Here is a 141,787-nt window from a genome sequence, read left to right on the forward strand (position 1 = left end):
TCGTTAAAGCTTTTCTGAATGGAACTACAAGGTCTTAAGGTCTTACGTGGTGGCGGTGGAGGTTGGGGCTGGCAGTGGGTAACGGATCGCCCGTGTATCCCGGCGGCAGGTGCAGCTGGGCGTATGATTGATCACGTTGCAAGTGGCACCAAGGCCACAGGAGCCGGGACAGGGATTGCGACACTTCTCATTGATGCAGGCCTCTCTACTGAGACACTCCGCATTGATGCGGCACTCGGACGGCAGTTGGGCGGAGCCCCCAAGTACCCAATCGAACAGGAACAGGCAGGAGCGGCGCCATTCGAACGGCACTCGGCATACGGGCCACAAGGGGAGGGCACACAGGATCGACTGGTGTCTTTTGCACTGGAGGAGCCACTGGCACAGCTTTTTGGGTAAATTGGGAGATTAAAACACTTGGACCTCTGACTCTGGTCGTTCCGGGGTCTACTTACGGGGTTTGGGTACACAGCGGTAGAAGGCATCGCCCGTGTAACCGGCGCGACACGTACAAATGGGACTGTGGTTCACAACACGACAGGTGGCCTGCTCTCCGCAGGTATTCGGACAGGGATCGATGCACTTCTGGCCCACGCAGGCCTTATCCGGCGAGCACTCTGAGGATATGGTACACTCGGGACGACAGACAGGAGGCGCACCCACATATTCGGGAAGACAGGAGCAAACGGCCTGCTCGTTGGACTCACGACACTGGGAATTGGGGCCACAGGGCGAAGGCTGGCAGGGATTCAGATACTCCTTGATGGCTACAAAAAATTAGAGCAGGGATTGTAGGCATTGATCTCCAAGCGAATTTTTATGTCTAATGTCTACGTTGGCGTTCAAGCAGGCACTGACGGTAGGGATCGCCCGAATACCCGTGAGGCAGCTACAGCTGGGCACGTGGTTGAGGACATTGCAGATGGCATTCTGGCCGCAGGTTCCCGGGCAAGGATCCTCGCACTTCTGCTGCTGACACGCTCTGTTGGATGGACAATCAGAGTTGAGGACACATTCCGGACGGCAGCCCTCGTAGGGATTCCCAAAGTATTCCGGCAAACACTGACAAGAGCCAGCATCCTGGCGCGAAGTGCACCTGGCATTGACGCCACAGGGACTGGGGTTGCATGGGTCCAATCGATCCAACTGCTGGATTCTCTTCTCCGTACACTGGGTGAAGGGATCACCCTCCATTCCCTCGGGGCAGACGCAACTGGGAGTGTGCGAGAGCACACGACACTCCGCCAAGAGGCCGCACAGACCAGGACAGGGATCGCGACACTTCTGCTGGATGCAAGCCTGATGAGTGGGACACTCGGAGCTGGTAACGCATTCGGGCCGACAGTTCGGCGGAGCGCCAATGTACTCGGGCAGACAGGTGCACGACGGCGTCTCATTGATCTCCCGGCACTGGGCATACGCGCCGCAGGGTGAGGGGAGGCATGGCTGACGCGGCGGCGGCACTGGCGGCTCAATGATCGGCTGGCAACTGACGAAGGGATTGCCCGTGTGGCGGTCCAAGCAGCGACAGAAAGGACTGTGGTTCGTCACATGGCACTGGGCACTGCGGCCGCAGACGCCCGGACAAGGATCGCTGCATTTCTGGTTCAAACATGCCAGGTTCAGGGGACATTCCGCGTTGCTGGTGCACTCCGGACGACAAAGGGTGGACTGCCAATGAAGGGCGCGATGCAGGAGCAAATGGCCTGCTGGTTGGCCACGCGACACTGGGCATTCGGTCCGCAGGGCGAGGGCTGGCAGGGATTCTGCACGTCATCGAGTTCTGTAATATCCAAGACTTTGAAGGGACTCCAAATGCGGGGGACAGTCGATGGATTGGGCTTACGTGGCACAGGGCTACATTGGATGAAGGCATTTCCCTGCATTTCCGCGGGACAGCGACAGTTGGGAATGTGATTCAGGACCTCGCATATCGCATTCGTTCCACATTTCCGGGGCAGGGATCCACACACTTGTGCCGCACACAGGCGCGACTACGATCGCATTCTGTGTGGAGGACGCACTCGGGACGACAACCGGTGTAGGGGTCGCCATGGTACTCCGGCAGACACGAGCATACGCCATTATTGCAGCGGCTATTGGAGCCACAGGGTGAGGGATAACAGGGATCTTGAGGAGGCAGTGGATCTTGAACTGGGATTTTGAAGACACATAAAACATTATTTCCATTGAATGGTGTAGGCTGACCGAAGGGGGCTTACTTTTCTGCGGCGGTTCGGGATACAAACGCTGAATGGATCCCCGATATACCCCAGAAGACAGCTGCAGATTGGGCGTGTGATTGATCACATTGCACTGGGTGTTGAGGCCACAGGAGCCGGGACAGGGATCGCGACACTTCTGATTGATGCACGCCTGATTGCTGGGACACTCCGCATTGATGGAAACATTCGGGTCGACAGTTGGGCGGCGGTCCTAAGAACGGGGCAGGCAAGAGCAGAGGGTGGGCCATAGACATCGCGACACTGGGAATTGGCCCCCACACGGCGAGGGTCACAAGGATCAGGGGTTCTCTTTCACTAGGTCTCCAGGAGGAGCTGAAAAGTGGGTTTGATAGAATTTCTTCCATGGTATTCGAAGTATTCTTTGTGGCTTACGGGGCTGACGGTAGCAGCGGGTGAATGGATCTCCGGTGTATCCGCTCAGACAGCTACAGATGGGATTGTGATTGCGAACGCGACCCTCGGCCTGCTGACCCGCAAACATTCGGACAGGGATCCACGCATTTGCGATTCACACACGCCTTGTCGGCGGCACATTCCGAGCTGCTGGTGCATTCCGGCCGACAAGCCGGGGGACTGCCAATGAACTCGGGGAGGCAGGAGCACACAGCCTGATCGTTGATCTCGCGGCAACGCGAGTTGGGACCGCAGGGTGACGGCTGGCAGGGATTCACATAGATGGCTACGGCGAAAAGGAACACGATGGTCAGAGAAGATCATTGGGGAGACAGAGGACGGATACTCTTACGTGGTTCGTTCTCTACGATGCGACACAGGGTGTAGGGGTCTCCGGTGTAGCCAATCAGACAATTGCATGTGGCCAGGTGATTAACCACCTGGCACTCGGCGATCTGACCGCACACTCCCGGACAGGGATCGCGGCACTTCTGATTCCCGCAGGCTCTGTTCGAAGGACAGTCGGAGTTCAGGACACATTCGGGGCGGCAGCCATCGTAGGGATTGCCAAAGTACTCCCGGCAGACAGGTGCAGGATCCAGCCCCACCGCGCTCCTCGCACTTGGCATTGACGCCACAGGGACGGGATTGCAGGGCTGCAGTACCTCCACGGGGGCATCCCTGACCGGACTACACTGAGTGAATGGATGACCGGTGAAGCCGCTCTCGCACAGACACATGGCCGTGTGACTGAACACCGACAGTTGGCATTCTGTCCGCATAGTCCAGGGCAGGGATCCACGCATTTCTGGTTGATGCAGGCCCTGTTGGTGGGGCATTCTGAGCTGGGAGATGCATTCGGGCTTGCAGTTGGGAGGAGCTCCCAACGAACTCTGGCAGGCAGGAACATGATGGGGAGTCTCCTGAGACGCGACACTCGGAGTTGGGGCCGCAGGGCGAGGGCTGACAGGGGTTTCTGGGGTCGATCATCGCGTTGGGGCAGCTGCTGGCAGCTGACGAATGGATTGCCGGACATGCCCGTGGGGGCAGCTGCAAAAGGACTGTGATTGACCACGTTGCAGAGGGCGTTGAAGCCGCATGTTCCCGGACAGGGATCACGGCACTTCATGTTTTGACACGACTGATCTGCCGGACAGTCCGAGTTGGTGACACACTCCGGTCGGCACTGGGGCGGACTGCCCACGTAGTCCTTCAGGCAGGAGCAGACTGCCGTGTTCTGCACAACGCGGCACTGACTGTTGGTCCGCATGGCGTTGGCTGGCAGGGATTCTGCTGGATGATGGGCTTCGCCGGCACGGGACGACACTCGAAGAATGCGTTGCCGGACGTCCGGTCGGGGACAGCGACAGATGGGTATGTGATTGGTTACTTCGCAAAGGGCATTCACGCCACAGGTGCCTGGACAGGGATCTATGCATTTGTTGCGCACGCAGGCTCGATCTCTGGGACAGTCCGTGTTCAGCACGCTTTCGGGACGACAGGAGACGTAGGGGTCGCCCTGGTATTCGGGTATACACGAGCACTGGCCATTGCGGGCACACGGGCATTCGAGCCGCAGGGCGAGGGATTGCATGGATCGTCGGCGACCGGTGGCGGGGATGTGGGTTCTGGTGGCTTGGGGCTACATTTGGTGAAGGGATTTCCGATATACCCATCGATGCAGGCGCAGAGTGGCGTATGATTGATGACACTGCAGACTGCATCCAGGCCGCAGGCCCCTGGACAGGGATCGCGACACCTTTGATTGATGCACGCCCTATTGGCAGGGACACTCGGCGTTGATGGTGCATTCGGGTCGACAGTTGGGCGCCTGCCCCATGAAGCTGGACAAACAGGAGCACGCGGGCACCCCATTGATGTTGCGGCACTCCGAATTGGGTCCACAGGGTGTAGGCAGACAGGGATCTCTCAGGGGTTCTTGGATCCGTTCGGGCGGGTGGTGCTGTTTAGGACGGATTCTTCGTTCAGTTGGCATTCTTCTACGGGATTGGGTGGGCATACACTTACGTGGAATGGGGAAGCAACGCGTAAAGGCATCGCCAGTGAAGCCACTGAGGCAACTGCAGATGGGACTGTGGTTACGCACTCGACACACGGCATTGCTGGCGCAGCTGTCGCCGGTGCATGGGTCCACGCACTTCTGGTTAACACATGCCTGATGGCTGGGACACTCGGAGGAGATGGTGCATTCGGGTCGACAGGCGGGAGGAGTTCCCACAAAGAGGGGGCAGGCAAGAGCAAACGGCCTGCTCGTTGGCCACACGACACTGGGAATTGGGGCCGCAGGGCGAGGGCTGGCAAGGATTCACGTACTCTTTTTGTGGTGCTAAAAGTGGGCTCTCATTAGTGGATGAGGGAAGGAGAGGGAGGGGACGGTTCTTACGCTCTTGCATTCTGGTGCACTGGCGGTACGGATCCCCCTCATATCCAGTGAGGCAATTGCAGGTTGGGAGATGGTTTACTACCTGGCACTGGGCATTCAGGCCGCATGTTCCGGACAGGGATCCTGGCATTTCAGCTGCTGGCACGCCCTGTTCGAGGGACAGTCCGAGTCCAGCATACATTCCGGCCGACAGCCGGCATAGGGATCTCCGAAATATTCGGGCATGCACTGGCAGGAACCGACGCCATTGCGATCACGGCAAACGGCATTCGGTCCACAGGGACTGGGGCTGCACGGAGTGCGAACCTCGATGTGGCGGATGGTTTCGGGGCTGCACTGCACGAAGGGATCGCCGGTGAAGCCTTGCTGGCAGATGCACTGCACCGCATGGCTCACTACACGACACTCGGCATTGAGACCACAGCGTCCGGGACACGGATCGACGCACTTCTGGTTGACACATGTCATCTGGCTGGTGCAGTCCGAGCTCGTTACACACTCTGGACGGCAGTTCGGAGGCCGTCCAATGTAATGTGTCCAATGTGTCCAATGTATTCCATTGGGAATAGGGGCCACATGGCGATGGACGACAGGGTTCGACTGGGACGAGATCACGCACGGGTTCAACTTGAAGGACAAACATTATTGACAATACTCGCTTAGGGCTTGCCTCTTTCTTACTTTGTGGCTGACAACGGATGAAGGGATTCCCGGTGAAGCGTTCGGGACAGGTGCAGAAGGGACTATGGCTGACCACGGCACAGTTGGCACCTACGCCACAGGTGCAAGGGCAAGGATCTCCGCAACGCTGGTTCAGACACGCCTGCGAGGGCGCGCACTCGGCGTTCGAGGTACACTCGGGGCGACAGGACGGTGGGGCACTGATATAGCTGGACAGGCAGGAGCAAACCGCCTGCTGGTTGACCTCGCGGCACTGGGAATTCGGTCCGCAGGGAGATGGACGGCAGGGATTCGTTTCCACAATAGTTTGCTGGACGGGAGAGCAGCGTATAAAGGCACTGCAGCGGTGCCGTCCGGACAACGGCACATCGGAATGTGATGTATGACATCGCAAATGGCATTCCTCGCCGCACGTTCCTGGACATGGATTCTGGCACTTGCTGCGCAGACAGGCCTTGTCCCTGGGACAGTCGGAGTTGAGGACACATTCCGGACGACAGCCGGCATAGGGATCGCCATGGAACTCGGACAAACAGCTGCAGACACCGTTGGAGCACTGCGCGTTCGGACCACACGGCGATGGGTTGCACGGATCCACATATTCACCTACGTACGATGGGGTTTTGCAGTTAGGGAGGGGACTCAGCATCAAGGATCAAGGATTAGGCTTACTTTGAACGGGTTCGGGGTGGCGACAGACGACAACTGCTGAACGGATCCCCAGTATAGCCTACGGGACAGACGCAAATGGGCGTGTGATTCACCACATTGCATTCTGCATCGTAGCCACAGGACCCTGGACATGGATCGATACATTTTTCACGGATGCAGGCCAGATTCGAGGAACACTCGGCACTGATGGTGCATTCGGGACGACAGTTGGGTGGTGCTCCAAGGAACTCGGGCAGACAGGAGCAGGAGGGCACGCCCTGCACATTGCGACACTGGCTGTTCAAGCCGCAGGGCGATGGCATGCAGGGATCACGATCAACACGCTGAACAACAGGCGGCGGGGCTAAAGAGGTTGCATGTCTGTTAGATCTCTCTGTTTGCCAGATAGAGTGGATGGTGGTCTTACGTGGCAGGGCATAACAACGGGTAAAGGAGTCGCCGGTGAAGCCTTGACGGCACTGACAGAGTAGACCATGATTCCGAACCCGGCACTCGGCATTGATGCCGCATGTACTCGGGCAGGGATCCTGGCATCGCTGACTTATGCACGCCTTGTCCGTGGGACACTCGCTGCTGAGCACGCATTCGGGACGGCAGTTGGGGGGCAGACCGATGTACAGCTCGATGCAGGAGCAGACGGCCTGGCCGTTGAGTTCGCGACACTGAGAGTTGGGGCCACACGGCGAGGGGTGGCAGGGTTGTGCGGGTTCGGCCAGACGGATAGCTAGAAAGGAGGACGGGACAATCTCACGATGGATCTCAGATGGGTGTGTGGGTATCTTACGTTGGGCTGGCTCCACATGGCAGTAGCGGTAGGGATCACCAATGTATCCGATGCGGCATGTACAGGTGGGCAGATGATTCGTAACGCTGCAGTCCGCATTGGTGCCGCAGGTGCCGGGGCAGGGATCGCGACATTTTTGCTGCTGGCAGGCCTTGTTCGTGGGACAGTCCGAGTTTCGGATGCATTCGGGGCGACAGGACTGGTAGGGATCGCCAAAGTAATCGGGCAGGCACTGGCAGGAGCCGATCCCATTGCGTTCGCGACATACAGCATTCGAGCCGCAGGGATTGGGTTCTCAGGGCGTCACCTGTTCATTGACAATGCGCTCTGTTTTTGTTAGGGGGGGTAGAAAGTGATTTGAGTGGGAGAGACGGAGAAACGAAGGTCAAGAGAGTTTTAATTATAATTCTTCAGTGGATCTCGGGTTTAGTACAGTACAACACACACCTGGCGTTGGCCTTTGCGGCTCTGATTAATCCAATTGTGGTTACAGATTACAGTACGTTTACGGTATAGTTAGGTGTTGGCATTATATTTTGCTTCAGTTAACGAAATTTGCAAATAAAATTGCATTTCAAGTGCAGCGCTTTATGTAGTGTGTGCTGCGATATTTACCGCTTTGCTTAGTGTTGTTAAACGCTGTGCGCTGCGTGTGTGCGGTGGTAGTGGCAGTGTTGTGTAAGTGCTGTGGTTGTGCCATTGCAGTGGCGTTACTTTTTTTTCGTGTCGTAAGTAAAACAATTGTCTATTGCAGGGGTTATATCCTTGGATTTATTGATTTCTTTGGTTAAACTACAGTTTTATGTTATACATTTGAATACTCTAATTTGTTCTTGACTAGAATTTAGTTTAGATCTTTGGCGTAACGTAGATTTTGCTTTTGGTAGGGGGAACAACAACGCAGTACTCAATTTCGGGTAATTTTTGGGTTAGGTTTCAATTTGTGTTGTGGGGTAGTAAGCAACTGGAGAGACATGGTCGTGTGGTGGGCCAAATAACGAATTAGGTAAAAGCATGTCAACAGATTTGGTTCCCGCCCAAAAAAAGGCGGAGGCAACAGCAATATCATCAGGGGTTAGGAGCCAAGAGTCAAGGCGGGTATTTTTGTTTTTTGGTGGGTGAGCGGAGGCATTATAATACGGCTTGGATTTGGTTTTTGGTAAGGAAGCAAAAATAAAGGCGTGACAAGTTTGCATATTGTATATTCAGGCGTTAGGGGCAAAAGCAAGTATAAAATATTAAAAGTTAAAAGCTAATCAAAACCTTTGATTACCCCCAGCATACAGACACTTTCAGCGTCACGTTCACTCCGACAGCTCGTACAGACTGCGTGCTCGTTGAAATTTGCATTTTGCGTATCGAAGTGAAATTGTGGAATTCGATTCGGGTGTAGAAAACTTCATTTTGCAATGCATTGTGCCAGTAAGTGCGGTAATCATAGATTTTGATGAATATATTTGTATGTATGTAATTTGTGCTGCCTAAGGAGCGTATTAGAACAAGTAACACGCGTAGTGAGGTGGAACTGACTTGAAGAGGTCTGCATGAATGCATTCTGCTCTCCATCCATTCCAACAGTGAATGAATGAGTGAGTTTGTGTGCCCCAATTAATAATACATTCTTGCAGACCTCTAATGAGAATACAAAAAAGTTAGTGCAAACAAATAGTGCTTTAAAGTAAATGGAATATGCAATTGCAGCGCTTGCACTTGCAGTTTGTGTTTGGAAAAATACTTCATTTATTGTAATACGCAAAGAACGAATGTGAAACTTCAAGTATAGGGGTTTTTTACGAGGGGTACTTTCATTACAATTCAACTTTGGGGATTTCAAAGAGTTTCACATTCAAGAAGGGACCATCCAAGGCGTAAACAATGTATGGTGTGTGCATATATGTAAGCTCCAGATCGAGATCTCATTTTTAGAGCGCATGTTGTACTGGGCGCCCAGTAAGCAGCAAACCAAAACCACATAAAAGTATGTATAAAAAGCTGGTTTACGCCTTGGCCTACTAGATATTCGTAAAAGATAAATGAAAACGGGGTCCTACCTTGTTCCTTTTGACAGCCGGTGAACGGATCTCCTGTGTAGCCCACATCGCATGTGCAGATGGGTTGATGATTCGCCACATTGCAGCGGGCATTGAAGCCGCAGGCATTCACGCAGGGATCGGAGCACTTCTGGCGTATGCAAGCCTTGGTCGGTGGACATTCGGGATTGATGGAGCACTCGGGCCGGCAGCTGGGTGGCGTTCCAATGAAGGTGGCGGCGCACGAGCAGGCGGCATTTCCATTGAGCACCTTACACTCCGAATTTGGTCCGCAGGGTGATGGTTGACATGGTTCCGTGGGTGTTGGCGGCTTGCGCTCTTCCTGGAAGCAGCGCGTGAACGGATCTCCCGTGTATCCTGAATTGCAGGAGCACGATGGATTGTGGTTGATCACTTGGCAGCGTGCGAACTGGCCGCAGGCGCCGGGGCAAGGATCGACACACTTCCTCTGTACGCAGGCAGTTTGCAGGGAGCATTCGGAGCTGACTATGCACTCTGGCTTGCAGGCGGGCGGTGAGCCCAGCATGCCTTGCTGGCAGGCACACACCGGTCCTTGGGCCGACACATGACACAGGCTGTTGGGACCGCAGGGATTCGGCTGGCATGGGTCCTTGGCCACGGGCGTCTCCAGGCGGCAGTGCACGAACGGATCACCCGTGTAGCCCTGCAGGCAGCTGCAGATCGGTATGTGATTGGAGACATCGCACTGCGAGTTCTGGCCACACACTCCGGGACAGGGATCCACGCACTTCTTGTTCAAGCACGCCTTGACGGGGGCGCAGTCGGTGCTCAGCGTACACTCCGGACGACATCCCGTATAGGGATCGCCCTGGTAATCTCTCAAGCAGGTGCAGGTGCCCTCGTGGCATTCCGCATTGGCTCCACACGGTTGCAGGTCGCAGGGATCCTGTGGTTCGTTCAGTGGAGGCTTCGTGATCGTCTCAATGATCTCCACGCATTGAACGAACGGATCGCCGGTAAATCCACCGCGGCAGGTGCATATGGCCAGGTGGTTCTGGATGCGACACTCGGAGTTGATGCCGCAGGAGCCGTCGCAGGGATCGCGACACTTCTCGGCAATGCAGGCGCGGTTCGGCGAGCAGTCCGTATTTACAATGCACTCGGGTCGGCAGTTGGGCGGTGCCCCAATGTAGTTGGGCAGGCAGGAGCAGGAGGCCTGCTCGTCGCGCACGCGACACTCTGAGTAGAGGCCGCATGGCGAGGGCTGGCAGGGCGTCTTGGACTCCGGAGCATCCTTAGGTCCGGCAACGGCAGGCGCTGGATAACAACGGGCGAACGGATCGCCTGTCAAATCCGAGCTGCAGATGGGATTGTGATTGATCACCTCGCACTTGGCATTGATGCCGCACGTCTTTGCACAGGGATTGGCACAGCGGAACTTGTGGCAGGCCTTGTTCGGCTGACACTCGGCGTTCACCGTGCATTCCGGCTTACAGTTCGGCGGAGCTCCAATGAAGCTCTCCAGGCAGGAGCAGACGGCCAGTCCGTTGGCAATGCGACACTTGCTGTTGGCGCCGCAGGACGAGGGGATGCAGGGATCGGCGACTGGCGGTGGCGTTGTGGGCTCCACGCGGCGACAGTTGGTAAACGGATCGCCCGTGTGACCATCGAGGCAGACACAATTGGGCACATGATTCACGGCATAGCACTGGGCATTCAGGCCGCAAATTCCCGGGCAGGGATCCTGACACTTGTTCCGTATGCATGCCTTGTCCGTGGTACAGTCCGAGCTGAGCACGCACTCGGGTCGGCAACCCTCGTAGGGATTGCCTTGGTACTCGTCGATGCACTTGCAGGCAGCAGCTCCGTTCCGTTCAATACACTCGGCATTGGCGCCACAAGGCGAAGGTTGGCACGGCTTGACCGGTTCCTCCTGTTGCGGCACACACTACACAAACGCGTTGCCAGCATATCCCGCTGGGCAGGAGCACGAGACCGTGTGACCGATGACGCGGCATTCGGCGTTTGTGCCACGAGCCGGGGCAGGGATCGCGACACTTGTTGTTGATGCAGGCCTGCGTCGAGGCACAGTCGGGATTGATAATGCACTCGGGCCGGCAGTTGGGTGGCGAACCAAAGAACTCTGGCTGGCACTGGCACACGGGTCCTCGCTCATCGGGCTTGCATATGGAGTTGGGTCCGCACGGCGAGGGCACACATGGATCTCTGGGGGCTTCCTTAACATCTGGAGGCGTGGCCACGGCTATCTCTGTGCACTGCTTGAAGGGATCTCCAGTTCGGCCAGGAGGGCAGCCACAGATGGGGCTGTGATTGATGACCTCGCAGCGTGCCTCCAGGCCACAAGCAGCGGCGCAGGGATCCACGCACTTCTTGTTGACACAAGCCTGTAGCGCAGAGCATTCGCTAGATACCACGCATTCGGGACGGCATTGAGGCGGCGCCCCAATGTATCCTTCCAGGCACGAGCAGACGGCATGTCCGTTGACATCGCGGCACTGGCTGTTCGAGCCGCATGGGGACGGAGCACAGGCCTGGACTTTAGGTGTATCTTCGATGAGCTTCACGCGACAATTGGTAAACGGATCGCCCTCGTAGCCCTGCAGACAGGAGCATACGGGTATGTGGTTCATCACCTCGCAAACGGCATTGTTGCCACAGATTCCGGGGCAGGGATCCACACACTTGTTCCGCATGCAGGCCTTGTCCCGCGGACAGTCCGCCGAGAGGGTACACTCGGGTCGGCAGCCTTCGTAGGCGTTTCCTTGATAGTTATTCTGGCAGCGGCACTCACCGGCAAAGCAGTCGGCATTCGGGCCGCATGGACTCGGATTGCACGGATCGTTGGCGACCGGCGGCGGGGTCTTGCCTTCTGGTTTCTCGGTACAGCGCACAAACGGATCGCCTTCGTAGCCCTCGATGCAGTTGCAAATGGGCAGATGGTTCAGAACATGACACTTGGCCTCGAAGCCACAGGAACCAGAGCACGGATCGCCGCACTTTTGATTGATGCACGCCTCCGTGGGTCCGCATTCGGAGTTCAGGACACATTCCGGCCGACAACGTGGTGGGGCGCCAATAAAGTTCGGCAAGCAGGAGCAGGCCGGACTATTGCCCACAATCTGGCATTGGGACCGCAAGGTGAAGGCACACAAGATGCAGCTGGAGGTTCTGCTGTAGTCACATCGTGTGTTATAGCTGCGGATGGGACGGGACGAACATTAGAATTTCTCTTTCATTGATTCTTTCATATACTTACGTATCCTAGAGCACTGAACGAAGGGATCACCGCTCATGCCGCGGGGGCATGTGCAGATGGGGCTGTGGTTCTTGGTACTGCAGATGGCACGAATGCCGCAGGTGTGCAGACATGGGTCCACACACTTCTTGTTCACACAGACACTCCGCACTGACTATACACTCGGGTCCGCAGTTGGGCGGCTGATTGACGAAGCCCGACTGGCAGGAGCATACGGCCTGGTTGTTGATGCTGCGACAGTTGCTGTTGGGGCCGCAGGGCGAGGGATTGCACGGGTTCAGCGGTGGACGCGGGGTAACCGGCACGGGCTTGCAGCTGAAGAACGGATCTCCGCTGTAGCCGGCCGGACAGGTGCAGGTGGGCACATGGTTATCCACTGTACAGAGAGCGTACTCCCCGCACATATTGTCGCAGGGATCGATACACTTGAAGCGGACACACGCCTGGGCGGCCGTGCACTCATCGTTGATCTCGCACTCGCGTCGGCAGCCGCGCTGTGCATCGTAGGGATTGCCCTCGAAGCCCTCATGGCAGTAGCAGGCGCCGGCTCCGTTGCGTTCGCGACACTCGGCATGGGGGCCGCACGGCGAAGGTTCGCATGGCGATGTGGGCGCCTCGGTGGGCAGCAGCAGGGGAATCAGCTGGCACCCGAAGAGCGGCTCACCCTCGTAGCCATCGGCACAGGAGCAGACGGCATTGTGTTGCACTACCTGACAGACGGCGTTACTGCCGCATGAGCCAGGACAGGGATCGACGCAGCGCTCCTGCTGGCAGGATAGATGATTCTGGCACTCGTCGTTGTTGGTGCACTCTGGCCGGCAGTTGGGCGGACGTCCAATGAAGTTGGCATTGCAGGAGCAAGCCGCTTGGTTTCCAATCTCGCGGCAAATGGCATTGGGGCCACAGGGTGAGGGCACACACGGCTCTTGATATTCCTTGGCATCTTCGCTGGGTGTACAGCCGCTGATGGGATCGCCGGTCATGCCGGGCACGCAGCTGCAGATGGGATTGTGGTTCACCACCTGGCACTTGGCATTGTTGCCGCAGGATCCGCGACAGGGATCGGCGCACTTCTGATTGATGTACGCCCGATTCTGGGGGCACTCGGAGCTGACGACACATTCCGGCTTGCAGCTGGGCGGTGCTCCGATGTAGCCCTCTAGGCAGGAGCAGACCGCATGGCTGTTCGTGTCCAGGCACTGGCTGTAGGGTCCACAGGGCGAGGGCTGGCATGGGTTCTCGGGTCGTCGGGTCACCACTTCAAGCAGAGCGCAGGAGCGATGCGGATCACCCGTGTAGCCCTCGAAGCAGTTGCAGTTGGGACCATGATTTAGGACACGGCACTCGGCATTGATTCCGCAGGCACCGGGACAAGGATCCTGGCACTTGCTGTTGATGCAGGCACGGGAGCGATCGCAGTCATCGTTCTGGACACATTCCGGGCGGCAGCCACTGTACGGATCGCCAAAGTATTCAGGCAGACAGGTGCAGGAGCCGGCGCCGTTGCGCTCGCGACACACGGCATTGGCGCCGCATGGACTGGGATTGCAGGGATTGCGTGGCGCCTCCGTTGGCGTAACTATATAGGGCAGAAAATAAGGGAAAAGTGGTGTGAGTGGAGGAGGATAAGGTATACGTTGGCATGCAATTGATATATACTTTGCTGTACAACAGCACAGCCGGAGAACGGATCGCCGGTGTAACCAGGCACGCATTCGCATGTTGGACGATGCTTGATCACCTGGCACAGAGAGTTCTGGCCACAAGCTCCAACACACGGATCTGCGCAGCGTTGGTTGACACACGCGAGATTCGCCGGACAGTCCGCACTACTCATGCACTCGGGCCGACAGTTGGGCGGCCGGCCGAGGTAGTCCGGCAGACAGGAGCATGCAGGCGAACCGCGCACATCGATGCATTTCGAGTTGGGTCCGCACGGCGAGGGTACACAGGGATTACCGGACTTTTCGGGTATTGTGGCACCGCCCAGCTGCAATGGGACGCATGTATTGAAAACAAGTGAGAATCAACGAGGAGAATGCGAGAGAGTAGGCTCTGGGCACGACAAGCAAGAGAGTACCTTCGGAAGTAAATCTGAAGAATATAAATATGAGAGCTACGGGAGAATCAACAGGAATCATAATGAGAGCGTACGTTTTCGTCGTTGGTTGAACGGATTGTACTGGCGTTTCTTATAGGAAATTCATCCTCCAGGTGTTCTATAATCTTTGGATATTATCTATCTCATCATTTTCATATGGCAACCGTGATTAAAAGAGTGCATCCCAACTGGTGGAATCTGGTATCCACCAATTGGCTTGCCCTCCCTTCGAAGGGGACATCGTATCATGCTTACACAATATTTTAGTGCACCGATTGAAGGGATCTCCGGTATAGCCTGGGGCACAGGAGCATGCAGGATAGTGGTTTATGACCTGACAACGTGCCTCAATGCCGCATGTGCCCGGACACGGGTCCACACACTTCTGATTCTGACAGTTGAGATCTTGGGCACAATCGGAGCTTATGATACACTCGGGCCGACAGTTGGGGGCAGAGCCAACGAGTCCGGGCTGGCAAGAGCACACGGCATGGTTATTGATCTCCCGACACTGGCTGTACGGACCGCACGGCGAGGGTCTACAGGGATTCACATCGGCCAGGGCTGGGGGAATGGGTTTTAGTAGGGTTTTAGTCTTGTTTTGTTTCTTTTAGGATTTGCAGGTACACCTACGTGGGGGTGGGAGTTGGGGTATTTCACGGCATGCACTCGACGGATTTCCAGTGTAGCCGGCCAGGCACGAGCAGCTGGGCAAGTGATTGGACACACGACACTCGGCGTTCAGGCCACAAACGCCAGGACAAGGGTCCACGCATTTCTGGTTGACGCAGGACTTATCGCGTGAGCAATCGCTATTAACCACGCACTCGGGACGACAGCCACTGTACGGATCGCCAAAGTACTCTGGCAGACACGTACAGGAGCCGGCGCCGCTGCGTTCACGGCACTCGGCATTGGGGCCACAGGGCGAGGGTTGGCAGGGTGTCAGGCGCTCATCGGGTTCTGGCAAAGCTGCAGGTCACACGAAACGAGATTAGGTCGGATATCAAAAGGGAAACAGCTGCGAAGTGACGCGCTTACGTTGCGGATTGCAGCCAGCGAATGGATCGCCAGTGAAGCCATTGTCGCACGAACAGATGGGCGAGTGGCCAACGACACTGCAGTAGGCATTGAAGCCGCATGACCCCGGACAAGGGTCTGTGCAGCGCTCATTGATGCACGCCAGATTGGCAGGACACTCGGAATTGAGGGTACACTCTGGGCGACAGTTGGGCGCACGGCCCACGAAGTTGGGCAGACAGGAACAGACGCCAGTCTCGCCCACCACGCGACATTGGGAGTTGCGGCCGCAGGGACTGGGCACGCAGGGATTCTCATTGGACTTTGGCTGCTCCGGTTCTTGTTGCCGTGGAGCGCATCGCACAAACGGATCGCCGCTGTAGCCACTGGGGCACGAGCAGATGGGATTGTGATTCGTGACCTTGCAAATGGCCTCGTGGCCCCAGGTTCCGGGACAGGGGTCTACACAGCGCAAGTTCACGCAAGCCCTGTCTTGAGAGCACTCGGAACTAACAGAGCACTCCGGTCGACAGGCGGGCGGAGTGCCCACATAGTTGGTGGTGCATGAGCAGACCGCATGTCCGTTCACCTCGCGGCACTGGCTGTACGGGCCGCATGGCGACGGGCGACACGGCTGGACAGGCGGGGCCACTAGAATTCATGGGGAAATAAAATTCATTCAGCCGATGTTTCAGGAGAAGTGACACAAAGATAGACCCTACATTTTGGTATTTCCCGGCAGTACTGCGATGGGTTGCCCGTGTATCCGGAGGGGCAGCTGCAGCTGGGCGCGTGATTAATCACATGACACTCGGCGGAGACACCGCAAACACCTGGGCAGGGATCGCGGCACTTGTTGTTGAGGCAGGCGCGGTTCTTCGAACAGTAGCTGTTCAGGACACACTCCGGCCGGCATTCGGTGTACGGATCGCCACTGTATTCGGGCAGGCAGGAACAGGAGCCAACACCATTGCGCTCGTTGCACACCGCATTGGCGCCGCAGGGACTGGGATTGCAGGGCTGTGCAACCTCGGGCGGAACGATAGCTAAATGAATGAAGTGGGGAAAGGGTAGCAGTTTAGCAATGTGGGGCAATGACGTTGGCGTTGCGTCGAGTGTGGCTTGACCCTTACTTTGTGGACTACACTCGGAGAATGGATCGCCCGCATAGCCCTCGAGGCAGCGGCATATCGGTCTATGATTATTTACAAGACACGTGGTCTGACTTCCGCAGGTACCCACGCAGGGATCCCGGCACCGCAGATTGATGCAGGCCATGTTGCCGGCACACTCCGAGTTCGAAGTGCACTCGGGTCGGCAATTTGGCGCCCTACCCACATAATGTTGCAAGCATGAGCAGACGGGCTGATCATTAGCCGACACCCGACACTGAGAGTTTGGCCCGCACGGCGAGGGCACGCATGGCTCGACGCGATCATGGACGATGGGGCGTTCTAAATGTACCATCACACCAGGACACCAGGAAACCACAAATATGATAACATCATGCACAAAGATAAGCCATAAAATAGAGTACATACAAAGGAGATAATAAAGTAAAGATATAGTATACATATATATATAGAGAGGATGATGTCAAGCATGGAATGAAATGGAGAAAGCACTAGAGGGGCACTTCCGTGATGGTGATGATGAGAGAACATTTCGGTTTCTATACCCTTGCAGATGAATAGACTCGAAGAGTGTACCCTATCTCCACCACTAGCTCTTTCCCTAGAGACTAGTACTCCTTCAAAGTATATGGGCTGGAAAAATCTCGGAGCAATCGGAGCAATATCAGAAATGGGAGGGCGTCTGTCCGGTTTTAAAAGATAGATATCTTGATTCACAAATCGTATTTGAACAATCGGTTCTACTTGAATTTTCTTCCAGATTCGACATCGGACAGACATGTAGAATAGTCTTCAAGAAAGAAACTCTCTCAAATCTCTTAATCTGCAAAAGTATTCGAACCTTCGGCTAGCCGAAAGTACGTCCTTCTTCTCGAGTTTTGCCTTCGATTCTTACTTTCTTGTGGGAAGCAGCGCACAAATGGATCACCGCTGAAGCCGGGGCTGCAGGAGCAGATGGGATTATGGTTAACGACACGGCAGAGCGCATTGTTGCCACAGGTGCCCGGGCAGGGATCTTTGCACCGCTCGTTCAGACACGACTTGTCCTGCGCGCACTCCGAGCTGCTCATGCACTCGGGCCTGCAGTTGGGTGGGGATCCAATGTAGTTGTGTACGCAGGAGCATACTGCATGGCCGTTGACCGGGCGGCAGTTGCTGTAGAGGCCGCAGGGCGAGGGTTGGCATGGATTTTCGGGTACTATTGGGTCGGGATCTAGATCGAGCAGGAGGGCGGTAAATGGCGACAATTAGTAGGGTTTCAGCGGGGGCCTAGCTTTGTGGGGGTCTTACAGCGTGGCGTCTCGGGTACCAGGTGACAGCCGACAATGGGGTTTCCCGTGTAGCCGGGCAGGCATTCACAGTTGGGTGCATGATTGAAGACAGCGCACAGGGCGCTGTGGCCGCACATCCCGGGACAGGGATCGACGCATCTCTGATTGACGCACGCCCGCGACTTGGGGCAGTCCGAATTGATGACGCACTCGGGGCGACACTCGGTGTACGGATCCCCAAAGTACTCGGGCAGACATTTACAGGCAGCAGCGCGATTTCGCTCCTCGCACAAGGCATTCAAGCCGCAAGGACTGGGGCGACAGGGTTGTAAGACCTCAATGGGCGCTGTGTGGCACAGAAATGGTGGGGTTTAAGTATTTTGGGCAACGAGTCTGAGTATTTCCCTAGAAGGACCTACTTTCTAAGATCTTGTAGCAGCCGGTGAAGGGATCGCCACTGAAGCCAGGCTCGCACATGCACACCGGAGCATGTTGACTGACATGACAGAGGGCATTGTTGCCGCAGGAACCGATGCACGGGTCGGCACAACGCGCATTCATACAGGCCATCCGGGCGGGGCACTCTGAATTGATGCTACACTCCGGCCGGCAGGCCGGCGGACGTCCAATGTAGTTGGCCACGCAGGAGCACACGGCTCCAGTGCCTGGCACTGGGAGTTGGGACCGCAGGGCGATGGTACGCAGGGATTCAATGGCACGATGGGGTCTGGTATCGGCTCCGGTTCTACAAACATACGACATATCAATTGTGGCGCTATCCAAGAGAGGATTGGAGTTCTCATAGTGAAACCTACTTCTTTCGGGCAGACACTGATGGAACGGATCACCGGTGTAGCCGTCGATGCAGCTACAAATGGGGGAGTGATTCGTACAGCGACAACGCGCATTGTAACCACAAGTGCCGGGACAGGGATCGCGGCAACGTTGATTGATACACGCCCTATCCGAGGGACATTCTGCACTTGTGCGGCACTCGGGCTTGCAGTTGGGGGGAACGCCAAGGTAGTCCGGAAGGCAAGCGCAAACGGGGTGATCTCCAGCCACGTGGCAAGTGCTAAACAGGCCACAAGGCGATGGTCTACAAGGGTCTTTGGGCAAGGGCAGGTACATATCTAAGGAGAGGATGGGCAAAGAGCTTTTAGAGAAGAGTTTTTGGGACCGAGAGATGGTTGCGTAGGCATACTTGAGGGACGCTCGACGCAGGCGCGTTGCGGATTGCCTGTGAATCCGGGTTCACAGCTACAAACCGCCTGGTGATGGGCCACACGGCAGATGGCATTGAAGCCACAGGCATTGGCGCAGGGATCGCCGCACTTCATGTTGATGCAGGACCTGCTCGCGGGACAATCACTGTTCTGCACGCACTCGGGGCGGCAGTTTATGTACGGATCACCGAAATAGTTCTGGATGCAGCTGCATGACCCGGCACCATTGCGTTCACGACAGATGGCATTGGCACCACATGGGGATAGGTGACGTGGATCGGCTGGTTGGTCCGGAACCACGACTAACATAGCAAGCAAAACCCTCAATGATGCTGTGTAGAGCAGTGGGCATTGAAGCCACAGATTCCAATGCAAGGATCCTCGCATCTCTGGCGAATGCAAGCCCGGTTGGATGAACAATCCTGATTGATAACGCACTCGGGTCGGCAGCTCGGTGGGGCTCCGAACATGCCCGGAGCACAGGAGCATTCGGCGCGATTGTTCACATTCCGACAATTGGCATTGGGTCCACATGGACTGGGCAGGCAGGGATCCAAATTCTTTGGCGGTTCAGATGCTGCAGGAAACGCAAAGTAATGCATTAGATTCGCCTAATATTTCTGCTTATATTGGACTTACGTTTAGGTACACATTGTTCAAAGGGATCGCCAATGTAGTCTCTGGGACAAGAGCATATCGGGTTGTGGTTATTAACTTGACACTTGGCATTGAAGCCGCAGGTTTCGGCGCACGGATCAGTACACTTCTGGTTGATGCACGCCAGATGTTGCGAGCATTCCGAGCTGACGACGCACTCAGGCCGGCACTGTGGCGGGGCTCCAAAGTAACCCACTTGGCAGCTGCACGTGGGATGACCCTCGACCGTTCGGCAGATGCTGTTGGGGCCACAAGGATTCGGTTCACAGACGCTCACAGGTCCCACAGGCATACGCTTGCAACCCACGAACGGATCTCCCTCGTGACCGCGGGTGCAACTACAGGATGGCAAGTGGTTGACCACGGCACACTCGGCATTGGCTCCACAGGCAGCTGTGCAAGGATTGCGACAGTGCTGTTTGATGCAGGCCAGCGACGAGGGGCATTCCGAGTTATAGATACATTCGGGCCGGCATCCAGTGCTGTACGGATCTCCAAAGTACGGTTCAATGCAGCTACAGCGAGCGGCATTGTTGTGTGGTGTGCACACGGCATTCTCGGCACAAGGATTGGGATAGCAGGGTCCAAAGTCATCACCCGATTCTGTGAGTGGAAGTTGTTTCGGATTAGATATCCTGATTTTATAGACAAATAATTGTACTTACTCTCTTCTTTTGTCTGAGAGCAGCCGATGAAGGCATCTCCCTCGTAACCCTGGTCGCAGCTGCAGTGAGCGGAGTGGGCGATGACCGTACAACGGGCGTTGTGTCCACAGACATTGGCACAGGGATTCTGGCACTTCTCATGGATGCAGGCCTTGTCCGAAGGACACTCGCTGCTCAGTGTGCACTCTGGCCGGCAATAGGGCGGGCTGCCAATGTAGTTGGCCACACACGAGCAGACCGGGCGGTTCTGTTTGATCTGGCAAATGGAGTTGGGTCCGCAGGGCGAGGGCACGCACGGATTCTTGGGCAGATCCACCTCGCGACCCGGCTCGGGTATGGGAGAGCAGGCAACAAACGGATCTCCCTCGAACTTTTGCTCGCACGAGCAAATGGGATTGTGATTGAGCACCTCGCAGCGGGCTCCGACACCGCAGATACCGGGACATGGATCCGCGCATCTCTGGTTGAGACAGGCCTGGTTGGGAGCCCACTCGGAGCTTACGACGCACTCGGGCTGGCAGACGGGCGGGGCTCCCTTCAAGTTTGGCAGGCAGGAGCAGGCGGCATATCCCTCGGGGGTGGCCAGACAGCGGGAATTGGGACCGCAGGGCGAGGGTTCGACCGGATGTGGCCTCACAATGGGCGGTGAAACGGGTGGCAGATAGTAAGGATTACAGGCAATGGAGGCATCTCCACTGTAACCCTCAGAACAGATGCACACTGGGGCATGGTTCACCACACGGCAGACGGCATTGATACCACACACGCCAGCACAGGCTTCCACGCACTTGGAGTTCATGCAGGCCTTGTCCGCGGGACAGTCGCTATTGAGCACGCACTCTGGACGACAGCCAACATGTGGATCACCAAAGTATCCATTGCGGCAGACGCAGGCGAGGCCACCGGGCGCCCGCTTGCATTCAGCATTGGCGCTGCACTGCAGCTTTGCGCAGCTTGGCGCTGGAGTTGGTACAATTGCCGATTGAATGGTGCACTGCTCGTATGGATTGCCATAGAGTCCTACGGGGCAGGAACACACCGGATTGTGTTCGTACACATTACACTGGGCACTGCGTCCGCAGGAGCCGGGGCAAGGATCGAGGCAGCGCTGACCCAAACAGGCACGATCGAAGGGACAGTCGGAGTTGGCCACACACTCGGGTCGGCAACGTGGATTCTGCTGGGCATTGGGTCCAAAACAGGGATCACACAGTGCCACACCATCGCCATAGACCGAGCAGACGTCGTGCGGTCCGCAGGGGGACGGGGCACACGGGTCGCGCGACACGTTCTTCAAAATTCCAATCGGCACGCATTGAAGGAAGGCATCGCCGGCGAATCCGTCCAAGCAATGGCACACTGGCGTATGCTGGCGGACATTGCAAATGGCATTGATACCGTAAATAGCTCCTACACAGGGATCCACGCACTTGTGGTTAATGCACGACAGGATCTCGCCGCAGTCCGAGTTGATGTCGCACTCCGGCTGGCAGCCCGACTCTGGATCGCCTAGGTAGCCGGGAATGCAGGAGCAGACGGCGCGATTGTTGAGCAGTTTGCACTCGCTATTGACGCCACAGGGACTGGGCACACACGGATTGGTCTTCGGATGGTCCAGGGCATAGCAACGGACTCCTGGGTTGCCAGTCAAGCCAGCATTGCACGAGCAAACGGGGTGATGCTCCTCAACGCGGCAGTTGGCTCCATGGCCGCAAGCTCCGGGGCAGGGATCGTAACAGCGGAAGCCCATGCAGGCTTTGCTGTGGGGACAATCGGCATCAACCTGGCACTCATAGCCGTGGCAACCCACCAGCGATGTGGGATCACCGGAGAGACCTTCGGGACAAACGCAGGCGGTCTGTCCATCGCCGGCGACAACGCAATTGGCATTGGGTCCGCATGGATTCGGGTCACAGACGGTGCGACTTGGCTCGCGGCATCCTTGGTAGGCATCGCCGACATATCCTGAGCGACAGTAGCATTCCTCACGATTACCGGCCACATAGCAGTCGGCATTTCGGCCGCAAGGACCTGGCTGGCAGAGCTCAATTGACACCGCGGGCTTCTCGCACAGCCTGAAGGGATTTCCGATCTTGTTGTCCGGACAGTAGCACACTGGTTGGCGCGACGAGTCGCAGATGGCACCAGTGCCACAGGGGCTGGGATCGCATGGATTGATGGGTTCCACACAGCCACGAATGGTGTTGGGGCTCTCCACGTAACCCGGCAGGCAGGTGCACTTGGAGAAGCCGTTGCTCAGGACGGTGCACTGTGTGTTGGGGCCGCACGGCGACGGTCCGCATGGGTTCGACGGCAGCTCGCAGGCTATCAAAGGGGGCTGACCCTCGTATTCGGGCAGGCAGAAGCAGACGGATTGCCCATCCACGCGACGACATCCGGAGTTGGGTCCACAAGGATTCGGTGTGCATTCATCGCCTTCCGGGACTGCATAATCAAGAGTAATTAGTTTTTTGTTTATTGGTAGTCCTTAAGGAATACTTACTGCAGTTCTTGAATGGATTTCCTGTGAGTCCCTTGGGACAGTAGCAAATGGGATTGCCGTTGTCCAGTTCACACAGGGCACTGAGGCCACAGGGATTGGGATCGCAAGGATTCTGCGGCGGACTGCAGCCCACCTGGGGATTTCCATTGTATCCAGGCGGACACTTGCACACCCCACGATGGTTGATCACATCGCAGAGTGCAAAGGCGCCGCACTGACAGGGCGATGCACACTTTCCATTGATGCAGGCCTGACTAGAATCGCACTCGGTGTCGGCACGACATCCCTGCAGCGGCGAACACTGCACATAGGCATTGCCTAGGAAGCCGGGCAGACAGCGACAATCAGTTCCATGGTTGATTGGTACGCACTCGGCATTCTCGCCACAGGAATCCTCTTGGCAGGGATTGATGCAGCGACGGTTGAGGCGATCGCAGAGTTTCGTCGGTGGACAGTCCTCGTTGTATTGGCAGACATGGGTGCGTGCTATTGGTTTGGGTTACGATTACGGGTGCGATATTCGGGTTGTACGGTTGTGGGTGTATTTATAGTTGAGGTGTCGGGACGGTACAAATTTTATACATGGTGTATACGTGGTGTACGGGTATTTGTACAGTGTTTATGAAAAAGAGAGCGTTTGGGAAACGAAACGATGTGTAAGATTAGCAAAGGATTCCTTGGAGGACAACAGAGATGTGCCATATACTGTGTGCTATAGCGTTTTAGCGATACTAACCTGGCTGACAGCCGACACGTCCATTGCCCTGGAAACCATCGGCACAACTGCAGTCGGCCGCATGGTTGGTGTTGATGCAAATGGCATTCGTGGCACAGGGATCGTGAACATCGCATGGATGCTGGCATCTCTCATTGATGCAAGCCTCCGTTACTCCGCAGTCGGAATTGTCTGTACATTCAACTTAAAAGTGAAGGAATTTTATTAACTTATGTCGGACATAATTCCATGGTAATTATCTTTTGTTTAGTTTATCCCATTGAAATTATTTTTAATTGATTAATTCGATTAGTGTCTTACTTGAGGTTTCGGTGGGCACACACTTGACCATCGGATTGCCCTCATGTCCCTGCGGACAGGTGCATATGGGTCGATGACTCTTAGCCGTACACTTGGCACTCGCGGCACATATCTTGGCAAAATCGCAAGGATCCTGGCACAGACCCATGTAACAGGCCTCGCTCTCAATGCAATCGTTGTTCGATTGGCAGGGTTCTGGTGTTTTCGGTGTACCCGGTGGCTCTACTTGTTAGAAAGGATTTAGTGAGTTAAAGGAGTTAAGTAATTGATGATGGTTTTAAAAATGATATTAAATGATTTCAATAATATGTACAGGGGCTATGGCTAAGGTATGTACAATTTTTACAAAATTATTTGGTAAAATGCCAGATCACAAAAACAAGCCCTATACATAAGTATTTATATATGTACAATAGATGCGCTCTTGCCACTTTAGGATCTTTTTTTAACACAAAATTTATTAGGAACAATGTCGAAGACTGACTGTGGGTAAGAGATCTGCAAGAATCCACTCAAAATTGTACTCTTTTGGAATGGAAAGTATTGAAGCTACATACGCTCGAAATAAGTTCGAATGAATGAGTGTGTATATTCATTCAGATAATGAAAAACGTAAGAGTAAGAGGCACGAATTCATTAAGTGAAAATGAGGGATTGTTCCGAATTCATACAAATGGCAAATGGCTTTGCTTTCATTTCGTTGTTGTCTCACACTGGCACACAAATATTTAACTCATTAATTTTGAGCCGAAAGACTTATGTACATACATGTGGTGGATTTGTGCAGACCTAAATTTTGTGTGCTGGAAAGATCCCAAAGTGGCGTGCACTTATAACTTTGGTAAATAAAAATACCTTTCTTACGGCAATTGCCCAGCTTACAGTGCTCGTTAGGGGCACAGTTAGTATCTACTGTACATGGGTTAATTAATGAGATGTCAGTAGTGGTGGTGGCGTTGTTGCCTCCCAGTGGGACAATTATTGTGCTGTAGATCTCCGTTGTGGTGCCATCAGTGGTTGGCAGCTCGGTCGGCCAGGTTGTTGTCGCATCGGGCACTTCATTGGATGTATCCAAACGCGTGGTCTTCATCTTTGGCGTCGTTGTGGTTCGCCGTTGACTGTCGCCGGCCACGTCTTCGCCACGCAACTTGGTCGTTGCCACCGATGGCCTTGCCGTCGGTGTATCGGTTATATTGTTCTCTCCATCGCGATACCGCCTTGTGGCATCCGTGTGGGATGTTGTGCTTTCGGTGTCTGGTGGCTTATTCTTACTGGTTGTTTGGTTAGTAGCGCTTGTGGATGCTGTGCTCGATTCAGTGCTAGTGGAGGTAGTGGTGGTGGTCGGTGTTTTGACACTTTTGTTTGGGTTAGCAGTTGTTGTGGTTGTGGTTGTAGTTGCAGTTGTTCTTGGTGTTGGTGTTGGTCTCTTGGTTGTTCTTGGTTTCTTGGTAGTACTAGTTGTTATTGTTACATTAGCTAAGGAAAGAGACGGGTATTTACACGGGTAACCGGGAGGTTATTTTATATTAGACATATATGTACACATTGTATTTACACTTTTAGTGTTAAGTATTTAGTATTAATTAGCTAGGACTTTTGAGACAGGACTTACCCTTGATACAAGTACCAGTGGTGGGATCGCAATTGGCACCCGGCGGACAGTGCTCGCACCCAGGAGTGCGACCCATTTCTGAAAAAATTCAATAGCATTACGCATTAAAATTTCCACTTAGTTTGTTTTTAGATGAAGCACATACCTGCAGAGCACAAAGGCTGATGGTTGAGAACTCGACAGTCTTCGGTACGGCTGCAGGGATTACTGTAGGTACAGGGATCCACGCAAAGCGCATTGATGCACGCCTGCTGGGTGGGACACTCATCACTCGATGCGCAACCGATTTCTGTTGGTGCCAGAGATTTATGCGATTAGTTGGGTTCAGCTAGAAAAATCTCATAGTTCCGCACACACGTGCATTAATATATTGGTCGGTAAAATGTAAGTCATTCCCTTGATCAAGAATCCTGTTCGGTAGGTAGTTTCTCTTTCATTAATTCATTTCAATGCAGTTAGTATTAGAATTCTTCTATTTTCAATATTGGTTCTTTAGTCTCTATAATTTTTGCCACATTAAATACTAGCAGGCGTTATACATTAGTTAAATATATGTATTATATTTTAGTTGTAAGCTGTTGCTTCAAACAACATATACACATGCAAAAGCATTGGGGGTTAGTGCATTTTTTATTTAAGTGCTATTTCCTACAGTATCCATTTATCTACTAGGGTTTTTTGGGGTTATAAATTAGTAAACCATCTACCACATGCAGCTAATACAGACAAATACACTTACGGTACATGATAATGTTCAACTAAAACGAGTATATGTACTAAATACAACAAAAGTCAACACAGATTAAAACACACAAAAATTGAAAAGGTGTCGGTCACGCCGAGAGAGAACATGCGAATGGAAATCATAGTTCCAGAACGATAATTGATAACGATAAACATTCAAGATGATGAAAAAGGATTTGGATTTGATTTGATGAGATTTGCAGCAGGCAGGCAGATGACAAGCAGGCAACTAAAACATGAACGAGCAACATTGCAAACATTAAGAGGACATGCAAACGACAGAACGCTAGACGGTGAGGAGAACCCCAATGGGTTCGAACTATCTCAGGTGTAGTATTGCAGCTGGTGGTGAAGAAGATTGATTGGTGGGTGGGTGGATTTATTCGGTGCAAAAACGTTGAACGAAGGACAGCCAGAAGAGAAGCAGTACGAGCAATAACAAGAAAGGGAGCGGAGACAAATGTGAAGGAAGAAGTAGCGCATGATAACCGCAAAGGCACAAAGAACACACGAGGGGATTGCGAGGAATAATAAAACAAATGCTAGCATGCACGTGCCCCCACAAATCGGATGGCTGCTTATACATGAACATACATATAGGAGTATATGCCACAAGTAGAGAAGGGTGATGGCTGGAAATCCAAAAGTAGAGATATACTGAAGTGGGCGCCTACGATCTGCCAGTTATATGTATTGGCGTTGAAAGTAGTCGGCGCCACGATACCGCAACCCTGTGGTTCCTTGCAATTCATTCATTAATGATTCGATATCAAGACTTACACAACTTATATACACAACTTTAGTTACCTGCTTTCATAGAGCAATCGGGTCTATTTACATCAGCGGCGGTATCACAAAAGCACATTGTGGTGTGGTTCAATGTACGACAGACTGTCAAATTTTGCACAGTGCAAACATTTTGATAGTACTCACAAGGTGATATGCATATGCCTGCCACACAAGTCTCATCGTCAGAGCAGTCGATTTCAGTCATGCAATTTATTGTCGGAGTAATAGTCACAGTTCTTTCGGTGGCATTTGGCATACCAACCGCCGAAACAGGCGTCACTACCGATATAGGGGTGGGCTCTGTTTCCTTTGAAGCAGTTGGGATGGTGGATCTATTGAACGAACTAAGAGTTGGCATAAGTCTTGCCGGTACTTCTGTGGTGTAATCGGTCATTCCCATTTGGGTAGTATCTCCTGGAAGGGATGTGGTTGCTTCAGAAGCAGATGTTGGCAAAGTTGTTTCCCTAGAGATCGGTACTACAGTTGGTACAGTTTTAGGAGCTCTTTCTGTTGTGTAATCGGTCATTCCCATTCGAGTAGTATCTCCTGGAGGGGATGTGGTTGTTTCAGAGGCCGATGTTGGCATAGTTGTTTCCCTAGATATCGGTACTACAGTTGGTCCAGTCCTAGGCGCGCCTTCTGTTGCGTAATCGGTCTTTCCCATTCCGGTAGTTTCTTGTGGAAGGGATGCGGTTGTTTCAGAAGCAGAGGTTGGCATGGTTGTTTCCTTTGAGATCGGCACTACAGTTGGTCCAGTCCTAGAAGCTCCTTCTGTTGTGTAATCGGTCATTCCCATTGGAGTAGTATCTCCTGGAAGGGATTTGGGTGTTTCAGAAGCCGATGTTGGCATAGTTGTTTCCCTAGAGATCGGTACTACAGTTGGTACAGTTTTAGGAGGTCCTTCTGTTGTGTAATCGGTCATTCCCATTCGAGTAGTATCTCCTGGAAGGTATGTGGTTGTTTCAGAAGCAGATGTTGGCAAAGTTGTTTCCCCAGATATCGGTACTACAGTTGGTCCAGTCCTACGAGCCCCTTCTGTTGTGTAATCGGTCATTCCCATTCGAGTAGTATCTCCTGGAAGGGATGTGGGTGTGTCAGAAACTGAAGATGGAAGGGTAGTTTCCCTAGAGATCGGTACTACAGTTTGTACAGTCCTAGGAGCTGGTTTTGTTGTGTAATCGGTCATTCCCATTCCAGTAATATCTCCTGGAGGGGATGTGGGTATGTCAGAAACTGAAGATGGAAAGGTAGTTTCCCTAGAGATCGGTACTACAGCTTGTACAGTCCTAGCAGCTGCTTCTGTTGTGTAATCGGTCATTCCCTTTCGAGTAGTATCTCCTGGAGGGGATGTGGTTGTTTCAGAGGCCGATGTTGGCATAGTTGTTTCCCTAGATATCGGTACTACAGTTGGTCCAGTCCTAGGCGCGCCTTCTGTTGTGTAATCGGTCATTCCCATTCCGGTAGTGTCTTGTGGAAGGGATGCGGTTGTTTCAGAAGCATAGGTTGGCATGGTTGTTTCCTTTGAGATCGGTACTACAGTTGGTACAGTCCTAGGAGCTCCTTCTGTTGTGTAATCGGTCTTTCCTATTCGAGTAGTATCTCCTGGAAGGGATGCGGTTGTTTCAGAAGCCGATGTTGGATTAGTTGTTTCCCTAGAGATCGGTACTACAGTTGGTCCAGTCCTAGGCGCGCCTTCTGTTGTGAAATCGGTCATTCCCATTCGAGTAGTATCTCCTGGAAGGGATGTGGGTGTGTCAGAAACTGAAGATGGAAGGGTAGTTTCCCTAGAGATCGGTACTACAGTTGGTCCAGTCCTAGGCGCGCCTTCTGTTGCGAAATCGGTCATTCCCATTCGAGTAGTATCTCCTGGAAGGTATGTGGTTGTTTCAGAAGCAGAGGTTGGCATGGTAGTTTGCTTTGAGATCGGTACTACAGTTTGTACAGTCCTAGGAGCTCCTTCTGTTGTGTAATCGGTCATTCCCATTCGAGTAGTATCTCCTGGAAGGGATGTGGGTGTGTCAGAAACTGAAGATGGAAGGGTAGTTTCCCTAGAGATCGGTACTACAGTTTGTACAGTCCTATGAGCTCCTTCTGTTGTGTAATCGGTCATTCCCATTCGAGTAGTATCTCCTGGAAGGGATGTTGTGGTGTCAAAAGCAGATGTTAGCCTGGTAGTTTCCCCAGATATCGGTACTACAGTTGGTACAGTCTTAGGAGCTCCTTCTGTAGTGTAATCGGTCAGTTCGATCTGGCTAGTATCTCTTGGAAGGGATGTGGTTGTTTCAGAAGCTGATATTGGCATAGTTGTTTCCCTAGAGATCGGTACTACAGTTGGTACCTTTTTAGGAGCTTCTTCTGTAGTGTAATCGGTCATTCCCATTCGGGTAGTATCTCCTGGAAGGGATGTGGTTGTTTCAGAATCCGATGTTGGCTTGTTGGTTGATTCCCTAGAGAGGGGCTTAAGCGAGGATCTTTCGATTGGAACTACAGTTGGTACAGTCCCCGGCACACCTTCTGTGGTGTAATCGGTCATGCCTATTCTGGTTGTTTCTTGTGGAACGGATGTTGTTTTGTCAGAAGCAGATGTTGGCATAGTTGTTTCCCTATAGATCGGTACTACAGTTGGTCCAGTCCTAGGCGAGCCTTCTGTTGTGTAATCGGTCATTCCCATTCCGGTAGTTTCTTGTGGAAGGGATGCGGTTGTTTCAGAAGCAGAGTTTGGCATGGTGGTTTCCTTTGAGATCGGTACTACAGTTGGTACAGTCCTAGGAGCTCCTTCTGTTGTGTAAACGGTCATTCCCATTCCGGTAGTTTCTTGTGGAAGGGATGCGGTTGTTTCAGAAGCCGATGTTGGCATAGTTGTTTCCCTAGAGATGGGTATTACAGTTGGTACAGTTTTAGGAGCTTCTTCTGTAGTGTAATCGGTCATTCCCATTCGAGTAGTATCTCCTGGAAGGGATGTGGGTGTGTCAGAAACTGAAGATGGAAAGGTAGTTTCCTTAGAGATCGGTACTACAGTTGGTACAGTCCTAGGAGCTCCTTCTGTTGTGTAAACGGTCATTCCCATTCGAGTAGTATCTCCTGGAAGGGATGTGGTTGTTTCAGAAACAGAGGTTGGCATGGTTGTTTCCTTTGAGATCGGTACTACAGTTGGTACAGTCCTAGGAGCTCCTTCTGTTGTATAAACGGTCATTCCCATTCGAGTAGTATCTCCTGGAAGGGATGTGGTTGTTTCAGAAGCCGATGTTGGCATAGTTGTTTCCCTAGAGATGGGTATTACAATTGGTACAGTTTTAGGAGCTTCTTCTGTAGTGTAATCGGTCATTCCCATTCGAGTAGTATCTCCTGGAAGGTATGTGGTTGTTTCAGAAGCCGATGCTGGCATAGTTGTTTCCCCAGCGATCGGTACTACAGTTGGTACAGTCCTAGGAGCTCCTTCTGTTGTGTAAACGGTCATTCCCATTCGAGTAGTATCTCCTGGAAGGGATGTGGTTGTTTCAGAAACAGAGGTTGGCATGGTTGTTTCCTTTGAGATCGGTACTACAGTTGGTACAGTCCTAGGAGCTCCTTCTGTTGTATAAACGGTCATTCCCATTCGAGTAGTATCTCCTGGAAGGGATGTGGTTGTTTCAGAAGCCGATGTTGCCATAGTTGTTTCCCTAGAGATGGGTATTACAGTTGGTACAGTTTTAGGAGCTTCTTCTGTAGTGTAATCGGTCATTCCCATTCGAGTAGTATCTCCTGGAAGGGATGTGGTTGTTTCAGAAACAGAGGTTGGCATGGTTGTTTCCTTTGAGATCGGTACTACAGTTGGTACAGTCCTAGGAGCTCCTTCTGTTGTATAAACGGTCATTCCCATTCGAGTAGTATCTCCTGGAAGGGATGTGGTTGTTTCAGAAGCCGATGTTGGCATAGTTGTTTCCCTAGAGATGGGTATTACAATTGGTACAGTTTTAGGAGCTTCTTCTGTAGTGTAATCGGTCATTCCCATTCGAGTAGTATCTCCTGGAAGGTATGTGGTTGTTTCAGAAGCCGATGCTGGCATAGTTGTTTCCCCAGCGATCGGTACTACAGTTGGTACAGTCCTAGGAGCTCCTTCTGTTGTGTAAACGGTCATTCCCATTCGAGTAGTATCTCCTGGAAGGGATGTGGTTGTTTCAGAAACAGAGGTTGGCATGGTTGTTTCCTTTGAGATCGGTACTACAGTTGGTACAGTCCTAGGAGCTCCTTCTGTTGTATAAACGGTCATTCCCATTCGAGTAGTATCTCCTGGAAGGGATGTGGTTGTTTCAGAAGCCGATGTTGCCATAGTTGTTTCCCTAGAGATGGGTATTACAGTTGGTACAGTTTTAGGAGCTTCTTCTGTAGTGTAATCGGTCATTCCCATTCGAGTAGTATCTCCTGGAAGGGATGTGGGTGTGTCAGAAACTGAAGATGGAAAGGTAGTTTCCCTAGAGATCGGTACTACAGTTGGTACCTTTTTAGGAGCTTCTTCTGTAGTGTAATCGGTCATTCCCATTCGGGTAGTATCTCCTGGAAGGGATGTGGTTGTTTCAGAATCCGATGTTGGCTTGTTGGTTGATTCCCTAGAGAGGGGCTTAAGCGAGGATCTTTCGATTGGAACTACAGTTGGTACAGTCCCCGGCACACCTTCTGTGGTGTAATCGGTCATGCCTATTCTGGTTGTTTCTTGTGGAACGGATGTTGTTTTGTCAGAAGCAGATGTTGGCATAGTTGTTTCCCTATAGATCGGTACTACAGTTGGTCCAGTCCTAGGCGAGCCTTCTGTTGTGTAATCGGTCATTCCCATTCCGGTAGTTTCTTGTGGAAGGGATGCGGTTGTTTCAGAAGCAGAGTTTGGCATGGTGGTTTCCTTTGAGATCGGTACTACAGTTGGTACAGTCCTAGGAGCTCCTTCTGTTGTGTAAACGGTCATTCCCATTCCGGTAGTTTCTTGTGGAAGGGATGCGGTTGTTTCAGAAGCCGATGTTGGCATAGTTGTTTCCCTAGAGATGGGTATTACAGTTGGTACAGTTTTAGGAGCTTCTTCTGTAGTGTAATCGGTCATTCCCATTCGAGTAGTATCTCCTGGAAGGGATGTGGGTGTGTCAGAAACTGAAGATGGAAAGGTAGTTTCCTTAGAGATCGGTACTACAGTTGGTACAGTCCTAGGAGCTCCTTCTGTTGTGTAAACGGTCATTCCCATTCGAGTAGTATCTCCTGGAAGGGATGTGGTTGTTTCAGAAACAGAGGTTGGCATGGTTGTTTCCTTTGAGATCGGTACTACAGTTGGTACAGTCCTAGGAGCTCCTTCTGTTGTATAAACGGTCATTCCCATTCGAGTAGTATCTCCTGGAAGGGATGTGGTTGTTTCAGAAGCCGATGTTGGCATAGTTGTTTCCCTAGAGATGGGTATTACAATTGGTACAGTTTTAGGAGCTTCTTCTGTAGTGTAATCGGTCATTCCCATTCGAGTAGTATCTCCTGGAAGGTATGTGGTTGTTTCAGAAGCCGATGCTGGCATAGTTGTTTCCCCAGCGATCGGTACTACAGTTGGTACAGTCCTAGGAGCTCCTTCTGTTGTATAAACGGTCATTCCCATTCGAGTAGTATCTCCTGGAAGGGATGTGGTTGTTTCAGAAGCCGATGTTGCCATAGTTGTTTCCCTAGAGATGGGTATTACAGTTGGTACAGTTTTAGGAGCTTCTTCTGTAGTGTAATCGGTCATTCCCATTCGAGTAGTATCTCCTGGAAGGGATGTGGGTGTGTCAGAAACTGAAGATGGAAAGGTAGTTTCCCTAGAGATCGGTACTACAGTTGGTACAGTCCTAGGAGCTCCTTCTGTTGTGTAAACGGTCATTCCCATTCGAGTAGTATCTCCTGGAAGGGATGTGGTTGTTTCAGAAGCCGATGGTGGCATAGTTGTTTCCCTAGAGATCAGTACTACAGTTGGTACAGTTTTAGGAGCTCCTTCTGTAGTGTAATCGGTCATTCCCACTCGAGTAGTATCTCCTGGAAGGTATGTGGTTGTTTCAGAGGCCGATATTGGCATAGTTGTTTCCCTATTGATCGGTACTACAGTTGGTCCAGTCCTAGGCGCGCCTTCTGTTGTGTAATCGGTCATTCCCATTCCGGTAGTTTTTTGTAGAAGGGATGTGGGTGTGTCAGAAACTGAAGATGGAAGGGTAGTTTCCATAGAGATCGGTGCTATAGTTGGTACAGTCCTAGGAGCTCCTTCTGTTGTGTAAACGGTCATTGCCATTCGAGTAGTATCTCTTGGAAGGGATGTCGATGTTTCAGAAGCAGAGGTTGGCATGGTTGTCTCCTTTGAGATTGGTACTACAGTTGGTACTGTCCTAGGAGCTCCATTTGTTTTATTTATTTATTTATTTATTAAATTAACAATTATCTGTTAATAATGGTATTTAGTTACTAAAGGCGGAAAAAGATAAGTTAAAAGTTAGCTAAATTTAAATGATTATAAATATTGCATTCAATTAGTTTAAGAGACAGTTCAGGGGATAGGGTTTGACAGAGGGAGTTATAATTATGGCATAAAACCCTAAAAGGTTCATGATCAGCATAATTAGACCTACATATGGGTAGACGGATAGGCCTAAAAGTACGGGTAGGTCTAGATGGAACGGCCAAGTCAATCTGACCCAAGAGAGTTTGGGAGTCAACAGTCCCAAGAAGGAGCTTGTGCACGAACATTACGCCATTGCATTTTCTGCGATGGTGCAACGACGGCAGGTCAATAAGATTTAGCCTAGACCGGTAGGGTGGCAAGATTCTACCTGAGTCCCAGTTAAAGTTCCGAAGGGCAAAAATTAAAAATTGCTTTTGCACGGATTCAATAACAGCCTGCTGTTCTTTATACTGCGGGCTCCACACACAAGAACAATACTCCAATATAGGACGTACTAACGAGATGTACAGTTGTTTCGTAACGTACGGGTCGTCAAACTCCTTGGACCAACGCTTGATGAACGCTAAAACACCCTTAGCTTTATTTACAGTTGCAGCTATATGGGTGTTAAAACATATCTTATGATCAAAAAGGACTCCGAGGTCATTTGAACTCGAAATTCGTTCAAGGACATGATTTCCTAGAACATATGGGACAAAATGAGGAGCGCGACGGTAAAATGTCATAAGTTTGCATTTGGAAAGGTTCAGAAAAAGAAGATTAGTTGAACACCACAATAGTAGTTCACTTAGATCAAGTTGAAGGCGTGTGTGCAAATACCAATCAGAGTAAGAAAGACAGATTTTGACATCATCAGCATACATTAGTGTAGTAGAGTATGTTATAACTTGAGGAAGGTCATTCACAAATAAAATGAACAGAAGCGGGCCCAGATGACTTCCCTGTGGCACACCTGAAGTAACATTTACAGTATTTGACAACACGTTAGAAAACAAAACACGTTGAGTGCGGTTAGAGAGATAGGACAAAATCCAATCTAGAAGGTTCGTTGGGAACCCTAATAAAGAGAGCTTGTGAATAAGCAGAGCATGGTTCACAGAATCGAATGCCTTGCTGAAGTCAGTAAAAACTACATCCGTCTGCGAACCAATTTGAAAACCACGGTGGATTAGGTTAGAAAACTCAAGAAGGTTAGTCGATGTTGAACGATGTCTGAAAAAACCGTGTTGCGACGGAGATATCAAGCTGCAACAAAGATGTTGCAGTTGCCGGGTGACCAGGAACTCAAGAAGCTTCGGGATGGCGGAAAGCTTTGCGATACCACGATAGTTTTCAATGTTTGATCTTGAACCTTTTTTGTGAAGCGGAATGATATAGGACTCATTCCAAATTACTGGGAGACAAGACTGTTCCAAGGAGAGGTTGAAGAGAAAGGTCAAGGGTTTGCAAAGGGACTGGGCACAGTGTTTTAAGATGCAACTTGGTACCTTATCTGGACCGGCAGAAAACGATATGTCCATAGATGACAAACCTTCCAGAACAACGCTTTCCTCGAAAAAGGGCAGAAAAATGCTGTTAGCTTGAGGTAGCTGGTACGGATACGGAGTAGATGCGTTGTAAATATGAGACGAGTACGTTGTTTGGAAAAAGTTAGCGAATAAATTTGCAATACCAACAGCAGAAGCTTCTGTTTTGTTCTGGTAATGAAGGGACGGAGGAAAAACGTTTGACTTGCGCTTAGAGTTAACGAACGAATAGAATTTTTTAGGATCACTACGAAAGTTTCTACTACATTGTGAAAGGTAATGATTATAACACTGACTATTGACGGCAAGGAACAGAGAGCGAGCGGAGGAGTATAGAGCTAAAGCCAACGTGGAGCCCGACTTCTGGTACTTTTTATAGAGCCGGGATTTATTATTTTTTAAGTATGATAAATACTTGGAGAACCAAGGAGGCTTGGACGATACAGGTACAGTGATATCTGGAACAAACGTATTTAGGGCGGAGTAAATAGAACTATAAAACGAGTTAACAGTTGCATCTATGTTCGGTAATGAATAAAGAAACGACCAATCAACACGCGAGAGATGTAGATCTAAATCGATAAAGTTTGTTTTGCGAAAACACTTTATGTGACAAGGAGCCATGGAACTGTCAACACATCCAGATTGTGTACACTCCAGTGATATCAACAAAGTTGGATGGTAAGGATCTTCAGGGAGAGATATTGGACTTGCTCTAGATACCGTAGCAAGAGAACCATCGTTAACAAAAACGAGGTCAAGAAGTCTGTCCCTCATGTTTTTAACGGCATTAATTTGGACAAGGGAACTATCCGTTAGCCCATTGATAAAGTCATTATGGCAATTGGGAAACAACAGGTTAGCGTTATCACAAGGCAGCCAAGAAAGAAATGGGAGGTTAAAGTCCCCCATGACAATAATTCGATCATGGCACCCTAATGCAGAAACAACAATATTAATTGCTGAGAGGTGGTGTAAGTAAAGCTCAGCATCAGACCTGGGAGGAATGTAAGAGCAGGTTAAATAGAAAAATGCGGAGCCAACACGAACTTTGACTGCAACAAATTCAATTCCGTGAATGTTATTAAATGGGAATAACTCAGATGAGAAAACAGATTTAACTGCAATCAGAACCCCACCTGCAAAAGATGGGCGGTCCATTCTATAAATAGTGTAACTATCAATGAAAATTTCATGATCATTGACAGAGGAGTTAAGCCAGGTTTCGGTAAACGCGATGGCATCGAAATCAAAGGACGCGCTATTAGTATGAATTTGACGCAATTTTCCCAGCAAACTGCGAACGTTCTGATAGTGCATGGAAAAATAGTACATCAGTTTTTTGGAGCATGTTCGGTTATTCTTGGATTCGAGTTCGAATCTTTGAGAAGGAACTCATGCACAATTGTATGCCGTTTATAAACGGTCATTCCCATTCGAGTAGTATCTCCTGGAAGCGATGTGGTTGTTTCAGAAGCCGATGTTGGCATAGTTGTTTCCCTAGAGATCAGTACTACAGTTGGTCCTGTCCTAGCAGCGCCTTCTGTTGTGTAATCGGTCATTCCCATTCCGGTAGTTTCTTGTGGAAGGGATGCGGTTGTTTCAGAAGCCGATGTTGGCATAGTTGTTTCCCTAGAGATCGGTACTACAGTTGGTCCAGTCCTAGGAGCGCCTACTGTTGTGTAATCGGTCATTCCCATTCGAGTAGTATCTCCTGGAAGGGATGTGGGTGTGTCAGAAACTGAAGATGGAAGGGTAGTTTCCCTAGAGATCGTTGCTACAGTTTGTACAGTCCTAGGAGCTCCTTCTGTTGTGTAATCGGTCATTTCCATTCTAGTTGTATCTCCTGGAAAGTATGTGGTTGTTTCAGAAGCAGATGTTGGCCCAGTTGTTTCCCCAGATATCAGTACTACAGTTGGTCCAGTTCTAGGCGCGCCTTCTGTTGTGTAATCGGTCATTCCCATTCCGGTAGTTTCTTGTGGAAGGGATGCGGTTGTTTCAGAAGCAGAGGTTGGCATGGTTGTTTCCTTTGAGATCGTTACTACAGTTGGTACAGTCCTAGGAGCTCCTTCTGTTGTGTAAACGGTCATTCCCATTCGAGTAGTATCTCCTGGAAGGGATGTAGTTGTTTCAGAAGCCGATGTTGGCATAGTTGTTTCCCTAGAGATCGGTACTACAGTTGGTCCAGTCCTAGGAGCGCCTTCTGTTGTGTAATCGGTCATTCCCATTCCGGTAGTTTCTTGTGGAAGGGATGCGGTTGTTTCAGAAGCAGAGGTTGGCATGGTTGTTTCCTTTGAGATCGGTACTACAGTTGGTACAGTCCTAGGAGCTCCTTCTGTTGTGTAATCGGTCATTCCCATTCGAGTAGTATCTCCTGGAAGGGATGTAGTTGTTTCAGAAGCCGATGTTGGCATAGTTGTTTCCCTAGAGATCGGTACTACAGTTGGTCCAGTCCTAGGAGCGCCTTCTGTTGTGTAATCGGTCATTCCCATTCCGGTAGTTTCTTGTGGAAGGGATGCGGTTGTTTCAGAAGCAGAGGTTGGCATATTTGTTTTCCGAGAAATCGGTACTACAGTTGGTACAGTCCTAGGAGCTCCTTCTGTGGTGTAATCGGTCATTCCCATTCGGGTAGTAGCTCCTGGAAGGGATGTGGTTGTTTCAGAAGCCGATGTTGGCATACGTGTTTCCCTAGAGATCGGTACTACAGTTGGTACAGTTTCAGGAGCTTCTTCTGTAGTGTAATCGGTCATTCCTATTCGGGAGGTGTCTTGGGGAAGGGACGTTGATGTTTCTGAAGCAGATATTGGAATGGTAGTTTTCCTAGAGATGGGTGTAAGTGTCGATCTATCGTTTGCTACTACAGGTTGTACAGTTTCCATTCGAATATCTATCGGAATCGTTGCTGATTCGGATTTTGTAGATGTTTCAAAGGAAATTGATGCCGTTACTGTTGGAGCTGTGCTGGTGCTTTGTTCCGTGAATAGGGTTGTCGTTTTATTTGCATCTGGGACTATGGTGGTCAGATCGTCAGTTATTGATACTGCGGTATTTGTTTCTGTAGTAGAAGAACTGGATGTATCTGGAGCTGCTGGTGTAGTGTCAATTGCAAGGTGCTTGGTAGTTTTGTACGATTCTGTTGTCGTGTTATAAGATACTGTTGTTTCCTCCTCAGCTTCTATATCGGTATAACGTGTTCGCATTTCGGTTTGATTTGCCAATTGCTTAACCGTGTACTTAATACTGACTGATTCCGTTGTAGTTTCGATCGGTTCGTCTGTCAAATTGGTGGGTATGCAGTTCGCAGTAGTGCTGTTGTTGGTCAAAGTCTTGGGGCATATGCATGTGGTAACCTTATGAGCTAGAGTGACGCACTTTATCGCGCCCACACAGAGTGTGTGACAGGGATCGATACATTGACCAGACGATCCACATTGTTGCGCTTCACTGCAATCTTCGTCTGAGGTACAGTTGCCACCTGGCATATCTGCTTGGTTTTTGGTTTTTTTTTTGTTTAGATAATTTTTTGGGTTTTTGAGTGGAGTATTTTGTACATAATTCAAAATAAAAGTATAAGATTTAAAAAATAAAATACTTTAAAATATATACAAATTTTTACCAGTTTATATAAAGGATATAGAAAGTGTATAGCTACAACAAAAAAGAGGTTGGTGCACTATATATATATACAGAGGGGTACGGTACCTAGAAACATACTCTTTGAATTTTCATTCTACTAATTCTCTTGCATACAACTGAAAAACTGTAGGGGAATTTCGAAGCTTTATCAACTATTTACGGTTAATTTCAAATTAGGAACAAACTTCTTTACTATTAGTTAGCTACATATTGGTTTGGTTTTTGTTTGTTTGGTTGTTTGTTTTTTTTTTTACCATTAGTAGTACATTTGTCACCGTTTATCATAGAATCATAGGTTAAGATTTTCATAGTATTCAAGAGGCATTTTTATTAAATTGATTAATATCACGGTGAGCATGAGCGTGTGTGAATGTTCAGAAGAGTTTTGCTTGTATTATTGTGTTTTCATGTTACTATTGTTTGCGTTTGGATAGATCAGATGCATAGATCTACACTTTGGTCAACGCTTTTCTTGGATTATGGTGCATTAGCATCGTCACAGGTGCTAGTGGCGCAAAGCGTTTAACTTGGGGCTTGTTATAGTCGCTAGACACGGGGGAGCTGGCCCACACTTTTGGCTTGTAACTAAGCTTTCTATTTCTTTGGACCATATCGATAAGCAAAAGATTTATACGAGTACAGGCGGCAGTTAGTTTCTCAGTCCTATGTACATGTACACACAAAAATCTCTCGAGAAACAGATTGACGAGGCGTGAAACTTTAGATAGGAATATCAAGTCAATATATTTCGTCGGGTAAATCGGGTAAATTTTTGTGTTTCTTGTGAGGGGACAGACAATAAGACAGAGCTAGGCAAAAAGGTGAGAGCGTGTGTGAGAGACAGTAAGAGAGAGAGAGAGTGGTAGGTGGTGGTAGAGAGAAGAAGGCGGGAAACAAAGATACAATATTCGAGAGACAGAAAGGCACTCTCTTGCGGCATGGAGCCAAAGAGTGGTTGGTGAGAGAGAGTACGTTTGTGCTTTACCTTTTTGACATCCATATTTGGCATCGGCTATAAATCCAGGTGGGCAGAATTTACATATCGGCTTGTGATCCTCGACAATGCATGGCGAGTTGGGGGCGCATGTTGCAAACTTGCAAGGATCGACGCACTGCAGTTTACGGCAAGCAAGGCCAGCCGGACAGCCAGCGTCCCGCAGGCAAATGGATATCGAGGGCTGACAGTCCCGCATGCAGATGCACACGGGCTTGTGGTTTTGCACCTCGCAGGACTTGTTCTCGGCACAGACCGGTGCCCGGCCCAACGGCACAATACAGGGGTTCCGGCATTTGCCATCCGTGCAGGCCATATTCGAGGCGCAGTCATCATCGCGATAGCATTCCCGCTTATCCGGTGCACACGTCAGTTCTCCGTATTCGTTGACTATGAAGCCCGACTTGCAGATGCAAACGGGCTGGTGGCGTCGTGTCTCGCACTTCTTGTTGCTCTCGCAAATGAAGAGGGGATTGTTGCATGGATCTGTGCATTGGCCGTACTGGCCGCACTGCAATGTCTCCGGGCACTCGTTGTCACTGGAGCATGGTATCTGCTCCTTGGTCTTGGCGTCCATGTCATCGGTGAGATAATTGGGATCGGGCTTGCACTCTACTTCGGGCCGGCCGATGTGGCAACTTGGACAGGAGCAGCGCGGACGATGCAGAACAGTTTTGCACAGCGCATTCGAGCCGCACGCGCCACGCATTGTACAAGGATCGCTGCAGTGTCCTTGGAGGCAGGATTTTTCACTGGGACAATCCGTATCTGAGTAGCATTGTTCGGTGTCTATAACATAACATTCAGCAGGCGGGAAGAACGAGAGAGAGATAGACAGGAGTTGTTTTTTTTTTTGGTTGGTTTTAAATGTTAATCGTTGGTGGTTTCGTGGGTGCATTCGTCTATTCGGTGGCATAAACGCGGTACGCTACTAAATGTGAAGATATATCTAAATATATCTTCATTCCGAGGGAAACACATAGAAGTACGGAAGTGCGACATTGAAGGGTCGTTGAGTCAAAGGTTTTTTGGTAGACAGAGCCTGGTAGAAGATTCTGGGTTTGCTTTTTGCATAAAACAAAAGTGTTTGGGTGGATGGGTGCTGTAGGGTCTGGGGGTAAATCTTATATCTAAACGTTTCTAATAAACAAAAAGGGAGAAATCTTAAACGAGACAATATATAAACAGTATAATCAAGTTATATTTTTGTTGGTTTGTTTTGATTTGGACTTCTTTTTTGCTTGAGTGTTTTTTGTGTTTTATTGTGTGTGTTGTGGGTCGGTTTTTGTGGTTCGGTTTGTGGTGTTCGATTAAGTGTCAGTGGGATTGTTGTGGACTCAGTTTTGGGGGGTTGGGGGTTTTGTGCATGGGATTTTGTTAGAGTAAAGTAAAATTTTAGAGTGGGGGGTTGGGAATTTGTCAACGAACTGTGTTCAGAAACGGTGTGCAAAAAGAAATCACAAGGAAGCGAAAACTAAAGAAAGATAAATATTGGATTTCCTCATCCAAAATTTAGTGCAGCAAAAAAATTCTTTCAGATTTCATTTGGTTGTCTTATTCAAATTGTAGAACTGTGAAGGGAACATCTCACAATAACTCGGGTTTTATAATATGTAGTTTGTAGTATTTAGTATCGTATCTAAAAGCAAGCCAATTTCTGACTGCTTCTGGGTTTCGTCGAATGAATTTGATAGTTTTGGAGGCAGCGTACAAGAGAGCGAGTAGCAGGCGTAGTAGCAGTGAGAACATGTGAGCAATAGTTACAATCCTTGATGATTTACCATATTTTAACGAGCGAGCATATAGAGCAGGAGATATACCCAATTTGATGCTGATCAATGATATATATATCTGGAGATTAATGCGAATTCGAGCTAATACATATTGGTTTTTGTATGTTGTTGTTTTTTTGTTGTTTGGATTTTGTTCAGTAATGGCAAAAATTACACGACATCCAACACATGCGCTCTGCCCTCACGAGAGACACGTTATTGGCGATTGGTTTTGGTGAGTGAGTGATTGATTGATTGATTCAGATTCAGAGAAAGAGAGCGGAAGATTAGCTTTTTATAGGAATATAGGTAGGCTTTAGTAAGAGTACAGGAAATAGTAGTTGGAAAATCGATGGGTAAGAATAAATACAATTTGGAAAACGTACGTTAGAAATACTTGGAGACTAGTTTTCGAACTCTCAATCCTCGTTTGTTATTCATAATTCACAGTATTGTTTTGTTTAAATCTCGATTATATTTACAGATTGGATATTTTCGGGGTTGATTTTTTTTTTGGTTAGTTTTGGCCGCTTAGATGCGGCCTATAAACAATATGTACATATGTACAACTTTTTCTGTATATACAACTTAATCGCTAGTCAAATGTACCAAAAAACAATATTGAAAGGTTAGTCAAATTTAGTTACATTTTAAGTTCAATTCGGGCTGGGTTTTTATTTGTTGTTGTTTATTGTAAAAGAGTTTGCAACCAATAGAGTGTGTGGTAGGATAGGCAGCAGCAGGAGCTGTCTTAATATGTACTGTTGTAAGGAGTGTTGTGTATTTTGTACAAATAGTAGATCTTTTCGGTTATATGTTTTTTTGTTGACTGCTTTAGGGATGCATTGAAAATAGTAGAAGTTGTTGTTTTGTTTTTGTTGTAGTTGCTGTTATTGTTGATGTTGCTTTATGGTTTGCTATGGATTCTATACAATCATTGAATTGTAGTGGATCTTAAATTGATTTACTATTGTATGTTCCTCTCAATTGGTTTCAAATTTCAAGCATATGTTGTGTGAACTATGTGTGAGAATTGTCCCGTCCACAGTTCCCAATCTGAGACTTTATTTTCATTTGAGAAATCTACGAAAAGGGCTTTTCTTTTTAGCAAAAAATAGGGATACGACAGAGCTGTGGATAGGGCAGGGTACAATAGGTGGGCGGTGGACAGAGCGGATTCGGTAGGAAGGAAGGATAGGAATTTTTGGGATTATGGATTTCGATTATGATTTTATCAAGTATCAAGAATATGTTGAGGATTGTTGTCTATTATGTGTTGTATTTTTAATTTTTTTTTTTTTTTTAATTTTAGATTCATTTAGATTTGTTTTAGATTTAATACTGGGGCTACGTATCGCTATCGCGGCGTTTTTTTTGTTTTGTTTTGTTTTGTTAGGTAAGGAGGAGGATGAACCAACTTTTGGTCTACTGAATCTGTGCGAGAATATGGATGCCGCGGAGAGCTGATTTTCAAAATACAGAAATGGTTATTCAGAAGCCAATTTGTATGGTGACTAAACGAATTCCAATGAGAGTTGAGTTGAGCAGCTCTATGAAAGCCAGAATGAAAAATGAGAACGAACGCAAGCTTCAAGGTTTTTTTATGGGGGAAAGAGCTCTTCTTTGTTTGCTTTCTGATTAGTATGATTTTAAATTTACTTAAGGTCTAGACTTAAAAACTGCTTCATAGAGTAAGTGGTATTTTGTGTGTTTCAAAAATGAATTTAGGCACAGATTGGGTAACCGCGATAGCGACAGCAACAATCCACGAATTTCCATATGCTGTATTTATGTATGGTTGCATTGTATTCTATATTAAAGGATACTTAAAGAACTATAACTAACTCTTTGGTCTGGTGATGGCTATTCAAGGATCAGGTATCGGGAATTGTACGTTGTTGTGTGTAGGTGGTTGTGTTGTGTGGTTCTGTTTTGAGCGTGCTGGGGTTGGAATTATACGTATGCTTGGCTTTTCGCACATGTGTATAGGTTGTTAAGAAATAAATAAATACTCTAACAATTACGTATTAGACTTTGGCACACACACACTACACTGAACTCTTTGGTCAAATACGTATTTCTAGTAGTCTAGGCAGCCGGAGGAGGCTGTGTTTGAATTAGTGGAATTAGCTAATTAGCTTGGGGTGGTTTTTGTTTTTGTTTTGTGGTTTTAAAACTCGCATCTATGTATGGCTAATAAAAACCAATAAAATTATAACAACAAATTCAATTTCAATTGGTTACTAACAGACCTCCAGTTATTAGGTTTTGGTTGGTGAGAGAGAGTACGTTTGTGCTTTACCTTTTTGACATCCATATTTGGCATCGGCTATAAATCCAGGTGGGCAGAATTTACATATCGGCTTGTGATCCTCGACAATGCATGGCGAGTTGGGGGCGCATGTTGCAAACTTGCAAGGATCGACGCACTGCAGTTTACGGCAAGCAAGGCCAGCCGGACAGCCAGCGTCCCGCAGGCAAATGGATATCGAGGGCTGACAGTCCCGCATGCAGATGCACACGGGCTTGTGGTTTTGCACCTCGCAGGACTTGTTCTCGGCACAGACCGGTGCCCGGCCCAACGGCACAATACAGGGGTTCCGGCATTTGCCATCCGTGCAGGCCATATTCGAGGCGCAGTCATCATCGCGATAGCATTCCCGCTTATCCGGTGCACACGTCAGTTCTCCGTATTCGTTGACTATGAAGCCCGACTTGCAGATGCAAACGGGCTGGTGGCGTCGTGTCTCGCACTTCTTGTTGCTCTCGCAAATGAAGAGGGGATTGTTGCATGGATCTGTGCATTGGCCGTACTGGCCGCACTGCAATGTCTCCGGGCACTCGTTGTCACTGGAGCATGGTATCTGCTCCTTGGTCTTGGCGTCCATGTCATCGGTGAGATAATTGGGATCGGGCTTGCACTCTACTTCGGGCCGGCCGATGTGGCAACTTGGACAGGAGCAGCGCGGACGATGCAGAACAGTTTTGCACAGCGCATTCGAGCCGCACGCGCCACGCATTGTACAAGGATCGCTGCAGTGTCCTTGGAGGCAGGATTTTTCACTGGGACAATCCGTATCTGAGTAGCATTGTTCGGTGTCTATAACATAACATTCAGCAGGCGGGAAGAACGAGAGAGAGATAGACAGGAGTTGTTTTTTTTTTTGGTTGGTTTTAAATGTTAATCGTTGGTGGTTTCGTGGGTGCATTCGTCTATTCGGTGGCATAAACGCGGTACGCTACTAAATGTGAAGATATATCTAAATATATCTTCATTCCGAGGGAAACACATAGAAGTACGGAAGTGCGACATTGAAGGGTCGTTGAGTCAAAGGTTTTTTGGTAGACAGAGCCTGGTAGAAGATTCTGGGTTTGCTTTTTGCATAAAACAAAAGTGTTTGGGTGGATGGGTGCTGTAGGGTCTGGGGGTAAATCTTATATCTAAACGTTTCTAATAAACAAAAAGGGAGAAATCTTAAACGAGACAATATATAAACAGTATAATCAAGTTATATTTTTGTTGGTTTGTTTTGATTTGGACTTCTTTTTTGCTTGAGTGTTTTTTGTGTTTTATTGTGTGTGTTGTGGGTCGGTTTTTGTGGTTCGGTTTGTGGTGTTCGATTAAGTGTCAGTGGGATTGTTGTGGACTCAGTTTTGGGGGGTTGGGGGTTTTGTGCATGGGATTTTGTTAGAGTAAAGTAAAATTTTAGAGTGGGGGGTTGGGAATTTGTCAACGAACTGTGTTCAGAAACGGTGTGCAAAAAGAAATCACAAGGAAGCGAAAACTAAAGAAAGATAAATATTGGATTTCCTCATCCAAAATTTAGTGCAGCAAAAAAATTCTTTCAGATTTCATTTGGTTGTCTTATTCAAATTGTAGAACTGTGAAGGGAACATCTCACAATAACTCGGGTTTTATAATATGTAGTTTGTAGTATTTAGTATCGTATCTAAAAGCAAGCCAATTTCTGACTGCTTCTGGGTTTCGTCGAATGAATTTGATAGTTTTGGAGGCAGCGTACAAGAGAGCGAGTAGCAGGCGTAGTAGCAGTGAGAACATGTGAGCAATAGTTACAATCCTTGATGATTTACCATATTTTAACGAGCGAGCATATAGAGCAGGAGATATACCCAATTTGATGCTGATCAATGATATATATATCTGGAGATTAATGCGAATTCGAGCTAATACATATTGGTTTTTGTATGTTGTTGTTTTTTTGTTGTTTGGATTTTGTTCAGTAATGGCAAAAATTACACGACATCCAACACATGCGCTCTGCCCTCACGAGAGACACGTTATTGGCGATTGGTTTTGGTGAGTGAGTGATTGATTGATTGATTCAGATTCAGAGAAAGAGAGCGGAAGATTAGCTTTTTATAGGAATATAGGTAGGCTTTAGTAAGAGTACAGGAAATAGTAGTTGGAAAATCGATGGGTAAGAATAAATACAATTTGGAAAACGTACGTTAGAAATACTTGGAGACTAGTTTTCGAACTCTCAATCCTCGTTTGTTATTCATAATTCACAGTATTGTTTTGTTTAAATCTCGATTATATTTACAGATTGGATATTTTCGGGGTTGATTTTTTTTTTTGGTTAGTTTTGGCCGCTTAGATGCGGCCTATAAACAATATGTACATATGTACAACTTTTTCTGTATATACAACTTAATCGCTAGTCAAATGTACCAAAAAACAATATTGAAAGGTTAGTCAAATTTAGTTACATTTTAAGTTCAATTCGGGCTGGGTTTTTATTTGTTGTTGTTTATTGTAAAAGAGTTTGCAACCAATAGAGTGTGTGGTAGGATAGGCAGCAGCAGGAGCTGTCTTAATATGTACTGTTGTAAGGAGTGTTGTGTATTTTGTACAAATAGTAGATCTTTTCGGTTATATGTTTTTTTGTTGACTGCTTTAGGGATGCATTGAAAATAGTAGAAGTTGTTGTTTTGTTTTTGTTGTAGTTGCTGTTATTGTTGATGTTGCTTTATGGTTTGCTATGGATTCTATACAATCATTGAATTGTAGTGGATCTTAAATTGATTTACTATTGTATGTTCCTCTCAATTGGTTTCAAATTTCAAGCATATGTTGTGTGAACTATGTGTGAGAATTGTCCCGTCCACAGTTCCCAATCTGAGACTTTATTTTCATTTGAGAAATCTACGAAAAGGGCTTTTCTTTTTAGCAAAAAATAGGGATACGACAGAGCTGTGGATAGGGCAGGGTACAATAGGTGGGCGGTGGACAGAGCGGATTCGGTAGGAAGGAAGGATAGGAATTTTTGGGATTATGGATTTCGATTATGATTTTATCAAGTATCAAGAATATGTTGAGGATTGTTGTCTATTATGTGTTGTATTTTTAATTTTTTTTTTTTTTTTAATTTTAGATTCATTTAGATTTGTTTTAGATTTAATACTGGGGCTACGTATCGCTATCGCGGCGTTTTTTTTGTTTTGTTTTGTTTTGTTAGGTAAGGAGGAGGATGAACCAACTTTTGGTCTACTGAATCTGTGCGAGAATATGGATGCCGCGGAGAGCTGATTTTCAAAATACAGAAATGGTTATTCAGAAGCCAATTTGTATGGTGACTAAACGAATTCCAATGAGAGTTGAGTTGAGCAGCTCTATGAAAGCCAGAATGAAAAATGAGAACGAACGCAAGCTTCAAGGTTTTTTTATGGGGGAAAGAGCTCTTCTTTGTTTGCTTTCTGATTAGTATGATTTTAAATTTACTTAAGGTCTAGACTTAAAAACTGCTTCATAGAGTAAGTGGTATTTTGTGTGTTTCAAAAATGAATTTAGGCACAGATTGGGTAACCGCGATAGCGACAGCAACAATCCACGAATTTCCATATGCTGTATTTATGTATGGTTGCATTGTATTCTATATTAAAGGATACTTAAAGAACTATAACTAACTCTTTGGTCTGGTGATGGCTATTCAAGGATCAGGTATCGGGAATTGTACGTTGTTGTGTGTAGGTGGTTGTGTTGTGTGGTTCTGTTTTGAGCGTGCTGGGGTTGGAATTATACGTATGCTTGGCTTTTCGCACATGTGTATAGGTTGTTAAGAAATAAATAAATACTCTAACAATTACGTATTAGACTTTGGCACACACACACTACACTGAACTCTTTGGTCAAATACGTATTTCTAGTAGTCTAGGCAGCCGGAGGAGGCTGTGTTTGAATTAGTGGAATTAGCTAATTAGCTTGGGGTGGTTTTTGTTTTTGTTTTGTGGTTTTAAAACTCGCATCTATGTATGGCTAATAAAAACCAATAAAATTATAACAACAAATTCAATTTCAATTGGTTACTAACAGACCTCCAGTTATTAGGTTTTGGTTGGTAAAAAAAGGCAACGGAACGCTGGTTAACATGATTAGGCACTATTCTGTACTCTAAGGGCTAAAAACACACGAGACTTGTATAAATGGAGGGCCACTTACCCTGCTGGCACACATATTCATAGCCATGGCGCACACAGTCGCCCACATCGCAGCCGAGAGTTCGGCAGTCCTGTTGCGGTGGAGTCAAATAACCTACCGCGAAGGATAAAGATGATTAGCTTTGGTTTTTGAAAGAGTCTTAAGATATGGTTTACATTGCACATAGGCATCTCCGTTGGGGAAGTCCTCCGGGCAGTAGCACTCGGCTTGGTCGTTGTCCAGCACATGGCAGGCCGCATTCAATCCACATGGATGATCATGACAGGCATTCACCAGAGGTCCCTCGCAGAGGCACCCCTTGTTGGCATCCCCGATGCAGCCATCCATGCAGGCACACTCGTAGCCGCCGGGCACTTCGGTACACTTGGAGTTGACGCCACACGGGCTGTTGGAGCAGCCACCGTCCAGGGGCTGGCACTCGCTGGCAGGATTTCCAAAGAAGTCGGGTGGGCAGGAACATTGGGCCTGGCGGTTAACTACACGGCATTGGGCATTGGTGCCGCAGGCACCGTACTCCAGGCAGGGATTGCGGCACTTGCCGCCATCGCATCGCTTGCTGCTGTCGCAGTCAGAGTCCTGACGACACTCGAACTGCACGCACTCCTTACTGGGTTCTCCCTCATAGCCGTCGGGGCAGTAGCAGAGCATACGATGCTCGGACACGGTGCACAGGGCATTGCGTCCGCAGGCCTTGTCGTCGGCACATGGGTCTGTACACTTGCCGCGCACACAGCTCTGGTCGGCGGCACAGTCACTGTTGGACTTGCAGCCGGCAATGCAGGCGCCTCTCTCGCACAACTGTCCCACGGTGCATTGTCGCTTGGGTCCGCACTTGTTGCGACACTTTCCGCGCGCGCACTGTTGTCCGCAGGCGCAGTCCTCCGTTCGGGAGCATTTTGTGGCGCAGTAGGCCCCGTTCTCGTCGCATTCACAGCCGGGATGGCAGCGCTCCGCTGGCAGTTGGCAGCCAGTGAGGCCGTCTCCAATGAAAGAGGCCGGACACTGGCACTGGACGCCATGATTCACCACCAGACAGTCGGCACACTGGCCACACTGGCCGGGGCTGCGACAGGGATTCTGGCACTTCTTGTTCACGCAGGCCTCGTCGGTCGCACAGCTAAGGTCGTTGCGGCAACCGGTCTGACAGACACGATTCTCGCAGATCTGGCCCTGGGCACAGACCTCATCCGTGTTGCAGACTGTGCGGCAGGTTCCACGCATGCAGCGCTCGTCCGAGAGACAGTTCTGGTCGTTGCGACACTTGCCCTGACAGCTTCCGGCGTAGCACAATTGGTTGTTCTGGCAGTCCTCGTTGCGTCCGCAGGCGATTCGCGGAACCTTGCAGGCCACGTTGGCCATGCCGCTAAGTCCCTCCGGGCAAGTGCACTGTTTGCGATGGTCAATCGTCTGGCAGAGGGCATTCGTTCCACAGGCCGTGGGGTCTGCACAGGGATCCACGCACTGTTGGGCAGAGCAGGAAAGCTCGGGCGGACAACCCTGGTCGGACCGGCAGCCGGGCACGCAGTTAAGACCCAGACACAGTTCGCCGTGGGCGCATTCGTTGTCGTGGCGACAGAGTGGCTTGCAGACGCCCTGCTGGCAACGCTCGTTGGTCAGGCAGCCGGCGTCGTCGGCGCACAAGGGGCGGCACACAGACTCGAAGCATGCCAGCCCGTTGCCACAGTCGCGATTCTCGCGGCACTCGAGCGGGGGGGCACGCACGCAGCCCACCTGGGGCGTGGGATTGGGTACCATGCTCTCCAGACAGCTGCAGGTGGCCCGGTGATTGGAAACCGAACAGGCGGCATTTGGGCCGCAGGGACTCTCCACACAGGGATTCACACACTTATCGTTGCGGCAGGACTCGGAGGCACTGCAGTCATCATCCACATGGCAGCCGTAGACGCACTTGTTGTGCAGGCAGACGTGCCCCAAGAAGCAATCGTTATCCACGCGGCAGGTCACTAAAATAAGATCAGATTTAGGTATGAAAATCATGTGAGATGGAAGGGAAGGAAGGGAACCTACGCATGCAATTTCCCCGCAAGCATTTCTCGTTGGAGGCACACTCCAGATCGTTGTGGCACACAGGAAGGCACATGGAGTCGCGGCAGGTGTAGCCAGGCGAGCAGTCACCATCGCAGGCAACTGGCACCCGGACACATTCCTTCGACGAGTCTCCGGTGAAACCCTCCGGGCAGTGGCACTGTTTAAGGTGGTTCAACATCACGCACTCGGCGTTCTGGCCGCAGGCCTGGGGCTGGACACAGGGATTGAAGCATTGGCCGCCCTGGCACACCTCCGACGGCCCACACTCGGTGTCCAGCACGCAGGCAGCTATATTTATAGGGAAAATCAGAGAGAGAGAGAATTAATTGACTTGAATTCTATAGGAGGTTAAGTTCCCGTCTCTTGCAACGTTCGTGTTCGGCGTGTGTTGTCGTTTGTGTGTAATTTGTAGTTAAGTTTGCATCTAGTCTAAGAGTTAGAGTTAGCGTTTGGTTTAATGCGTGGGCATCGAGGCCAGTCCAAGGTTTTGAAGTAAGTATCTAGTAGTTATGGTAGTTTCTTGAGATGTTGTGACACACTTGAGGGTTTGCAAAGGAATCTAAATCGTATATTTATCAGTTATTGTGGAATACTTGATGCGTTTGTAAAGTTAATTTGTGAATGCTTTCCCTCTTTGATATAATTTCCAACAAAGAATCAATTATTTTCCTTATCATACTTATTAGCTATTAAATCGATAATTCATAGTCATTGGCGTACCCTAAAGTAATGCTCTAATATTGTTTGTTAATTACGCAGCCCACTGTACAGTTGCTTTGTGATGTACCTCACAGCTTTCGTTCGTTTTCTGCTATCACTTTCGGGTGATCGCAGTAAAAATTTCCCCTAAGTGAACAGCTACATTCGTTTTGAAGAATTCGCTTTGAAAGAATCTGTTATTTTTACGATGAAACGCTAAATAGGTATGGTTTTTATGGTACTAGTTATTTAGAAAAAGAAGTAATAAAAATAATACCCCCATTGAATGCCACAACATCTCTGGTATAGATTTCTGTGCTAGTTTTTGGTAAGTAAGTGAGTAAGTAGGTACTAATAAGAAGATAGGTAAATAGACTTTACTCGTTCGGGTACACCTGCATTCGAATGCAATTGTTTGTAGTAGAGTTTTGCAGTCGGAAGGTGGTAGAGTCGGTGGTGGGGTTTTTGCAGGCAAGGGTGCGTGGGGAGTACTTACGTTTGCAGACGCTATCCGAGCAGTAGGTGTTTGTGGGACAGTCGCCGGTGACCTGACAGGGAACGGGCAATGGCTTACAGCCGGCCACCCGGTCAGCGGGTTGGCCGTCGTAGCCCATGCGGCATGCACAGTGAGCGATGGGGCCACATTGCAGTTGTGCGCAGAGATCGTGACACTTGGCCACGCCGTTAGTTTTGGTGCATGCAGCATGCGGGGGACAGTCCTCGTTGGTCTCGCACTCCACGGAGCTGCGACAGCCCTCATTATACGGGTCAACAACGAGGCCGGGGGGACAGCTACACTTATAGGAGCCGCGCGAGTTCCGGCAACGGGCACCGGGTCCGCACCGAGCATCGCGACAAAAGTCAATGACATCGCAGCGTACGCGGGGATCGCCACTGAAGCCGGGCTGGCAGTGGCACACCTGCTGATGGTGTTCCGTGGTGCAGAGAGCGTTGTCCCCGCAGGGCTGGCCTATCAGGCAGGCGATCTTGCACATATTATTGTCGCAGCTCTTGTCGTTCGAACAGTCCTCGTCGCTGCTGCACTCGATCTTGCGGCAGCCCGACTTGGCATCCCCAAAGAACCCATCCTTGCAAATACAGTCCGGAGAGTGGGAGCGAGCCACACACTCGGCATTGCGGCCACAGGCGGCACGACCGAGGCACACGGGCTCACAGCGGGCACGTCCGTAGGCATCCATCTGGCAGGTCTCGTCCTCGCCACAGTCCGTATTGGCGCCGCACTCCAGCTCCTTAGTGCAGATGTTGTTCGAGCAGAACTGGAACTGGGGACAGGTCGTGTTGGATTTACAGGTGCCCTGGCAGACGCCTTGAAGGCACAACTGCTCCGAGATGCAATCCCTGTTGGTGCTGCAGAGAGGGCTGCAAATTCCATGCGAGCAAATGCTTCCCTGTGCGCACTGCGCATCCTGCTGGCAGTATTGCAGTGGCACACATCCCTGTTTGGCATCTCCGGTGCTGCCCGACTCGCAGGCACAGACTCCGATGTGATTCTGGACCGAACAGAGAGCCTGGGCTCCGCAGGCATTGGGCAGAGAGCAAGGATCAATACATTTGGCATCCAGGCAGGCCTTGTCCCCGCCACAGTCATCGTTGTCCGAGCACTCGCTGTGTACGCACTCGACGAGAGGATCTCCGCGGGAATTCGCGGAGCAGGTGCACACGGCCTGGTGGCTTTGAGCCTGACAGTTGGCATTGATGCCGCACGCATTCTGCCGTTCGCAGGGACTGCGGCATCGGGAATTCTGGCAACTGGCGGTTGCGGGGCAGTCGACATCGCTGAGGCATTCGCTGGGATCCCGGCATCCGGCCTGCTGGGATCTCCGATGAGTCCCTCGGGGCACTGGCAGTTGTAGCTTCCAGGCAGATTGTTGCAGAAGGCCGTGCTGTGGCAGGGCTGCGACAGACACTCGTTGATATCTTCGCACACTCATCCGCTGACCAGTTGGTATCCCTCGTAGCAGGCGCATACCGCCTTGTGGTCGGACACCTCGCAGTTTCCTTTGCCGCAGCCGGTTAGGTCGCAGGGTTTGATGCAGCGATTCGTCTCCGCATCGCAGGCACGATCGCTGGCACAGTCCACATGATCGATGCACTCGACCTTGAAGCAGCCGACTCCTGTATCATTTGGATCACCTAGATATCCAGCAGGACAGCTACACTGAGCCTCGTGTCCTTCCGACTGGCAATGGGCAATGGCTCCGCACACGGTCTGCAGGCACGGATCCGTGCACTTGCCCTGTATGCAGGCCAAATTGTTGGCACAATCGTCCGGCTGGTGGCATTGCCGCCCTTGGGAACAGCCCTGCTTGGTGTATCCATCGCCGACGGTACCCTCGGGACCCACACAGCGATAAGAACCGGGCACATTCTCGCACCGGGCACTGGCATGGCACGGCTGCTCCGTACACTCGTCGATGTCGGAGCAGCCAAAGGGCGTGCCAATAAATCCGCTGGCGCACTTGCACTTTCCAGTGAGGCAGAGCTCTGTGGGCGGGCAGTCCGCGTCGGAGTCGCATCCTGGCTGGCAGGTGCGATCCGCATTACAGATCTCCCCGGCCAGACAGTTGTTGCTGGTGTAGCAGACCTTGCGGCACACCTGCTGATAGCAGCGCTCTCCAATCGCGCAGGAGGAGGTCTTGGTGCAGGGGAGATTGCACTGGTTGCCGATACACATGTGTCCGTTGGGGCACTGATTGCTGGCCAGGCAGGGAGCGGGCACTCGCACGCAGCCCTGTTCGGGCGTGGGATTGCCCTCGAATCCCTCCGGACAGCTGCACTGACTCCGGTGCTGGGCAATGTTGCAGAGGGCATTGGGGCCGCAACTGTTGCCGGACTGGCACGGATTCAGACACTTGTTCTCGATGCAGGACTGGTCCTGCTTGCACTCCTTGTTGCTGCGGCAGCCGATGGTGCAGTGACCCTCCACTCAGGCCAGGCCACTGGCGCACTGGCTGTGGTCCAGGCAGGCCACCACACAGACGTTGTTCAGACAGCTCTCGCCGTCGGAGCAGTCCTGCGAGTTCCGGCACGCGATGCGGCACTGGCCGTTGAAGCACAGCTCTCCGCCGCAGTCCACGTCGGTCAGGCACTTGGAGGCGCTGCGGGCGCATCCGTCCTTGGCCGAATCGGAGATGGGTTGGAAACGCAGCGGACAACTGCAGACGGGCTTCCGGTTCACGACCTTGCACTCGGCATTCGATCCGCAGGCGTTGTCGCACGGATTCTGACAGCGTCCGCCCGCGCAGATGGTGTTGGCCGGACAGTCGGCATCCCCATTGGGGCACTGGCCGTCCGGACGGCAGCCCGCGCTCTTGGGTTCGCCCACGAAGTGAGGCGGACACTTGCACACGGGTCCCTCGGGTGCGACCTCACAAATGGCCGATGCATGACAGGTTCCTGCGGCACAGCCGCTCTGTTTGGTGCAAGCCACCTCGGGCAGTGGGTCGCCACGGAATCCGGGAGGGCACTGGCACACGGCGCGATGATCCTCGGCCAAGCAGATGGCATTCTCGCCACACGACTCCTCGTCGCAGACATCGAAGCAGGTGTGGGTCATTCGGTTGCACATTTGGGTGGTGAAACAGTCGTGATTGTAGACACACGGCACGCTCTGGCAGCCATTGAACGGATCGTACGGATCGCCGGCGAATGGTCCGGGCGGACACTGGCACTGGGCCTGATGGTTGTTCGTGATGCAGACGGCACGGGGGCCGCACTTGACCGACTCGCAGGCTGGGCGACAGCTCAGCGTTTGGGTGGTCTCGTCCTTGATGCAGGCCTCCGACTCCTGGCACTCGGCATGGCTGCGGCACTGATGCTTCTGCGCCGGCTGGCAGCCATTCCGATCGTTGGGATTTCCCACAAAACCGTTCAGGCAGTCGCAGCGTCCCTGGTGCTGCCGGGCCACGCAAATGGCATTGGCCGGACAGGTGAAGGAATCGCAGATGGCCACGCACTTGAGCACGCCCAGGACGTCCGGGCGACAGGCGGAGGCATCCGGACAGTTGGCATCGCTGGTGCAGTCGGGCAGCGAGGGTTTCTCGCACGAGGAGACCACCGGGTTCCACACGAAGCTCTCGGCACAATTGCAGTTGGCATGTCCCGCGGGATTGATCTTGCACAGCTCGTTCGGTCCGCAGACCACATTCGAGCATAGATTAATGCAATCCCGAGTGCCATGGGCCGATGAAGTCTGGCAGCCGAAGCCGCGCTCGCAGTCCTTGTCCGTTTTGCATTTGTCCTCCATTTCGGGTATCGTCCGTTCCGGCTGGCAGCCCACTTGCAGATTGCTCGGATTGCCGAAGAAACCGTCGGAGCAGATGCACGACGAGCGATGATCTTCGCCCACGCAGAGGGCATTGGGACCGCACTGGATCTTCGAGCAGGCATCCACGCACTTGCGCAGACCCCTGCCCAGCTGGAAGCAGATCTCCGTGTGACGGCAGTCGGCATCGTTGCCACACTGGCCGCGCACGCTGCATCCCTCGCTGAGATCATGCGGATCTCCGATGTAGCCCATGGGGCAGTGGCATTTCCCAGCATCGCAGATGGCACGCGGTCCACAGTCCGCCTTGGAGCAGAGGTTCTTGCACTGTCCGTTCTGGCAACTGTAGCCATCGGGGCACTCCACGCGCTCGTTGCACTGGCACTTGTTTGCATCCTGGCAGAACCGGCTCTCGATGGGTTGGCAGCTGCTGTAGGGATTTCCGGCGTGTCCGGACAGGCAGAGGCACTCGAAGCCACCGGCAGTGTTGAGGCAGGCGGCATTTAGGCCGCACGGTTTGTTGGTGCACTCGTCCACGTCCTGGCAGCCCACATGGGGATTGCCGCTGAAGCCCTGCGGACAGAGGCACGTGATGTGGTTTCCCACAGCGCGACATTCCGCGTTCGGACCACAGCTATTCGGCTGGCAGACATTCTTGCTCTGGGCGCCACAGCCCTCGTAGGGATTGCCATATGTTCCCGGATTGCAGGCACATCGGCTCTGTCCCAATCCGTACTCGCAATGGGCATTGTCCCCGCAGCCTGGCGAGCACTTGGCCATCTCGATGGGCGGCATGCAGAGGAGATCAGGATTGCCGACAAAGTTCGGTTCACAGACGCACTTTCCGTTGTTCTTGTCGCAGGTGGCTCCAATGCCGCAGACGACCCCATCGCAGCGCTCCTTGCAGCGTCCGTTGATGCAGATCTGACGCTCGTCGCAAGGCCGCGTGGCCGTACACTGATCCGTGCTGCAGCTGCCGCCGGGGAAGGGATTCCCCAGCTGTCCCTGCGGGCACTTGCAGGTGGGTCCGTCGCTGGTGGGTATGCACAAGGCTCCCTCGCCGCAGATCACGTCCTGGCACTGGGAGACGCACTCGCCATCGGCATTCTTGACGAAACCCACGCGACAGCGACACCATCCCGCATGCTGTTCGGTCTCGCAGTAGGCGTTCGATCCGCACAGGAGACTGGCACAGGGACTCAGGCAACTGCCGTCGAGGCAGGCCAGATTACTCGCGCAATCCTCGTTGCTGAGGCACTTGCTCTTGGGCGTTCCGTTCTCAAAGATGCAGCCGCTCTTGTACGGGTCTCCGGTAAATCCCTTGGGGCACACGCACTGGTATCCTCCCTTCTTGTTCACGCAGTAGGCACCGTAGGCGCATGGCAAATGCGCGCACTCATCCTCGTCTGTGCAGCCGAGCAGGGGATCGCCCTTGAAGCCCGCCTCGCACATGCATTGCGGGGGATCCGAGGGCGTGCACTTGGCATTGATGCCACAGGGGAATCGCTCGCAGGGGCTCTTGCACTTGTTGTTGTCCTGAGGATCGAGGAAGTACGGCGGTGGGCAGACACACTCTCCCGGCTGGATGCACTTCTCGTTGCTGGCACACTCCTTGTCTGCGGCGCACTTCCTTTGGGCCGGAGCATAAAGTCCGTTGTAGGCATCCCCCAGGTAGCCCTCGGGACAGTGGCAGGTGTAGCCCCCGGCCTGATTCACGCACTGAGCTCCAAAGGCGCAGAGCTGGGTGCCGCGCTCCTCGCACTCGTTGACATCCGCACAGGTGCCGTCCGGCTGCGTCTGGTAACCCTTGGGGCAGGCGCAGTAACTCACGCCACCGGCAATGGAGATGCATTCCGCACCGCTGGGGCAGGCCTGGCCGCCACTGGAGCAGCCCGCGAGGACGCAGCTGTTGCCCAGAAGCTTGTACGGCGCCTGGCACTGGCACTCTGCGGTGCTGCAGATCTCACACATGATGAAGGGGTTGCCGGTGTGGCCCTGCGGGCAGCGGCACTCGTAGCTTCCGGGCAGGTTCTTGCCCTGGCGGCAGATGCACACGCTTTTTCCTGTGTACGAATCCTGCACGCAGCTCTCGCCAGCCGCACAGGGATTCGCGTCGGAACAGCCTGCACTCTTGGATGTGGCACATCCCTCGCGGTAAGCATCGCCCGATGATCCGCCCGGGCACTGGCAAAGATATCCACCCGCTGTGTTGGTGCAAATGGCCTTCTCCGCACAAGGATTGGCCCGGCACTCGTCAATGTCGTTGCAGCCGCCGGGAAGAGCGGCATTTCCAGTGTAGCCGGGTGCACAGAGGCACTGCGCCTGACCATTGGCCAGCATGCACTGGGCATGGGCTCCGCAGTCCTGCGTTTCGCACGGATGCCGGCAATCGTTGCCTATATTCGGCTCCGGGCACAGACAACGCTTCGTTTCGTCACAGATGGCATTTCCGGGACAGTTCTCGCTGGTCGTGCAGCTCACGATGGGTACGCAGCGCACACTGGGATCGGGATCGGCAATGGTGTGTTCGGGACAGCGACAGGTGTATCCACCGCCGGGCATGTTCACGCACTCGGCGCCCGATCCGCATTTACTGCCAGTCCGGCACTCGTCCACATCCACGCACTTGCTGTGCGGATCTCCAGAGAAGCCTGGAGGACAGGCGCACGAGTAACCACCGGCGGTGTTGGAGCATGTGGCGTTCTGGCCACAGCTGCCAAAGGGTCCATGCAGCAGATCGCACTCGTCAATGTCCACACAACCGGCGGCTACATCACTGGGATTGTAGGTCCATCCCTCCTCGCAGACGCAGTAGGCCTCGTTCTGGTCCGGTTTGCAGTAGGCATGCGGCCCACAGCGGACATCCTCGCAGGGCTGCTTGCAGGCCATCCTCGGGGGACTGCCCACCGGCCTCACAGTCGCAACGATACGAGCCGGGAGTGTTCAGGCACTGGGCATGCTGGCCGCAGACCTCTGCATGGGTGCGACACTCATCGATGTCCACACAACTGGCGCCAATGGGCTCGAATCCGTCAAGGCAGAAGCACTGGTTCTCAATGCACTCGGCGTTGTTGGTGCAATCGAAATTACTGCGGCAGAGGATGTTCACATCCACCTGTTCGCAGGCCACCTTTGGATCGGGCTTGCCGTCGTAGCCCTGCGGACACTTGCAGTTGTACCCGGGAACCGTGTTTTCGCACTGGGCGTGCTGGCCGCAGGGTTTGTCCAGGGCGGCACACTCGTCAATGTCCACGCAGCCGCGGAAGGGATCGCCGGTGTAGTCCGGCTTGCAGGTGCACACAAAGCTTCCGATCGTGTCCGTGCAGATGGCATTCTCGCCGCACGGGTTGTCCTGACACTCGTTGATGTCTGGATCGGTCGAGGGGCAGGGTGTTTGGGGCAAACGCGTGGTTCATTGGCGGGTTGTGGTGGTGGTGGTGGTGGTTGGGGGATTGGGTTAAATATATTTATAAATTAATTAAATTAGTATTCAACGAGGGGGAACGTTGTGAGTTGCTGCGGACACCGCAACTCTACAGTTATACCCGATACTAAGTCAGTATAGCTCTATTCCGGCAGACGGCGCTAATATTAAACGAAACGACAAAGAGTGTGTGCGAGAGAGACAGAAAATCAGTCTGAGCGTGACGTCTGATCAAAATTCAGCAATCTGATAGATATGATTATTATCTATGATTCTGCGTTTTTAGTTTTCTTGTATCCTCAATATTATGGATGCCACAGTTTTTCGTCCTTTGTGGAGGCGGAAGGGGGTGGGGCGAAATTCTGAGATATACGTTTTATAGTGAGATCTAGCAGAAGTGCGGATACCAAATTTTGTTATTCTAGCCTTAATAGTCTCTGAGATTTGTGAATATCCCCAGATTTGCATCCTTTGCGGGGGCGGAAGGGGGTGCGGCGAAATTTTGACACAAAACGGTCAAGGTCCGATATCACAGGAGTGTGGATACCAAATTTGGTTGCACTAGCTTTTATGGGTTCTGAGATCCTTGAACTCATATTTTGCAATTGGCAAAACCGACCATGAAACCTGTGTGTTAGAGTGAGACAGAGAGAGAAGAATTGTTTTCGTGATTCTGGCTATAATAATTATACAATCTGGTTCAGATTTTGCACTCTAGAAGATATAGTCATCTTCTACGATTCTGCGTTTTTTGTTTTCTTGTATCTTTCAAATTGTGGATGCCACAGTTTTTCGCCCTTTGTGGGGGCGGAAGTCGGCGGTGCAAAGTTTTGAAATATTTTTGTAGCAGTGACATATCACAGAAGTCTGGATCCAAAACATCGTTGCTCTAGCTCTTATAGTCTGTGAGCATTAGGCGCTGAAGGGGACGGACAGACGGACAGACGGACGGACGGACAGACGGACAGACGGACGGACGGACAGACGGACAGACAGACATGGCTCAATCGACTCGGCTATTGATGCTGATCAAGAATATATATACTTTATGGGGTCGGAAACGATTCCTTCTGGACGTTACACACATCCATTTTCACCACAAATCTAATATACCCCAATACTCATTTTGAGTATCGGGTATAAAAACAATACAAAATTGGATGATAGACAGGCGATGGAGCATATAGCGTGAAGTGGGGGAGCGGGAGGAGATACTGGATACAGATATTGTAGATAGAGGGATAGAGGTGGGAGGGAGGACTACAGTGGGTGTCGAGGAGGAAGCTGTCTGAAAAGCATGCAACTGCTAGAAAAGCATAAAAGCTAAGGCTTGAAGCTTGCTAAAAAAAATAGGCAGCTTTAAAGGCATTTAGCGGGTGGGAGGGATTGGGAATTTTAGGAGGAAGCGCCCCCCACAAGGTCTGCAAGTCCATGCGGGTGTTTTATCCCCTCGGATCTTGCAAGCCTCGTGGAGTTACAAAAATATTCAGGCTCTTTTTTCAGTATTTTGCAATTTAAATACTAAATATAATACTGAAAATTCCGTAATATCTAAGAATATACTTGGTATTTTCACTGGAATATATTTCAAATATCGCTTAAACGATTGAAACTACTATAAAAGGTGTAATACAAATCTGAAAATACCAAGTATTTCCATCGGAATATACTATAATACGGAAAATAGAGCCTGGGGACGAAGCATGTCTAAAGCAGGCAATAAATACTAACTCTCGCAATGCAAATAGCCCTGTCCTTGGAATCCACTCGGGCACAGACATCGATACGAGCCCGGAAAGTTAATGCATTTGGCGTTGGTGCCGCACTTGGCCATGCCATCCGGCTGGTTGCACTCATCGATGTCCAGGCAGGCCAAGCCCGCGCCCGATGTGGCAGGAGCCACCGCCGTATGGATATCGGCTTCCCCCTGGCCATAGCCCAGTGGCAGGATGGCGAGAGGTGGCTCTGCGTTCTGATCGTGCTCGAGGACGAAGCCGAGGGGACAACGACACTGATAGCTACCGCCCATGTTCACGCATTCAGCACCCGAACCGCATGGATTGTTAGTGGCGCATTCATCAACATCTGGTATTATGTTTTGTTTCGGTATTAATGTAGCATTTTGCGGTGCATTAATGTTGGTATGTTGTGTGTGTGATGTGTGCGTGTTGGTATTTTGTTTTGGTATTTTGTAGGTGCCGCCAATTCAAAAACAAACAAAAGTGCAAAAAATACAACCAAAATGGTAAATGTCAAATGTCAAATGATGATTAAACTTCTAGGCTATCTGTTGCACTCACCCTCGCAGCCGTGCATGGGATCCCCGCTGTAGCCGTCGGGGCAGAGGCAGCGGAAGCTGCCGTCGTTATTCAAACAGTTGGCATTGCGGCCGCAGGGAGATCGAGCACACTCGTCCTGGTCCACGCATCCTTGGTCGGCGCGTCCATCGCCGTCGTATCCCGGCGGGCAGTCGCAGCGATAACTGCCCGCGAGATTCGTAAATATGGCACCGGGTCCGCAGACATTCGGATATGTGCACTCGTCCACGTCCTGACAGTCCTTGTAGGGATCGGCGCCCACAAAGCCCTCGGGACAGGCACAGGTGTAGTTCCCAGGCGTGTTGATGCACTGGGCGTTCGGGGGGCAGGCCTGCGGATTGCGGCACTCGTCCACATCCGTGCAGAGCACTTCACCGTCGCCCTCGTACCCATCGTTGCACTTGCACAGGAAGTGCGACGGCAGATTACAGCACTCGGCATTCTCCACGCATCGCGCTGCTATCGCGGGATCTTGGCATTCGTCAATGTCTGCAAGTAGAGGAAGATACGACGGAGGACCGTGATTAATCGAAGATGCTACACAACAAATGACAAGTAATTAAAATCCAAACGCAGTACATTATCTTCCACCTTCCAACTTATTTATTGCATGCCCCCCCACGCAGGCGGCACCATCCAAGAGACGTGTTCTGGCTCTGGCTCTAGCTCTGGCTTTGACTGCCGGTCTCTCTACGCATTTTGCCGCTTGAATGCGCGCTCTGCTCGCATTCACAGTCGCGGGGAATCGGACATGGAGTAGCAGCCATGTGGCAATGGATGCCATCGAGATTTGCATATTACGCATGACATTTCAGTGTCATTCGCGCGAGTGGAAGCCCCGACGACAATGTCAGAGCACAGGATGCACCAGTTGCATACATTTTCATAGCAATTGGATACGAATACGAATAAGAGTAGATATGGGTGTGTGGCCAATGTTAATGGGACAACCATAGATCATAGAAATTAGACAATTCAGTAGAAGAATATTTAAAACCATTGCAATTCGAATCTACAGAAACAGAGAGATTTGGATACCTCCAAGAAAATAGTAATCAATCTTCTCAAAAAGAATCGGTCTTAGTGCATCCCAAAGATTCATTCAGAATGTTCATAGAAATTGAGACTTAAGAACGCTTCAGAGACAGAGACAAATCTCATGATTACAATCTTAATCAACGACATTTCTTAGTGAGAATCGATTTCTACATTCACCAGAACTCTCAAATTGCATAAGCCTGAATCCAACCTAACCTTTCATGTCCGCTGTCTGATTCTCTGGCGGAAGGGGGAGGATGCGGAGAATGAGCTGTGGCTCAGAGCTTTCTGCTCCATTAGCGCGCAGCGCAGCGCATCGCATCGTATCGCATCGAATCGTATCGAGAATTGACTATTGCCAGAGAGAAAGACACGGAGCCAATGAAGCGGCACTACAGCTGGATTGAAACAGACCGACTACGAGCCGGCAGCCGTTCTCCGGGACCGCAATCTGGGCCCATTAATCATCCGAGGGCCTGCGACTAAGCAAAAGTTGTACATTTATAGCTAATATGACATAAATACAAAAGTTGGCAAAAGGCAAAGACAAGGACGAGCTCTGTAGATAGATAGCAGCGAATCGGCATATGTGTGTAGGGTTTGGGTCCCTTATAATTACAACAAGAACGAGTTGGTCGTTCAGTTATAATTACTAGTTTTTAGCTTATAAATTAAGAGGATCATCACTCCTCCTCTCTCCTCTCGGTCGGGGTACGGCCGAAACTGGTATTCGCTCTTAACAACCAACTGATATGACAGCATTCCATGTTTGTGGCAATTGCAAACTCTGATTACTCAATGTCATCATCCTCGTCGACTACCGAGTAGTCTCCACTGCCATCTGCCATCCCCATGCTGTCCCGGAGTCCAGAAGTTTTTCCAGAAGCAGGAAGCATTCTATGTTCTTCTAAGTTTCAATGTCAGTTTAATTACTTTATGCAATGCGACTGCAAGACGACAGCAGCAGGTCCCCGTGCCCAGACACGCGATTCCAGACACGGTCCGAGACAGAGCCAAAGACAGAGACAGAGTTGGGCCATTGACCAAAGGCTGTCTAATGAACTTAGTAGCATGCCCCGTTGCGCCTCTCCTGCCAGCTCTGATCTTTTTACAGCCTGTTGGTCTCAGACGCTGAGTGTAAATATTAGTTGTGCCTCCTCTGAGAATGATGTTCACAAATTTGCTGGCTCTCTAGTTTTGGGGCAGTAGGCGTGCCTAGATTCTGCCCAGATTTGACCGCTTTAAAAGCAATCAAATATATGCGTGACTCAATGTGATTAGACCCAACGATTGCCTGAAATGATGCTGACATAATTCCCGGAGCCATGCTTCTTCTTGGATTTCCTGTCCGTCTCTCTAAATGCTGACCATAATCGTCAGAACAAGATTTCTTTCAAGCGGCATTTTAAAGTGCGGTGATCTGGTCATTAAATATAGACACACACACACACCACAAAGGAAATGCTTAGATGATTATTTTATAAGTATTATATACAATTTTGTACCTATGTATACTCTCTATATACTCGCAGAGAGCGTTGAGTGTGCCTCAGTAGGGATTTCCTGCTTCAAAGAAAATCAGATATAATTGAATATACAATTAAAATAATTATTTAATTTTATATCCCGTTCAGATTTTGGCAAACGAAAGAACTTGCGATTCCATAGCTTGGATATAAAATTGATTTATCGATTTGTAATTGCACTATCTTTTTGGGACTTAAACGTACACTTGTATCCTTTTGCTTATGGAACATTTTTACAGCTAAAAAACTTGAGAGGAAGAATAGTTTGCCATTTATTGATAAATATCAATCGCAGCTATTGTTTAATGAATAAGATACGAAGTGGGGTATCAATAGTGCTCTATTCCCTTCGATGGGTGCCTTTGCACATTTTGCCTTCTCATAAAGCACTGCCCTAATTAAAACTAATTACCAATCAGACTATTGTAAAACTAAACCTGAAATGCAACAACTGATCTAATATGCACATTAGATAAAGCATGGTCTGGTCTCCAATGGTCCCGTCTCGTCTGTCTGGCGTCTATCCAATAAATTGTGTAATTGTGTACTTAATTAGCATCCAGTGCAATTTGAGTTATGACATTCGTGCCATGATTTCTCAGTGCATCCGAAAACCACATGAGGCTGACTATGGCTACATACAGATAAAATTTACGAGCGGACATGACTTTCATGCTCCACTGCCAGGCGATGATTAGCAGCTCGAATAAATCGTAATACGAATACAGAAAAAAGGCACACAAATCTACTCTGAACTTGAACTCGAGCAAAACGAGGTGGGGGGAAGAGACGAAGAAATCATAATAAAGAAAACCAAAATTAGTTAACAATTTGTTACGCAATTATGCGGCAAGTTTTTCCATAAACTAAGTATATGCTCTAAGATCAAGGTCGAGTGGCAAAGTGATGTCAGCCGGATCCGGACCCAAAAATAGAGCTAGAGCTCAGACTTAGAGGTAGAGCTGGAGATCCATGGGTGGCTTTTGCTCTTTGGTGGAGACGCCCCTCATTTGTGCGTAAATGTGGCAAATACACGCTCGTATAATTAGGCGTGTTAATGCCGACGCTTAAAGCCATTTTCATGCCTTTCATGCCGGCTTCGACACGAGAATTAATTGCTGCCATTTTGATATGCAAAAAGTGCAAAGTACCTATAAAAACATACAAAAAATAAGACAAAAAATAATAAGAAGCCACCGACAATCGACGACGCGTATGTTCTGAACCAAAAAAAAGATATAGTACTCGTATAGTATAAAAAAAACCAGGGCTTATCATCTGACGTTGATCTCCAACTGGTGCGTTGCCCAGCCCCAAAGACGACGACGGATTGAAGTCCGCCCTGGAGTTGAAGTCGAGGTTGGAGGCAATCGAGAGTCCCACATTGGAGGCAGTGCCAGTGCCAGTGCCGTTTGCGGCTTTTGAGGACAGGCGGCGGCATTAAGCGCCGACAATGCTACCGCCACAGACCTGGAGCTGGTGCTGGAGCTGTTGCTGGTGCTGCGATCGCGACTGTGACGGCGTTGCTACGTGGGCACAATCTATTTTATCCGTTTTAATGATCTGCCCCAGTTAGCGAAACGAAAGGGAGCAGCCGCCTGCCAGCCGGTGAACGTGGCGGCGGACAGCGCGAACGATCGTTCGGCTCGAGCGGACAAATCCAATAGCAAAAGGCCACAGCTGTAGAGGGTCTGAAGCAGTGGATACCCTTTCATACAGAGATTGGTTTATCAACCGATCCTTCCTATGGAAATTGTATGAAATACTAGTGGAAGTAAAGATAATCATAAATAAACAGCCAAGAGCTCTTGTTATTTCTAAGATCTATCTACTTTACGACCTTTGTATATAATACCCTCTTTGCGTCACAAACATCTGGCTAAAATCATACTATCCTCTCTTTCAGGGTGTTCTCGACTCTTTTTGAGCGTGTTTTTTCCTTGTTGTCTTTGGATATAAATTTTAGCACTCTATTCGAGAGGATCATTCCATTTATTGCACGCGGAGTGCTGTAGCTGTGGCTGTGGCTCGGGCTGGGGCTGGGGCTGCCGCTGTGGCTGCAAGACAAATGCATTAGAAGGATCGATAGGCCAGATATAGGTCACTATCTGTGGCGCGACTTTACGACTGTGTGCGTGCGTGCGGATTTATCATTTTTCAACAGTCATTGCATAACTGGACTTTTGCGATGCGTTAACGAAGCCAGCGCCGTGCCAGCGCCGCGCCGCGCCGTGCCATCGCCATTTCTGGATCGAACCCATTTGAGTTATGAACATGAAATAATGCAATCATCGGAATCATCATCGACATCATCGATGGCATCGACAGGACTGCCAGCGTTGACAGCCCCAATTGTAGGGGGCCATCGGGCAAGGACATCCAGCAGCACAGCAGCAGAGGAAGACGTACTGGTGCTGGTCCTGCAGCTTGGTCCTCCTTCAATCAATACGAAGCCAAGGACAGGCGAGAGTCCATCTGGGGCTGGGGCTGGGGCTGGGGCTGGTGCCGCTTCGATGGCCGCCAATTATGATTGGCTTCTTTGATTCCCTCGTTCGGTTCATTCAGGCGATTCTTTTTCAAAATTAAAGCTAATTATCCTTATGCAAATAGGCACCGAGCAGGAGGCGACCTTGAGTGGAATTTCCTCTTCTCGGAGGAGCAGCAGAATGGCAGGCTGCAGGACGACGATATGCTGCAAGGACAAGACTCTTAATGAAGCGACCAGATTTCTCTCTTCTGCAAGGGACGATTGTTGATTGGTAAATAATTAAGTAATCTGCAGATTAAGATATTTATAGTGCGCAATCTTCAAGGTTTTGGCCCTTAATTTTTCCAAGTTTTGCAGGAAAATAAAGGAACAATTTGGAAGGAAGTTTTCCTTGTGTGTTGAGTCAAGCTTTGGGAATTTAATTTGCCTCGACTATTAGCTGGCGTACTGGAACACCCCCATTCCCCTCATCCGGGGCCCAGTCCATGTTTTGCGGCTTTCATTGTTGGCCGCAACTTTTGCTGTTTCTATTTTCTATTTTCTATTTTCTGTTTGCTGCCGGATGGATTCCATTATGCCTCGAAAACATTCTGTTTGTCCAGGGAAATTTGTGAAATTCTTACATGACTCGAGACTGCTTGGCACTGGAGTTTTCCTTTGATTTTTGGCCACAAAACCGCATTATTTTGGTTGCAAGTTGCATGCTTCTCCCATTTGCTGCCATTTACCGTCTCTGGCTCAGTATTTTCTTGGCGTCACTTTTCGACCAATTGCAAAAGTTTTCCGACGTTTTTCCATCCATTTTTCACACATGAATGCAGGCCGAAGAGAGCAAACAAATTATTAAGTTTTTTCTTCACTAATTTAATTTATAATTTGTTTAATTGATGAAGAATATTTTGGAATGCTTCTAGGAAAATTTTGGATGCTTCGAAGTCCTCTAATTGGATGCTAATCGGATAGAAGTAGGGACAGGTTTCATATACACGAGGAGGAGGCGGAGAGAGATAATTAAATTGGGAGCATTCAAGCGCATTCCTGCCCCATAATATCACCTTGTGGCACTCTCAAGCAGCTCCCCATTGAGCAGACAGCAACTTGAGATTGAAATATTCCTTTTGGCTGCTGGCTGCTGGATCCTGGGGTTTCGGAATTCCGAATTTGGGTTTGGGTTTGGGTTTGTGTTGCTGTTGGTTGCTGTTGCCGTTTGAGCTCTGGGGCTCTTGACTCTGGCGGTTTTCTTAATTAAAATGTCGTCAAAACAATGGAAAATTTGTCTTGAGATTGCTCTCCCTTCCCTAGAATGCAGACCTGACCGCACATTGATGGTTGACTCAATCAAAGGGACGCACAGGACACACAGGACACATGTAGATGTGGACACACTCACACACGCACACACACACACACGCAGACGTCATCAAATGTGTGTCTGCTGGCCCTGTAATTAGCTCATTTATGTTGATTTCCTTTGACAATGTAACGAAAATATAAATTGCTTCTATTAATTCGGGTTATTCATTATGCATTCCCTCCCACCCCCCTCCCCATCCTGCCTCCTGCCTCACCCGAAAATCCCACAGCAACCAAAAGCATTCATAAATTTGTGGTCAACATGTTATCGACCGAATTTCCAAATGATGCGGTCACCGACTGTTAAGTGCATGCCATTCATTCGTTCGTTCATTCACTCATTCACTCAGTCATTCATTTGGAATTGTGATTCAAATTCCGAATCCGCATGCGAATTTCGGGCTAAAATAATTATGGTCTAATGGTTGACTCCTCTTTAGGGCTCCGATTTGTTGCTAATTACAGACAAGAGATTCACACGAACTCACGACAAATCTGTGAATAATGGTCTACGAGTGGACACTCTTTGGTTATAGAGTGACAACGGACGGATATTCGAGTGTTGTCTCGTTGAAAATTAGATAAATGTGCAACAATACTTGTCTTTCTGTCAATATGAGACACTCCCATAAGGTTTGGTTTACTTTTACGATGAAAAGGTATTCTCTGAACTTCAAGAAAAAGGTTAAAAGGATACAGGACGTGGCTATGCAATAGCTGCTCCATCAAGTGGCCCATTCAACGCCAGTAGAAGGCTGTTACGCGCGGAACCTCCCGCCCAATCGACCGAGGGGCGCTGCTGCGCGACGCGTTAACCAGACCAATAGCGAACATGCAGAAAAGATAGATAAAGATAGATAGACAGCTGGAAATAAACTTACTTAAGGACCTCGCCATATGTTCGCTTAGGTGGAACCAAAAAGGGAGTAGTTCCGTCCCTGCCTGCCCTGCTTTCTCTCTGTCTCGCCCTCTTGGCTTGGCGAAGGGATAGATGGAAAAAACCCTTCATTAGGCGGCGCTCCTTAAATATTTCGCCTCTTCAGGCGGGCACTCGAAATGCTTTAAAAGTTGCAGCTTCTCCTCCTCCGCTACACTCCAGACTGGAATAGATACTCGTGAAGAGAGAGAGAGAGAGGGAGAGGGAGATGGGAGATGGAGAGATGGAGAAGCCAGCATGGATTTAATTAACATTGAAATGGTTTCAATTACGTTGTGGAATTAGCAGAACTTTTGTGCTGCATGTTGGGTGCGAGGCGCCTGATTGGGGACACTTGTGTGTGTTTTGGCCTTTGCTGCACTTTGGCGCCACTTTTTGACTCTTAAAGAGGAACCATCTCCATCTCCATCTCCATCTCTTGGGCTTCCATCTCTCCGTATCTGTATGTCTTGGGGCCCACTCTCTCTCTCTCTCTCTCTCTCTGTCTGTCCTGGCTTAAGCCCTACTCTCTAGTCTCTCTCTTTGCTGGCTTAAGCCTGAGCAAACTCTGGGGAGAGCACACCCATTTGTGTTTAATAATCTCATTATTGCAACTCTGAAACTTAAGCCAAATAAATTGAGTCTTGAGTTGGAGTCCCTCCTCCACCCAAAGCACTTTGCATATGCAGATTTACCAGCTTCGAGACTGGAAACACTCGAAGCTGGCACTCTCTGTGTGTCGGCAATAAATACGAAATACTTAAACAGCAATTGAGTGGCGCGTGCACCCCATGTGTGTGCCACAGCCACTGCCCGTGCCCCGTCCTCAGTGCAGCCTCCACTGCATCCCATTCCCATCATCGTTGCTTAAAACAATTAGAAATTCAACATTGTTTTAATCTCTTTCGCATTTAACGCAAATTGCTTAGCATTAAGGCGCTCGCCCCTAAGCCACCCCCACCCCCCCCCCCCCCCCCCCCCCCACCCCTACCACTCTACCCACCAACCACCCCTCGACTGAGAGAAAACAAAGGAAATGGCAAGTGAAAGAGCAACCAGGCATAATGTGGTGGAGAGGAGGGGCTTAGGAGGGGAAAACTGAAGGAAAACCATGGTTTAATTCGAATCTAAGCATCATGAGCTGTACAGCTGCTTAAATGTCTCTCTTTCACTCTAGCTATACGAATATTCCGCCTATAATTCAGGTATTCGATAGATATTTGTTTGATTTGACAATAGTATCTAGTATCTAAACAGAGAATACTTGCCATGAAGAAGGGCTTCTTATGAAGATCTTTACAATAAAATGAATTATCATTATATTCTGTTACGACCTTCTTATAATCCCAATAATATTCGTTTCGTAACTCTGTTATTGATAGAAGTATAGAAGTGAGTCACGATCGGATATTCCTTCCAGGTTCGGCAGTCGGAAGGATGGGGAAGGCTGCAGCCCAGATCGAGGTAGCCTTCCGATCCGATTCCGTAATCAAACACAATATTTGTTCTTGTGGTTCCCGTCTTCTTCCCCTTCTTCCAGCTCCAATGGGGCTCCCTGCATAGCAAATATTCCCCAAATATTTTACAGCAATCGAATTCTGGTTCTGGTTCTGGTCCTGGTTCATTCACCCCCAAATGGGGGACTATCTTTGATTCACTCGATTGTTAACCCTTATCGGTGGGGTGCGGTGTGGGGGGCTGGCGAGGGTTAATTAAATAAAACCCCAAATCCCCCTGTGGACAGGACATTCGTGTGCGCTCGTATTTTGTGTTGTTTTCTAAGCCCCAAAACTACAAACTGTTTAAGCCAAAGACAAATCCGTTGGAGCCAAAAGCAGCTCCCTGACAGGTACACATGGCAGCCCGGTGGGGGGACTGACGGGCGGGGGGAGGGGGGTAGGGGCATACAACATAGTCGGAGGGAAGCAAATATTTATTTGAGCTTTTATTGCTGTCCCCCCTCCTCCATGTTAGGGGCTCTCGGACTGTGGCGGAGGCGGGGGCGGGGGCGGGGGCTCTCTGACCTCGTCGCGCATTTACTGCGTTTGCTGCACACACACACACACACACAAATGGAGACCCACCAACGGACGCACGCAATGCGGGCGTGCCTCAGAATGCTGCAAGCTTCGATAAGGGGAAGCGCCGGGCAGCGCTGCTTTGGTTATGCGTGTTAATTCCCTTTGATAAAATAATGCCAGGGATAACCTTTAAATGGTTTTGCGCCGCCACTGCTGCTGCTGCCCGCATGGCAAATCTCTCTATGGCGCCACCAGAGTGCCCCCTGCGCTGCCCCCAACCGATGGCCTCCTCTGCGTATACGCAATTAAGCCTTATTTATACGGAGGCCTCCGCCAATTGATTGCTGTGCCAAGCAATAAATGTATAAATAAATATTATTGAGGAAACACCACTCACACACACACACACACACACACACACGCCGAAAAATCGGCGGACCCGAGAACCCAAGAGATGCAGGCAGCAGTCAAGGAAGCGCTAGGAAGCACGGTTGAAGTAAGGAGTCTTACCGAAACTGTCATCTTGGAGGTAAGGGACATAGACGAAGTGTCCACCCAAGAGGAAGTCCTAGCGGAACTCAAAGCGCAGGCAGGGGTGGAAATATGCGAGGCCGCAGCCATCTCCATCAGACCAGCCTATAGGAGCACGCAGACCCTGACCCTGAAAGTTCCACCGGCTATAGCAAAGCCCCTCCTGGAGAAAGGAAGAATTCGCCTGGGGTGGGGGTATTGCAGAATACGACCCAAGTCAACTCCCCGAAGATGCTACAAGTGCATGGAGTTTGGCCACATCGCGCCTAATTGTAAGAGCAGCCAAGACTTCACGAAGTGCTGCTACAATTGCGCAGGAGCCGACCACCAGGTCAAAGATTGCAAAGACGAACCAAGTTGCATTCTTTGCAAGCGCCACCGGGTGAAGGACCCGAAGCACCAAACGACGAGTTCGAGGTGCCCGCAGTACCAAAAGGCGATGCAGCAAATGAAGGATAGATGAAAATCATCCAACTAAACCTCAACCACTGCGAGATGGCACAGCAGCTGCTGGACCAGACAATAAGGGAGCACCGTATAGATGTAGCAGTCATAAGCGAGCAATACCGGAATCGCAACTCGGGAGAGTGGATTGCTGACTCGAGCAAGAAGGCAGCGATATGGAGCTGTGCGAGTCCCACACAGCAATTACTGCAAACATACGTCGGAGACGGATTCGCCAGAGCCCGGATAAATGGAGTGCACATATATAGCTGCTACCTGCCCCCGAGCCTCAGCCTACAGCAGGCGACGCAGGCACTGGAAAGGATTGCTGAAGACGCGCGGGAGAAACACCCTACGCTCATAGCCGGCGATTTCAACGCTTGGGCGACGGAGTGGGGATGCCCGAGAACGAACCCAAGGGGACAGGCACTCCTAGAATGCTTTGCGACGTTGGATGCCGTACTGCTGAACACAGGCACACAGCAGACGTTCGGCAGAGCTGGAACGGGGTCTATAATAGACCTTACGTTCGTGAGCAGCAGCCTCAGCCGCAGGACAACGTGGGAAGTTAGTGGCTTATACACCGGGAGTGACCACCAAGCCCTCATATGTGAAATCCAGGAAGCGGGCGCACCTAACCCGTTTATTGGCAAGCGGATCGGTTATAAGACCGAAACGCTAGAGCCGGATATGGTCCGGGCCATGTTTGAGGACTACGAGACCAACGGTACGGCTGAAGAGAGAGCAAGCCAACTGGCTATACATACGCTGGAAGCATGTGATGCCTCCATGCTAAGGAAAGGAAGAAGCCTGAACAACCGCAGGCCAGCTTATTGGTGGAACGCTGCAATAGGTAGCGCCAGGCAGGAGTGCCAGCGGAAAAGACGACTGTACCAGCGTTCGAGAGGTTCCCCGGAATTCGAGAGGCTCCAAGGAGAATATAAGGAAAGCAGACGCTGCTTGAAGAGGCAGATCAAAGATGCCAAGCGCAAATGCTTCGAAAAGCTCTGCGATGACGCAGATGCGAACCCTTGGGGCTACGCATACAGGCTGGTAATGAAGAGACTGCGAGTGTTCAGTCCCCCGCCGCCAATGTGTGCAGATCTGCTGGTTAACATAGTAGAAACCCTATTCCCAGAGAAAGTGGCAGGCCAGAGGGTGATGGATAGAATACCGCCACCTGAAATAGAAGCCACCACGGGAGCAGAAGTCCTCGAAGCTCTACAACGGATAAAGAACGGCAAAGCACCAGGACCTGATGGGGTCCCAAATGCCGTTCTCCGCACGGCTATTGAGACCAATCCACAAATGTACGTGGATTTATTCAATGCGTGCATGTCCGAAGGGACCTTCCCCAGACCATGGAAGCGACAGCGGCTAGTCCTCTTACCCAAGGGGAACAAGCCGACCGAGGAGCCATCATCCTATAGACCACTCTGCATGCTCGACACAGTGGGTAAGATCCTCGAGCGCATAATCCACACCAGGCTGGAGAAGGCAGTAACGCGTCAGCTCTCACCGAGACAGCACGGGTTTCGCAAAGGCAGGTCCACGGTGGACGCAATCGGCGAGGTATGTGAGATAGCAAAGCGAGCTATCGATGGCACCCGGTGGATGTACGGGACCAAAGAGTATTGCATAGTGGCAACACTCGATGTCCAAAATGCATTCAACTCTGCCAATTGGGATCACATACTAGAAGAACTGAGAAACTTTCAAGTGCCGCCGTATCTGCAGAATATCATCGCGGACTACCTAAGAGACCGATTGCTCATATATGAGACGGATAAGGGGACACGTGAGCACCAAATCACTGGAGGAGTTCCCCAAGGATCGGTCCTCGGCCCGCTGCTGTGGAACATCATGTATGATGGAATCCTCAAGATGGATATGCCAATGGGCGCAACGGTGATAGGCTTTGCCGACGACATAGCAATAGTCGTAGTGGCAAAACAGAAAGAAGCGGCGGAAGAAATCTGCAACGACGCGGTAGAGAGAGCCAGAACATGGCTATCAGGGAGGGATCTCGCATTAGCCACCCACAAAACGGAGGCGGTGCTCATAAGCAGTAGGAAAGTAGTGGAGACGGCCACGATCCGAGTAGGAGACTGCACTATTAGCTCCAGTCCAAGCCTGAAGTACCTGGGGGTCATGATTGACCACAGACTCAGCTTCAAGCATCACATGGCGTATGCAAGCAGCAAAGCAGGAAAGACGGCAGTGGCCCTATCCCGCATCATGGCCAACACCGGAGGCCCGAAACAGCCAAGGCGAAAGCTACTAGCGAGCGTAGTTGGCTCAACGCTAATGTACGCGGCACCAATATGGGTTGATGCAATGAAGCATAAAACATATGCCCGAGAATGCAACGCAGTCCAGAGGCTGTGTGCCCTGAGGGTGTGTTGCGCATTCAGAACGGTATCCCAAGACGCCGCACTTGTGGTAGCAGGAATGATTCCCATCCATCTGCTGGCAAGAGAAGCCGCAGGAATCAGGGCACAGCGAACCCTGGGGACTACGGACCAGGACACCAGAGGTGCCTTAAGGCAGCGCACAATCCTGCAATGGCAAGATTCGTGGGATAACAGCAGCAAAGGGCGATGGACCCATAGGCTAATCCCAGACCTGAAGAGTTGGCTGAACCGTAGCCATGGACAAGTGGAGTATCACCTGACACAACTGCTGACAGGACACGGTTGCTTTAAAGCCTACCTGCATAGGTTTAAGCACGAGGACGACCCCTTCTGCGTGGTCTGCGCAGGGGTCATCGAAGACGCAGAGTACTGCTTCTTCAAATGTCCAAGATTTCGGCAAGAACGAGAGGATCTAAGCAACAAGCTTGGAAGAATGCCAGCGGTGACAAACCTGGCAGAATGCCTGCTGGAGTCGGAAGGAAACTGGGCCGCGATTAGATTCATGGCCGTAACTATGGCTACCAAACTGCGTCGCGAAGAAAGAGCACGCAATGCTAGGAGATAAAGGATAAAGGAGATTGTTAAGAGAAGAGCCCTACGGGCATCTCCCCCCGGCGAAGTAATATCTCGCGACAGTACCGCCGGGATCCGGGATAGGTGTGGTTGGTTTTAGAGCGGTTAGAGTCCCTCACTTCGGCTTCGGCTGAGTCGGCATGAAGCTTTCCTGTAGTCACACACACACACACACACAAGAGGCTGAGAATCCATCAGAGCGGCCACGGAAGGGAATCAAAGGCCGCGCTAAGTAATATCACAAAATCTTTGCTTTTTCCCTGTTTATACACTTCCAAGGAGTCTTGTGATTAGAAACAAAAGATTGCCACACGCTGGGATAGCCCCTAAAGAAGAGGTGCACAATGATTGAAACTCGGAAGAGATCTGCGGCGGTTCCACCCCAGGAAGCACCGTCGGAAGCAGTTGCTGTTTCGGAGAGTGATCGAGGACTAGCAGTTCGGATCGTGGTTCCACACAATATAGACACACTCAGCAAATTAAGCAGTTTTTAGGTTAAAATAAGAATAAACAAGCACACGAGATCATAAATAACACATTCCACAGTTCCTTCACTGTCTTACGCAGTATACAAGCCAAGGAGCCAAAAGGATATCATATATTGAATGTAGGATTCGAATCTGGCGGGCAACCGCTAATAGGGTCACACTGGAAGCCGTTCAGCCTTCTGATGATTACCAATATCGAACTTATCTATCCAACTCGAACTTCTCTATAACGATCTCCCATATAAAGAAGTTTTCTATATAACGAATTCATTTCCAGAACACTGCTAATTTCTAATTTTCCGTATAGCGACTACCCCTTGAGATTCGTCGTATGGATGTTCGTCTGTACAGGCATCTGCCTATAGAACTGATCGATCGAAAAGAGTATCAACAGCTGGCCTTCCTTTTGCCTGCTGCCTTTTAGCCTCGAACAGCATTTCTCTTGGCACTAATTGGTGCCTTTCAGGCACACTTTCCACGCACCCACACACACTCGCACACACATCCACATTGTAAGGCCCCACCGAAGACGCTGGTCAGGTCAGGGTTTAAGAGTTGGGGAGGGGGAGGGGGTGGGTGTTCAGAGAGCATTTAGCAAACATGAAGGCGAGTTGTGGCAGCCTACGCCACCAGTCGAGGACGACGAGGGCCCCGAGAGGCGGCAACCGCAGGCCGAGGAGGAGCAGCAGCAGCAGCACCAGCAGCACCCGCAGCACCAGCACCAGCAGCAGCAGCACCACCAGAAGCACCAGCAGCACCAGCAGCAGCAGTACCACCAGCAGCAGCAGGTGCAGCAGCAGCACCAGCAGCACCAGCAGCAGCAGCACCAGCAGCAGGGGCAGGGGCAGTGGCAGCAGCAGCCACAATGGAGGGGACCGGAGGCGGCTGTAATAGGACCATATGTGTCGCAGGAGGTGCGGACCGCCGTGCGCCAGGGGATGGTTTGGCACCACCAGACGCTGCACATCACGTGGGCCTCGGGGCCCGCCCCGTGCGAGACCCAGCCAGAGACCGGCGCCCGGGTGTGGGAAGAAAGTCCACTCGGCAGCAATGACAGGGACCCGCGGAGGAGAAACCCCAGACCTGCCCCCGCGACATCAGCGGCAGGAATGGCGACGACGGAGGCAGCGACGGCGGCCCAGGCGGCGACGGACGAGGCAGCGGCAGGCCCGGTGACGGACGAAGCAGCGGCAGACCCGGCGAAGGCCGAGGCAGCGGCTGACCCGGTAACGGACGAAGCAGCGGCTGACCCGGCAACGGACGAAGCAGCGGCTGACCCGGCAACGGACGAAGCAGCGGCAGGCCCGGCCTGCAGGCCTGCAACGGCAGAACTCGGCACCGGCAGCCACGGTCCACTGGACGGCGATCCCGCGGGAGGAGTGGCCGGCGGCGGTGATCCGCGCGCAGACCCAGATTCGCCTCGTGGATAGGCCGGTGAAGAAACTGGTGAGCAAGAGGGGTACGCGGTACCGCATCGCAATGTCGGCCACGCGCACGGAGGTGTTCCGGGAGCAAAAATAAAGGAAAAATGAAAAGAAGAGAAGAAAAAGGGGGCAGAAGGAAAAAAAAAGGGGGGAGAAAAGAAAAGGCAAAACACGCGGGAAGAACATGAATAAAGAGAAGACGGAAAAGAAAGAAACGGAATACTGACTGGGAGGAAATATCGAGTGGATCGCAGAAGCGCCCCTACATCTTATCGATAGGCGGAATTCGGCGCCAGCCAGAAAATTGCAAGGGCTGGCAGCGCCGCCCGAGTAAAGGCGCCAGAGGGCGCCAGAACGCCTGTGATCCCAGGGGCCACAAAGGGCGCGCGTAAAATCGGGCCGTTTGAATGAGGAAAGCCCACCCCGTCGCGAGATCGCGGAAAACGGAAGTATTCCGCTGCGGGAAGAAAGAGGGGGGTGTGAGGAACCACGGTTCCCACAGGCCGAGTGCGACCAAAAGCACAGCCGGATAAAGGCGGTGGGACGGTCGGATAAAGGCTGACGGCTGGCCGGATAAGGCGAAGGTCAGTCCAGATACCCACGGTTATCCGGATGCGGCGAAGAGGCCAAGGGCCCCGAGAGGAGAAGTGCCCTGCTCTCGGAGAGAGAGACACGCGAGAGGCAAAGGAGACGGCGGGATCGGGCCGGCAGTGATCTGACGCTTGACCAAATAAGGGCATGGGATCACGCCACCGGCCAGGCCCCGTTACGAAGGCCATGGAAACCAGGAGACGGCGATGGAAAACTACCGACGCCGAGCCGGGGCCTGGCAAGGGGCTATAAAAGGAGGCTGCGGCGTCGAAGCGGGTCTCTTTCCCGTGGATAAGTGAATGCGCGCGCACGTTGAAACCCGGTCGAAACGTAAGAGTGATACCCGGTACGGTTCAAAGAAGTGCAGTGAAGTGTAGCAACAGGCAGACAGGCCCCGCCTGCCCCCCAGAGTAAGTCTAAAGTAAGAGGAGATCACCGTTCGCCGGCGGAAGCTAAGAGGGGAGTGCGAGACGTGGAGTGCGGATTTGAGTGGCGGGCCAAAGCAATAGCGGAGGTCAAATTGCCCCAATCAGTAGCCTCAACGCTGCCACACCCGACGAGAGCCCACGCGTGGTGGAGATCCGTAGATAAGTGAAATTGTAACACCTAGCCCTAAGTCCTAATAGAATTGCGAATAAAGCGAAATTCAAGTAAAGAAAAGGAAGGTCTTATCATTTGTCGTTGGGGGCAACAATAAAAATACGTTGCGGCGAATCTGCCGACCGCTGAGCAAGCCCAGCAAACTCAAGCGAGCCCAAAAAGCAGGTTCGTTACAAAGTGATAATGTTTTTTATCCCCAATCGGCCGACTAATTATTTCGAGTTAAATAAAACTCGGCGCAGAAATAAAATTACGATATGTTCTTTAATGCGTGACATTCAAATTGCAAGTGTGGCTTGCCTGCCCTTTACATTGCCGCTCCGATCGCTGAGCGCAGCTTCGATCGGCTGACGTCGGCAGGCAGACGCAAAGCGGAGATAGCGAAGAGCGAGCTGGCAAAGAGCGTTTAGCAGGGCAAGCACGCGCAAAGCTTTAACAAACAAATGAGTGACATAGACATAAGTAACAAACAAAATAAGAGGCTGAGGGCCAAGAATTAGGTGCTATTTGGCATGCAGCTAATCGGCTGGGTTCTGCTCCGAACATTCACCCCCCGTTGGAAGGCAAAGGCTTTCAACAGATCCATCCTGAAGGGGCAGAACCGCTATTTTTCCAACGGCCCTCTTGAAAAGGCCTCTTTGAGTGCGGATGACGGCTACTCTGATGGTTCCATCTTTTCCTGGGATGACGCTCTCAATGCGGCCAAGCGGCCACCTTAATGGTGGCAGCGTTTCCTCCTTGATCATGACGAGCGCACCTAGCTTGATGTTTGGAGACGCCGTGCTCCATTTTCTCCAAAACGCCTGCTTCATTTGACACAGCCGCTGTCATCGACTAAGTAGATTGACCCGGAGATGTGTCACATCTGGCTCGTCGAATGCAGCTTTCGGGGCTCCATTGAGAAAGTGGTTTGGCGTGAGCACATCTAGATCATCGGGACTTTCTGTAATTGCATAAAGCGGACGGGAATTTAACAAAGCAGAGATTTCACAGGCCAAGGTCTGAATTTCATCAAGAGTAAAACTGTAGGTCCCGACGATGCGATGAAAATTATATTTAGCTGCTTTAACAGCCGCCTTCCACAAAACCCCAAAATGAGGTGAGCGAGGGGGGATGAATTTCCAATCGATTCCACTAAAAACGCAGAGATGTGACACAGCCGACGTATGAGGATCGCTGAGGAACATTTGCCGAAGCTCCAAAAGCTCATTTTTTGCTCCTACAAAATTTGTAGCGTTGTCTGACCAGATGATTCGAGGTTTGGAACGTAGACTTATAAAACGCCTTAATGCTGCCAGAAAGGATTCTGTATATAGATCCCGAACGACTTCCAAATGAGTTGCTTTGGTGCTAAAGCATACGAAGACAGCGATATAACATTTGATAGGAGGCCTGCTTCTGACTTCCGACTTGGGATAAAAGGGTCCGCAAAATTCAACGCCCGTTGTGTGGAATGCTGGATTAGTCCTTACGCGATCCGCAGGCAAGTTTCCCATGATATGTTTCCTCAGTACTGGCTTCAAACGAAAGCATCTAACACATTCCCGCAACATATTTGCGTCCACCAATAGGCCAGAATTTTTTCCGAAGCAGTCCGAGTAATCCTTGAGCTCCTGCGTGGAGAAACCTTTCGTGAAAGAAGATAATAATAGAGACAGTGACAGGATGTCCCTTAGTCCAATTCGGCATTTTGGAGGCGGCCTCCAACCCGCAGCAATCCAAAGCTATCCAGAAATGTATTCAGTGAGGCCATTCAGTGTTGCTGCTGTATTGCCCTTATGAGCAAATGTGTACCATTTTTGATGTCGATTACGGTAAGTTGACCCTTCGACCGCGCTATGCCTTTGTCCTTGAGAATGTAGAATCGATATATGTAAGCAAAGACGCGCTGCATGGATCCGAATGAGTATTGAAATTTGCAATCGTACGATACATCCCTTTCGTTTGAACCAACCAATGCTGCATGACGACGTTCTGGTACATCGGTCGGCAATTGCAAGCCTGCAGGCCACTCTGAGCTCTCAAGATGCAAGAATGGTGGTCCAGAGATCCACAGGCTGCTATCCATTAGTTCAGCGGGCGTGGATCCACGTGATATGATGTCGGCAGGATTCAACTTTGTGGGCACGTGATGCCAAGTCATTCCAGCGGTGAGCTCCTGAATCCGCAGAACTCGATTAGAAACAAATATATTAAAATTCAATGGTTATTCTCGAATCCAGGCAAGGGCTATGGACGAATCCGACCAGCAATGTATTTGGCATGGAGCTGATAGTGCCTTAACTATGGTGGACACTAGTTCGGCTAATAAGAGGGCAGCGGATAGCTCAAGCTTGGGGATAGTCATACTTTTCAAGGGCACGACTCTGGATTTAGAGCATAAGAGATGACTTTGCACAATGCCAAGAGCTTCCGAACACATGTATACACAGGCGCCATATGCTGCTTGGCTCTCATCACAAAACGCGTGCATTTCTAATCTGGCTTGCTGCCGAAGCACGTAACGTGGAAACTTAAAGTTTTCAACCATCGACAACTGCGAAGTCAGCTCAATCCAAGTCGTATGTAGATCTTGGGGCAGGCTTTCGTCCCAATTCAACTTTAGGCTTTCGTTCCATAGCGACTGCATAAATATTTTAGCTTTTGTGATGATGGGAGAGATGAGCCCTAGAGGATCGTAGAACCTAGCTAGTGTAGACAGGACCGAACGCTTCGATATTGGGCCTGCAGCGGTTCCGACGTGAGCGAAGCTAAACAGAAGATTGTCCGTGGTGGGATCCCAAAACTAGACCAAGCGCCTTGGTTACTTCAGTCCCGTCATGAAAGGTAAGGAACTTTTCGCGATCCGCCTCCGATACGCCTTCCAAAGCAGCGGGTTCATTGGAACACCATTTACGTATGGTGTATGGCTGTACGTATGGCCGCTGCCGCGTCGATGACAGCGGCTCGCTGGGTCACGGTGTATTCCTCGTCTCTCTTTGGCCGCTGCTGCGTTGTTGTTGTTGGGTTTGGTTCTCGGCGTATTCCTCGTCTCTCTTTGGCCGCTGCTGCGTCGTTGTTGTTGGGTTTTGGTTCTCGGTATTTTCCTCGTCTCCCTTTGGCCGCTGCCGCGTCGTTGTTGTTGGGTTTGGTTCTTGGCGTATTCCTCGTCTCTCTTTGGCCGCTGCTGCGTCGTTGTTTTTGGGTTTAGGTTCTCGGTATTTTCCTCGTCTCTCTTTGGCCACTGCTGCGTTGTTGTTGTTGGGTTTGATTCTCGGCGTATTCCTCGTCTCTCTTTGGCCGCTGCTACGTCGTTGTTGTTGGGTTTGGTTCTTGGCGTATTCCTCGTCTCTCTTTGGCCGCTGCTGCGTCGTTGTTGTTGGGTTTGGTTCTTGGCGTATTCCTCGTCTCTCTTTGGCCGCTGCTGCGTCGTTGTTGGGCTTAGGTTCTCGGTATTTTCCTCTTCTCCCTTTGGCCGCTGCTGCGTCGTTGTTGTTGGGTTTTGGTTCTGAAAAGCCAGTGGCGTCCGCCGTGATCGCGACTTGTCTCGTTGTATCGGATGCCGGGTCGATTAGAGCGCGGGCGCGGAAACTTGTCCCCAGATGGCAAATATTAATGATTGCCGTGCCCAGAAGGACAGCTTTTTGGCCAGAGGCGAAATAATTTTGAACGCTTGGCGGCGCGTCGGAAGAGCTCGGATTTGGTACGACAGTAGAATCATTCGAAATTGGATTGCCACGGTGCAGCAGCGTGTGGTGTCGGTCCCCACGAGTACTGCAGTTATCTACACTTTGGCATTCCCGGATCTGATGGCCTGGAACGAGCTGGAACGAGCATCAGCAATCATCTGGAGGAAGTGAGGGCATAGCCGTATTGGGTGATTCTCTTTCGAGCAGAGATCACACGAGCCCGTGTCAACCTCCGTAATTTGGAGGCGCAAAAGGTCACCTGCAAGCTGTCCCAATTTTCGGTTGAGACCTTGGAGTGGGCCAGTGCGATTAAGACCCCTTGGATCGTGCTGAGAAGCTCCTTTAGAGCACGACTTGACTCGGAACCGATGGAAGCCAACGAAAGGAGGATGTTTATCTGGTTGGTCACAAGGAGCCTGTTGTTCTCGTACCGGTTACGAAGGGCATTCTACGCCGCCTCGAAACCGTCATTGGTGAGTGGAGACTTTTCCACTATGGCCTTCGGATCACCACTAGTCTTAGTGGTGAGATGGTACAACTTCTCCACGGGAGACAGCCTGTGATTTTGTATCGAAGTAAAAAGGTCTCGGAACGTAGGCCAGCGGACGTAGTCCCCAGCGAATACTTCTATGCCGCCAGGGGGGGAGTCTGCAGCCGCCGTGGAAATCTGGCTGTGCGGAAGGACGGACTGCTGGTTGTTGGAGCTGATCAGTGAGATCAGCAACGCACTGTACACTGTAAAGCAGTCATAGAATTTGGATTGAAGGTCAGCTTCAGCCTGCGGACCCTCTTCAGCCACAAATGCGAAACAGTTCTTATGCTCTGCCTCAACCTCGGCCCACATGGTTCGGATTTGGTCACGGCGTACCGTGGCAAGCGAGGCGGATGGAGTGCGGGGATTCGGAAGGTTTATTCGCTCTCCGAAATGCATAAGCTTGCGTGAGGCTGCTTCGAATTTAGCCATTGCGGCAGTGGCGGCGGATTGAGACATTGTGTGGGAGGGTCGAGAATGGCTTGGACTGATTTGCGTACGCGCTGGCACCTTAAGTGTGACCGGTGACGGGAACAGGACCGATTTGGTCTTCGAACCAGCGGAGCTTGTGGTGGGCCTCGGAGTACCTGGGGACTTCACTTTGCGAGTCACCGAGGTGGGCGTTTCTGGGGCGGAAGAGCTGCGCTAGGAACATGCCGTACGGATCAGCTGCGTTTCAGAAATAAAAGGAACTCAGCCAGAGCGATCAGCATCAGGCCAGTGGACAGGTAAGCATCAGTAGCAGCCACCAGCAGCCCCAGCGATACTCCCATCCTCCTCGGAGCACATTAAACCTCTTCCACCTTTCCTCTCCTCGGAGCGCATTAAACCTCCGCCGCCTTTCCTCTCCTCGGAGCGCATTAACCCTCCGCCGCCTTTCCTCTCCTCGGAGCGCATTAACTCTCCCCAACATTTATTCTCCTCGGAGCGCATTAACCCTCCGCAACATTATTTCTCCTCGGAGCGCATTAACCCTCCGCAACATTTATTCTCCTCGGAGCGCATTAATCCTCCGCAACATTTCTTCTCCTCGCAGCGCATTAGACCTCCGCGCCCTCAACCGACACCGACCGGACGACTACCAGGACCCGCACGCAACCGTCCGCCACGTGCGGCCAACCCGAAGGACGACACCGGCAGCCGACCCCGAAGGAAGAGCCAGAAGAAAAAACCCGCGCACCTACCAAACTTTGTACCTTTTAAGAACAATAAAAATAACTCTATCTCTTTTATTTTAGCTCAAGCCCCGCCTTGCCATCTCTCAAAGGTCAAGGTGGCAAAACAAAGGATAAACCAAGCAACGAAACTGGAGTTACAAAACTATTACGAGGAATTCGGATTGGAGAAACTGGATGGACTAGAGACCCAAAAGAAACAACTACTACAATTTTCGGAGAGAACAGACCTCCCAATACATATTCGAGAGTGGCTAGAACAACTACAAAATACCCAAACACGAAAATCCCGAGAACCAAGAGCCCAAGGCAACAATCACCAAAAGGAGTATCACAAAAATCAACAATGGAAGAGAGCCAAGGGGAGACCAGGACAGGCAGGAAGAAATCGCCATTTCCTAAACAGATAAAGAAAGGATCACCAGAAGCAGTAGCGATAATAGAAAAAATACGCAAGTGATAATGTTTTTTATTCCCAATCGGCCGACTAATTATTTCGAATTAAATAGAACTCGTCGCAGAAATAAAATTACGATATGTTTTTTAATGCGTGACATCCAAATTGCAAGTGTGGCTTGCCTGCCCTTTACATTGCCGCTCCGATTGCTGAGCGCAGCTTCGATCGGCTGACGTCGGCAGGCAGACGCAAAGCGGAGATAGCGAAGAGCGAGCTGGCATAGAGCGTTTAGTAGGGCAAGCACGCGCAAAGCTTTAACAAACAAATGAGTGACATAGACATAAGTAACAAACAAAATAAGAGGCTGAGGGCCAAGAATTAGGTGCTATTTGGCATGCAGCTAATCGGCTGGGTTCTGCTCCGAACATTCACTTTCAACAGATCCATCCTGAAAGGGCAGAACCGCTATTTTTCCAACGGCCCTCTTGAAAAGGCCTCTTTGAGTGCGGATGACGGCTACTCTGATGGTTCCATCTTTTCCTGGGATGACGCTCTCAATGCGGCCAAGCGGCCACCTTAATGGTGGCAGCGTTTCCTCCTTGATCATGACGAGCGCACCTAGCTTGATGTTTGGAGACGATGACCGCCACTTGCTCCGCTCCTGAAGAATCGAAAGATACGCCGTGCTCTATTTTCTCCAAAACGCCTGCTTCATTTGACACAGCCGCTGTCATCGACTAAGTAGATTGACCCGGAGATGTGTCACATCTGGCTCGTCGAATGCAGCTTTCGGGGCTCCATTGAGAAAGTGGTTTGGCGTGAGCACATCTAGATCATCGGGACTTTCTGTAATTGCATAAAGCGGACGGGAACTTAACAAAGCAGACATTTCACAGGCCAAGGTCTGAATTTCATCAAGAGTAAAAATGTAGGTCCCGACGATGCGATAAAAATGATATTTAGCTGCTTTAACAGCCGCCTCCCACAAAACCCCAAAATGAGGTGAGCGAGGGGGGATGAATTTCCAATCGATTCCACTAAAAACGCAGAGATGTGACACAGCCGACGTATGAGGATCGCTGAGGAACATTTGCCGAAGCTCCAAAAGCTCATTTTTTGCTCCTACAAAATTTGTAGCGTTGTCTGACCAGATGATTCGAGGTTTGGGACGTAGACTTATAAAACGCCTTAATGCTGTCAAAAAGGATTCTGTAGATAGATCCCGAACGACTTCCAAATGAGTTGCTTTGATGCTAAAGCATACGAAGACAGCGATGTAACATTTGATAGGAGGCCTGCTTCTGACTTCCGACTTGTAATAAAAGGGTCCGCAAAATTCAACGCCCGTTGTGTGGAATGCTGGATTAGTCCTTACGCGATCCGCAGGCAAGTTTCCTGTGATATGTTTCCTCAGTACTGGCTTCAAACGAAAGCATCTAACACATTTGCGAATGATTCCCGCAACATATCTGCGTCCACCAATAGGCCAGAATTTTTGCCGAAGTAGTCCGAGCAATCCTTAAGCTCCTGCGTGAAGCAACCTTTCGTGAAAGAAGATAATAATAGAGACAGTGAAAGGATGTCCCTTAGTCCAATTCGGCATTTTGGAGGCGGCCTCCAACCCGCAGCAATCCAAAGCTATCCAGAAATGGATTCAGTGAGACCATCGTGCTTTTTGGCGGTAGGGCCTGTTTAATGGCGAGGGCCCTTATCTCTTCCGAAAATTCTTGCTGCTGTATTGCCCTTATGAGGAAATGTGTACCATTTTTGATGTCGATTACGGTAAGTTGACCCTTCGACCGCGCTATGCCTTTGTCCTTGAGAATGTAGAATCGCTATATGTAAGCAAAGATGCGCTGCATGGATCCGAATGAGTATTGAAATTTCCAATCGTACGATATATCCCTTTCGTTTGAAACAACCAATGCTGCATGACGACGGTCTGGTACATCGGTCGGCAATTGCAAGCCTGCAGGCCACTCTGAGCTCTCAAGACGCAAGAATGGTGGTCCAGAGATCCACAGGCTGCTATCCATTAGTTCAGCGGGCGTGGATCCACGTGATATGATGTCGGCAGGATTCAACTTTGTGGGCACGTGATGCCAAGTCATTCCAGCGGTGAGCTCCTGAATCCGCTGAACTCGATTAGAAACAAATATATTAAAATTCAATGGTGATTTTTGAATCCAGGCAAGGGCTATGGACGAATCCGACCAGCAATGTATTTGGCATGGAGCTGATAGTCCCTTAACTATGGTGGGCACTAGTTCGGCTAATACGAGGGCAGCGGATAGCACAAGCTTGGGGATAGTCATACTTTTCAAGGGCGCGACTCTGGATTTAGAGCATAAGAGATGACTTTGCACAATGCCAAGAGCTTCCGAACGCATGTATACACAGGCGCCATATGCTGCTTGGCTCGCATCACAAAACGCGTTCAAATTAAATAACTGCGGTAGCAGATTGCGTTTTTAAAAAGTTTTTATTTAACTTCTATGTTCACAGATATAGATTTAAGTTGAGGGTCATAAAGGATTCCGGACAAAGGGTTTGCGCGATCTTAATTTTTAGCTCGACTTTGCGGTGTCGCTTCTTGATCAAGACTGACTTGAACTTTTTGATCTTTGCATCGTCGATCCCTTTCGGGAATAGTTTTTCTATAAACATTTCAATTGATTTCGCCATCCCGAGTATTGGATTTCGTCATCCAAAGAGAGAACTGTAAAATGCCTAAAGTGCAGGATCTGCAGAAAGCCGGGTGTGAGATTTTTTATGAGAAGCCGGGTGTGGGCAAACATTGGTTTTCCATTTAGGCGAGTGTCAAAGATTGGGATTGTGGCGGGAGCCATTGCGATTGTACATCTTAGAAATCAATTAGGCGGAGGCCCAAGACTGAAATTGTTTTCGTTTTGGAAAGCCAAAGATTGTTTACAACTCGTGTTGCGTGACCTTCCATCCATGGCCACAATTATTAGTTATAGATGGAATTATGAATTATGAATTATGAAGTCTAGTGTAAGTTAGGCTAGGGCAAAGCGGGAGCGCAATAAAAGCTCGCTCTCTCGCTCTTGGCGAATTCGCCCCGCTTTGCCACCGTAGGATAGCTAGAGTAAGAGATTTGAATTGTGAAGAAAATATAGTTGTTCGCCAACCTTAAAATAGATCGAGCATATCAAGTTTTTCGCCCCGCCAAATAAATAATTTAAATTACAGCCACCCAAAGTTTTCGGTAATTTATTAGAAAAACTCTTCTAATTTTTCATGGCGCCCCCGGGTGGACTGTAAAGTTAATTATAGGCAACAACAATAAGTGACAGTGACACAAGAAATTGCAGTATACATATGCAAACATATTCGTTGCCCGCGTCGTGTGTGTGTGCAATCGGCAATCAATTTTTGTAAAATATCATCGCGTCGGTCGCGCCAACAATAATTTTTGTGCAATTCTGCTACCGCCGAGGGATGCCCTGCGAAAAAGACAGGAAAGTAGCAGTTGGATTCAAAAATCCAAAAGAGGAATCAGATAGCAAAGTGCCTATATAATAACTACTCACAGCTAACAGCTAGGACATAAACTAGTAATCTTTCAACAACGATGGATGACCTTGAAATCATTTTTATCGATTCCCAACCGGAATCAACCATAAATCTGGACTCTCAGCCGAGCTCCGTAGACCTGTCCTTGATTTTTGGGATTAAGACTCAAACCTATCTCGAGAGCAACTTGACCTGGTTAAGTGACATTAAATGGGATGATGACGACGATGACCCAAGGAATGCAACGTCTAATAATGATAATCCAGCATACATTTTCCCGGATGATGACAACATTTTCGATTTAGTAGATAATCAGGATGATGATAAAAGATCTCAACTCCAGGAACTACTTCGGGACGAAGATGATGATGACTTAATTGCTGCGGTAAAATTAGCTGAGGCGAAATTTTAATAATACGAATACATATTTATATAATAAGAATATTTTATGTATTTTTCTAAAAATAATATATACATATGTACATATATAATAAATATAACACATTTAACCACTATTTATTTTAAATGTTTTCTGTTTTACTTTTGATTGGTTGAATTTCACTTCCACTTATTACAAGAGAATCATAGGATTCGTTTGAAACAGGTTTCTTCCACGTGAGGATTACACAAAAAGAATAAGTGGATTTCAGGTAGAATAGAGGTTGTAACCTTTCCCTCATATTATTAGATTGACCCAGTAGGAATCGTTTGAAACAGGTTTGTGAACAGGTACTGTTGTTTTGGATATAAAAGATTAAGAAGGTGTTTGGGGGGGGGGGGCCTAAAAAGATACCATTTAAAAATGAAACCCTTAGTCCTGTTTCAATAGTTAAAGTGGTTAGTTCGATACAAAAAAAAAAAAATAAATAAAAAAAACTTAAAATGGCATCAAAAGTTCAGTGCAACATGTGTGATAAGTCCGTTGACTTTTCAGAGTTTCAATCTCATTATGAGAGATGCTCTGATTTGCGTAATAATGTAGTGTGTGACCTTTGCTCTAAGTCCATCGACTTAATAGAGTTTGATAGTCATTATGAAGCATGCTTGGGACCTAGGAATGCTTTTGAGATTCTTATGAGCAAAGGATCTAATTCAAGTGATCTTCAAGGTCCTTCAACGTCAGGAGCTTCAAAACGGCCTCGATTGGATACTCCGATGGACCTAAGGATTATTGACTGTTCAATTTGCGGTGAAAGTTACCCTTCGTCTAGGGAAAGACGCCATATGATGTCGGACAAACATAAGAATGCAAGAGCAGCTCAACTAGAGGAAAATGAAAACGTTATTTTAATTTCAACGGAGTCGCGATTTCCTTTAAAATCATATCGTGTTCACTCAAATAAAAGTGAACAGATTGATTTAAAAGAGTTTTTTTATGATTGCAAAAATGATATTATCAATTTATTGCGTCACTGCATGAGTGAGTACAGATCCATAAAATACAATTTAAAAGTATATAGATTATACGTTAAAAACACTGATGATGAAAGCTTAACAGAAACAATGAAGCATTTCATTACTCCATACAAACCAATATATGAAAACGAGCTGATTGATGATCATCTAAATGATACCATAGAAAATTTGATAACTCTCAGCAGTGAATTCCAGGAGAAGGATTCAGGTTGGGCAATAAAGTGTTTTAAATATTTTGAACTTACCATGATAAAACTAGAGCATATCGCTGCAAACAGGTTTATCCAAGCTCCCAAAAAAATTAAGTCACGAAATGCACTCATAAATGTTAAAAATGACGATGATTTTTGTTTCAAGTGGTGTGTTTTAGCATCATTAGCCTATGGAACACACCTTAAAACTATATATCAAACAGCAGCATTAAAAAAAATTTCCCGAGATAAGTGAACAATACCATCATCCTATCGATGCGGAAACATACGGCAAGACATCATTTATTATGAAGGAGTAAGATTAAATTTTTCCGGATTCGAATTTCCAATAACAAGCAAAGGAATCAAGCGATTCGAATCAGCAAATGAGGATTTTAGCATCAATGTTTATGAAGTCGATGAGAATGGAAAAAACGTTGTGGGACCCACAGTGAGGACTAAGAAAATTCGGACTCACCACATAAACTTGCTTGGAATTAATAGTGATAATATGCAAATGATGCATTATGCATATATAACGTGCATGAGAAAATTATGTTATTCACAACATAGTAAATCCCATAATACTGCATATTTTTGCGAGAACTGCTTGCAATTTTATAGTACAACAAATACTATACATGACACTAAAGAGTGTGGAAAAGTTGCTGCTTTGTATCCTGAACCTAATACCAAAACTGTATTCAAAAGTTTTTCTAAAAAACTATCTCCACCAGTAGTAATTTATGCTGAAATCGAAGCAGTTTTGGAAAATTACGATATAAATCTTAATGATCCATCAAAATCATCAACTACTATGGCACAGAGGCATACAGCATGTGCAGCATCATTTTATATTGTACATAAATACAATGAACATCTAAATGAGATGTGGACATACGAAGGTAAATATTTTAACATTCCAGCAAAGGCAATAAACTCATAAACATTATGATTTCGTTATTTCAGGACCGGATTGTATCCAAAAATTTTGTCAAGCACTTAGGATGAAAACCGATGGACTTTATGAGAAGTACTGGAAGTCCTATAAAAAACCAATCTATCAGTTTAACATTTGGGATGAGGATTACCAGGAACACGGTGAATGCTATGCCTGCGAGAAACAAATTTCTGATGATGATCGAGAAAAATTCTTTGATCAGTTTACAGGACAATATGTAGGTCCTATTCATAAGCTGTGTAAACAGACATTTAGATTAAGCGATCCCTTTTTCCCGGTAGTTTTTCATAACTTATCTCGTTATGATATACATTTATTTGTTACGTCAATAAAAGATGAACTAAGACCCATTCCTTGCAATAAAGAATGAATGAATCTTATCTTCATCAATATAAAATTAGATATATAGATTCAAATAGATTTTTAAATTCAAGCTTAGAAAAACTCGCTAGTTATATGAACATAGCGAGTTTTTAAATTTTGAGAAGTAAATATCAAGGTGAAAAATTTGATATGCTACGACGAAAGGGAGTATTTCCCTATGATTATTTGGATAGTTTTGAAAAATTTGATGAATCCCTGCTTCCTTCGCGAGATAATTTCTATAATTCACTGAATGATGAGGAATGTAGTGTTGAAGACTACAACTTTGCTCAGAAGGTTTGGAGCGCATTTAATTTCAAATCTATTAGAGATTAATTAAAATTATATTTGGAAAGCGATGTTTTAATTCTTGCTGATGTATTTGAGAATTTTAGGAGTCTTTGTTCCCGAGTGTACAGGTTAGACCCCATTAATTATGTTACTGCTCCTTCAGTTTCATGGGATGCAATGTTAAAATACACAAGAGTAGAATTAGAACTTGTTAGTGATCCTGACATTTATAATTTTTTAAAAACTGCTGTTCGTGGAGGGTTGACCCAATGCACTCAACGGATTGCAACAGCAAATAACAAATATTTAAATAATAAATTTAAGCCTACCGAACCCATAAATTTCCTTTCATATATTGACGCCAACAACTTATATGGATGGGCTATGAGTCAACCCCTTCCATTTTCTAATTTTAAATTTCTAAGTAACGATGAAATTTCATCTTTCAACGTTCTTAGCATATCGGCATCTAGTGATGTTGGATATATTTTAGAAGTAGATTTGCGATATCCTGATGATATTCATAATAAGCATAATAGTTTACCTTTTTGCCCCGAAAATAAGATTCCACCAGGAGGAAAGCAGACAAAACTAATAGCTGACTTAAGTGATAAAAAGAACTATATAATCCATTTGAAGCAGCTACAGTTATGTATAGAGCAAGGTATGATTTTAGAAAAAATATCTAGAGTTTTATCATTTAATCAGTCCTGTTGGCTGAAACCTTATATTGACCTCAATACATCTCTTAGAAAATTAGCTAGCAATGACTTTGAGATAAACTTTTACAAATTAATGGTTAATGCCGTTTACGGCAAAACAATGGAGAATGTAGAAAAACGTCGTGAGGTTGCATTAGTTAAGCATTATGAGTCAAGACAAAACTCAGCAGGGTTTAGACAACGCATAGCAAGACATAATTTCCACAGTGTTGAAATCTTTGGAGATAATTTGGCTGCCATTGAATCAACTAAGTCCCGAATTTTTTATGATAAGCCCATATACATTGGAGTTAGTGTACTAGAACTTTCAAAATGGTTAATGTATGACTATTTCTATAATTTTCATTCTGTAAAATGTCCATCATCAAAAATACTCTATATGGATACAGATTCATTTATTATATCATCAGAAGAAGATTTTTATGATTTAATTAAATTCAATCCTAATCGCTTTGATACATCCAATTACCTAGCCTCAAACAGATTCGGTATCAATCTCGCTAATAACAAAGAGCTTGGATTAATGAAAGACGAAAATGCAGGAAAAATAATGACGTCGTTTGCAGGATTAAAAGCGAAAGCATACTCATATTTAATTGCTAAAGATGATAACACTGACTATAACGTAAAAAAGGTTAAAGGCGTAAAAAAGTCAGTAGTTAAACGATTAACTCATACTCATTATATTGAATGCATTAAACATAAAAAAACTTATTATGGACAACAGAGAGTTATTAGAAGTAGAGGTCATAAAATTTATACTGAAATTGTAAATAAGATAAGTCTAAATTATAAGGATGACAAAAGATTTATATTACCTGATAATATTTCAACATTAGCTCATAATCACTATGAAATTAAATATATTTTAGGTGATAGTAATAATACACAAAATATGGTATAAGTAAATTTAACATTATATTATTATTATTTTTAATTTGTGTATAATTAAAACTATATTTCAATGTAAAAAATACACAAAAATAAATTAAATCTGATAAATATTTTGCGTGCTTAATTATTTTAATATACTCTTTTTATCTATCCATGAATTGTGTGTTTCATCGAAACCTAACCATTTAACAAAAACTTGTTCTTTTTTCCTTCTAAGTATTTTTTCCACTAAGAAAGCATTTTCATCTTTAACTTTTTGGAGTTCTTGATCATAAAATGAGCCTTTGATCATTTCCCCCTTATAGTCCTCCAGCTCATATGTTACAGGATTAGTAGACTTTACTTTTAAAATTTTAAAAACTTCGGCTGTCCAGTTTGGATCATAGACCTTTGTAAAAATACCTTTATATTTACTTATTCTAACAGGATCACCAATAGAAAACTTGTGTTTAGGAAATAAATACCTTACAAATATTATAAGCTGTTTTCAAAATAAACTCTTCATTTTGTTTGTTTACATCTATAGGCCTCATTTTTATAGTACGGTGATATGAATTATTATAATCTTTTAGTAAGTCATGCAAGATATAAATCCACGTATGATTACCCTGCATACTAAAGATTTTCCACATACGATTTTTTAATGTTCTATTAAAACGTTCACAAATAGATGCTTTAAGGTGTGTATATGTATGGTAATGGTTAATGTTATTCTTTTTCATTAACTCTCCGAAGGCTACATTAAAAAACTCCTTTCCTTGATCAGATTGAATATTTTTAGGTTTATGTTTAGATATTTTTAATATTTTCTTCAATGCTGATAAAACATCTAAAGCTGTTTTAGACTTAACGGGAACTGCATATGCAAACTTCGAGAACGTGTCAATTACTGTCAGCAAGTACCTATATCCTTTGTTTTCCTTATAAAAGGGTATCATTTCAACTAAATCGATTTGCCACGTGTCATTAATTCCCTTTTGTACGAATTTACGACGAATAAAATTTCTTCTAGCAGGCTTATGTATTTCATTAACAACTTGTTGCTTACTCATTTTTACTATAATTTTTTATTTTCTATTGTTATGTTGGGATGATTGCTTATTTAAAAGTGTTTGCTTATACTCAAGAACATCGCGTTTTATTTGATTACACATTTTTTTGGAAATTTCAAAGCATAAACGGGTTAAATCTATTTGCACATTTCTATCATAAGTACCGTCTAAATCAGCTAGTTGAACATCAAATTTTTGTAAGGCTGCACACTTAGGAATAATATTATTATAGTAGAGGTATATAATTTGTTGCTTAAGTATCGTATTCCAACATAAAAATGTGGTAAAAAAAATGCCTAATCTTAACGAGGGGGAACGTTGTGAGTTGCTGCGGACACCGCAACTCTACAGTTATACCCGATACTAAGTCAGTATGGCTCTCCTCCGGCAGACGCCGCTAATATTAAACGACACGACAAAGAGTGCGTGCGAGAGAGACAGAAAATCAGTCTGAGCGTGACGTCGGGCGTTGCGTAGCCACTAAAAATTGATTTCTTGCTTTTGGCTACAAAAATGATCCGATCCAGATTCGGCAACCGGATAGATATGGTCATTGTCTATGATTCTGCGTTTTTAGTTTACTCGATTTTGCAATATTGTGGATGCAACAGATTTTCGTCCTTTGTGTGGGCGGAAGGGGGTGGGGCGAAATTTTGAGATATACGTTTTATAGTGAGATCTAACAGGAGTGCGGATACCAAATTTGGTTACTCTAGCCTTAATAGTCTCTGAGATTTATGAATATCCCCAAATCTGCATCCTTTGCGGGGGCGGAAGGGGGTGTGGCGAAATTTTGAAACAAACTCGTCTCGGTCCGATATATTAGGAGTGTGGATACCAAATTTGGTTGCTCTAGCTTTTATAGTCTCTGAGATCTAGGCGCTAATGTTTTACTCTAAGCAAAGCCGCCTATGCTACGTGTGTGTTAGAGAGAGACAGGGCGAGAAAAAATGAAATTGTTTTCTTGATGCTGGCTATAATAATAATACGATCCAATTCAGATTCTGCAGTCTAAAAGATATCGTCATTCTCTACGATTCTGCGTTTTTGGTTTTCTCGTATCTTTAAAATTGTGGATGCCACAGATTTTCGCCCTTTGTGGGGGCGGAAGTGGGCGGGGCAAAGTTTTGAAATATTTTTGTAGCAGTGACATATCACAGAAGTCTGGATCCAAAACATCGTTGCTCTAGCTGTTATAGTCTTTGAGCATTAGGCGCTGAAGGGGACGGACAGACGGACGGACGGACAGACGGACAGACGGACTGACAGACATGGCTCAATCGACTCGGCTATTGATGCTGATCAAGAATATATATACTTTATGGGGTCGGAAACGATTCCTTCTGGACGTTACACACATACACTTTTACCACAAATCTAATATACCCCAATACTCATTTTGAGTATCGGGTATAAAAACGATCTCCAGGACTCACTATCAAATTCAATTTTATTTCCAAACTGATTTATTATAAACACATACTGCTTATCTGATTTTCGAAATCTAAAATTACACTTAATTGTGGGTAATAATGGATGGTCTATAATTGTATCAGGCATCAAAAAATCATACTGATCAAGTTTCAATTGGATATACTCCTTGTATGTAACCAATTGCATCCATTCATCTTTATCTAAACCGACGAAATTTTTTTTGCTTTGCTGCATCCATATCATTGGAGTGAATTTTCTTGTAGTTGAAAAACCGCATTTAAGTTTTAAATTATGTACTACATAATATTCGAGACCGAAAATGACTTCGTGATCCTGCTTCTTTCTAGTGGACCTAATTCTTTTTGATTGAAGCGTGTCCATTTGGGTTGAATGCTTTTGTAAAACTAAGAACTCTTACTAAATTGGGCTGTATATAAAGGAGATAGGCATCAACGACTCATTCAGTTTCTTAAAAAATCTCAAACCAACATGAACACAATCGACAGGAATTCAAGCGTTATAGTTGATTTTCAATATGTCTTTGGAAATAATAAACAACTTTTTATTAAGGAATTGGCGTTTATGCAAACCGGAACAGTAACACCAAACTTCTTTCATTTCAAACCACCATATCATCTGAATGAATTGGATAATGAAATGATTAAACAACAAAATATTAATCGTCAAACCATAAATGGATTGGAATGGTCAGATGGTGAAATACTTTCACCACTAAATAGATTTAGCACCGTTATTGTACGTGGTGAAATTAAAAAAAAGTTTTTATCTAAGTATTTAACAAATAATATTATTGATATCGATATTGGAAAAAGTCTCACATTTTATCCAAATTTTTTTACAAACTGTAGAATCCCCAAAAAAGTTCCTCTTAGATGTGCTCTAAATAATTTATTTAAGCTATTTGTTATCTTGGAAAATTCTAACTACGCTATCTACTGTAATGGTGACTCATATGTTTAGATTTTCAGTTTATATTCAGCACTTGTAGTAACTAGTTGTTTAAAATGGATTCATTTAAGCGTTTGTTTGAAAAGGATCCTCACAAAAGCGGATACACACAAGTTGTTTATTGTAATTATTGCGGCTCTGATACTCACTTAGAAAAAAACTGCCCCAAAAAGCGCGATCAGGAGACGCGTAATTAGAATATCTTAGATGTTAGAAAACATTTATAAAATATTAATAAATAAAACATAGCCCAAAAATGTTTAAGCAATTTATACATCCTTTTACAATGCTTATTTGCGGACCTTCAGGATCTGGTAAGACAACGTTTTTAGAAAATTTAATAAACAAAAGGAATGATTTGCTGAGCATTTCAATTAATCGAATAATTTGGTTTTATGGAGAGGAGCATGCTAAGCCAAATTTTAATACCATCGAATACTATAAAGGAGTTCCCGAAACAATTGAAAATGAAAATCATGAGTCTATTCTTTTAATACTAGATGACTTAATGATGGGTGCATTTAATAAAAATGTCTGTGAGCTATTTACAAAAGGATCACACCACAGGAATTTATCCGTAATAGTGGTTACACAAAATATATTTCATAAATCATCACATACTCGAGATATTTCACTAAACACAAAATACATCGTTGCGTTCAAAAATCCTAGGGATAAGCTACAATTTCAATGCTTAGCAAGACAAATTTATCCTGAAAATTCTCAGGAGCTCTTCAGAATATATAAGGAGGTGACAGATGAACTTATTATTGATCTTACTCAGGGAATAAATGATCTCCTTAGATTTCGTACACATATTTTTAATTCTGAGTATACAGTTTGCTTTTCAGATGAAAATGGTTTACAAAAAGAATCTAAATCGACTGAAAGCGAACAAACATTTATTGTATGTGCTCAAAAGGGCAAATAATATACTTCGAAATGCAATTATAAGTAATTGTGACATTGAGTTAGTAAAAGCATTAGTGGAGATAGTGTTGAATACTCTACGAGGAAATCATAAGATATCAAAAAAGCAACTATATGCTCTAAAAAAGTATAAAAATGCATTACGTCTTATTTCATGTCCAAAACGGTCAATGAATTCTAAGAGAAAAGTTCTCATCCAAAAAGGAGGATTTTTACCTGTTTTAATAAGTTCATTGCTTTCGGGGATTTTTGGAAAAATATTGAACAATGCTTAAAAATAAGCATCAATTAACCAAAGTTATTTTAATGCATCCGAATGCATATCAAAAATTGGTAAATAATGCCCAGAAAAACGATTTAATAAATATAACGTTTTTGCCTATTTTAAATGATAAAAAAACTAGCGACTTTAATAAATGGATTAAAATACGTCAAGAATTGTGTTACTATCAAAATAAAAAAAGAAATAAGGCAATGGATATACGAACTACGCAGAACAAACGACTTTCATCACCTCAAAGCATTGGAATACAAACACAAGACGAGTCAGTTTGGTTAGATGTAAAACCTAACACTTCCATTCTTAACAATAAAAATAATGAGTCCTCAAAAAAGGAACTCTCTATCACAAATGAGTTCTCTGATTTACCTAACGACATCGATGATGAAGATTTTCTGACCGAAAAATCTTTCAACTCAAAACCTAATAAGCGTAAAGTTGAGGATACTTCATTTTTAGACACTCAAGCATCAAAAAAATCAGCATTGACTAAAGTGAAGCTTACTGATAAACAGCGAAAGCTAAGAGTAAAACTTAAGAGGTATAAAAGTGAATCAAATCCATTTCAAGACTTGAAATACGTAAGTGGACGAGAAAAGTTGATGAGGGCTGTTAGAAACAGTAAGGCCGTGCAAATTGGAAAGAACAAAATTAATTGGTTATCCTATAATTAATAAACTGCAAAGAACGTAGAACTAAAAATGGTAAATGTAACAGAGTTTTTCGTGACATTACTTAGTAATGATTCGTTAAATGTATATCATGATAACGTTAAGTGTGCATTTACAAACATTGTAAATATTCCTGAAAACATGAACGATGACTGGGAAGTAGGAATTACAGACTTATATCTAAATAAATGTATAAAAAGCAGGCCTGAGAATACCTCAATCGCATCTGAAGAAACAACAGAATTCGTTATTAGCTTAGTAAATGGAGAAACATTTCGATATGAAAATGAGTCAATAGAGTCTGAACAGTTTCAAAATGGTTTGATTTTTGTTTACACTGACATTATCAAACCAAGATGTGTTGGAAATAAAAGACCTCGATGTCTTCGAGTATTACATTATAATGGAAAAGAGCAACTTATACAATTCAACAATATTGAATATTATCCCATTGAAATATGGTCTCCAAAAGAAATTTCGATCTTAATTACCGATTCCAAAGGGTATAAAGTACCATTTGAATCTTCAGCAATTCCAATTTTTGTTACCCTTCACTTTAAAAAACGAAAAGAAATGCTATAAATAATACTGTAAAGATGGAAATTTATTCAGAGTAGAAATAACCATCATGACGAAATCTTATCAACAATATTATTTAAATCAGTGTGGAGGAGGGTTGAATCATATAGGAAGTCTTTATGTTTCACCCAGAGTTATCCAACAAGGTAGAGGAACTGGGAACTTTTTTAGTGGTCTTTTTAATTACATAAAACCACTATTCCTTTCGGGGATAAACGCTATTAAAAACCAAGCTACTGAGACTGGAAAGGCAGTAATAAATGAGTTTGGTCGAAAACCTTTAAGAACTATTATCCAAGAACAAAGTAAAATTGCTTTGCAAAACCTGTCAAATAAAGCCATTAATAAGTTAACCCGATTCCAGAATGGGGCAGGTAAAAAGAATAAAAAGAGAAGGTCTAGGAAAAAACTATCTCATTTATCATCTAAAGAAGGAAGCAAACATACGCAGTCGAGAACCAAAAAAAAAAATCAACAAAGAAATTAACTATAAGAGACATTTTTTCTAATCAAAATGACCACCCATATTGAATGTATGAAAAGCGAATTGGATCTCTTTGAGCCACATCCTACACAAAGCTCTATTCTGAGAACAGAAGAAGTTTCATATAACCCCATAGCTTCGTTGGACAGTGCTTCTTCAATTGAATTCGTTTGCTTAGGAAATGGGGAAACATATCGAGACCTATCAAGTGTTTACTTAAGACTTGTTGTGCAACTAAGAAAAAGTGATAATACCAACATTGAAGGAAACGATGTTGGAGTAGTGAATAATATTTTGCATTCAATGTTTAGAAGTTCGTCCGTATATTTAAATAATATTTTGGTTTCTCAGAGTGATAATAACTATCATTATAGATCGTGTAGCGTCATTTGAATATTAATAATTGTTATTAGGATAGTATTTCATGAAGTCTAGTGTAAGTTAGGCTAGGGCAAAGCGGGAGCGCAATAAAAGCTCGTTCTCTCGCTCTTGGCGAATTCGCCCCGCTTTGCCACCGTAGGTAAGGTAGGCTTAGAAGAAATTGTTTGAAGATATTGAAAAGAAGTCGAGAAAAACCCCTGAATTCGAACGCACGCACCCCTTTTCTTTCGTCGTATTAAAATAAAAAAAAAAATTGCAGTCACCCAAAATTTCGGTATTGTTATTTAGAAAAACTATTCTAAAATTTCATGGCGCCCCCGGGTGGACTCGCAATTTAAACGTATATATTAATTCAAGTGGAAAGGCAAAAAGTGACAGTGACACAGTGAAGATACATACATAAATAGCCAAAATCTATTGTACATACATACATACATGTACATGCATATGTGCTGCAGCTAAATTGCCAAAGTGACCGCGACGTGTGTGCAAATAACTAAACAAACCAAACTAAAAACGAGGGGGAACGTTGTGAGTTGCTGCGGACACCGCAACTCTACGGTTATACCCGATACTAAGTCAGTATGGCTCTCCTCCGGCAGACGCCGCTAATATTTAACGACACGACAAAGAGTGCGTGCGAGAGAGACAGAAAATCAGTCTGAGCGTGACGTCGGGCGCTGCGTAGCCACTGCAAATTGATTTGTTCCTTTTGGCTATAAAAATGATCTGATCTGATCCAGATTCAGCAATCTAATAGATATGGTCATTATCTATGATTCTGCGTTTTTAGTTTTCTCAAATCTGCAATATTGTGGATGCAACAGATTTTCGTCCTTTGTGGGGGCGGATGGGGGTGGGGCGAAATTCTGAGATATACGTTTTATAGTGACATCTTAAAGGAGTGTGTGCACCAAATTTGGTTACTCTAGCCTTAATAGTCTCTGAGATTTGTGGTTGCCTCAGATTTTCGTCCTTTGCGGGGGCGGAAGGGGGTGTGGCGAAATTTGGACAGGAAACGGTCAAGGTCCGATATCACAGGAGTGTGGATACCAAATTTGGTTGCTCTGGCTTTTATAGGTTCTGAGATCCTTGAACTCATATTTTGCAATTGGCAAAACCGACCATGAAACCTGTGTGTTAGAGTGAGACAGAGCGAGAAAGAGTGAAATTGTTTTCGTGATTCTGGCTGTAATAATTATACGATCTGGTTCAGATTTGGAACTCTAGAAGATATAGTCATCTTCTACTATTCTGCGTTTTTAGTTTTCTCGTATCGTCGAAATTGTGGATGCCACAGATTTTCGCCCTTTGTGGGGGCGGAAGTGGGCGGGGCAAAGTTTTGAAATATTTTTGGAGCAGTGACATATCACAGAAGTCTGGATCCAAAACATCGTTGCTCTAGCTCTTATAGTCTTTGAGCATTAGGCGCTGAAGGGGACGGACAGACGGACAGACGGACGGACGGACAGACAGACAGGGCTCAATCGACTCGGCTATTGATGCTGATCAAGAATATATATACTTTATAGGGTCGGAAACGATTCCTTCTGGACGTTACACACATCCACTTTTACCACAAATCTAATATACCCCAATACTCATTTTGAGTATCGGGTATAATCACCGCGTCGGTCGTGCAATACCCTCTACATATACAAGAGGAGAGTACAGCACCTGGAATTTCCTATCTTCCCAAGAGGTATTTGTGCAAAAAATTGAAAGCTCGAGTGAAGACGAAAGATTAAAAAACTCGCAATTATTGTCTTGTGCTGAAACAATTGCACCTCGCTTTCAATTCTTGGCACATACGTATGACATAGTAGAGCTAGATTGCATGCTGTAGTTAGAGTTGAGCATATATATTAATACATATATACATACATATGTACATCTAACCCTCTTGGACGCAATAACTACACATATACATAACTCATTTTTACTGCAATCGCTGTCGCCCCTTTCCCCTTTCTCGTTTTCGTTGTGTCAAATATATGTATAGTTGGGTCGTTGGCCAAGCACGCATACCAATACGCAGCTGCAGCGGTGAATTTTTTCGTCTCGCTTTCGCTCTTCACCGTTGCTTATCGTTGTTCTTTTGTTTGGCACGCTTGATCCAAACCAAACACCAAGTGACGCGCTACCCTGTTTTCGTCGGGTATATTCGTTTGGTGTCAGTAGGATCCAATTATCAATTAAGACAAAGTCGTGCCTCGCAAATCAATTTAGCGTCGATCGTTGTCGGTTCATACGCATACACACCATTAATTCTTCAGAACTGCAGCGGTGAAATTTTTCGTTTTCGCTTGTCACCAGTACAGTTCGTTGGTATTCTTGTGTGGTTTTCGTGTACGCGCCAGCCAAGCGACGCTCTACCCTAAATTTTTCGGGTATATTGGTTTTTCACCTCGTTTGGGTACAATTACCCATTATTTCATTGAGTGCCTCGGCATTAAATACGATTATTATTATTCTGAGGAACGCTACTCTGGTCAACCGTACCCATACGGATTACCGAGGTCGAACGGCATTTTCAGTCCCTTGTTAAATGAGTATTCCCTACTTCAAGATCTTCGACTAGTTAAGCCGGTGTTTTCACCGGGTCCAGACGGGGTTCCAGGTTGTGTACTCAGGTACTGCGCCGAGGCTCTGTGTGGACCATTGCTTAAACTATTCACCATGTCCATTGATTCATCTTGCTTCCCCCCAATCTGGAAGGAATCGTTTATAATTCCTCTCCATAAAAAAGGTAGTAAGTCTGATGTAAAAAATTATAGAGGTATAGCAAAGTTATCCGCTATTCCCAAATTGTTTGAGAAGGTTTTAACTCCGCACTTGCAACATCTCTGCAAGTCACTTATATCTCCAACTCAGCATGGATTTATAAGGCGGCGATCAACCACCACGAACTTGTTAGAGTTTACCTCTTTCATTATTAAAGGCTTTCAAGGTAACTTACAGACGGATGTTATTTACACCGACTTTAGTAAAGCATTCGACTCTGTAAACCATTCCCTTTTAGCACATAAACTTGACCTTTTAGGGTTTCCGCCCAACCTCCTGAGATGGATTTCTAGCTATCTTTGTTCTAGGTCTCAAAGAGTCCTCTTCAAAAACTCCCTCTCTTTACCAGTAAAGGTTTCTTCGGGAGTACCACAGGGCAGCCATCTAGGCCCCTTACTCTTCACACTCTTTATTAATGACTTGCCTTCAGTAATAACATACTCTCGAGTACTTATGTATGCGGATGATGTTAAACTCTGTGTCCAGTACAAGGACATTTCATTTCATTCTCGCTTGCAATCCGATCTCAATAGCTTTCAGTCATGGTGTTGTGCAAACTTGTTACACCTTAATGCCTCGAAATGCAAAGTTATGACATTTCATCGTTCTAACCCTTTGTTGGCTCCCTACACCCTATTTGGGGGTTCTCTTGAGAGAATTACCCTGGTGGATGATCTGGGTGTTATGTTAGATCCCAAGTTAAAGTTTTCCGAACACATTTCTACCATGGTAAATAAGGCCATGGGCGTGCTTGGGTTTATAAAGAGGTGGTCAAAGGAATTTGACGACCCCTATATAACAAAGACTCTCTATACCTCGCTTGTTCGTCCGATCTTAGAATACGGCTCCTGTGTATGGTGCCCTCAGTACAAAGTACACCAGGACCGTATAGAATCAGTACAGAAAAACTTTTTACTCTTTGCTCTGCGGGGCCTTAACTGGGATGCAGGTGTAAGACTCCCATCTTACTCTAGTAGACTATTATTAGTAAACCTCCCATCCTTAGTTAACCGTAGAAAAATGCTTGGTGTGATATTTATGCACAACTTGATCAGGGGTGACATAGACAGCCCTGATCTGTTGAGCCGCATAAACTTCACGATTCCTATTAGACTGACTAGAAACTTTATACCGTTGTTCCTTCCACTTTGTAGATCGAATTATTCCTTGCATGAACCGTTTAGGGTCTTATGCTCGGACTATAATTCCCTCTACCATATTATATCCTCCACTAATTCTCTTCCTCTTATTAAATTACTAATCCTTACACACCTCTCTAGTAATTAGTAATTGTAGTGGTATTTGTATTTTGTATTTTATTGCATGCTTAATTTCTTAATAAGTTTAGTGCTAATTTTCCTCGAAGGTTAGTCTAATATCTATCTCGGCTACGCACCGCGCGTCATGCGGCAGCGCCCCTCGGTCGGTTGGGCGGGAGGAGGGCTGCGTTTTGCCTGGGATCCGCGCGTAACAGCCTTCTGCTGGTGTCACACGGGCCACTTGACGGTGCAGTAATTGCATCGCCTCTTGTTAGATGCAGTCATTGCATGTCAACGTCCAATTAGAAACGATCTTTCGCCTTCAGTTGCTTGTATTGAGAATCAATATGACCTCAAAAGCCAACAATATCGTCCTTGAAGAGCTGAAGAAAAAGCGCAGTTGCCGTGTCAAAGGCATTCGTTTATTAGCGGACCGTTTAGAAGCGGGGGATATTCCGCTGGTATTGACGGAGCTCGAGTGCAGACTCGAAACGCTGATGCGTAGCATTGACACGGCACGCGAACTTCAAGAGAAGATTGAAGATATAGACATTGACGATGAATTTGGAGTCGAGTTGGAAGAACTCTCAATTGTCACAAAGGCAAAATTAATGTCTCTCATTTGCGCATTAAAGACAGCTGATGAGACAATACAGGCAGTACCAGCTTATGGTGGCCCAACTCGTGCTCGCATTCCGAAGTTAGCTCTGCCGCAGTTCAGCGGCAACTATTCGGACTTTAAAAACTTCATAGGTTTATTTGAGACTCTAGTTCATAATGACCAAAGCATTCCAATTATCGAAAAGTTCAACCATTTGCTTTCGTGTCTCTCCGGTGAAGCGTTGGGCACAGTTAGGGCTTTCCAAGTAACCGAGACCAACTACGAGAAAGCAATGGCTAGCTTAAAACGGGTCTACGATAATGATTGTCTGATCTTTAAAAATCACATTGATGCTCTATTTAATCTTCCCAAAATGACCCAGCAATCAGCATCGTCCTTAAGGAACCTTATCGATACCGCCTCATCCATATATGGTTCGTTGTTGTCGATAGGCGATGATAAAAAGATCTCGAATGCGATGATTATTCATCTCGTCTTGAGCAGAGTCGATCCGGTGACCAAAGAGAAATGGGAAGAACAGCTCGATTATGACAAACTGCCACTTTGGACGGACTGTGAAAGGTTGCTTAATCGCAGACATCAGCATCTTTCGGCCGAAAATTCGGACAAACCAAAGCAGGAGCAGAAAGCTGTGCCAAGCAAGCAGCATAATCGGAGCTCATTCGCGTGTTCCACCGCGAATACTAAAAATCAACAATGCAGCTACTGCAATGCGAAAGGCCATTTGTTGACAGAGTGCAGTCCATTTGGTCGGCTAGCAGTAATGCAAAGGTTCGAATTCGCAAAAACTGCATCCTTGTGCATCAATTGTCTGCAGCCAGGCCACTCTGTAGTACGATGCAAAGCTAAGAAGTATCGAGTGTGTGGCTGCTCACACCATACCTTATTGCATAGGTACACAGTGGCGAATAAAAGTCTAGCGTTACCATCACCCCCAGAGAATTCTTCTCCTCCTCCCAATCAGAATCAACCTTCCACTTCGCATGCTCTCCATGCGACAGCTATGGATAGAGTTATTCTGGCTACGTCGATCGTAAGCGTCCGAACAAATAATGGTGAACATGTTTTGGCCCGAGCTCTGCTTGACTCGGGGTCTCAAACCAATTTTATAACTGAGGACTTAGCACAGCGCTTACAGATCCGTAGGGAGGAGTCGTGTATCAACTTGCTTGGTATTGGTGAATCCAATTCACAAGTCAAGAAATAGATACACACGGTGGTGAAGTCGCGAATTACTGGTAGTGAGTTTTCGGTTGATTTCTGGATTCTAAGGTCCATTTCGGGGTATCACCCTGATCAGACACTTAACGTGAGTGACTGGAAAATCCTAAAGAACTTACCACTAGCAGACCCATATTTCTTCAAGCCACAGAAGATAGATATGTTGATAGGTGCAGAAACATTTTTCGAACTTCTATCTGTTGGTCAGATTCGCCAAGGTCCTGACTATCCAACTCTGCAGAAAACGCTTCTCGGCTGGATTGTGTCGGGCAGATACACTCCAAAGGTGACTGCCACCCAAGAAGCTAGGAATTGTTTGAGTTGTCGAGAAGAGTCAGTGATCCACATCGACAATACATTACAAAAGTTTTGGTCACTGGAAGAATTGCCGTCTTCTAAAAAGTCTTTATCTCCTGAACACAAGTTATGTGAAAAGCATTATAGAAGGACTACTCAGGTCGTGCCTTCAGGTCGGTTTGAAGTAAGACTGCCGTTCAAATCAGATCCCAGTATCTTAGGCAACTCCTTTGAAGTGGCTAAACGGCGGTTTTTATCGCTTGAAAAAAAAAAGATTGTCTCGTGACCCCGAGTTGCAGAAAATGTACTTGGAGTTCATGGAAGAGTACCTCTCCTTGGGTCACATGTCTACCACAGACAACACAATCCCCAAAACTCCACATTATTTCATTCCACATCAGTGTGTGTTGAGGCCTCAAAGCACGTCGACCAAGCTCCGCGTCGTTTTCGATGCGTCTTGTAAAACGTCCTCTCAGGTGGCCTTGAACGACGTATTGATGGTCGGTCCTACGATACAGGATGAGCTGTATTCGACATTGCTCCGATTCAGACTACACAGGTACGCCTTGACAGCCGATGTTAAGAAGATGTATCGCCAAGTCTGGGTCGCTGATGCGGATAGACAATTCCAGCTCATAGTGTGGAGAAGAGACCCGTCTGAGTCCTTGAGAATATACCAGCTCAACACCGTAACATATGGGACTGGACCAGCCCCATTTTTGGCAATTCGGTGTTTGAAGAGGTTGAGGGAGTCTGCAAAACTCTCATTCCCTAAAGCTGCTGAAGTTATCGACTCCGACTTCTATGTCGATGACATGTTGACTGGTGCTGGTTGCGTAGAGGAGTTAAAGACAATTAAGTCTGATGTGGCTCAGGTTCTTCAAACCGCTGGGTTTGAATTGACTAAATGGTTTTCGAACTCACCTGAGGTCACCGCATCCGAGAGCACAGTTAAACCGATAACGATCTCGGACTCAGAGTCAACTAAGGCGTTAGGAATATCGTGGCTGCCACACGAAGACGTCTTTAAGTTCCAAATTGACACGTCAGTTATGGGTCTCCGAGCGACAAAACGGAACATCTTATCGGTGACATCAAAGCTGTTTGACCCCCTTGGCTTGTTAAGTCCTTTAGTAATTAAGGGAAAGATCCTACTGCAGGAGCTTTGGCTCAACAAGCTAGATTGGGATGAGTCAATTCCAATGAACTTGGAAACAGCATGGAACTTATTAAAAGAATCCTTGGGTCAGTTGGAGAAGATTACCATACCTCGATTTGTGCATACTGACCCCATGTCACCGATTCAAGTACATGCCTTTGCCGACGCATCCATGAGAGCTTATGGAGCCTGCGTCTATATCCGTAGAAAGACTGCAGAAGGTTTCAAGGTCTCCTTGTTGACTGCAAAGTCGAAAGTAGCGCCACTCAAGACGAAAACGCTCCCAAGGCTTGAGTTATGTGCCGCTCACCTTCTAGCAGACCTTTGTCACCGAATCAAATCCCTGCTCAAGGTTCCAATTGATAAAATGATATTCTGGTCAGATTCAGAAGTTACTCTTCATTGGATCAGATCCCACCCTTCGTCGTTGTCAACATTCGTTGCGAACCGAGTAGCGGAGATTCAAGAGTGGTCAAGTGAAGCTACGTGGCGGCATGTGCCAACAAAACAGAACCCAGCAGACATAGTTTCGAGAGGTTGTGACGTAGAGGAAATCGTGCAGTCGATCTGGTTTGGTGGACCAGAGTTCTTAAAGTTTGAAGAAGAGAGCTGGCCCAGAAATCCACACTTCGAGCTTTCCGTAGAAGAGATACAGATGGAAAGTCGGAAGAAATCGGTCGGACTGACCGTCGCGGCCAAGCCAAATTACTTAGTGGATGTAATCGAGGGATACTCGTCACACCTCAAACTGCTAAGAGTGTTCGTTTTCGTGTTCCGCTTCATCCGAAAATGCAAAGACAAAAGTCTCAACTTTGGAAAAATTCCGTCATCCGTAGAATACGACGAGGCGTTTCTAAAAATAGTCGAAATAACACAGAAAAATGAGTCTCAAGAAGATATTGAAAGGGTTCGTAAAGGCACCAAGTTAGGCCCCAGTCTTCAGCGCTTGAATCCCTTCATCCATGAAGAGGCTGGGACATGGTGCTCTTTTTCGTTGTTGCGAGTTGGGGGGCGACTAGTTAACGCTCCTATGTCATATAATGCCAAGTTTCCTTTGTTATTGACAAAACGCTCGCAGTTTGTGCAGATATACGTTCGCTATCTGCATCAAACGAATTTTCATGCCGGCTCACGAGCACTCGTGAGTATCCTTAGACAGCGCATTTGGATAGTGAATGCTCAGGCGGTCTGCAAAGCGACAGTTAGGTCGTGTATTCGTTGCTTTAAATGCAAGCCGCTACTCCAGACCCAAATGATGGGCAACTTACCCGCAGACCGGCTCCGTGCTCTCCGCCCATTTTCAGTATGTGGCGTTGATTTTTGTGGCCCAGTCTATACGACTCTGAAAATTCGTGGAAGGCCCCCTTATAAGTCCTACATAGCGTTATTTGTCTGTTTTGCGTCCAAGGCGGTTCATTTAGAAATTGTCTCCGATTTGACGACTAATTCCTTCTTGTTGGCATTCCAAAGGTTCGTCGGTCGTCGAGGATGTCCGCAACGCGTGAGCTGCGACAACGCGACAAATTTCGTCGGAGCAAGTCGCCACTTCAGCGAACTGCGGAGGAAGATGGAGGCGGAAGCGGACGCGATACGCGAATTTGCGTCAAGAAGCGGGTGCGAGTTTGCCTTCATACCGCCTCGAGCACCGCACATGGGCGGACTTTGGGAGGCCGGTGTGAAGTCTGCCAAGGGCCTACTCCTACGCGCCATCGGAAGCGCTCTCCTCACCGCAGAGGAGCTGGAGACCGTGCTGGTCGGGATCGAGGCGGTGCTCAACTCGCGCCCGCTAGGACCCCTAAGCCCAGACCCAAGCGACGGAGACGCGCTGACTCCCGGGCACCTGCTGACAGGCGGGCCGCTCATCGCACCCCCAGCACCCAGGACCCCGGACCAGGAGGGTCTGAGCTGCTTAAAGCGATGGCGGCTTGTCTCGTCAGCCAGGCAAATTTTCTGGAAGCGATGGTCCCGGGAGTATGTGCTGGGATTACAAATCAGATGCAAGTGGCACCAGGAGGAGTCAAACATAAAGGAAGGCGACCTAGTAATCGTCGCCGAGGACAACCTGCCCCCTCAACAGTGGCTCCTAGGAAGGGTGGTCGGAACAACCGCCGGGCAGGACGGAAGGGTCAGAGTGGTCGAGCTAAGGACGAGCAGCGGAGCCACGTTCAGGAGGCCGATACACAAATTGGCGCTTCTGCCAATGGTTTGAAGCCTTCCAGGCCTTCAACGGGGCCGGTGTAGCGTCATTTGAATATTAATAATTGTTATTAGGATAGTATTTCATGAAGTCTAGTGTAAGTTAGGCTAGGGCAAAGCGGGAGCGCAATAAAAGCTCGTTCTCTCGCTCTTGGCGAATTCGCCCCGCTTTGCCACCGTGGGTAAGGTAGGATTAGAAGAAATTGTTTGAAGATATTGAAAAGAAGTCGAGAAAAACCCCTGAATTCGAACGCACGCACCCCTTTTCTTTCGTCGTATTAAAATAAAAAAAAAATTGCAGTCACCCAAAATTTCGGTATTGTTATTTAGAAAAACTATTCTAAAATTTCAGATCGTATTTGCAAACGATTTTAAACTATGGCAGTGATGCCAGTGAAAGTCACTTAGCCACTCAAGGTTATTATCCTAATTATGGTAAATTATTATCTGGTAGATACGTTAACACCGATGGATCCATTATGCTCAAAAATATTTTTCAAAACAGTAATAAGGTTGAACTATTCGGAAAAGTTCATGGAGATATATTTAATCAACCAAAACTGCTTATAAATAATGTAGATTTGAGGATTACTTTTAACATTGAAAAAACAGCATTTTATTTAATGGAATCTGAAACTGAATCAAATCTTAAAATATTGGAGGCCCAACTATTCATGAACCACATAACTATTAATCCGAGCATTTTATTGGCTCATCATCATGTTTTACAAACTAAAAATGCCATTTATCCATACAGCAAAGTTCAAGTAAAATCATTTACAATATATCCAGGAAATAATACATTATCAATTGACAATGCAGTTATTGGACAGCTTCCCAATTTTTTGGTTTTTTGCATGGTAAAAAACAAATCATATTCTGGAAATCGGGCATTAAACCCCTTCCATTTTGAACATTTTAAAATTCAACGCTTTAATCTATTGGTTAATGGAGTACAAGTACCATCGCAGGCACTTGAGTTTGATTTCTCGAACTCTGAAAATGCTCAAAGCTCTAGAGGATATAATATGCTATTCAGATCAAGTGGAATAAAACATTATGATCGAGGCTTACAAATTACAAAGGAAATGTTTGATAAAAATAGTTTTATATTAGCATTTGACCTAACAGCAGACCATCACAATTCAACTGTATGCTCAAATTTAATATCACAAGGAGCCATCCGAATTGAAGGACGATTTTCGGAGCGTCTTACAGAAGCAGTTACTTGTCTGGTACACTGTGAATATGACTCAATGATTGATATTGATAAACATAGAAATATTCGTGTACTATTGTAAAAATGAATACATTACAAATCGATAAGTTGCTTTCCAAGCATTCAAAAACAAAAAGAATTTTTAAAGGAGTTTATCCCTCTGATCAGCTGCCTCAAGTAATTTCGAAATATCCTGCTTTAATAATAGCAAACACAGATTCTTCAAGTTATTCAGGAACTCATTGGGTTGCTTTTTACTTTGAAAACAAATATTCAGCCGAATTTTTTGATTCATATGGTCAATATCCTCAAAATAAAGAATTTTTAAAAATATTAAGGAAAAATTCCATAAAGTTTACATTTAATAAACAACCACTGCAAGGTTATTTTTCAAATACATGCGGTCATTACTGTATCCTATATGGAATATTTAAAAGCAGCAAAAAAACATTAAATTGTTTTTTAAAACAATTTAAGAAAAATGATTTTAACTATAATGATAAGTTAATAATAAAAATGTTTAAGAAAATTCGTTTAAAATAAAACACAATATTATTTCAGAGACATTTAAGATGTTTATTGCATTTTTGAGCTGGGATACATTCTTTTATTTAAGTTATAGTACTTTAACATTAGGTCTATAGCTTCTGCTTTCTTATTTGGTAGGGTATGACACAGGCATGTGTCAGGTCCGTCCGTTGCATCGTCATCACTCCAGGGGCATAGCTTATAATGAAAGCCAAACTTGGAGTACTGAAGCTCCTTTTCCTCCAGATCTTCCAAAATGCTCATCAAATTTTCAAGAATTTGTACGTGCTCCTCGAAGATCATCTCCTCGAATTGCATTAAAAAAAGTTTTATTTGTTTGGCATGCATCTTGCAGCTGACTTCTTGAATCTATTACTGATAATGTTTCAAAGAGCAGGACTCTTTATATCCACGTCTTTGCTATGTTTCCCTTATATTTTTCTTTACCCATGTATTGGAAATGATAAGTACTATATCTAGCCATCTCTTTTTTACATATGTGTGTATATTCTTAACCTTTTTCTTTATTTTTGTCTTTACATGTATAGTTGTCTCTTCTTCTCTTACATATATATAATGGGAACTCTTTATTTACTCTTTACATATAAATTGGAAATGGGCAGTGCTATATCTATTCATCTCTTTTCCTTTATATATAAGATGTGAGATTCCATGCTCCTTCAACATCTTAAAGGGTGTTTTTGTGGAAAATTTGGTCACATAACTTTTAGGTAAAAATATCCAAAGCGGTTCGTTGTCCTTATCAGTTAAATAAAGGACTACTTTATTTCCAAATGATGTTTTTTTGATTTTACATCCATTGATCTTGTACTCAAATCCTATGCACAGGTCCTCAACCTTGGTGTATCCAACCGCCGGCTTTGTCTCGTTAAGTAATTCTAGGAAAGCCTAGGTATATATTTGATGAAGTGCTTATCATTTTCTATATAGAGATTTAAATATTCTTACATACCATTATAGTAATAGAAACTATTCAACCTACTAACGATTTTATACTAAATTATTTAAAAGATTGCATGATCTTTTATACTCTCATTAATTCAATTTTATACAAATGTGATCTGAGCAGATTGGTAGTTGAGTGATAATAAGTAAATGGTTTTAAAGCTGTAATGGCCAGATGTCTCAAGTCTGATTGGTGGTTGAGTAATAAGGGATGAATTATGGATACACTGCTGTATATATATGGTTTCAAATATTATATTTACATTTTGGGTCTTATATAACCGTCAACATGAAAAAATTATATAAACAGAACAAAATGCATAGAATTTTTGTTCATATGCTGTTCACTTCCTATATAAGAACTGTAAGTTACTGAGATAGGTTAGTTCACTTTCACTTCGAAATGAGGACATTTCATTGCGAGTTGTGTTATTTAAAAACATCTTTTAGTTCCCGCAATGAACTGAAAAAACACACCTTAAAAATCCACAACTTTAGTTATTCAAAATCAAAATCATCATTTTATCGATGTTACTTATGTCCAGGAACTGAACTGTTTTGGTTGAGAATTGACTTCAATATGCATATTTTATTTAAGCATAACATGGAATTAAAGCGAAAAATATAATATTTATTTAAAAATGAAATAATCTGTGCGTTTTTAAATATAAATACCTTTACATAAATTTACCAACTAAGTATAAAATGATGTGAAAATTACTCAATAAATTCATTCAAAAGCATCAGTATTCTACCTGAAATCCACTTATTCTTTTTGTGTAATCCTCACGTGGAAGAAACCTGTTTCAAACGAATCCTATGATTCCCTTGTAATAAGAGGAAGTGAAATTCAACCAATCAAAAGTAAAACAGAAAACATTTAAAATAAATAGTGGTTAAATGTGTTATATTTATTATATATGTACATATGTATATATTATTTTTAGAAAAATACATAAAATATTCTTATTATATAAATATGTATTCGTATTATTAAAATTTCGCCTCAGCTAATTTTACCGCAGCAATTAAGTCATCATCATCTTCGTCCCGAAGTAGTTCCTGGAGTTGAGATCTTTTATCATCATCCTGATTATCTACTAAATCGAAAATGTTGTCATCATCCGGGAAAATGTATGCTGTATTATCATTATTAGACGTTGCATTCCTTGGGTCATCGTCGTCATCATCCCATTTAATGTCACTTAACCAGGTCAAGTTGCTCTCGAGATAGGTTTGAGTCTTAATCCCAAAAATCAAGGACAGGTCAACGGAGCTCGGCTGAGAGTCCAGACTTATGGTTGATTCCGGTTGGGAATCGATAAAAATGATTTCAAGGTCATCCATCGTTGTTGAAAGATTACTAGTTTATGTCCTAGCTGTTAGCTGTGAGTAGTTATTATATAGGCACTTTGCAATGGGACAGTGTTATTTACACAAAGGAGGAATATAAATTATAGAGAAAGTAGAAAGGTTCAAGGGCATCGAAACCGTTTTTCAGGAAACACTTAAAAAATACCTCTAAACTATCACATTAGATTCATTGCAAAGGGATGACCTACCTGTTTGAGGGTTGATTGAATCGCAACACGGGACCAATCGTAAAAACAGGTTCATTGACAGTAAGAGGGAGGAGAGAGAATATAAATGAGCGAAGGATCGATTTGAGAGGATTTTACATGGTTGAGAAACAGGATTGAGATCGAAGTTAGTTCACATTATCGCCGATAGGTGGCGCCACCAAGTAGTAAGGATACGGGACAGCCGTATATTTACTCTAAGTAGCATTAATTAATTTTGATGTCTTCCTATTATAATTTTATTCTTTGTGTGCTCCTATATATATCTCCATTAATTTGTGTTCTCTTACCATTCAACCCTCTATACGGACATCTAGATACCCAGGTTTCCAACCTATGTTTTCTATAGGATGTAAATTTCAGAAACTTCACACATTTGTTTTCCCAATTTAATGTTTATAAAATATCTTATAAGTATTTATTTAACTTGACCAGTTAATAACATAGCAGAAATTGGTTCCCAATTCAATGTTAATAAAATATCTTATAAGTATTTATTTAACATGATCACGTAATAACATAGCAATATGATGCACACTTACATTCAACATGTTGCCAAGCTGCACATGCTTAAGCAAATGTTGCTGCAACATGTTGCGAATATGGTAATTCAGTGTAAAAAGCGACCGTCCCTTATCCTTACTACTACTGTCCCCCCCCCCCCTTTTAATTTTGTTCTACCTTTCTCGTCGTTAGAACAAAGTTTGTTCGTTCGTTCACCCAAGCCACGGCGTATAGAAAATATCCACACATACATACAAGCAGCAGCACCGGTGCATTATTTCGTTATCGCTTTCGCTTCTCCACTGCTGCTTGCGTTGTATTTGTTGGGAGAATTTTCGTTGCCGCTCTTGAGCTTAACGGTGCGCCAAGTGACGCGCTACCCTACATCCAACGGGTATATTGTTTTCGGCTGTTACTTGCCAAGTGACGCGCTACCCTGTATCTAACGGGTATATTGTTTTCGGCTGTTACTTGCAACAACTCTTTCCCTTGATACCTCGTGCCTCGACATTCAATTAAAATTCGTTTTCGATTATCGTTCTCGTTCAAAAATTTAAAATTTAAAAAAAAAAAAAAAATAATAATAATAAATAAATAAATAAAAACACAACCATTATGGCAGAAAAAAGTAAACCCACTCTTGAAGACTTAAAGATTAAGCTCAAAAGTAGAGTAAAAAGCATTCGCCGCTTAGAGGATCGATTAGATCAAGGGTCGATTCCTTTGCAATTACCGGAATTACAATGTAGATTAGATTGTTTGGATGCTTCAATTGAAAAGGCTAACCATTTGCAGGAGCAAATCGAGGATATAACAGGTGATGATGCATATGCAGCCGAGTTGGAAGAGCTGATAATTGTCACCAAAGAAAAGATAATGTCGCTTATCGCCGCCTTTGATGCAGCAAGCGAGACGAAGCCAGTGTCTTCTTCAGCCCCAACTCATGCTAGACTTCCGAAATTGGCATTACCCAAATTTAGTGGTAAACACTCGGAATTCAAAAATTTCATTAGCCTTTTTGAAAGACTAGTCCATAGCGACAACAGCATACCGGTGATCGAAAAATTTAATCATTTGATTTCGTGCCTCTCTGATGAAGCATTAGGAACAATAAAGGCGTTCCAAGTCACCGAGGCAAATTATGAAAAGGCCATGGCTGGCCTAAAACGAGTGTATGACAACGATTATTTGATTTTCACGAATAATATTTCCACATTGTTCAATCTGCCGAGAATGTCGCATCAATCTGCATCATCTCTAAGAACTCTAATCGATACTGTTGCGTCGATTTACGGATCGTTACTGTCGATCGGAGATGATACAACAATTTCGAATGCAATGCTCATTCATCTCGTTTTATCATCTCGACCCAGTGACGAAACAAAAGTGGGATGAACAGCTTACTTATGAGAAGTTGCCGCTTTGGTCCGACTTTGAGAAAGTCTTGAATCGTCGATACCAGCATCTGTCTGCTGAAGAATCGACCAAGCCAAGGCAAGACAAAGTCATGCCAAGCAAGCAACATAATCGCAGTTCATTTGCTTGTTCTTCCACTTCCACCAACAGTAGAACTCAGCAAACTTGTAGCTACTGCAATTCAGGAGACCATGTAGTGTCAAATTGCCCTTCATTTTCGCGTCTCTCGGTGATGCAAAGGTTTGAGTTTGCTAAGTCGGCATCCCTATGCATTAATTGTCTGCGAAAAGGCCACGCTGTTGTAAAATGCAAAGCCAATAAATGTCGAGTGTGCAGCCGCTCACATCATACATTATTGCATCGATACACAGTGTCGGCTAATAGTCTCGCGTTGCCACCACCCCAAGAGAGTCCTTCTCCTCCATCAAATCAGAATCAACCTTCCACGTCACATGTTTTGCATGCGACAGCGTTGGACAGGGTAATTCTGGCTACGTCGATCGTAAGCGTCCGAACTAAGAGCGGTGAACACATTCTGGCCAGAGCTCTGCTCGACTCTGGATCACAAACAAATTTCATTACCGAGGACCTCGCTAATCGCTTACAGATCCGTAGAGAGGAGTCCTGTATTAACTTGCTTGGAATTGGTGAATCTAATTCTCAAGTAAAGGATAAAATACACACAGTGCACTGGTCCAGAAGTCGTTTTTTTTGGCATAAAGTCTAGTTTTAAAGCTATAGCCTTGAAACTTTGCACAATTATTTTGAGTATTTTTATAAAATTTCGGTTTTTTTTTTGTTTTAGATTCGACCACGCCATCGACCCCCTTCCCCAGAGAACCTCAGATTTGTTTAACACAGAGCTCGAAATTAAAGCTAGAGCTTTTAAATTTTGTACATATACTTGTATACTTGTACTTGTTCTTGTTTTTTTTTTTTGCATAAAGTCGGAAGTTTATATTACATAATTTATTACATTTTGTTGTTAAATCATTATATATAATATCTTATTTCAAATTATCTATATTTATATATAAACTATGGAAATTTATTACACACTAATTTTTTTCTTAAATGACCTCATCTTCTTCTTCTAGTTCTATGTCGTATATATTATAATCAGAATCAGAATCAGATTGCGAGTCATTTTCGTATTCACATGAATCTTTGCTTTCGGTAGACGGCAAATCCAGAAGGCTTAATACTTCTTTGGAAAGAGGCTTTTTCTTGTTTTTCCTTTCCCTCTCCTTTAAACAGACACTCGATAGTAATGGATCCGAGGAATCTATCGCTCTATAAAAAATGTCAGTCATAGTATTTACCCGACTATTTTTTCTTGCATGTGATAATCTGTCTTTTTTGTACATTTTATTCCGTGCCTCTGAAGCATTTTCTCCTAAACATCCAAGTGGAACCAACGTCGAATTGTTTATTTGAAAACCGTGGACTAATACTTTATGAATCGTAGGGGACATTGGGTACCACGGATATGTTTGCATATATAAGCAAAAAGTACTCTCACAAAAAGATCGAAATTTTTCCGAATTTATATAATAGTTACACGAAATTGCGATTAAGATTATGTGAAAATTATTTAAAAGGGCTACGCTAAAGTTGGTTATGGATGATAGTAGCTTAGTGTTCGCAAAAGCTATTCTTGCCGTATTCCCATCATTGCTATTTCCGTTGCCATTCTGCTTTGGCATGCTTATACGTAGACCCATATCTTCCCAAATCTTTTCCTGAATATATTTTTTCCGAATTCTCATTTTTATCTTATTATCACCTTTTATATGCCATTTTTGTATCTCTATTCTGTATGATATGTTCAAGACAAATTCTAGAAACCGGATCCAAGCATGCAATGGACTTACTCCAAATTTCAAAGCTCCAAGCTTTGGGGTAAAGGTTTCTGAACTAAAATCTGTAATTTCCAATACTTTTGTCGGGGTGACCCCACATATTGGACAACATTGAGTAGATTTAGTTCCAGTTAATACGTTCAGCACTTTTCCATCTATAAGTGTCATATGCATTTCATAGGTAACTACTATGTCAACATTCTCAACTAATTTATAAACAAAGGGTTTAAGAGTGTTAATTTGAAAATCTAAATCTTTTTTTTCTATAATTATGTGCGCAGTAGTTTCTTTTACTAGATCAATTTTTAGCGGTCTGCAAAATCTAATAGACTGCGGTGTTCTATTTGTCCAGATGTTCCGATGATAGGTGTCTGTAATTTGTATGGGTATAACAGAAGTTACAAATAAAGAATGATCGGAAAGCTGACTGCCAGGTATTTCAGTTAAAAACTTCTGCTTGTATATACTATGACCCGTTGAGCCATCAAATCCATAGCTGCAGATTAATTTGATTTCAGATGCATCCGGGAACTGCTTGAAAACATCGGACTGCAATTTAATTATTCGATGTGCTGTATGATCCAAAAGATTTTGTAATGGCACTCGAGCAGTAGTTTCCATTACTTCTATGCACTCTGGTCGGCACTGTAATTTAGCTTCCATTACTTTATTATAGCTAGGATAAATGTCGCAGTTATGCCTTTTATTTAAAAGCCTAGTGTTTGTATACTGCTGTTTGTTGAGTGAATTTTCCAGGAGGTAAGCTAAAGCTTCATCTGGTGAAAGTGCAATGGGCTTTTGCAATTGAAGATGCTTTTTCGATTCAGTCGGGTATTCAGGTGTTCTAATTGTTTTTGTTAGGACAAAAGCCACGTCGGTCTTGCGTTCTTTCTTAGCAGAAACTGCCGCAGCATGCATAAGAAGATTCGTGTTATTATTATTATCATTTGCAAGATCAGACGCCAGTTTCCTTTTTAATCTTGTCCCTGCATTTGTATAATGTAATGTTGGACGTCCCATTTTCTTTGGTGTCTTACAATTTTCATCAACAATAATTGTTATTTTAGAAGCCATCCATTTAGCATGGGTGGTCATAAACCGTTCCATCATTTTGTTGCACTTCAGAAGGTTTCTTTTAATGAAGGATTCAAAATTACTGATTTTTTTATCTATTTCTCTTTTTTTTTTATTTTCCAAATTGTTGTTATTGATTTTACTGTAAATCCAATGTGAGACAGATTTTTTTTGTCGATTGTTGTTGCGCCAAATATCGATGAGATCGCTATGCAAAAACTCGCACTTTCCTGAATATTAACAAATTTAAAGAAAAGGGGCCAAAACGGGCCAAAGTTGTTACTTTCCAGTCAATTACAGCATTTGTAGGTACAAACTCACATAGTTAGTTTTTCTCAGCAGAACTCAGTTCATTTGTTATATTCTACGAAACACAGGGGACGCAGTTAAATTTTCTACAAAAATACACATGAATTGGACATTGCACAACACTTAAATGTTGGGACTACACATAAAATAACTAAATACATTAGATACTACATACCTTTATCTTCATTTTCCATTTTTAGCCGAATTTATTTGAGCAAATTTAATCGATCGCCACGTAAAAATGTAAAAAAGTAATTTGGCGCCAATTTTTTTCCCACAATCAGCTGATCGATTGTTCACTTTCAAAAGCTCGCCAAAATCTTCAGGGAAGCTAAATAATTTTTTTTCATTTTTAATATGTATGATGAATTTACTTTGAGAATTTGCAAGAAAAAACGTAATCCATTCACATAAAAATTTCGACTTTATGCCAAAAAAAACGAACTCTGGACCATAGTGGAGTGTGGGTACCAAATTTGGTTGCTCTAGCTTTTATAGTCTCTGAGATCTAGGCGCTAATGTTTTACTCTAAGCAAAGCCGCCTATGCTACTTGTGTGTTAGAGAGAGACAGGGCGAGAAAAATGAAATTGTTTTCTTGATGCTGGCTATAATAATAATACGATCCAATTCTGATTCTGCAGTCTAAAAGATATGGTCATTCTCTACGATTCTGCGATTTTTGGTTTTATCGTATCTTTAAAAATGTGGATGCCACAGATTTTCGTCCTTTGTGGGGCGGAAGTGGGCGGGGCAAAGTTTTGAAATATTTTTGTAGCAGTGACATATCACAGAAGTCTGGATCCAAAACAGCGTTGCTCTAGCTCTTATAGTCTTTGAGCACTAGGCGCTGAAGGGGACGGACAGACGGACATACGGACGGACGGACAGACAGACAGGGCTCAATCGACTCGGCTATTGATGCTGATCAAGAATATATATACTTTATAGGGTCGGAAACGATTCCTTCTGGACGTTACACACATCCACTTTTACCACAAATCTAATATACCCCAATACTCATTTTGAGTATCGGGTATAAACATATAGAATTTAAAGAAAGCGACTTTGTTCTCGTACGAAACGTTGACACTACGATAGGTACAAATAGGAAATTTATACCAAATTTAAAGGACCATACATTTAAAAAAAAAATGTACCAAATGATCGATATGTTATAACTGACATTGATAATTGTCAAGTATCTCAGGTTCCGTATGACGGTTTAATAGAAGCCTGTCGACTTCTGAAATATGTTAATTGGCGTGATCAGTGTAGAACTATCTCCTACTAATCTGTATTTTATAATTTTAGAAAAGTAACCAAATGTAAGGATCGAGGGCGATCCATTTGTCAGGATGGCCGAGCTGTAAGGCAACACATATTAACCCTAACCAACCCCATTCTAGCCCTTACCGATATTAACCCTAACCAACCCCATTCTAGCCCTTACCGATACAAACCCTAACCGATCCCGATATTATACTGCGATAAGTTTTATGCGATAAGTTTTATACGATATTATACTGCGATAAGTCGGGGAGGATGACTTGGGACGATCGACAAGAGAAAAGAAAGACGTGAAATAAATAAGTTAATACAAATTAAACTGCGCCACAACTTCAGAAGTGGGATACGCAATCCAAAGCAACTTTAAAAACGCCTACAGTTATTTAAATTTTAAACAAAGTCATTATGAACCCCGCTGCCATTGACAGCAGCAGCGTCAAAGAAGTGATCCGAGCAATGGTCCCATTCTCGAATCCGAGGGACCAAGACGCTGGGTTGTGGACTACGAAATTAGAGTGTGCTTGTTCAACTGTTGATGAAAGTGACGCCTACAAGCTACGATGCGCACGCTTATTAATGGCACCAAATTCAGAGGCAGACACATTTATGCGGCTCGACACTTCAGAAAATTATGACCAATTTAAAATCAACTTTCTGATAACATTTGATAAGGCATGTTCGAATTAGTGATGCAACTTCAGAGAACTTTCTACATTCCGGCAAAAACATCCGTTATGGGGTACATTTTGCAGATGTAAGAGTTGGCGTTGCGTGCAAGTGTATGTGAGATTGAAGCAGTCCACTTTATCATCGATGGTTTCCGTGACACGTCGCCAGCCATTGCCTTGCTGTATGGTGCGAAGACTATCAATGAGCTTAAGGAATTATCTAATCGATATGCGGACTTAAGAACAAAAAACAAACCAAAGTGGAACTCATCGACTATCTCTTCGGATTCAACTTCAGCTTTAACTTCAGCTTCAACTTCAGCTTCAGCACAATCTTCATTAACATCGAATGGTGAGATGCGATGCTACAATTGTTTGGACACTACGCTTCAGATTGCCAGGCTCCCAAACGTGCGAAGGGGTCCTGCTTCCGTTGCGGCTCTCTCAGCCACACTATAAAGAGGTGCCCGGAGAAAAAGTACACCAAATCAGCAATGGAACCGAAAACTCCCAGAGATGAAGACAGCGACGAATACCCATTTGCTCCGATATTTGACCAGGTAGGAGTATATTTTTACACTGATCCAAAACGCAAAACTTATAAAAATATTCTTTCCGCTATGTTCGACACAGGCAGCGCCGTTAATATTGTGAGAACTTCAACATTACGATTCCAAAACATCAAAAAATACACTCTTTTACCAACGAACCTCCGTAGTGTCAGCGGCTCACTTCTTTTCACTTACGGAAAAGTTTACCTACACATAAGCTATCACGACATTGAAAATATGATTTTGTTTTACATTATGCCAGATGAATACATGTCAGAAGATTTGCTATTAGGTAGACCCTTTTTGAAGAAGTATAAGTTAAAATTATCATTTTATGAACATCATAAGCCCGAGACAAATAAAATTGAAAATTTAAATTTCAAATTAAGTGAAAAAAAAACATTTCGCCTAGCATGATTGTTTCCAACGATATAGCCTTAGATCAACTAACTCCCACGCATCCGGTTAACACTGATAATAGTTATGAACGTTTTTAGTTTTCTCGAATGTGCAATATTGTGGATGCAACAGATTTTCGTCCTTTGTGTGGGCGGAAGGGGGTGGGGCGAAATTCTGAGATATACATTTTATAGTGAGATCTAACAGGAGTGCGGATACCAAATTTGGTTACTCTAGCTTTTATGGGTTCTGAGATCCTTGAACTCATATTTTGCAATTGGCAAAACCGACCATGAAACCTGTGTGTTAGAGTGAGACAGAGCGAGAAAGAGTGAAATTGTTTTCGTGATTCTGGCTATAATAATTATACGATCTGCTTCAAATTTTGCACTCTGTAAGATATAGTGATCTTCTACGATTCTGCGTTTTTAGTTTTATCGTATCTTTAAAAATCTATCTTTCTATCTATCTATCTTTTGTAGCAGTGACATATCACAGAAGTCTGGATCCAAAACATCGTTGCTCTAGCTCTTATAGTCGTTGAGCACTAGGCGCTGAAGGGGACGGACAGACGGACAGACGGACGGACGGACGGACAGACAGACAGGGCTCAATCGACTCGGCTATTGATGCTGATCAAGAATATATATACTTTATGGGGTCGGAAACGATTCATTCTGGACGTTACACACATCTATTTTCACCACAAATCTAATATACCCCTATACTCTTCGAGTACCGGGTATAAAAAAAACACAAACTAACGAGGGGGAACGTTGTGAGTTGCTGCGGACACCGCAACTCTACAGTTATACCAGATACTAAGTCAGTATGGCTCTCCGCCGGCAGACGCCGCTAATATTAAACGAAGCGACAAAGAGTGCGTTCTAGAGAGACAGAAAATCAATCTGAGCGTGACGTCGGGCGCTGCGTAAACACTGCAAATTGATTTGTTCCCTTTGGCTATAAAAATGATCTGATTTGATCCAAATTCAGCAACCTGATATATATGAGCATTATCTATGATTCTGCGTTTTTAGTTTTCTCGAATGTGCAATATTGTGGATACAACAGGTTTTCGTCCTTTGTGTGGGCGGAAGGGGGTAGGGCGAAATTTTGAGATATACGTTCTATAGTGACATCTTACAGGAGTGTGTGTAACAAATTTGGTTACTCTAGCCTTAATGGTCTCTGAGATTTGTGGATGCCCCAGATTTTCGTCCTATGCGGGTCGGAAGGGGGTGTGGCGAAATTTGGACACAAAACGGTCAAGGTCCGATATCTCAGGAGTGTGGATACCAAATTTGGTTGCCCTGGCTCTTATAGGTTCTGAGATCCTTGAACTCATATTTTGCAATTGGCAAAACTGACCACGAAACCTGTGTGTTATAGAGAGACAGAGCGCGAAAGAATGAAATTGTTTCCTGATTTTCGTCCTTTGTGGGGGCGGAAGTGGGGCGGAGCGAAGTTTTTAAATATTTTTGTAGCAGTGACATATCACAGAAGTCTGGATCCAAAACAGCGTTGCTCTAGCTCTTATAGTCTTTGAGCACTAGGCGCTGAAGGGGACGGATGGACGGACGGACGGACGGATGGACGGACGGACAGACAGACAGGGCTCAATCGACTCGGCTATTGATGCTGATCAAGAATATATATACTTTATGGGGTCGGAAACGATTCCTTCTGGACGTCACACACATCCACTTTTACCACAAATCTAATATACCCCAATACTCATTTTGAGTATCGGGTATAAAAATTGCAGTAAGTCGTCCGAAGCATGGAACAAATTAATGAGTGTTCATCAACTAAGTAGACCTGTACGAAAGGTTCAACTGTACAATAAATTGCCAAGCAAGCGCATGGACCAAAGGCAGAGCATTTCATGCTACATTAATGAGTTCGTGGATATTCTTGATGGCCTTGGGTCAGTAGGAATCGAGCTAAATGATGAACTGCTCTCAATTGTTTTGTTGTCAAGCCTTCCAGAACAATTCGAAAATTTCGTTGTCGCCGACTTTCGGTGTATTGACTCCTGGTGTATTCAAATGCGGTCTGTGTTGGTGCACGCTGAATTGTGGAGTGTGGCATCTGGTGACCTGCTACCAACGAATGTTCCCGAAGGTGTGAATTGGCAGGCCAAGGATGAAAAGGCGCTGGCCATGATCACATTGAGTGTGAAAACTTCACAGTTGGGATACATTAACGAGGGGGAACGTTGTGAGTTGCTGCGGACACCGCAACTCTACAGTTATACCCTATACTAAGTCAGTATGGCTCTCCTCCGGCAGACGCCACTAATATTAAGCGACATGACAAAGAATGCGTGCGAGAGAGACAGAAAATCAGTCTGAGCGTGACGTCGGGCGCTGCTTAGCCAGTGCAAATTGATTTGTTCCTTTTGGCTATAAAAATAATCCGATCTGATCCAGATTCAGCAGTCTGATAGATATGATCATTATCTATTATTCTGCGTTTTTAGTTTTCTCGAATCTGTAATATTGTGGATACAACAGGTTTTCGTCCATTGTGGGGGCGGAAGGGGGTGGGGCGAAATTTGGACACAAAACGGTCAAGGTCCGTGTTCGGGCCAGCCGCTGAGGAATAACCGTAACTTTAACATTATTATTGTATGAGCAGAGAGAGCCGCCTATGTTGTAAGACGTTGACGTTCTGCAGAGCTGCTGCGCTCTCCCGCTAAAGGGGCTCTCTGCCGCCGCCACTTCGGCAATTACTTTGATCTGCTGCCGCCACTTCGGCAGTCACTTTGATCTAACGCCGTCGTCTATAGGGGAGTTCTATGCTAACCCCTCTGCGCATTGGTTGCATATCGATCTCGCATAAAGTTCATCTGGCAATAGCAAGCAATCGGCTTCCGCTAAGCCACCAAGATTAAATACGAATTATAAAGTTTAACCCAAAATCTCTTTTTATTTTGAAATACATAGGTGCCAAAAAAGCTTGGCATCTCAAACATTGGTGACCCCGACGTGATATAAAACCATTGCTTAATCGCGTTCCGTTAAAACACTTATTAATTATACAATATTGTGTTGTTGGGTAGTTTAACTACCAACAAATACATTTGTGTGCACATTAAAAACAGTTTAAAGTGCAAATTCAGTGAGAGTGCGGCTGGAATATTTATAGACAAATTCCGGTAGTTTAAGCGTCGAATCTCTCATTCTCTGCGCAGCTGCAGCCGCGGTTCTTGACTTTTCGTGTCTTGCATTCTCGCTCTCGCGTCTATACATCGTCGCTTAAGCGATATTTCATTTTCCGTTGTTGTGTCGATTGCACAACGGTTAACATGGACAACGATCCAAATACAGACGCGGGCGGAAATATTGTGGTGGCTGATTCCAGACTGAGTCTGTATAAACGTAAAAGTCAGTCATTATATGATCGATTGCACAGGCTTGGCGAATCCTTCGCGGGGAATAAAATCGACAAGCTGACCGCCGCGGAAGTCGAGGTGCGCCTTGATATGTTGGCAGAAATTCGAGCGGAATTTAATAAGGCCCATAATGAGTTGGAGGCTCTCGATCAAAACGAGATTGGGAGTGAGCTGCGCGAAATCTTCGATACTCTTTTCATATCGTTGAAAGCTGAGTTGCTGGCTGCTGTTGAAGTAAGCCAGTCACACGCCGCTGCCAATTCTACGACTCTGCCAAGCCATTCCGGACATAGTACCATCATCATGGCTCACAAGCAGCGACTTCCTGAGCTGAAGGTGCCGAAGTTTTCTGGTGGATACGTCGAGTTCTCGGATTTTATGGCAATGTTCAAATCGGTGATTGAAGCGGATGCGGATCTCAGTGACATCGAGAAATTCCAGCACCTTCGCTCTTGCCTCGCTGATGCGGCTTTGGATTCGGTTCGATCGTTGGAGCTCTCCAGTGCCAATTATCGTGCGGCTCTGGATATACTTAATAAACGCTTTAATAACAAAAGACTTGTTTTCCAGGCACACATCAAGAAGATTCTTGGGCTAAAGAGGGTAGACTCGCCTTCTGCTAAAAGGCTTCGGGAGTTTTCGGATGCAGTCAATTTACACATACGAGCGTTGCAGACATTGGGAACTGCTGAGGAGATTTCGGGATTCATGGTTATCAACATGCTGCTGCAGAAGTTGGATTCGAAGACGCAAACCAAATGGGAGGAGCACACATCGTCGGATGGTATACCTACCGCAGAGGAATTCTTCGAATTCTTGCAGCAACGCTGCCAGAAAATGGAGCGATTGGAATATGCTACAGCGACACACGCTAGTAGCGATCAGGTGGGAAAAAACCATTCCTATACGCATGTTAAGAAAACGTTTGTAGCTTCCAACTCTTCCGCCGACCCGTCTGTATGCGTCTTTTGCCACTCAGCGGGCCATGGAATATACTCGTGCAAGATATTCGAAAATCTCTCACCGTTGCTGCGCCACAAAGAAGTGAAGAAGCTTTCCCTATGCTTCAATTGCCTAAAACCGGGGCACCGGACCCGCGCATGCAATAGTGGAAAATGTCGAGTATGCGGCGGTAGGCATCATAGTTTGTTGCACTTCGTTAGTATGCAGCCCACAACACAAGGCTGCCCAGGTATTACTCCTCCCGATCTGGCCGTTCAACCGGACACTCTTTCCGTTGCTCAAAATTCTGCTAGCAGCTCGTCTCTACCTTCGTCTACCTCTCTTGCTGCCCAAGGTCTTCACTCTGATGTCGTGCTTCTGGCTACAGCCGTGGTTCTCGTGAAGAATCGGTCTGGCGTTTTAGTTCCTTGTCGTGCCATCTTAGATTCAGGATCGCAGCTGCATCTCGTCACATCCAGGTTCGCCCAGCAGCTTCAGCTTAGGAGAACTCAATCGTCTGCACTTGTGTCTGGGCTGGGCGATACCAGCGTTTCTACTGAGGGATCCACCATAAGCATTTGTGTGCATTCTCGCACCTCTGCTTATACAACTACGCTTACTGCTCTCATCGCCCCCACGATTACCGATTCTCAACCAAGTATGGCAGTAAATGTATCCGATTGGCGTATTCCATCTAACATTCAGCTCGCTGATCCTGCATTTTTCAATCCTCAACGGGTTGATCTTCTCATTGGTGCGAGCGTTTTTTATGATCTCCTCTGCGTAGGGCAAATCAAACTCACCGATGGACTGCCTCTTCTGCAGAAGACCCGGCTTGGGTGGATCGTATCTGGTGGTGGACAGAAGGTATCAAGCTCGGCGCTTTTGGCCACGCACAATTGTCCAGATTCGATAGCTGAGATGGAAGCAAGGTTGGATAAAACTCTTCGTATGTTTTGGGAAGTCGAGAATTGTGTGGAGGTTGGGTTGAATACCAAAGAAGAAGACGATTGTGAAGCACATTTCGTAAGCCACCTTTCACGGTTGCCATCCGGGGAGTATGCAGTTCGTCTGCCGCTAAATAACAATACTGATCGTTTAGGAGAATCTTATGCTCAGGCTTATCGACGGTTCATCAGTCTGGAGCGAAAACTGGAGCGTAATCCTACACTCAAGGAGCGGTATTCCGCCTTTATGAGGGAGTACATTGATTTGCATCATATGCACCAAGTCAACCCTGATTCCCGTAGCCTCTGCAAATATTTCTTGCCTCATCACTGTGTCCTAAAGGAGGACAGTACGACGACAAAACTCCGTGTCGTTTTCGATGGATCCGCAGCTACATCAACTGGATATTCTCTAAATGATGTGATGATGACAGGCCCTGTTATTCAGCCTGCATTGTTCAACATATTGATTCGCTTTCGAACATATCCAGTCGCTCTCACTGGGGACATTTGTAAAATGTACCGCTGCGTACGAGTGTCTCCACCCGACAATTTGTATCAATGCATCCTATGGCGAGATTCCATCGAGTCCGAGGTTCAAGTCTACACATTAGACACCGTCACATACGGGACGAGGGCTGCATCATTTCTAGCGGTCCGCGCAATGCACCAGCTGCCCATCGACGAGGGTGAATCCTACCCTCTTGGCTCAGCTGCTCTGCGGCAGGAGTTTTACGTGGATGACCTTATTTCGGGCGGTAATTCGGTCGCACAGGTCATGGAAAAGATGCACCAAACATCAGCTTTACTGTCCCGTGGTAACTTTAGACTTAGGAAATGGTGCTCCAGTCACCAGGAAGTACTTGAGGGAACCCCTGAAGATGACATAGAGAAGTTCCTAAAGTTTAATGATGGAAGCGACATAGCCAAAACTCTCGGCTTAGCGTGGGACCCTGCTTCGGATCAGCTGCTTTTTGCCTTGTCCGCACTGGACACAACCTCAAAGCCATCAAAGCGGTCGGTTCTATCTACGATTGCGCGGTTCTACGACCCTCTTGGATTGATAAATCCAGTCATTGTCAGGTGCAAAATCTTCCTTCAGCAGCTTTGGAGAGAAAATTTGGATTGGGATGAAAGCCTACCCTCAGCATTGCATTCAACTTGGATGGACTTGAGAAATAGTTTGGCAAGCATTTCTCGGATCTCATTTCCTCGCTTGGTTCTTCGTTCTAGTGTGGCTACAGAAGTTCACGGATTCTGTGATGCCAGCTTAGAAGCATATGGCGCTTGCGTGTATGTCGTGTCCAGGGAAGCCCAGTCTTCGAGCCACGTTTTGTGCTCAAAGTCGCGAGTGGCTCCGCTAAAGACTATATCGATTCCTAAGCTGGAATTAAGTGGAGCCCATTTGCTTGCGAAAATCATGCAGAATGTAAAGGACATGGGAATCTTTACAGGTCGGTTCTATTGCTGGTCGGATTCGTCAACAGCATTATCTTGGATTAGGGACGAGCCAGCTAAATTTCAAGTTTTCGTGGCAAATCGAGTGGCATCAATTCAGGAGTTGACGGCAGACATGGAATGGCGCTATGTTCCCACATCTTTAAATCCTGCTGATATTCTCTCGAGAGGCTCGCTTCCCAACCATCTTATCCAGTCAGAGCTATGGTTTCACGGCCCATCCTTTTTGCTATGCTCCAAGGATAAGTGGCCTGTATCTCCTACTAACAACATAGCAACTTTGGAGCTTCGCAAGAGAGGATTGCTAATCACGTCTCCACATGCCGATCTCACGTCCGGATGCAAATTTGCGAATTCATTCTTTCGCATGCAGCGCACATTCGCCTACATGCATAAATTTATACATCGTCTAGGCATCCAGGACTCACCGTTTCTGATATTCGGCAAGGAACGCATCTTCTAATTCGACACATTCAGCTGGCAAATTTGTGGATGGACATAAAGGAGATTCGGCGCAATGGTCAAGTCATTAAATCCAGTTCTATTAGTTCGCTCAACCCGTTCATCGATCATTCTGGACTACTTAGAGTTGGAGGTCGTCTTGGCAACTCATCGCTAGGATTTGACGCTCAGCACCCGCTCATTCTGCCAAAGGGACATTCCATTACCTTTGCGCTGATAAGATATTATCATGAAAGAAACCTCCATGCCGGACCTCGCGCCTTGCTATCCAAAATTCGGCTGGAATATTGGCCCATTGGAGGTGTTAAGGCAGTGTCAAGGGTCGTCAGCAGATGTGTGAGATGCTTCAGGACTAGGCCGCGCATGGTCGAACACATCATGGGAGACCTACCTAAGGAACGTTTGGAAGGATCTCGAGCTTTTGAAGTCACTGGAGTAGATTACTGTGGACCTTTTTTCTACCGATCAGAAATCCGCACAAGGCCTCCGATCAAGTGCTACATTAGCGTATTCATCTGCTTCACTTCTAAGGCTATACACATGGAGCTCGTAAAGGATTCGACCACTGCATCGTTTCTAAGCGCACTAAAGCGTTTTACTTCCACTCGAGGAAGGCCAAGTCAAATTTGGTCGGACAATGCGACAAACTTCGTTGGGGCCAAGAACGAGCTTCTGGAGCTAAAGAAGCTTTGTCTTAGCGAACCGCATATGAAGGAGGTCCACGAATCCTGCTTGGCTGACTCGATCGACTGGCGTTTCATTCCACCTCGCTCTCCGCATTTTGGCGGGTTGTGGGAAGCGGCCGTGAAGACCGCAAAATATCACCTGTACCGCTCAGTTGGACCATCTGTGCTTAGCTTCGACGAGCTGCGCACTCTGATCTGTCAGATCACTGCAATTGTTAACTCTCGCCCTTTGCTCTCGCTTTCAGAAAATCCTGATGATTTAGACGTTTTGACTCCTGCTCATCTGCTTTTAGGCGGCCCCCATGAGCAAATCCTCGAGCCTGACCTAACGAAGCTGAACTACAATCGTCTGGATGGCTGGCAGCGGGTCACCCAACTACAACAAATATTTTGGAGCCGTTGGCGCGAAGAGTATCTCACTCTTTTGCAAGAGCGCGCGAAGTGGCGTACCCCAGCGCAAAACATCTGCAAGAACGACCTCGTTCTGGTGAAGGACGAAAATCTTCCTCCAATGCGTTGGCCACTGGCTAGAGTGGTCGATGTCGTTTTGGGCAAGGACTGAGTGTGTTGCGTCGCTGACCTGAAGACATCCTCAGGAAACATCAGGAGGGCCGTCACTCGGCTATGTTTGCTGCCCCTTAAGGAATCTGTTGAGAGACTAGCTCCCAACGGGGGGAGTATGTTCGGGCCAGCCGCTGAGGAATAACCGTAACTTTAACATTATTATTGTATGAGCAGAGAGAGCCGCCTATGTTGTAAGACGTTGACGTTCTGCAGAGCTGCTGCGCTCTCCCGCTAAAGGGGCTCTCTGCCGCCGCCACTTCGGCAATTACTTTGATCTGCTGCCGCCACTTCGGCAGTCACTTTGATCTAACGCCGTCGTCTATAGGGGAGTTCTATGCTAACCCCTCTGCGCATTGGTTGCATATCGATCTCGCATAAAGTTCATCTGGCAATAGCAAGCAATCGGCTTCCGCTATGCCACCAAGATTAAATACGAATTATAAAGTTTAACCCAAAATCTCTTTTTATTTTGAAATACATAGGTGCCAAAAAAGCTTGGCATCTCAAACTGTCCGATATCTCAGGAGTGTGGATACCAAATTTGGTTGCCCTGGCTCTTATAGGTTCTGAGATCCTTGAACTCATATTTTGCAATTGGCAAAACTGACCACGAAACCTGTGTGTTATAGAGAGACAGAGCGCGAAAGAATGAAATTGTTTCCTGATTTTCGTCCTTTGTGGGGGCGGAAGTGGGGCGGAGCGAAGTTTTGAAGTATTTTTGTAGCAGTGACTTATCACAGAAGTCTGGATCCAAAACAGCGTTGCTCTAGCTCTTATAGTCTTTGAGCACTAGGCGCTGAAGGGGACGGATGGACGGACGGACGGACGGACGGATGGACGGACGGACGGACGGACGGATGGACGGACGGACGGACGGACAGACAGACAGGGCTCAATCGACTCGGCTATTGATGCTGATCAAGAATATATATACTTTATGGGGTCGGAAACGATTCCTTCTGGACGTTACACACATCCACTTTTACCACAAATCTAATATACCCCAATACTCATTTTGAGTATCGGGTATAAAAACGCAGAATCGTAGAGAATGACCATATCTTTTAGACTGCGGAATCTGAATTGGATCGTATTATTATTATAGCCAGCATCAAGAAAACAATTTCATTTTTTCTCGCCCTGTCTCTCTCTAACACACACGTAGCATAGGCGGCTTTGCTTAGAGTAAAACATTAGCGCCTAGATCTCAGAGACTATAAAAGCTAGAGCAACCAAATTTGGTATCCAAACTCCTAATATATCGGACCGAGACGAGTTTGTTTCAAAATTTCGCCACACCCCCTTCCGACCCCTCAAAGGATGAAAATCTGGGGATATTCACAAATCTCAGAGACTATTAAAGCTAGAGTAACCAAATTTGGTATCCGCACTTCTGTTAGATCTCACTATAAAACGTATATCTCAAAATTTCGCCCCACCCCCTTCCGCCCACACAAAGGACGAAAATCTGTTGCATCCACAATATTGCACATTCGAGAAAACTAAAAACGCAGAATCATAGATAATGACCATATTTATCAGATTGCTGAATCTGGATCTGATCGGATAATTTGTATAGCCAAAAGCAACAAATTAATTTGCAGTGGCTACGCAGCGCCCGACGTCACGCTCAGACTGATTTTCTGTCTCTCTCGCACGCACTCTTTGTCGTGTCGTTTAATATTAGCGACGTCTGCCGGAGGAGAGCCATACTGACTTAGTAGCGGGCATAACTGTAGAGTTGCGGTGTCCGCAGCAACTCACAACGTTCCCCCTCGTTTTTAATGCTACCTGCTGTCTCATTCCCTATTTTGTCCAATCTATGGCCTAATGTTTCTGAATTATTAATTGGTGTTTTTGATTTTTCAAGGGGTTCATAACTAACCGGATGCGTGGGAGTTAGTTGATCTAAGGCTATATCGTTGGAAACAATCATGCTAGGCGAAATGTTTTTTTTCACTTAATTTGAAATTTAAATTTTCAATTTTATTTGTCTCGGGCTTATGATGTTCATAAAATGATAATTATACCCGATACTCAAAATGAGTATTGGGGTATATTAGATTTGTGGTAAAAGTGGATGTGTGTAACGTCCAGAAGGAATCGTTTCCGACCCCATAAAGTATATATATTCTTGATCAGCATCAATAGCCGAGTCGATTGAGCCATGTCTGTCTGTCCGTCCGTCCGTCTGTCCGTCTGTCCGTCCGTCCGTCTGTCCGTCCACTTCAGCGCCTAATGCTCAAAGACTATAAAAGCTAGAGCAACGATGTTTTGGATCCAGACTTCTGTGATAAGTCACTGCTCCAAAAATATTTCAAAACTTTGCCTCGCCCACTTCCGCCCCCACAAAGGGCGAAAATCTGTAGCATCCACAATTTCGACGATACGAGAAAACTAAAAACGCAGAATCGTAGAAGATGCCTATATCTTCTAGAGTGCAAAATCTGAACAAGATCGTATAATTATTACAGCCAGAATCACGAAAACAATTTCACTCTTTCTCGCTCTGTCTCACTCTAACACACAGGTTTCATAGTCGGTTTTGCCAATTGCAAAATATGAGTTCAAGGATCTCAGAACGCATAAGAGCTAGAGCAACCAAATTTGGTATCCACACTCCTGTGATATCGGACCTTGACCGTTTTATGTCAAAATTTCGCCACACCCCCTTCCGCCCCCGCAAAGGACGAAAATCTGAGGCAACCACAAATCTCAGAGACTATTAAGGCTAGAGTAACCAAATTTGGTACACACACTCCTTTAAGATGTCACTATAAAACGTATATCTCAAAATTTCGCCCCACTCCCATCCGCCCCCACAAAGGACGAAAATCTGTTGCATCCACAATATTGCAGATTCGAGAAAACTAAAAACGCAGAATCATAGAGAATGACTATATCTATCAGGTTGCTGAATCTGGATCAGATCAGATCATTTTTATAGCCAAAAGGAACAAATCAATTTGCATTGGCTACGCAGCGACCGACGTCACGCTCAGACTGATTTTCTGTCTCTCTCGCACGCATTCTTTGTCGTGTCGTTTAATATTAGCGGCGTCTGCCGAAGGAGAGCCATACTGACTTAGTATCGGGTATAACTGTAGAGTTGCGGTGTCCGCAGCAACTCACAACGTTCCCCCTCGTTTTTTTTTATACCCGATACTCAAAATGAGTATTGGGGTATATTATATTTGTGGTAAAAGTGGATGTGTGTAACGTCCAGAATGAATCGTTTCCGACCCCATAAAGTATATATATTCTTGATCAGAATCAATAGCCGAGTCGATTGAGCCATGTCTGTCTGTCCGTCCGTCCGTCCGTCTGTCCGTCCCCTTCAGCGCCTAGTGCTCAAAGACTATAAGAGCTAGAGCAACGATGTTTCGGATCCAGACTTCTGTGATATGTCACTGCTACAAAAATATTTCAAAACTTCGCCCCGCCCACTTTCGCCCCCACAAAGGACGAAAATCTGTGGCATCCACATTTTTAAAGATACAATTTAACCAAAAACGCAGAATCGTAGAGAATGACCATTTATTTTAGACTACAGAATCTGAATTGGATCGTATTATTATTATAGCCAGCATCAAGAAAACAATTCAATTTTTTCTCGCCCTGTCTCTCTCTAACACACACGTAGCATAGGCGGCTTTGCTTAGAGTAAAACATTAGCGCCTAGATCTCAGAGACTATAAAAGCTAGAGCAACCAAATTTGGTATCCAGACTCCTAATATATCGGACCGAGACGAGTTTGTTTCAAAATTTCGGATCATTTTTGTAACCAAAAGCAAGAAATCAATTTGCAGTGGCTACGCAGCGCCCGACGTCACGCTCAGACTAATTTTCTGTCTCTCTCGCACGCACTCTTTGTGGTGTCGCTTAATATTAGCGGCGTCTGCCGGAGGAGAGCCATACTGACTTAGTATCGGGTATAACTGTAGAGTTGCGGTGTCCGCAGCAACTCACAACATTCCCCCTCGTTTTAACTTATACTTCTTCAAAAAGGGTCTACCTAATAGCAAATCTTCTGACATGTATTCATCTGGCATAATGTAAAACAAAATCATATTTTCAATGTCGTGATAGCTTATGTGTAGGTAAACTTTTCCGTAAGTGAAAAGAAGTGAGCCGCTGACACTACGGAGGTTCGTTGGTAAAAGAGTGTATTTTTTGATGTTTTGGAATCGTAATGTTGAAGTTCTCACAATATTAACGGCGCTGCCCGTGTCGAACATAGCGGAAAGAATATTTTTATAAGTTTTGCGTTTTGGATCAGTGTAAAAATATACTCCTACCTGGTCAAATATCGGAACAAATGGGTATTCGTCGCTGTCTTCATCTCTGGGAGTTTTCGGTTCCATTGCTGATTTGGTGTACTTTTTCTCCGGGCACCTCTTTATAGTGTGGCTGGGAGAGCCGCAACTGAAGCAGGACCCCTTCGCACGTTTGGGAGCCTGGCAATCTGAAGCGTAGTGTCCAAACAACAAACAATTGTAGCATCGCATCTCACCATTCGATGTTAATGAAGATTGTGCTGAAGCTGAAGTTGAAGCTGAAGTTAAAGCTGAAGTTGAAGCCGAAGAGATAGTCGATGAGTTCCACTTTGGTTTGTTTTTATACCCGATACTCAAAATGAGTATTGGGGTATATTAGATTTGTGGTAAAAGTGGATGTGTGTAACGTCCAGAAGGAATCGTTTCCGACCCCATAAAGTATATATATTCTTGATCAGCATCAATAGCCGAGTCGATTGAGTCGATTCAAAACTTTGCCACACCCCTTCCGCCCCCGCAAAGGACGAAAATCTGGGGATATTCACAAATCTCAGAGACTATTAAAGCTAGAGTAACCAAATTTAGTATCCGCACTCCTGTTAGATCTCACTATAAAACGTATATCTCAAAATTTCGCCCCACCCCCTTCCGCCACCACAAAGGACGAAAATCTGTGGCATCCACAATATTGCAGATTTGAGAAAACTAAAAACGCAGAATCATAGATAATGACCATATCTATCAGATTGCTGAATCTGGATCAGATCAGATCATTTTTATAGCCAAAAGGAACAAATCAATTTGCAGTGGCTACGCAGCGCCCGACGTCACGCTCAGACTGATTTTCTGTCTCTCTCGCACGCACTCTTTGTCGTGTCGTTTAATATTAGCGGCGTCTGCCGGAGGAGAGCCATACTGGCTAAGTATCGGGTATAACTGTAGAGTTGCGGTGTCCGCAGCAACTCACAACGTTCCCCCTCGTTCGTTTTCTCGTTGTGATGGACCTATTTCAGGCTGAGGTAAGCTCAGTCCCGTCCAGGGGTCAATTCACAAGAAATTTGTAGAAATGTAATGGAACCTTAAGGGCGTCGTCAGGTAGCGGCCTGTCGTAGAGAGGTGGATCGGGGCTAGAATGGGCGTCGCTCGTCGTGTATATGAAACGACCGTGTGGACTAGGGGCGGGGCGACGTCGGTGCCTCGGCTGATTGGGGTGAACTTACGCAATCGGGTGTTTTTACTTTGCAAATTTGACACTTTATTGTATTTCTTAGCGGTTTAAATGACTTCTTTTTAATTGGGCGCCGATTTCTTCTGTTGAGTTCCGGGTACCGCGTCTGTACTCCGGGCCGGGTCTCTGCGTAAATTCCTTTCTGGTTTTCAGTCGGCGTCTATTTATACGCCAATGGGCGCTGTGTCAGCGGGTTCAGAAGTGCACTTCCGCGTCGGGGTGCACTTCGCCGTTCTGGCGATCGCGGGTTGACCTAGTTCTGTCTCTTCGTGTTTTTGGCGAGCTGGCGGGTTTGCCGTTGGGTGCTTGTCGTGGGCTTCCGCGGTGTCATCGTTTTGTAGTCGATGAACCCGGAAGACTGCGCCTGGCCGGTTGCTTGGTCTGGAGTGCTGGAAGTCCGCGTGACCTGGTGTGTTTGGTCAGCGTTATGAAGACGGCGCGTGTCAATCGGTGGCTATGTGTGGAGGGGGGTGTTCGTGTAGTAAATCAATTTACGTTGGGAAAGGTGTTGCAATTTAGTAGCCGGGTTTTTATTGGGCGTTGGGAGAGGCGTTGTAGCGAACCCTTTTGGGTTCGTTACACCCTCCCCTTTCTTCCCCGACGAGAGTCACAAAGATCCGTGCGTGGGGCGTGCGGCGGTGGGTTGTTGGCTCGGATGGCTTCGCCTTCTTCTGGTGAGAGTGCACTGATTGATGGGAGTCAGAGTTGCGGCTATTTAAGCCGTTCTGCAGGGTCCGTATTTGCGGAGCAAGCTTTTCTTCTCTCTTCCGTGTTGCACCGGGGGTGCGTTTTGGGGTCGCCGCCGACTTGCGATCATCTCGTCCCTTGCCTCGTTAGCGAGTCTGTTTACTTCGTGGTCGAGGGGTTTGTTGTGCTCGCGTTGTTGTTGGCGTCGCGCCGCCGGTCGGTGTTTCGCTGACGTTGTCTCTGTTGCGTGACCTTCCATCCATGGCCACAATTATTAGTTATTGATCTGAATTATGAAGTCTAGTGTAAGTTAGGCTAGGGCAAAGCGGGAGCGCAATAAAAGCTCGCTCTCTCGCTCTTGGCGAATTCGCTCCGCTTTGCCACCGTAGGTTAGCTAGAGTAAGAGATTTGAATTGTGAAAAAAATATAGTTGTTCGCCAACCTTGAATTATATCGAGCGTATCAATTTTTTCGCCCCGCCAAATTAATAATTTAAATTACAGCCACCCAAAGTTTTCGGTAATTGATTAGAAAAACTCTTCTAATTTTTCATGGCGCCCCCGGGTGGACTGTAAAGTGAATTATAGGCAACAACAATAAGTGACAGTGACACAAGAATTTGCAGTATACATATGCAAACATATTCGTTGCCCGCGTCGTGTGTGTGTGCAATCGGCAATCAATTTGTAAAATATATCATCGCGTCGGTCGCGACAACAATAATTTTTGTGCAAATTCTGCTACCGCCGAGGGATGCCCTGCGATAAAGACAGGAAAGTAGCAGTTGGATTCAAAGATCCAAAAGAGGAATCAGAGGTATTTGTGCAGAAAATTGAAGGCTAAATACATACATATCGACACATACAGACATATGTGAACCGCTATTTGGACGCAACAGTTATATGTACATACATACATCTTTCGTTTACTGCAATCACTGTCGCCTCGTGCCTCGTGCCTCGTGCCTCGACATTCAATTAAAATTCGTTTTCGATTATCGTTCTCGTTCAAACATTTAAAAAAAAAAAAAATAATAATAATAATAAATAAATAAATAGAAACACAACCATTATGGCAGAAAAAAGTAAACCCACTCTTGAAGACTTAAAGATTAAGCTCAAAAGTAGAGTAAAAAGCATTCGCCGCTTAGAGGATCGATTAGATCAAGGGTCGATTCCTTTGCAATTACCGGAATTACAATGTAGATTAGATTGTTTGAATGCTTCAATTGAAAAGGCTAACCATTTGCAGGAGCAAATCGAGGACATAACAGGTGATGATGCATATGCAGCCGAGTAGGAAGAGCTGATAATTGTCACCAAAGGAAAGAAGTAAAGGATCTACAATTGGTCCTAGTCTTCAGCGGTTGAACCCATTCATCCATGAAGACACAGGGACTTGGTGTAACTTTTCGTTGTTGCGAGTGGGGGGGCGACTAGCCAAAGCTCTGCTTTTGACTAAGCGCTCGCAATTCGTGCGAAGCTATATTCGTCATCTGCACCATTCGAATTTTCATGTCGGCCCACGAGCACTTGTGAGCATCCTTCGATAGAGCGTGTGGATAGTGAACGCTCAGGAGGTCTGCCGTCAGACAGTTCGATCATGTATGCGCTGTTTTAAATGCAAGCCTCGATTGCTGTCGCAACTCATGGGGAATTTACCCGCAGATCGACTCCGTGCTCTCCGCCCATTTTCAATTTGCGGCGTTGATTTTTGTGGACCAGTGCACACGACATTGAAAATTCGCGGAAGGCCCCCATACAAGTCATACACTGCGCTTTTTGTTTGTTTTGCGTCCAAGGCGGTTCACCTAGAAATAGTTTCCGATCTAACCACTGATTGTTTTTTGTTGGCTTTTCAAAGGTTCGTCGGGCGCCGAGGATATGCCCAAGTCGTTCATTGCGACAACGGGACGAACTTCGTCGGAGCGAGCCGCCATCTCAGCGCTCTGTGGATCAGGCTCAAGGAGCAAGGAGACGCAATTCGCGACTTCGCGTCAAGGAACGGATGCGAATTTGCGTTCATACCGCCGCGAGCTCCTCACATGGGAGGCAGGTGTAAAAACTGCCAAGAGCCTACTCCTACGGGCGGTAGGCAGCGCGCTCCTAACCGCCGAAGAGCTCGCCACAGTCCTCGTCGGCATCGAGGCCATAATGAACTCGAGGCCGCTGGGAGCCATCAGCCAAGATCCAAGCGACGGCGAGGCCCTAACACCCGGGCACCTGCTGACAGGCGGGTCGCTCATCGCCCCCCCAGCACTGCGGACTCCGGACCAGGAGAGTCTCAGTTGCTTGCGGCGATGGCGACTTGTCTCGTCAGTCAGGAAAGAGTTTTGGCAGCGATTGTCCCGCGAATATGTCCTGCTGCAAATTCGGGGCAAATGGCACCAGCAGCAACCGAACCTCGAGGAAGGAGACTTCGTCATCGTGGCCGAGGACAATCTGCCGCCTCAGGAGTGGCTCGTGGGGAGGGTCATCGCCACGCACGCAGGAGAGGACGGCATGGTCAGGGTCGTCGAAATAAGGACTAGCACTGGAGCGGTTTTTCGGCGGCCCATACACAAATTAGCGCCGCTCCCAATGTGTTGAAGCCGATGCAGGCGTTAAACGGGGCCGGTGTTGCGTGACCTTCCATCCATGGCCACAATTATTAGTTATTGATCTGAATTATGAAGTCTAGTGTAAGTTAGGCTAGGGCAAAGCGGGAGCGCAATAAAAGCTCGCTCTCTCGCTCTTGGCGAATTCGCCCCGCTTTGCCACCGTAGGTTAGCTTGAGTAAGAGATTTGAATTGTGAAGATAATATAGTTGTTCGGCAACCTTGAATTAGATCGAGCGTATCAATTTGTTCGCCCCGCCAAATAAATAATTTAAATTACAGCCACCCAAAGTTTTCGGTAATTTATTAGAAAAACTCTTCTAATTTTTAAGTCTCTCCCTCGTCGGGAGGTCGTTGATATTCGCGGTCTTCTGTTTCCGGCTTTCGCAATGTCGTAATTTGGCGATGTTTGGCGATGGAAAACTGTTGATTCGGTAGGGGCCGTCGAACTTCGGAGCTAACTTCGCCGCGAAGCCCTCGGCGGCGTTGGAGAGGTGGTGTTGGAGTAGTAGTACCAATGATCCGATGGCGGGGCGTCATAGTCGCCGGCGGAGGTTGTAATGTCTCCCTTGCTCTTGGCTGGTTCACTGGATGTTGTTTCGGACGATGGCGAATACTTCTTTTAGTCTCGTCGCTTTGCTGCTGGCCGTCTCTTGTGTACTCCCTGTCCCGGGCGTGACTTCGTCGTAAAGGGTGCCGGGGAGTCAGGGTTCTCTTCCTTGCAGGAGGAAAGCGGGGCTGAATCCGGTCGTCTCGGAGACGCTGGAGTTGATCGCCAATGTCATCTCGGGTAGGAGTTCGTCCCACGTGTTCTGGTGGTCGTCGACGAACTGTGCGATCATCGTTTTCACAGTCCGATTGGCTCTCTCCGTCGGGTTTTCTTGGGGGCAATACGGGGCTGTGTGTTGTAGGTCCACGCCTGCGGATCGGCTGGTGAACTGGGTTCCGTTGTCGCACACGAATAGTTTCGGCACGCCGAAGCTGCTCAGTATTCGTTCTCTGAAGGCTCGTTCGAGGTTCGCTGTTGTCGCTTTCTTGAGGGGTACCAGTTCGACCCACTTGGAGAAAGTGTCGAAGAAGACCAGTAAGATGGTGTTCCCGTGCTTGGACCGTGGTAATGGTCCGAGGAAATCGACACACAGGGTGGCGAAGGGTTCTTCGGCTTTGCGTGTGAGCATCCTGCCCACGGCCTTGCGCTGTGTGGCCTTGAACTTCTGGCAGCTTACGCAGCCCTGCACGTACCGTCGTACGTCTCGGTGTAGTCTTGGCCAGTAATATCGTTGCGTTGTCCTCAGGATGGTTTTCCGGACGCCGAGGTGTCCTGCTGTTGGTTCGTCATGGCATTCGCGGAGTACTCTCGTTCGGCCGTTTTTAGGCACGCATAGTTTCCACGGTATGTGGTCGTCGTCGTCGACAGCGCGTCAGCGACTACGTTCTGGTTGCCGGCCCGATAGTGCACGTCGTATTGATATTGCTGCAGTTCGAGCGCCCATCTTGCTACTCTTCCGTAAGGGCTCTCGAGGGTATTCAGCCATTTTAGTGCGAGGTGATCGGTTATGACATCGAATCGGTAGCCTTCGAGATAGCATCGCAGTTTCTGGATTGCCCAGATGACGGCGAGGCATTCCTTGTCGGTGGCCGAGTAGTTTCCCTCTGCTTTGTTGAGGCTTCGACTGACGTATGCGATGACCCGCTCTTTCCCTTCGATCTCTTGGGTGAGGACTGCGCCCACTCCAAGGTTGCTTGCGTCCGTCTGCAGGGAAAATTTGACGTTAAAGTCTGGGCAGGCGAGTACTGGTGCGGTGGTGTTTTCAGCTCGTCGAAGGCGTCTTGTTGTTCTTGGCCCCATGTCCATGCTTTCCCTTTCTTCAGCAGCAGTGACATTGGTTGGACCACGGTGGCAAAGTTTGGGACAAATCTGCGGTACCAACCGGCCATGCCTACGCATAGTCGTAGCTCCTTCAGGTTGGACGGCGGCCTCAGATCCTTTACGGCTGCGATTTTGTCGGGGTCCGTGTGGATACCTTCTTCGCTGATCATATGGCCCAAGTATTTTATCCGGCGTTGGAAGAAGGCGCACTTGTCCTTGTTGATTCGTAGGTTTGCCTTGCGTAGTCGTGCGAAAACTTCTTTCACGTTGTTCAGGTGCTCCGTGAAGCTTTTCCCGACGATGACGATGTCGTCGAGATATGCGAACGCGAATGGTTCCATGTCTGCGCCGATAACGGCGTCGAGGGCCCGTTGAAACGTGGCTCCCGCGGAGTGTAAACCGAAAGGCATTACTTTCCATTGGTATAATCCTCGGCCGGGTATCGTGAATGCCGTGGCTTCCCGGCTGTCGCGGGCCATTGGTATCTGCCAATACCCGTTTTTCAGGTCTAGGGTCGTGATGAAGTGGGCATTTCGGAGTCGCTCTAGTATGTAGTTGATCCTGGGTATCGGGTACGCGTCCGGGATAGAACGCTCGTTTAGCTGCCGATAATCTACACACATGCGCCATCTCCCGTCCTTTTTGCGGACCAGGACGATTGGCGCGCTGTGGGGGCTCCGGGATGGTTCGATTAGGTCCTCTGCTATCAGTTGGTCGACCTGTTCATCGATGATCCGCCGCATGGCTGGATTTTTCGGGTAGTACCGCTGTTTTATGGGTCGGTTGTCTCTCATGACGATGGTGTGTTCTGTTAGATCCGTCGTCCCTCGGATGCCAGCGAGTGTCGGCAGTTCTTCGTCTAGAAATTCCTGTATTCTCGGAGCGATGTCGGGAGGCCATGGGTCGGAGATTCGTTCCGAATCGTCCTCCGGTGGTTCGTCGATTCCTGGGTCGCAAGTGTAGTCGGGGTTCTCGGGGAGGATCGTTGTGTCGAATGCGCTTGGCGGTTCGACTTCGCGAGTGTATTCGCTTATGCTGGCGACGACGGCTGCGTCGGTGCGACGGTGCGTCGCTCAGGTGTGGGGTGATCGTGTGTGTCCTGGGGGGTGCTTGCGCGACGTTGTACTCAGCGTGATGTACGAACGTGCGGGTCTCGATGCTAGCGTTTGACCAACGGCTAGTTTGGGCGATGAAGGTTACCGACATGGCTCCAGGCGTGGTGCTGGGCCGCATGCCGGCGCCGTACGAGGTGTTGCCCGGGAGGCGTTCCATGATGTCGGTGACAATCGATGGTGTGTCGGCTCCAGGTGCGGCGGGGTTCCGATTGATGCCTCGTGCGGCGGTGATCGCCCCTCCCGGTTCCCGCCAGAGAGGACGCGGGGGTATGCTGCGTGGCGGCTGTCGTTGCTGGGGCTGGGTTGCCTTCTGGAGGGGCGTCCTGGGTTCCTTTCCCATCGTTGGTGGAACCGCGTCGGTGCCCTCGGGAGACCGGCTCGCTTTCTTCGTTGCTTTGCTTGGTTTTGGGTTTCTCGGAGTGAGCCTGGGGCTGGCGTGCCACGTTGTGGCCATGGGTTCTGTGTTCCTCGTTCCTTGTGCTCGTGTGTCGTGTCGTGGCGGAGGGTTCGTTGGCGGCGGGGGTCTCAAGTTCTGGGGTCCGTGGGCGTGTACTTGGTTGGCGGTGATCATCGGCGTGTTTGGGAGGGGGCGTTGGGAGCCTTGAAGATGGAGGCGTGTGGTGCCACATTGTATTGTGGTTTCGATGGCGCACAGGAAGTCCATCCCTATGATGGCTTGCTCTAGCGTGTTGGGCAGCACCAGGAGCGGCATCTGTACTTCTTGCTCGTCTAGTTTGACGCGCGCTAGCAAGATCTGAGTTATCTCGCGTGCTGAGCAGTCGGCTAGGCGTATCGGGACGCAAGCGTCGCGCAGGTCGTTGTCGTGGCCGAGTTGGCGGGCGAGGTCGGCGTTGATGAAACTTCGGGATGCCCCGGTGTCGACAGTGGCTTCCGTGCGCCGTCCTCCGATGGTCACTCTCGCCACTATCCGGCCGTCGTGTACTTGCAGAGGGTTTCTTAGTTGGTTGTCTGAGGAAGCGTCGCGCCCGGCTGTTCCCGTATCAGCTGGGGACGCGAGTCGTTTCCCGACGGGTCCTGGCGGCAACAGCCCACGGTGCGCGTTCCGCGCTTGCCACATTCCCAACAGAAGAGGATCGATGGGTTGGTGCAGTCGCGAGATACAAGTCCCGCTTCTCCGCAGCGCCGACAGGCTGCGTGCGGGTTGGCGATGGAGGTGGTGATCATTCGATGTGTCGCTTCCTGTGCTGAAGCGCCGGCTTGGTGCGGCTTCCTTGCGGGTTTCGAGAAGTTCCAGTGGGGCTTTCGGAATTGGGCCCGATTCGCCCCGTTTTCGTTATGCACTTGTTGTGCCGCTGGTGTGTACCTAGGTGGTTGTCGAGGGGGGATGAGGGTCGCCGGTATGCTCCGCTCCTGGATACTCTCGAATTCTGTGGCCAACATTGTCAGTTGCGTCAGACTTCTCAGTTCGTGCCTTCGCACATACAGCTGGTACGCCGGGAGGGTGTTGTCATAGATCCGGCTAAGTTCCTTGGCTTCGT

The 141,787-nt window shown here is 46.9% G+C and overlaps 1 protein-coding gene across 1 annotated transcript; it reads right to left on the reverse strand.

Annotated features, from left to right (window-relative positions):
- Positions 1 to 46: 46 nt before the first annotated feature.
- Positions 47 to 61,308, reverse strand: LOC6604447 (the record flags this gene model as incomplete). Its single annotated transcript, XM_026992243.1, is given in 75 exon segments — positions 47 to 82; positions 85 to 105; positions 108 to 236; positions 239 to 346; positions 349 to 387; positions 456 to 767; positions 841 to 882; positions 885 to 1,664; positions 1,667 to 1,783; positions 1,847 to 1,951; positions 1,954 to 2,154; positions 2,231 to 2,294; positions 2,296 to 2,406; positions 2,408 to 2,444; positions 2,446 to 2,529; positions 2,591 to 2,718; positions 2,720 to 2,925; positions 2,986 to 3,217; positions 3,219 to 3,283; positions 3,286 to 3,396; positions 3,399 to 3,486; positions 3,488 to 3,523; positions 3,525 to 3,614; positions 3,616 to 3,899; positions 3,902 to 3,998; positions 4,000 to 4,197; positions 4,200 to 4,418; positions 4,420 to 4,577; positions 4,644 to 4,887; positions 4,889 to 4,986; positions 5,044 to 5,154; positions 5,157 to 5,574; positions 5,576 to 5,670; positions 5,725 to 6,066; positions 6,069 to 6,126; positions 6,128 to 6,330; positions 6,397 to 6,413; positions 6,415 to 6,739; positions 6,803 to 7,120; positions 7,181 to 7,507; positions 9,232 to 11,225; positions 11,227 to 12,340; positions 12,343 to 12,408; positions 12,470 to 12,609; positions 12,611 to 14,048; positions 14,129 to 14,440; positions 14,820 to 15,134; positions 15,204 to 15,542; positions 15,612 to 16,241; positions 16,313 to 16,636; positions 16,724 to 17,044; positions 17,619 to 17,936; positions 18,014 to 18,340; positions 18,414 to 18,659; positions 18,662 to 18,739; positions 18,810 to 19,127; positions 19,199 to 19,525; positions 19,528 to 19,797; positions 19,860 to 20,480; positions 20,543 to 22,987; positions 23,046 to 23,531; positions 23,782 to 23,964; positions 24,082 to 24,303; positions 24,937 to 25,557; positions 25,694 to 25,771; positions 25,839 to 25,982; positions 43,887 to 44,684; positions 48,045 to 48,137; positions 48,200 to 50,008; positions 50,073 to 50,381; positions 51,289 to 52,626; positions 52,629 to 57,982; positions 57,984 to 58,446; positions 60,233 to 60,586; positions 60,802 to 61,308. Coding segments are annotated over 75 exon segments (31,356 nt in total), but the record flags the coding sequence as incomplete, so codon positions are not given.
- Between the last annotated feature and the right edge of the window lie 80,479 nt (positions 61,309 to 141,787).

This window comes from Drosophila persimilis, unplaced genomic scaffold (genome assembly GCF_003286085.1).
Source record: "Drosophila persimilis strain 14011-0111.01,24,50 unplaced genomic scaffold, DperRS2 tig00000721-arrow-arrow-pilon, whole genome shotgun sequence".
In the NCBI taxonomy this organism is placed as follows: domain Eukaryota; kingdom Metazoa; phylum Arthropoda; class Insecta; order Diptera; family Drosophilidae; genus Drosophila; species Drosophila persimilis.